The 137,246-nt window shown below is 47.8% G+C and overlaps 2 protein-coding genes and 1 pseudogene across 6 annotated transcripts; all 3 read right to left on the bottom strand.

The window, feature by feature from the left end:
* Nucleotides 1-6,871: 6,871 nt before the first annotated feature.
* LOC148140015 (U1 spliceosomal RNA) lies at nt 6,872-7,006 on the bottom strand (annotated as a pseudogene).
* A 34,623-nt stretch (nt 7,007-41,629) lies between these two features.
* On the bottom strand, nt 41,630-66,199 carry LOC122541482 (zinc-binding protein A33-like). Of its 2 annotated transcripts, none has more exons than XM_087979196.1 (6): nt 61,552-66,199; nt 61,366-61,461; nt 61,042-61,275; nt 58,636-58,655; nt 58,414-58,535; nt 41,630-42,377 (listed from the first exon to the last, which is right to left on the bottom strand). In XM_087979196.1, exons 1-6 carry the CDS (start codon nt 61,960-61,962, stop codon nt 41,857-41,859), a joined length of 1,404 nt encoding a protein of 467 aa, XP_087835322.1. In that variant the 5' UTR covers nt 61,963-66,199; the 3' UTR covers nt 41,630-41,856. The 2 variants fall into 2 exon arrangements, with proteins under 2 accessions (XP_087835322.1, XP_087835321.1); XM_087979195.1 differs by having other exon boundaries at nt 58,636-58,658; nt 61,552-66,192.
* An 18,219-nt stretch (nt 66,200-84,418) lies between these two features.
* LOC122541564 (nuclear factor 7, brain-like) lies at nt 84,419-121,354 on the bottom strand. 4 transcript variants are annotated; one of them, XM_087979199.1, is made up of 9 exons: nt 118,583-121,354; nt 112,583-117,209; nt 107,138-107,795; nt 106,952-107,047; nt 106,626-106,859; nt 104,213-104,235; nt 103,997-104,112; nt 88,268-88,502; nt 85,018-85,137 (listed from the first exon to the last, which is right to left on the bottom strand). In XM_087979199.1, exons 3-8 carry the CDS (start codon nt 107,546-107,548, stop codon nt 88,396-88,398), a joined length of 987 nt encoding a protein of 328 aa, XP_087835325.1. In that variant the 5' UTR covers nt 107,549-107,795; nt 112,583-117,209; nt 118,583-121,354; the 3' UTR covers nt 85,018-85,137; nt 88,268-88,395. The 4 variants fall into 4 exon arrangements, with proteins under 4 accessions (XP_087835324.1, XP_087835326.1, XP_087835325.1 ...); XM_087979198.1 differs by lacking the exon at nt 88,268-88,502 and having other exon boundaries at nt 84,419-85,139; nt 103,993-104,112; nt 118,583-121,353; XM_087979200.1 differs by lacking the exon at nt 88,268-88,502 and having other exon boundaries at nt 85,004-85,139; nt 103,993-104,077; nt 118,583-121,353.
* Between the last annotated feature and the right edge of the window lie 15,892 nt (nt 121,355-137,246).

The raw sequence follows: 137,246 nt of genomic DNA, 5'->3' as shown, positions 1-137,246 counted from the left end.
GGTCTGCTCTGGGGTCGGTGATTCACCCTGACCAAACCTGTGCAGTGCCGGGCAGGAAGATCACTGAGAGTCTCGCACTCCTCAGGGATACGATCGCCTACGTGCAGGACAGAGGGTTGGACACCTGCCTGATCAGTCTGGACCAGGAGAAAGCCTTTGACAGGATATCACACAGGTATATGAGAGATGTTCTCTCCAAAGTGGGCTTTGGGGAGGGAATCTGCAATTGGATCAGACTGCTCTACACCAACATTGTCAGTGCAGTCTCAATCAATGGGTGGGAATCAGATAGCTTCCCAGTCAGATCTGGAGTCAGGCAGGGCTGCCCTCTCTCTCCTGCCTTGTTTGTGTGCTGCATAGAGCCATTTGCTGAGTCCATCAGTAAGGATGCGAGCCTGAGAGGGGTGACTATTCCTGCCAGTGGGGGCCTGCAGGTTAAGGCCTCCCTGTACATGGATGACATCGCCGAATTCTGCTCGGATCCGCTGTCCGTGCACAGACTCATGTGCATTTGTGACCAGTTCGAACGAACCTCGGGGGCCAAGGTAAACCGAGGCAAGAGCGAGGCCATGCTCTTCAGGAACTGGGCCGACCAATCCTCGATCCCCTTCACCGTCAGGACCGACCACCTGAAGGTGCTGGGTATTTGGTTCGGAGGTGCTGGGGCGTGCGCCAAGTCTTGGGAGGAGCGTGTCAGCAAAGTGAGGCAGAAACTGGGCAGATGGAAGCTACGGTCGCTCTCCATCGCGGGAAAAAACCTGGTCATCAGGTGTGAGGCACTGTCATTGCTATTATACGTGGCACAGGTCTGGCCTATTCCCAAAACCTGTGCCGCTGCAGTCACCCAGGCCATCTTCCAATTTATATGGAGATCAAAGATGGACCGGGTCCGAAGGGACTCACTGTATAAAGATCTGGGCAACGGGGGAAAAAATACACCCAATGCCACCCTCACCCTGATGGCCACCTTTGTGTGTGGCTGCATCAAGCTGTGCGTGGATCCCCGGTACGCAAACACCAAGTGTCACTACGTACTGAGGTTCTACCTGTCCCCGGTGTTGTGAAGGATGGGCCTGGCCTCGCTGCCGTGGAACGCTCCGAGTAGTTGGACCGTTCCGTATCACCTGTCCTTTGTGGAGAAGTTTATGAAGAAAAACACCTTTGACTACAAGTCCATCAGGAAGTGGTCAGCACGTAGTGTCCTTGAGACCCTTCGGGAAAAGGAGAGGGCGGATCCTATCGAGCGGTTCCCTGAGCAGACTGTCAAAGCCATTTGGCAGAATGCCTCATCGCCAGAACTTTCCAACAAGCACCAAGACATGGCTTGGCTGGTGGTGAGAAGGGCTCTGTCTGTGAGATCCTTTATGCACGCCCGGACTCTCAGCCGCACCGCACGCTGCCCTCGAAGCGGCTGCGGGGGGGAGGAGACCGTCACACACTTCCTTCTGGAATGTGCCTACGCAGGAGAAGTCTGGAGAGGAATGCAGTGGTGTTTGTCGAGGTTCGTCCCGAGCAGCGCCGTGATGCGGGACTCCGTGCTCTACGGCCTGTTCCCCGGGACACACACCGAGACGAACATCAACTGTGCCTGGAGGATCATCAACTCGGTGAAGGACTCTCTCTGGGTGGTCTGAAACCTGCTGATCTTCCAGCTGAATGAGTTGACCCCGACTGAGTGTAGCAGACTGGCACATTCCAAGGTCCAGGACTACGTGTTGAGGGATGCGCTGAAGCTTGGGGCAGCTGCTGCCAAGGCGCGGTGGGGAAAGACCACTGTGTAACATCTGCCTGCCTAACGAAGAACAGGGGGCCCATGCAGTCATTTGGGCTCTGCTGACGCCTCAGCTAAATATGTAATGGCACAGAGCTGTATATATGAATGATTACTCTGTCTCTGCATACCAAGAAATGTAATGTTTACCAATGTATGGAATGACCAATTGTACAGATCATCCAAATATTTTATGAATAAAGTATATTTTTGAAATTAAAAAAACGCTTGTCGATATTCGTCGACAGCTCCTTCTTCTCTGAACAGGGTAAGCGAACCTGACATTTTAAACATAGCCCAATTCGAACCTGGCGGCCAGCCCTGCCCCAGCCAGTCAGACCAGAGAAAGGCTGGGGGAAGAGACTATTTTCTATTCTCTCTTTCTGTGCAAGGAAAGATATTTTGATAAACTGGGTGGCTAAGGGCTCCCCTGGACTTTCAAATTGGCACAGATTAATTATGGAATGTATTCCCCTTGACTTCCTTACAAATATGATGCTCCGAAAGACCGAATTATTTTATAAAATATGGCAGCCCTTCTTGAATTACATAAATACAGATATTTTGGCTATCCTAACAAGGGCTTTATTTAATTGAGATTACGAATCTGGTTGGTCTGGGGCCCCTTAGGAGAGGAATCTCGCATGAATACGGGTTTTGTTACATTTGATGTTAACACATTCCGAGCATGTATCTCACTACTCAATTTCTGTGTTATCCGTTGTTTTTTTTTCTCTCTCTCTCTTATTTGACTTAAATATACACTCTGGCTAGTTGGAGGTTAGATTAGTAGTTAGTTGAGTTTTTTTTTCTTTCTCGGTTTTTTTTCTTTTGTTAAATTTTGGCAGTTGTATATTTAAGATTTAATTGTATATCAATGTTTGTACTTGAGAGTTTTGTTTATTTTTGTAAACTTGTAAAAATGTTAAATTTCTAATAAAAATATCTATTAAAAAAAATACGCGGTAGACCATTTAGGACAGAGATGAGAAGAAGCTTTTTCACCCAGAGAGTGGTGGCTGTGTGGAATGCTCTGCCCCGGAGGGCAGTGGAGGCTCAGTCTCTGGATTCATTTAAGAAAGAGTTGGATAGAGCTCTCAAGGATAGTGGAATCAAGGGTAATGGAGATAAGGCAGGAACAGGATACTGATTAAGGATGATCAGCCATGAGCATATTGAATGATGGTGCAGGGTCGAAGGGCAGAATGACCTACTCCTGCACCTATGGTCTATTATCTTGTCTGTTTATCCTATCCATTCCCCTCATGATTTTATAAACCCCTATAAGGTCACCCCTCAGCCTCCGACACTCCAGGGAAAACAGTCCCAGCCTATTCAGTCTCTCCCGAAAGCTCAAATCCTCCAACCCTGGCAACATCCTTGTAAATGTATTTTGAAGCATTTCAAGTTTCACAACATCCTTCCGATAGGAAGGAGAGCAGAAATGGGCACAATACTCCAAACTCTGCCTCACCAATGTCCTGTACAGCCACAACATAAAATCCCAACTCTGATACTGAACCCTCCAACCAATGAAGGGGAGCTTACAAAATGCCTTCTTAAATCGATCTGCGACTTGACTTTCAAGGAAGCATGAACCGACACTCCAAGGTCTTTATGTCCAGCAACACTCCCTACATTCAGAATTTTGAGGACAGTACAGACGTAATGAAACTAAGTTAAACAGTAATGGCAGTTTTGGTAACTCTCGTACTAAACAGGGCAGGCAAGAGCACGGCAGGAAGCAAGGGAAGCCTTCGGTGAAATTGCATTGATTTCAAAGCAAGGGGCCTGACAGGTAAGGCAAATGAACTCACAGCATAGATTGGAGACAATAGACTGGTGAGGCGAACGGTTGTGGTTGCTAAGTTGTGAGAGGGGATTCTGAGAGTTAGGATCTCGAGGCATTTGGAGAGGCGAGCACCCATTTGGAACAGTCAGTGTGGCTTTGTGCGTGGCAAACGGTGAAAGGTGCTCTCTGGTCTTCCGAAAAATTGTTGGTTTTCCAGAACAAGGAGTTGACCTTCCCCAAGTGTTGGAGGCACTTTCCAAGGTCCAGGACTACATGCTGAGGGACACACTAAAGCTTGAAGGCAGGTGCCAGCAAGACATAGTTGGGAAAGACCATTGTCAAAGGTCTCCCTGCTCAAGGTAAGCAGGGGTCCCTTCAGTTATGGGATGTTCCTGGTGCATCAAATGCAGTAATTGAGTCACAGAGATGTACTGTATGGAAACAGGCCTTTCAACTTGTCCATGCCGATCAGATATCCAATACCAATCTAGTCCCACCTGCCAGCACCCGGCCCGCATCCCTCCAAACCCTTTCTATTCATATACCCATCCAGATGCCTTTGAAGTTGCCTGTACAAATAAGAGATTCCTTTGATGCGTTTATTGAGAGCATCAAACTCCAATGTTTACTTGATTTCTTCATGGCTGAAAATGTGTTGCTGGAAAAGCGCAGCAGGTCAGGCAGCATCCAAGGAACAGGAGAATTGACGTTTCGGGCATAAGCCCTTCTTCAGATTCCTGAAGAAGGGCTTATGTCTGAAACGTCGATTCTCCTGTTCCTTGGATGCTGCCTGACCTGCTGCGCTTTTCCAGTAACACATTTTCAGCTCTGATCTCCAGCATCTGCGTCCTCACTTTCTCCTCCTTGATTTCTTCATGTGCTATTTCACAGAACTAAACTGTGTCTGTGACTATTGGAGATGCCGGTGTCGCACTGGGGTGTACAAAGAGGGTGGGGAGTGGAACAGGCTGCCAGAGGGAGTGGTGGAGTGGAGTACAATTTTGTCATTTAAGAAACATTTGGACAAGTCGATGGATGGGACAGATATGGAGGAGTGTGGACCAAATACAGGCAAATGGGACTAATTTAATTGTGAACACAAATACATTAAGGACAAAAGGATAACTAGGGAGAGGGTAAGGGACCCTCAAAGATCAGCAAGGCGGCCTTTGTGTGGAGCCGCAGAAAATAGGAAAGATACTAAACGAGCATTTTGCATCAGTATTTACTGTGGAAAAGGACATGGAAGATATAAAAAGTCGCAAAATAGATGCTGACACCTTGCAAAATGTCCATATCACAGCGGAGGAAGTGCTGGATGTCTTGAAATGAATAAAGGTGGATAAAACCCCAGGCCCTGATAAGGTGTACCCTAGAACTCTGCAGGAAGCTAGGGAAGTGATTGCTGGGCCTCTTACTGAGATATTTGTATCATCGATAGTCACAGGTAAGGTGCTGGAAGACTGGAGGTTGGCTAACGTAGTGTCACTCTTTAAGAAGGGTAGTAAGGAAAAGCCAGGGAACTATAGACCGGTGAGCCTGACGTCCATGGTGGGCAAGTTGTTGGAGGGAATTCTGAGGGACAGGATGTCCATGTCTTTGGAAAGGCAAGGACTGGTTAGTGATAGTCAACATGGATTTGCATGTGGGAAATCATGTCTCACAAACTTGATTGAGTTTTTTGGAGAAGTAACAAAGAGGATTGATGAGGGCAGAGCGGTAGACGTGATCTATATGGACTTCAGTAAGGTGTTTGACAAGGTTCCCCAAGGGAGACTGGTTAGCAAGGTCAGGGCTCACAGAATAAAGGGAGAACTAGGCATTTGGTACAGAACTGGTTCAAAGGTCGAAGACAGAGTGGGTGGTGGTGGGAGGTTGTTTTTCAGACTGGAGGCCTGTGACCAGTGGAGTGCCACAAGGATCAGTGCTGGGTCCTCTACTTTTTGTCATTTACATAAATGATTTGAATGTGAGCATGAGAGATATAGTTAGTAAGTTTGCTTATGACACCAAAATTGGAGGTGTAGTGGACAGTGAAGAAGGTTACCTCAGATTACAACAGAATCTTGATCAGCTGGGTCAATGGGCAGAAGCGGCAGATGGAGTTTAACTCAGATAAATGCGAGGTGCTGCATTTTGAAAGCAAAGCTTAGCAGGGCGTATACACTTAATGGTAAGGTCCTAGAGAGTGTTGCTGAACAAAGAGACCTTGGAGTGCAGGTTCATAGCTCCTTGAAAGAGGAGTCGCAGGTAGATAGGATAGTGAAGGCGGCATTTGGTATGCTTTCTTTTATTGTCAGAGTATTGAGTACAGGAGTTGGGAGGTCATGCTGCGGCTGTACAGGACATTGGTTAGGTCACTGTTGGAATACTGTGTGCAATTCTGGTTTCCTTCCTATCGGAAAGATGTTGTGAAACTTGAAAGGGTTCAGAAAAGATTTACAAGGATTCAGAAAAGATTTACAAGGATGTTGCCAGTGTTGGAGGATTTGAGCTATAGGGAGAGGCTGAACAGGTTGGGGCTGTTTTCCCTGGAGCATCGGAGGCTGAGGGGTGACTTTGTAGAGGTTTATAAAATCATGAGGGGAATGGATAGGATAAATAGACCAAGTTTTTTCCCTGGTGGCATAGTTTAGGGTGAGAGGGTCAATAACCTAAGGGGCAAAGTTTTGACTTCGAGGATGGTACGTGTATGGAATGAGCTGCCAGAGGAAGTGGTGGTGGCTGGTACAATTGCAACCCTTAAAAGGCATTTGGATGTGTATATGAATTGGAAGGATTGAGAGATATGAGCCGGGTGCTGGCAAGTAGGACTAGATTGGGTTGGAGTATCAGGTTGGCATGGACGAGTTGGACCCAAGGGTCTGTTTCCATGCTGTACATCTGTATGACTGTATAAGAGTGTGCAGCATGGCCATTTTGGACCGAAAAGCCTGCCTCCATACTGTGAAGTTGTATGATTAGATGACAGCATCCACCGTCTCCTTTTACCTGGAGCAGGCGGTGAAGAATCAGTGGACAGAGCTGAATATAATCTGTCAAATAAATTGTTGAAAGAGACACTTTGAGCAATACTGTAATAAGGCAGTAAATAGAGGGAAATGGAGCAAATGCGGGCGCAGATTTGGTTATTTGAAGGGCTTAGTCCTCTTATGAAGAGCTTTGAACACAGCGGATGAAGAAAGATGTGCGGCATTATCTGTCGATTTGGGTGAAACTGAATTGAACATAGGTGCGCGGGACAAAGGAAGCCGTATGAAGCACAAGTGTGTGGTATTTACTGAAAAATCTGCTTTTTGCTTGTCAATCAGGGGAGAGCGCGAACGCAGTCCCCCACTACCACAAATTTTGCAGTTGAGTATCCCACATTTGGGGACATCGCAGGCGTCAGCACACCCGAAGTGCAATGGGATAGCCTCGTCCTGGGAGAACCACTTTTTTTTATTTCAAAAATAGACTTTATTCATAAAATAATTTGATGGTCTGTACAGTTGGTCATGCCATACATATGTAAACATGTACATACAGAGATCAGAATTTATCATTTTTATACAGGTCTGTACATTTTTCGATCATATGCCCATATGATTAGCTGAGGCGTCAGCAGAGCCCAAATGACTGCATGGACCCCCTGTTCTTCGTTAGGCAGGCAGACTTTACACAGTGGTCTTTCCCCACCGCACATTGGCAGCAGCTGCCCCAAGCCTCAGCACATCCCCCAACACGTAGTCCTGGACCTTGGAATGTGCCAGTCTGCAACACTCAGTCGGGGTCAACTCCTTCAGCTGGAAGATCAGCAGGTTTCGGACCACCCAGAGAGCGTCCTTCACCGAGTTGATGATCCTCCAGGCACAGTTGATGTTCGTCTCGGTGTGCGTCCCGGGGAACAGGCCGTAGAGCACGGAGTCCCGCGTCACGGCGCTGCTCGGGACGAACCTCGACAAACACCACTGCATTCCTCTCCAGACTTCCTCTGGAGCATCCTTCACCGAGTTGATGATCCTCCAGGCACAGTTGATGTGAACTGGTTGGGCCGAAGTGCCTGTTTCCATACTCTAGGGAATCTAATCATATATCACAAAGGCAGGGTACAGTAGCATATCAAAGAGACTAATAAACATTGGAGTTTTACTCTAATCAACAAACAAACAAAAGGCATCTCTTATTTGTGCAAGATTGCATTTTCAGAACGTGATAAAGAGGTTTATACTACCCCGATTATAGCGGGACAAACTGAAGATCAGGCTGTTCTTCCTGCTCCCAAGGTTTCTGATTCTTGGTGCTAATGTTCTCTCTGGAGTGTGTGAGGGAATCCGTCTGATCTGAGTTGCTTTATTTGACAGGAGGCTGGAAGAACACAGAAGGCAGGCAGCATCAGGAGGTGGAGAAGTCAATGTTTTGGGTCTAACCCTTCATCAGGACTGGGCTTTGAACTAGTTATCTGGGTCACCTCCGAGTGCTGTTGGGCAGCAACGGTTTGATGTAAGAATGTAATTAGCATAAATTAGTTACTTGATGTTAATTGACATTCTATCTCGGGAAGACTGTTACAAAATACAGTGTTGGATATTGTAATTTCCCTATTGACTGAGCGGACCCGAGGAGCCGAATTGTCTCAACAGCAGTTCGACTGAAACTCAGATCTACTGTTCCACCCGAAACCTTGCAGCATTGTCCTGTCAACACCTATTCAATCAATCAAGTTGAATGGCCTGTATATCTGTCTGACCTGATCCAAGTGAATGCTGCAAGCTTCCTGCCTTCATACCGCAGTTCCCACTGTCCTATTAAAACCTATTCCATATCATCAATCAGGGTAACAGGTGTGCATACCTTTTGGTCTGGCCTGATCCAACTTCAGTTATCCAGTTTTCCCAGCAGGCCATTCAATTGGCCAATGCTGTTTTCAGAATCCCAAAAGAGCTGTATTTTCTTTAAAAAAGGACAAGATAGCAGACAATGACATGTCCCTCCCAGATCGTCTCAACACCTTCTATGCTCGCTTTGAGCAGAATTTTGGTGGAGAGGTAACACCTATTCCGACAAGTCCTAATGAACCTATCCCAACAGTCACTGCATCAGAGGTCAGATCAGTTTTCCTTCGTGTGAATTCAAGGAGAGCGATGGGACCAGATGGAGTACCAGGCCGACATCTTCCAGCTCTCCCTGCAGCCGGCCCCTGTCGCTGCCTGCTTCAAGAGGGCCAACATCATCCCTGTGCCTAAGAAGGCTCGTGAAGCATGTCTCAATGACTACCGCCCTGTGGCCCGAACTTTGGTGGTCATGAAGTGCTTTGAAAGGCTGGTCATTGCATTAGTCAACACCAGCCTCCCCACTACTCTTTGACCCACTCTAATTTGCCTATCGTTCCAACAGATCCATGTCACTTGCCCTTCACTCCTCCCAAGAACATCTTGATACCAAGAACAGCTATGTAAGACTCCTACTCATTGACTACAGTTCAGCCTTCAACACCATTATTCCCTCGAGACTGATTACGAAACTTAGTGATCTCAGACTGAGCCCCACTCTCTGCAACTGGATCCTCACTTTCCTGACCCACAGGCCACAATCAGTGAAGACTGGGGACAATATTTCATCCTCACTAACACTGGAGCCCCCCCAGGGGTGCGTACTCAGTCCCTACTGTACTCACTGTATACCCATGGCTGCATCACCAAATACCAGACTAATGTCATTTACAAATTTGCTGATCACATCACCACAGTCGATTGAATCTCAGTTGGCGACAAAATTGGTCACAGACGGGGAGATGGAAGATCTTGAAAAATGGTGCCCTGAGAACAACCTCGCTCTCAATGCCGGCAAAACCAAGGAACTCATTATTGACTTTCGGTGGGATGTTACTCATGCCCCCCCTACACATTAACAGCACAGAGGTGGTACGTGTGGAGAGTGGTCATCCACAACAAGTTTTCTTGGACTCTTCATATGAACGCACTGGTTACAAAGGCCCAACAATGTCTCTTCTTCCTCAGGCAGCTGAGGGAATTGGGCATGACGGAAAATACCCTTGCCAACTTTTATAGATGCACCATCGAGAGCATTCTGTCTGGCTGTATCACTACCTGGTATGGCAACTGTACCATTCTAGATCGGAGATGGTTACAGAGAGTGGTGAACTCCGCCGGACAATCACAAAGGCCAACCTCCCATCTATAGAATCCATCTACCAGGCCCGCTGTCAAGGAAAGGCCGCCAGCATTCTCAAAGATCCATCCCATCCTGGCAATGTTTTGCTACAACCTCTGACCTGGGTGTGTGTAACACTAATGCTCCTGCTAAGGGCCTGAACATAATCTAGCAGGGCAGTGGAAGCAAATCCCGGTGCATACCAGGACTGCGTTAAAGTGTGCATCATGCCCCTGTTGCCCATTTGGACAATGCCATGGGCTGCGAGGGTCAGTGAGTGTAGATGGGCTCTTGGGTAAATGATGCGGCCATCAGGGTGTCCGAGCAGCTGTAGGGAAGGAGACTGTGTGGTCCCAATGCAGGGCTCAACTCTCCTTTCCTTGCGGTGGAGAAGCCTGTTGGGCAGCTCGCACTGCCTCCATAGGGTCAGGCAATACAGAGGCTATCCCTATTCTGGGGTGGGCAGGGGGTGAGTGGTGGAAGGCAGTGCGGCCTCCCAGGCTGCTGGGTCAGCTGAGGCATTCCCCAGGGTGACACGGTCAGTGGCAGAGGTATGGGCAGCTCATTTTATAATGGCTAGGGCGGAGGGCAAGAGGACCGCTTCCAGGAGGTTAGAGATCAGTGCAGCGTGTTGTAGTGGCCTCCCTGCTGAAAACTTTGGTGTCCAGGTCACTTTCACTGGCTGCTTTGGTGAGGATGCCTCCCACAGGGGTTCGTCAATGGCATTGTGGTCTGGGATCCAGTGCCTGACATTATTCCCCATCCCCAGGAAAGTCTGCAGCTGAGCTCTTGTGACTGGCGGGGGAAGCTGGTGATGGTCATGACTCTCTCTCTTTCTCTCTCTCTCTCTCTCTAGATCATGCCCTGAGGCCATGTGAGAGTTTGTACCCCAAGTACTGGACTGGGTATTGGCAGAGTTGTATTTTCTCCATGGAGACTCTGTGTCCATCCTTTGCCAGACAGCAGAGCATCCTGTATCCATGATTCAGTGGAGGTGGAGGCCAGTAACAAGTTGTCTGCGTATTGCAGGAGGGTGCTGTTGCATGGCAGGTGTAAAGTAGAGAGGGTACAGTTTGTGCTGCAGCGGCATAGACTATGTGGCTCTCTGTGTAACCCTGGGGAGGCCTGCTCCATGTGTACTGGCAGCCGCTGAATGTAAAAGGGAAAAGGTACTGGCTCTCAGGGGACAGTTTGACGGAGAAAGGGGTTGAGCAGAGGTCAGTTACAGAAAAGCAGGTGGAGGAAGCAGGGATGCTGGTGAGTATGACGTTAGTGTCTGGGACCACTGGGGAGAAGGGAATCACAATTGCATTGACAGCCCTCAGATCCTGGAGAAAACATCACTTTCCTGGCCTCCCGGGTTTTGGGATGGGTAGGATGGGTGTATTACAGGGATTGCTTGTTGGCACGAGGACACCCTGTTGTAGGAGGGAGTCAATCACCAGCTTGATCCCTTCTACTGCTGCTGGGGACAGTGGGTATTGCTGTAGAGATGGCAGGATGGCTCCCTGTTTGAGTGTGACAGTCTGTGTGGAGGGGTGGACCTCACCTGACCTGTATGGCTGGGATGTTGTGCCCACAGTGCTGCTGGAAGCTCCACTAGCAACAGGGGGTTTTTGTAGGAAGGGGCAGTGCCTGCAGCTTGGGTGGCAAAAGAGGCCTGGAGTGTTGCAGGAGGGCAGCGTACACAAAACTCATCCTGTCCAAGTTGGGCAACCTGTACCGGGGGGGACGGGGCCTGACTAAGGGATGCAGAGTGGAGGGGTTACACTTATAAAAGAGAAAGCCCAACCCTGGTCCAAGTGAGGGCGACTCTAAGTGTGTGCGAGCACAAGCAGGCACAGCGGGAGCTGGCAGGGCCGGAGGTTCCAGGGCTGGGGGATATCGTTGCCTGCAGCATGGAGTACTGTGTGTATCCGGGATTTCCAGCAGGAGATGCTGAAGGGAGCAGTGGATGCTGGCATCAAACTCACACAATGTCTGCCCACCCAGGAGGGCCGCTGGGCATGAAGCAGCAATGATTGCAGTATCGGGGATAGTGACAGGTCCGACACTGAAGTTGACAGGCTCAGATAGTAGCCCCACCATGGGTACTCCCTACTCCCTGCTGAGATGCACTAGGTTTCAAATTATGTGGTGCCCGAAACAAAATGTAATGATGTCAGTATCATTTTCTGAAAGTCACTTTGGTGGTTTGAGAGATTTAGAACCATCTTCAGATGCAGTTTTACAATTTTCTTTTGTATTTTAATTAAGCAATATAAAGTTTACATTTATTCTTGTGCAGAGTCATTCTGTACCTCAGTGCAGGATGCTGAAATGTTACTTACACTGTATTGAATTTTAATGGATTATTTTTTAAATAAACATATGCCGAAAACTCTGACAGAGAAATAGTGTGTAGTCTGATGCCAATTTAAGTATAGTGCGACTACTTTAACCCACTTTAGTCAATTCTTTGACTAGTTAGAGAGTGTCTGTGGGGCAGTCATGGTGTGTCAGAAGGGTGGGAGCATTAATACCTTATTAATAAAACTTAGGCACAACTTTCAGTTCATAAGCACTAATGGTTCCTTAAAAGAAAAACCATCATAGATCACCAAATGCAAAATAAATCAAGTCATCTCTGGATCTTGAGCTGCAGAGATTGAAACAGACATTCAATCACCAGCAAGCAAATGTGTATGCAAGGCTGAACACATGGAGTCAAGGCTTTTCCAAGGTTCAGTGTATAGGTGCATCCGGGCACCAGGACCCTGTGAGTACTAACATGAATTGCGTACAGGCTGTCTGTCTGTCTCTTCTGTCTCTCTCTCTCTCTCTCTCTCTGTCCCTCTCTCTCTCTCTCTCTCTCTCTGTCTCTCCCTCTCTCTCTCTCTCTGTCTCTGTCACTGTCTCTCTCACTCCCTCTCTCTCTCTCTCTGTCCCTCTCTCACTCTCTGTCTCTGTCTCTGTCCCTCTCTCTCTCTGTCTCAGTCTCTGTCTCTCTCTCTCTCTCTTTCTGTCCCTCTCTCTCTCTCTGTGTCTCTGTCCCTCTCCCACTCTCTCTGTCTCTGTCTCTCCCTCTCTCTCTCTCTCTGTCTCTCCCTCTCTCTGTCTCTGTCTCTGTCTCTCCCTCTCTCTCTCTGTCCCTCTCTCTCTCTCTGTCTGTCTCTCCCTCTCTCTCTCTCTGTCTCTGTCTCTCCCTCTTTCTCAATCTGTCTCTGTCACTGTCTCTCTCACTCCCTCTCTCTCTCTCTCTGTCCCTCTCTCACTCTCTGTCTCTGTCCCTCTCTCTCTATCTGTCTCTGTCTCTCTCTCTCTTTCTGTCCCTCTCTCTCTCTCTCTCTCTGTCTCTGTCCCTCTCCCACTCTCTCTGTCTCTGTCTCTCCCGCTCTCTCTCTCTGTCTCTCCCTCTCTCTCTCTCTGTCCCTCCCTCTCTATCTCTGTCTCTCTCTGTCACTGTCTCTCTCTGTTTTTCTCTCTCTCTCTCTCTCTGTCCCTCTCTCTCTGTCTCTCTCTCTCCCTCTCTGTCTGTTTCCTGCCCTGTGCAGCTCATCCAACCCCCCCAGGATCATGTTCCTCAGCAACAAGCTAAGTGTGGGGGTATGAGGGAAAGGGGCTGGGAGGGGCCCTGTTTTGTTTAAACAGTTTTTGGGACTCTGTGATTTTAAGTTTGGGGGGTGGTGCTGAACACTTCCTTAAACATTTCTAAACTCAGGCCACAAGGGTCACTGTACCTACTTTCCCTATTCTGCTGCCGAACAATATTGGCTGGTGACCTGTGTAAACAGGGTATTCCCTACATTACTCTCCGAGCGTCAGTGGTTACCCTGGCACTTGGTACTTCCTTGGGAGAGTCAGTGTCCGCGGATCACTGCCTCAGCAGGACAAGTTCGACTTGTTTCCGGGGCGGTCCTTCTCCTGAGGCTTGGGGTCCCACAGCCTCATGGATCTCTGGTTGGAGCTGGGAATAGAGAACAGCCTGCAGCACTGACAAACACAGCCACAAGCAGGACAAACAGACGGGACAATACAGGACAAACACAAGACAGACAGACAAAACAGCAGGGCCCCTGCCAATTTCCCACCATCTGGGGATCGCTTCGTATTAAAGCGAAAACTTAACCGCGAATCTCTCCACCGACCTTGCCATCCTTTCCCTGCCAGACCGTCTTTCCCCTGGCTGGATCAGGATCGGGATACAAGTCCTGGCTGAAGTTGGATCACGCGTGTGCCAAATTGTTTAAAGTTTAGGTGATCAATTTCGGAGCCCAGCCAACTCCCTCCCCAGGCCAAGTCTGCGTTGCTCAGCTTCCGAATTGCCGCAGGAGCTGGCTGCCAAATTCGGTAACATTTTGGTGATGAATTGAGGAGCTGACCCCGACGACCTCCCCAGGCCAAGTCAGTGGGAGCTGAAGGCAATTGGCCGCAGGCATCAGATCAGAATTGGGGTTACCCTCCGCAGTCGTCCAGCACCTGATAAAGGAGCAGCGCTCCGAAAGCTAGTGCTTCCAATTACTGGCACAGCCCAGTCCATCACACAAACCTACCTTCCATCCATTGACTCCACCTACACTTCCCGCTGTCTTGGGAAAGCAGCCAATATAATCAAAGACTCTTCCCAACCCGAATGTACTCTCTTCCAGCCTCTTCCATCAGGCAGAAGACATAAAACCTTGTAAACACAAACCAACAGATTCAAGAACAGCTTCTTCACTGATGTTATCATACTTCCGAATGGATATCTCAAGTGTTTAAGTTTATTTCTCTCTGCACCTCCAAAACTGTTCAATTACCCTGATCATAGAATTCCCTACAGTGTGGAGACAGGCTGTTTGTCCCGACAAGTCTACACCGAGCTTCTGAAGAGTAACCCACCCAGACCCAATTCCCTACCCTGTTACTCGACATTTACTCCTGACTAATGCACATGATCAACACATCCCTGAACGCTATGGGCCATTTAGCAAGGCCAGTTCACCAGGCCTCCACATCTTCGGACTGTGGGAGGAAACCGGAGCACCAGGAGGAAACCTATGAAGACACGGGAGAATGTGCAAACTCCACACAGACAGATGCCCGAGGCTAGAATCAAACATGGGTCCCTGGCACTGTGAGGCAGCAGTGCTAACCCCTGAGCCACCATGCCACCTGTAATATTGTACAGTATGGTCGGCCTGACTAGCAAAGAAAACAACACTTTTCACTTTATCTCAGGACATGTGATAATAATAAATCAAATCAAATCAAAAAGAAAAGAAGGGGATCTCAGAATACTGACAGTCCTGGTCAGATTGGACATGGAGAAGATGTTTCCACCAGTTGGAGAGACTAGGCCGCAAAAGCATAACCTCAGAGGGAAAGAGACCACCCTTTAGAACTGAAATGAGGAGGAATCTCTTCAGATCGAGAGTGGATGCTCTGTGGAACACATTGCACAACAGGGTCCACAGCAGTGGAGGCCAAGTCATTGAGTGTGTTTTAGACAGAGATAGGTAGGTTCATAATTAGTCAAATGTTAGCGGGTGAAGGCAGTCGCACGGGGCTGATAGACAGAACAGTCATGATCGAATGATGGAGCAAACTCAATGGGCTGAGTGGCCTAATTCTGCTCCTATCTAACAGTCCGATGGTCTCTAACACACTTGAATTGTTCAGTTTGCCTTTTCCACTGAGCCTGATCACTTTGAGAAGTGGACTTTCTGTTCCATTCCGGAACCTGTTCACTTTTTGTTCATCACCTCACCTACAAATCATCATTACCTGTCATCTCAAATTCCCCAACTTGTAACAACGTGCTCCACAAGAACAGTCACAGGACTGAGCATGACTGACATTACTTGGAGCTGATACTGTAAAACAAACCAGGTCTGCCATGTGTTTACATTGAAGGATGCAGGAAGCAGCAAGGAGCAAGTTACTTGTGGAAAACTCTCAGGGCGGGGGAGTGGTCCTCCTGCACAATCACAGTTTTACATCTGTATTTAAACCTAAAAAGAAATTGTTATGAGAAATATCGAGTTTATAATTATACTTCAATAGTTTGTGGGCTCATTTTGGGGGGAAAACAAGCATTTTAACATTAAAATACTACAAAACCCCAATGAACAAAAATATCTAACTCAAAATCTATAAACTCAAACTTTTGCAGAGCACAGAGATTGCATTTGAATCTCCTGCCTCCTCTAAAGCTGCAACGAACATGTTGTTAACAAATACATTCAGCAAGGAGCAAGTTACTTGTGGAAAACTCTCAGGGCAGGGGAGTGGTCCTCCTGCTCAATCGCAGTTTTACATCTGTTTTTAAATCAACAAATAAATCTTTGCAAGAAAATTCAAGTTTATTGTCATACTTAGATACTTTGTAGGTTCAGCTTGGGGTAAAATGTGCATTTTAACATTAAAACACTACAAAACTTCAATAAACAAAAACATCTAAACCAACATGTATAAAGTAAAACTTTTGCAAAGGACAGACATTTCGTTTGAATCTCCTGCCTCCTCTTAAGCTGCAATGAACATGTTGTTAACAAATACATTCACATCCTCATAACAAATCCAGGTGATTTCATCACACACAATCATTCAAGAAATCAAACCAGAAAATTCTGGAAATATGAGGGGATTGTGTTTGGCCATGAGGTCACAGATTGGAGCTGGATATAATTCTGCTGCTGCTGATGGCCCACAGCACCTCAGGGATTCCCTGTTCTGAGTTCTTTGATCTTTTGGAAAGCGATCCCATTCAGCACGGTGATAGTGCTGCACAGCACAACAGGGGGAATTGTCAATGTGATGACTGGATTTTCTCTCCAAAACAGCTGTGTTCTGGTCCCTTCTTCTGATAATACCATGGTCAGATGTATTTCTGACGGCTGGGTCAGTGGCGATGAGGTTCACTATCTGTTTTGCTCTTGCTGGTTCTTTCACCATCTGTCACTGACCAAGTCAAACTGTTCGATCCTTTAGGACTGAGCCAGTTCAATGGATAATGCTGCTCCCAGCCATCTCTTGGTGATGGACATTGAAGCCCAGAGCTAGAATACCTTCTGTACATTTTCCACCCTCAGTGATTGTTCCAGTTACTCTTTGGCCAGATTGAACCTGTACCTATGTGACATCATGGGGTCCCAATTCAATGCCAAGATCCCCAGGGCAACTCATTCCTGCCTCTATACCACTGCACTGTAACCTCTGGTGATCTGTCCTGTTGAATGAGGAGGTTGCTGTCTTGGACAGAGGATTAACAGGCTATTGGTTGATGACTCCATGGAATAGCTCTCCCAATTCTGGCTCAAGCCCCGAGTTATAAGTAAGGAATGTTTTGCTTGTTGACAGGACTGTGTGTGCCAGCGTCATTTCCAGTAGCTGGATTAATGCCAGTGGTCCATCTGATTTAATTCTTTGTTGGTCTTTTCTGCAGTGGGAGGGTTGAGAGATGTCTGACACATTAGCCAGAATAAGATGTGCAGCTCAAGTGCATTGGCCTTGCTAAATTGCCTGTGGTGTTAGGTGCATTAGTCAGGGGTAAACATAGGGTAGGGGAATGGGTCTGGGTGGGTTACTCTTCGGAGGGTCGGTGTTAACTTGTTGGGCTGAAAGGCCTATTTCCATGCTGTCGGGAATCTGTAATCTAATCTGATCTAATCTTATCCTTGGCCTGGGCTCACGGATTACACTTTCAGTGGCAGCAACACTACCTTCCCCTTTGATAACTGGTTACTTTTCAAACTGCTGGGAGGTAGACATTGGTGTTTATTAATGATCAATGCTCAAATGTGTGTGGTTTTGATTTGTATAATTGGTTTTAGATCATGGAATGGGAATGTGGCGGGAGTGGTTCTTATAGAGCAGTGAGCCTGAAGTCGGTGGTGGGCAAGTTGTTGGAGGGAATCCTGAGGGACAGGGTGTACATGTGTTTGGAAAGGCAAGGGCTGATTAGGGATAGTCAACATGGCTTTGTGTGTGGGAAATCATGTCTCACAAACTTGATTGAGTTTTTTGAAGAAGTGTTAAAGAGGTTTGATGAGGGCAGAGTGGTAGACATGATCCATATGGACTTCCGTAAGGCGTTCGACAAGGTTCCCCACTGATTAGCAAGGTTAGATCTCACGGAATACAGGGAGAACTAGCCAGTTCGATACAGAACTGGCGCAAAGGCAGAAGACACAAGCTGCTGGTGGAGGGTTGTTTTTGAGCCTGGAGGCCTGTGGCCAGTGGAGTGCCACAAGGGTCAGTGCTGGGTCCACTACTTTTCAACATTTATATAAATGATTTGGATGTGAGCATAAGAGGTACAGTTGGTAAGTTTGCAGATGACACCAAAATTAAAGGTGTAGTGGACAGTGACGAATGTTACCTCAGAGTACAACGGGAACTTGATCAGATGGGCCAATGGACTGAGAAGTGGCAGGTGGAGTTCAATTCAGATAAATGTGAGGTGCTGCACTTTGGGAAAGCAGATCTTCTCAGGATTTATACACTTCATGGTAAGGTCCTAGGGAGTGTTGCTGAACAAAGAGACCTTGGAGTGCAGGTTCATAACTCCTTGAAAGTGGAGTCACAGGTAGATAGGATAGTGAAGAAGGCGTGTGGTATGCTTTTCCTTTATTGGTCAGAGTATTGAGTACAGGAGTTGGGAGGTCATGTTGCGGCTGTACAGGACATTGTTTAGGCCACTGTTGGAATATTGTATGCAATTCTGGTCTCCTTCCTATCGGAAAGACGCTGTGAAACTTGAAAGGGTTCAGAAAAGATTTACAAGGACGTTGCTAGGGTTGGAGGGTTTGAGCTATAGGGAGAGGCTGAACAGACTGGGGCTGTTTTCCCTGGAGTGTCGGAGGTTGAGGAGTGAAGCTAATAAAATTCGAACAGGACTGGACAGGATAAATACAGGAAGGATGATGATCAAGAATGCAGCACCTGAGTCACAGTCAGAGAACAGATAAGGTTACCAGGATGCTGCCTGGTGTGGGGGATTGTAGATTGTGAATGGCACAGATGGAATGGAAAATATGAGCTTTTTTCCATGATGGAGGGGTCCTTTACAAGAAGCACTATTTCCAGGTGTGGGGGCTGGGGGTGGGGGATGTTTCAACGAGATGCCCAAGTCACATTTTTCACACAAAGGACAGTGATTGTCTGGAATATGCTGACAGGGCAGGGGGGTGAGGTGGGTGGGGTGGGTGTGGGGGGGGGGGGTGGTGGTGAGGTGGAAGCAGACACAACAGCAGCATTCGAGAAGCACCTGGACGAATACATGAATAGGAAGTGAATAGAGGGATATGGATCCTGTAAGTGAAGACAGTTTTAGAATGGAAGGGCAAAATGTGTCAGCACAGGCTCGGAGGGCCGAAGGGCCTGTTCCTGTGCTGTATTGTTCCTTTGGTCTGAAATGAAGAGAAATTTCATCATTAAGAGGATGCTAACCCTGGGGAGTTCTCTGCCTCAGGAAGTGGTTGAGGATAAAGCACTTGGAAGTTACTCTCCATTTCAATAAAAAGTTGCTTTTCTCTTCCTCTGTCCAAAATGGATAACCTCACACGTATTCATGTTTCATCTATCAAATTCTGCCCCATTCACCTCATCTACCCAGATCCATTTTTATATTTCTGATTTGTTCATTGCAATATATTTCCCCAACTATGTGAGCATCATCTGCAAACTAGTCCATAATTCCTTCTGTTCCTGTTTCCAAGTCATTCATAAATATTGGAGATATCTGGGGTCTGCGACACACTCAGTTACAGCTTGCCAACCAGAAAAATACCCATTCAGCCCAACTCCCAGTTTTCTGTTTGTCAGCCAATCCTCCACCCAAGCTCGTAAATCCCAACCAACACCACGTGATATCACCTTGTGAAGTGAAAGAGCTAAAGGCTTCTCTCTGTCAAACTCAAAGTCAGTGCCCAGTGGAAAAGCAACATTGACAAAACAACCATTCACCAAGGACTCCAGGATATCTACAAACCTTTCTACAGTCAGAGTACAGAGAAGGTTTACCAGGATGTTGCCTGGTGTGGGGGATTGTAGATTGTGAATGGCACAGATGGAATAGAAAATATGAGCTTTTTTCCACGGTTCTTTACAAGAAGCAAAAACACTTTGATCGTTTATGATAAATGTTAAGTCCTGCGACCTGACAAAGGAACAGCACTCTGAAAGCTTGTATTTCCAAATAAACCTGTTGGACTATAACAAACAAGACAACAGCAAAACAGACAGAATTTAAGTAATTCTCACACTCAAAGACTTCAGCTTCCAGTCTGGTCACCCTGTCCCTTCTTGTCTGTGTTTATGCTTGATGGTACATTTTTATTATTTTCTCAGGGTTTTGGGAACAAAATTCCTCTTTTTTTTCACTCAAGGAAACCTTATTATTTGGCTCCATCAGTTTGATGTCATTCATTACATTTGAATTGAAGTGTGTCGTGTGAACCAAAAGAGGAAATGAAGATCTAGGTTTGTGTGAAGATTTGTAGCTCGGATGCCAGTTCCCGTCGTTGTGGGTATGTTCACCAAGCTGGGAAGTTGGTTTGCAGACGTTTCCTCCCCCGTCCAGGGGACATCTTCAGGGTTTGGGATTCTCCAGTGAGGCGCTGTGGTACTGTCTCTTCTGGAATGTATTTGGTTCCGTTCCTGCTGGTTCCAGTTGCTGGTTCCGGTTGTTCGTTGTGGTGGCCGGTATATTGGGTCACAGTCAGTGTGTTTGTTAATGGAGTCTGTGGATGAGTGCCATGCTTCTAGAGATTCTCTGGCTGTCCTCTGTTTAGCTTGTCCTCTGATTGTTGTAATGTCCCAATCAAACTTGTAATCCTTGTCATGTGTGTGTGTGGCTATCAAGGACAGCTGGTTGTGGTGTTTGGTGGCGAGTTGGTGTTCGTGAATGAGGATTGCCAGTTGTCTCTCTGTTTGCCCTGTACAGTGTTTCACGCAGTCTCTGCATCATTACAAGGTTGCATGCAAAGACTGCATGAAGCATTATATAGGAGAAACAGATGGTTATGTCTGAGCCAGGGTGTCCCTGGAGAGGGAGCATGTGGTGGCCACCAACTCCCTCGAGTTGTTCAGGGAAAGATGTGCACCGCACAGAGTGGAGTGCTTTATTTCCCCCTCCAACTCTATTTAGATTTAATCCCTACCCTTCCCTTCACTTTTTTGATCACTCAGCATTGCTCTTTGAGGCGAAGGGCACTGCTTGTCACGGACCACCCTGGCGTTTTCCTTTCTACCTGATGGTGGAAATAAAGATTTGTACACCTGTTGTCTGTCACTGTGTCTCACACCTGCACACACACACAACATGGGGGCTGGGGAAAACATATAAAACCAGGAGATTTAAGGTCTCCTCAGAAACAAAATAAACCCACAACTACAGGAGGAAATTAAATGAAGAAGGATTGAAAAGCGAGCACCTGATATATGAACATAAGAAATAGGAGACTTAATAGGCCACTCAGCCCCTCAGGTCTGCCCTGCCATTCAACAGGATTACGGATAATCTGCCCCAGAGCTCAGCTCCATTTGATGGCAGCTCATCATAGCCATTAACTCCCAGATAGTTCAACATCTATCAACCTCCACTTTAAATCCTGTCAGTGACGGCAGCCCCACAACTCTCAATACTACAGGATGCCTCTTGTTCCAAATGCATTATGTTAAACTAATGTTCACATTATTTCACTTCTTTCTTACTTTCACTTCTAAATCTAGTTTTCTCTTTTCCATTTCCTGTCTCTTCAGTTCTATTTCAGAGCTTCCTATATCCATCTCCTTTGCCTGAACTTTCTCTGCTCTTTCTTTCTCATTTTCTGCTCCACTTTATCTTTTTCTGCCTTCTCTAGTGTCTTCATTCTCTCCTTATGCTCCAGCTGCCTTCACTGGAACTGCATCTGCCCTGATTTCACTGCTTCACTCCCTGGAGAATCCGCTTCTTGCATTTCCTCTAAACCCAGCTGCTTGTGCCTTCTTAGCTCTGCCAGCGAACCCTGCCTGTAGGTTGTCCACCAAATCCAACAACATCGTCTTTGAAATAAATCGCGGAGTAAATGTCGATCAATGATTTTTGAAGAAATTGACCAAGGCCATCTGTTACAAATAATGTTTTCCATGGACCATCATCGCCACCTGGTGGTTGTTATTGAGATACCACATTTTTATTTCATTTCCCTGCACTGCCTATGCCCGCCACCTGGTGGTAGTATTGCTCCACTTACCATTCCCCTCCAAATCCTCTCGTTCCGATAAAGCTGTAAAGTGAAGAGATGGCCCCTTAACTTGTTTAAGGAATATTGCAGCCTTGCAGATTCAACATCTCATTTAGAATTTTGAAATCGTACTCTATGTCTCTCTATTTTTTCGGGTAGACCTTTTTTTTTGGTCTGAATGCTTCTGCGGTTTCCATTTGAACCTCTTTGTCGATGCATGACAATGAACGTACTATAATAAAGCAAAATACAGCAAATGCTGGTGATTTAAAGTGCAAAGTGCTGGAGAAACACAGCAGGTACAGTCGAGTCAGTGAACAGAGAAACAGAATTAACATTTCAGTCCAATCTGTCTCTTGTTCAGAACTCCACGCTCAGTTTGTGTTTCTCTCTGCACTGACCCTACCAGACCCTGCTGTGTATCCCCAGCATTCTCTATTTGTGTTTATTCAAATTCTGTCTCATTTTCCCGTTTACAATCATTGTTTTTCACATCCTTTAATCTCTGTCATAGAGGCGTACACTAACTCGAACATGCCGGCCAACGTTCCCAAACTAAACAAGTCCTAGGAGCCTGTGACTGCTCCATAACCCTCTGACCGTTTCCTATTCACCTCCCTGTCCAAATGCCTTTTAAATGTTGTCGTTGTATCACTTTGTCTGGCAGCTCGTTCCATACACGACCCTCACTCTGTGTGAAAATGTTTCACCTCAGGTCCCTCTGTAATCTTTCCCTCTCACCTTAAACCTCTCTCTCGTTGTGAACTCCTCTACCCTGAGGGATACAAAGCTTTGCTATTCGCCCGTTCCATGTCCCTCATGATTTATAAACCTCGATAAAGGTCACCCTTCAGCCTCCAACACCCCAGTGAAAAAACCTGTCCAGCCTCTCCTTGTGACTCAAACCCTCCAGTCTGTGTGATATCCTTGTAGATTGTTTCTGAACCCTCTCCAGTTTAATAATATCCATCCTACAGCAGGGTGACGAGAATCTAACACATTGCTCAAGAAGTGTCCTGTACAACCTCCTGAAACAGCCATGAAGAACATTTCAATCCGTTGTCATCTGGTGATATTTTCCTCCCAAGACCCTCCATGAAGACACGGTGCCCCCTCAGTCCTGGGATTGTAACCCTTCACCTTGGGCAAGCTCAGAGACCTCTCCATTTCAGACTCAGGGGCGCGGGCTCCAGCAGCTTCCTTTCAGCCTCATCGCCCACGTCTTGTTTCCGGCAGATTCCTGTTTCCCGCCCGGTCTTGGTTCACAGCCTTTCTCCCCTCTCTGTGTGTGATTGTGAGAGAGAGAGAAATAGCCCAGAGGCAGCTCCGGCTCCAGATGCCCCACTTCCCAAACCGACTCGACCCTCCATCATGATGCTGCCCCCGCGGGGGGTCGGTTCACACAATCCCCACCCGCCCCCTCCATCCCTTAAATAAATGGGGAAGAGGAGACAGAGAGTGCAGGAAGATCCCAGTCTCTCCCTTCACCCGCCCAAAGCCGCCATTATTGTCAGCAGAGCCGTTCCCGCCATTCACCGCCATCTTAACCGTCACCTCCGCCCGCGAGCGCACATTCAAATTTGAATCTAACCGTCGCGCCTGCGCGAGAGCCCGAGCCCGAGCCCGCCCCAAACGGCTGGAGCCGAACCGCCCGCGAGCGCCCCCTCTCGGCCCGCCCTGCCTGTGAGGAGGGCAGATTGCTTTCCCTGAAGGGCAGCACTGACACTAATGGGGGGGGAGGGATAACAACATTGGGCCACTTTAATCCATTCCAGATTGAGATACTACATTTTAAATTCGAACAGGCACCATGATGGTTTGGACCCCATGTCCACCTGAGAATTAAAACCGAAAGAACTGCAGATGCTGGAAATCAGAGACAAAAACAGAAATTGCTGGAAAAGCTCAGTAGGTCTGGCAGCATCTGTGGAGAAAAATCAGAGTTACGTTTCGGCTCCGGACGAGGAAGGAAATGAACCGCCCGGGTTCCTGAGAAATACCTTCGAGCAGTGTGCACTTTTACCACCGAGATCTGTCAAATCCGGGCCTGGTGCTGGGATCACCTGGTGAAGCCTGAGGGCCATCCGGGGAACAGGAGCCTGGCCTGGCTCGGCTTGGTTCTGGATTCCCCTGTCCTGGAGGAAGGGGACACGCCTCATCCTCTTCTCCAGCTGAAAGCATTGGGCTCGAAAACCCCAGGCCCATGTGTCCCATTCTGAGCAAGGCGCAGGGACAGGGCACTCGGGGCCCAGGATGACTTGGAGAGGTCCGGGTTTGTCCAGCTCGGCTCACACAGCGGGATCCATTTATTTGTGAAAAGAACAGACAATGAAGGGAGAAAGAGCAGAGACTGGTGACGGGGGTCACTGGGGGGGACATTGGTCTTAGCCTCGAACTCCATCCTTGGGGATGAATTCTCTCTCACGTCCTGGTTGTGAGCCTGGATTTATCGTTGTCTGTCTGTTGTCTGACCAAGGTCATGGGCTCAGGGACAGGAGAGCAGGAAAGTGGCTGAAGATGTTCCTGAAGGGACTGGATAAGGTGAGTGGAGCAGATTCACAAGTGGAGTCATGTTCGTTGGGAATAACATCGACTTGAAGCTGTGAGGTTTTTTAGTGTTGGTGTGTATCCATCATGTAATAAGGGAAGATCTGTCTTTGTTATTTAATCTGTCTGGTATTTCTTCCTGTGTTAAAATGGAACCAGTTGTGAGGTGGAGCAACCTCCTTGAATTCCTGCCTTGTCACTTTTCTGAGAAAAAAGAGCAAGGGAGATCATTGACAACCTGAGAGAGGCCACTTCTGAGAGGAGACACTTCAAAGGGGCTCACCCTGGGCACTGACCACCCTCCCCGGAATGGGGCTTGAACCCACCACCTTCCCACTTCGAGGGGAGAGAGCTCGACCCATGGAGGCCCCCTCTCTCACTGCGCCTCACGATAGGCACTTGGAATTCTCCAGCTGTTAACAGGAACAGGATATTCCTGAGGTGCTGTTGCAGTGGGACCCTTTCCCTCAAACCCAAAGCCACCCTGAACCCACCTCTGCTAGTGACAGAAAGCACAGCGTATTCCCAGGAAGTCTCACGTTCCCTGTCTGCAGGTTCCTGGAAAACACGCAGGAATCAGGGGAGAGAAAAGCTGAGCCCTCACAGGAAGTGAGAGTGGGTTCAGCTGCTCCCCTGAGCTCAGTGCAATGAACTTGATCAATATCTGTCCCTGACACTGAAGAGCAACTCCGAAAGGAAATGGTCAGCTCACGCCTACCCTCCTGTTATTTGGATCGTGCTGTGCGCAGAGTGGGCAGACTGTGGCGCCACCTCACAGTGATATCAAGCAACATCTGAACCTCCCCCATGGCAGATGAACAATTCAGAGACCTGACAGAGAGTGATCCAGTGGGAGAGATGCTGGGTTCAGGGTTGGAGACAGTGTTCCTGTCTGTATTCCCATGTGGAGCTCTCAGACTGAGCAATCTCAGAGTCTGATGAAGGGCTTTTGCCTGGAACATCAATTCTCCTGTTCCTCAGATGCTGCCTGACCGGCTGTGCTTTTCCAGGACTACACTCTCGACTCTGATCTCCAGCATCTGCAGTTCTCACTCTCGCCCAATCTCAGACTGTGATCACCTGCCAGCAGCTTCCTCTGATATCTGTCTGCAGCCTCTCTCTCTCTCTCTCTCAGCCTCCCAAGTTGGCCCACGGTCAATGCAACGGGAGGCTGTGGTTTCCCAGTTTCACCCTGAGACATCACTGCCTCACCTCGGTCTGCACAGGGGTGACAGGCAGCTTGAGAAACTCAGCCTGAATAGCCCCATCCCAGCCCAGTCTGAGGGAGGTTGAAGGAACACAGAGGGGAGGGAGAGACCCTGCAGTTTATGTACACCACTGTAAAAGTAGGGTTGTAGGTCAAACGAAGCAGACAACGCTGTTTAATGTGAAATAATAAAGCAGCAGTGAGAACAACAAAAGCAACAAAAGGGAACCAGCACTTTTCAGATAGAGTCTTATTCGTACAACATGGAAACAGACCCTTCGGTCCAACTCATCCACACCAAGCAGATGTCCTAAATTAATCTAGCCCCAATTGCCACACATCCACATTTATTCTTCCTATTCACATACCCACCCAGATGCCCTTTAAATGTTGTAATTGTCCAAGTCTCATCCACTTCCTCTGGCAGCTCAGTCCATACACTCACCATCCTCTGCATGAAAAAGACAATTCCCCATGGATCCCTTTTAAATTTTTCCCCTCTCACCTTAAACCTCTGCCATCTAGTTTTGGACACCTCAGCCCAGGGAAAAGATTTTGACTATTCACCCTATCCATGCCCTTCATAATTTTATGAAACTCTATAAAGTCCCCCTAAGGCTTCGACACTTCAGGGAAAACAGCGCCACCATGTTCAGCATCTCCCTGTAGGTCAAACCCTCCAACCCCAGCAACATCCTTGTAAATCTTTTCTGAACATTTTAAAGTTTCACATCATCCTTCCTATAGCAGGGAGACCAGAATTGAATGCAGTATTTCAGTAGTGGCTGAACAGACTGTACAGATACAACGTGATCTCCCAACTCCAATACTCAATGCACTGACCAATAAAGGCAAGCGAATGGCTCAAACTCCGCTTTCTCAGTGAGAGCACTGTGTTTAGTTCTGTCTGGCCCTTTGATGAACCTGGTTAACTCTGAGAGGGAAAGTGTTTAAGAGGGGCATTGCAATGGCAGCCCACAAGGAGGGGGCTTCTTAAACATTCATTCATGGGGATGTGGGCATCGCTGGCTGGGATCAGCTCTCCGGGTTCTCAAGTACACCCTCTTCTGGGTCTCCCTCCCCCCGGGTACCCCTCCTGATCCTCCCCATTTTACATTACCACCCCCTCCTCCCCCAAAGGCTGAGCTCCCACAGGTGAGTGATGGAGGACATTAAGTCCCTTAAGTGGTGACTGGGATCTTCTCAAGGTCATCCCCGGCTGGGGAGGGGGTCCTTGCAGCCATCCTGGTTCCCGTTCCCCCTCCCCCTCCTTTCTCTCCAAGGGTACTGAGGCCAATGGGATGCTCCACATGCTGACCACTCAGAGACCAGCTTCCCAATTGGCCTCAGTGCCATTCCTGGGATTTCCCGTGAGATTCCCGTGCCCTGACTCCGAGCGGCAGCAATTTATAACGAGGAAAGCTCCGGCGTTAACGGGAAAATGTCAAAACATCAAATGACTTTCCTCTGAACAACAAGGAAGAGCTGCATTTGTGTAGCGCCTACCCCAGCAGCCGGCTCGGTGACGTGCTTCCCTCCCTTTTCCCCGCTCTCTCACCTGCTCGGGCTGCTCTGGCTCGGCTCCACATCGGAAGTAGATGACGTGCAGGGCCATGGTCCATGGTGGGCACTGACAGCCCCAGGCTCAGGAAGACGGTGCCGAGTACAGGGGCCAGTCGGCCACCAGCTCCGTCCGCTCCCTTCTCCGAGTCAGGCATGGGGCTGGGGGAGCTCTCTTGGGCTGTGGGGGTGGGGAGGACTGTCTGCTCTGAGTGTCTCACTCCCTCTGGTAGGTGCAGCCGAGCAGGGCTGGGGGGGCTGTGTATGTGTGAGACTGTGCTGTGATCTCTCACTCACACACACAGACCCAGACAGACACAGAGCCTGTGAACTCCTGTAGCTCTCCGGCTCTCAGTCTGTTTCCTAATTCTCAGCTTTTACATCTCCGCCCACAGCCACTCTCGCCAATCACCCATTTCTGACTTTTCTTCTTGGGTTTCAGTTTCCAGTGAGTGTGAGCAGCCTTCCTCTTCCTTTCGCCTTTCCTTCCTTTCCCTGATACCCCTCTCTCTCCGACACTCCCGCCCCTGACAATCTGTGGGGTAAATCATTTGGCCCTTTCAGACCCAGGTAAGCCAGACAACTTTGTGTAAAACCTGCCCCCACATTTCCTCCTGTTAAATGTATCCCTGAAACATGACCATCCCTGGTTATATGATAGTATGGAGGCCATTCAGCCCACCGCACATGTTTTTTAACAATGATAAGTTCGGACTACATTCACCAGAGTTTCAAAGATCAAATGGGGATTTCGTAGAAATAGAGTCATGGAAATGTACAGCATGGAAACAGACCCTTTGGTCCAACCAGTCCATGCTGACCAGATATCCCAACCCAATCTAGTCCCACCCGCCAGCACCTGGCCCATATCCCTCCAAACCCTTCCTATTCATATACCCATCCAGATGCCTTTTAAATGTTGCAGTTGTACCAGCCTCCACCACTTCGTCTGGTAGCGCATTCCATACACGTACCACCCTCTGCGTGAAAAAGTTGACCCTTAGGTCTCTTTTACATCTTTCCCCTCTCACTCTAAACCTATGCCCTCTAGTTCTGGACTGACCCCAAGGAAAAGACTTTGTCTATTTACCCTATCCATGCCCCTCATAATTTTGTAAACCTTTATGAGGTCACCCCTCAGCCTCCAGTTCAACCCAAACTAGATGTTCCCAATGACCAGGGAGTCCATGTCCAGGGGAATACAGTTTAAGGATACAGGGTAGGTCATTTAGAGTCAGAGTTATACAGATGTGCAGTACAGAAACAGACCTTTGAGCTTAACTCGTCCATGCTGGACAGATATCCTGAATTAATCTAGTCCCATTTGCCAGTACTTGGCCCATATCTCTCTAAACCCTTCCTATTCACATACCCATCTAGATGCTTTTTAAATGTTGTAATTGTACCAGCCTCCACTACTTCCTCTGGCAGCTCACTCCATACAGTCACCGCCCTCTACTGTACATGAAAAAGTTACCCCTTAGATCCCTTTTAAATCTTCCCCCTCTCACCTTAAACCTATGCCCTCTAGTTCTGGACTCACCCAACCTAGGGAAAAGACCTTGACTATTTACCCTATCCATACCCCTCATGATTTTATAAACTGTTATAAGGTCACCCCTCAGCCTCCAATGCTCCAGGGAAAACAGCCCTAGCCTATTTAGTGTCTCCCTATAGCTCAAATCCTCCAACCTTGGCAACGTCCTTGTAAATCTTTTTTGAACCCTTTCAAGTTTAACAACATCCTCCCAATAGGAGGGAGACCAGAACTGCATACAGTATTCCAATGACCTGTACAGCCTCAACATGACCTCCCAACTCCATTACTCAATGCACTATCCAATAAAGGAAAGCATACCAAATGCCTTCTTCACTAAATATCTACCTGCAACTCCATGTTCAAGGAACTATAAACCTGCACTCCAAGGTCCCTTCCCCCAAGTGTATAAAACCTGCCCTGATTTGCCTTTCCAAAATGCAGCACCTCACATTTGTCTAAATTAAACTCCATCTGCCACTTCACAGTCAATTGACCCATCTGATCAAGATCCCATTGCACTCTGAGGTAACTTTTGTCACTGTCCATTACACCTCCTATTTTGGTGTCATCTGCAAACTTACTATCATTCCTCCTATGTTCACATCCAAATTATTTACATAAATGATGAAAACCAGTGGACCCAGCACTGATCCTTGTGGCACACCACTGGTCACATGCCTCGAGTCTGAAAAACAACCCTCTCCAATCACCCTCTGTTTTCTACCTTTTAGCCAGGTCGAAATCCAAATGGCTAGTTCTTCCTGTATGCCATGTGATCTCACCTTGCTAACCAGTCAACCATGAGAAACCTTGATGAATGCCTTACTGAAGTCCATCTAGATCATGTCCACTGCTCTGCCCTCATCAATCCTCTTCGTTACTTCTTCAAAAACTCAAACAAGTTCATGAGACATGATTTCCGATGCTCAAAGCAATGTTGACTATCCCTAATCAATCCTTGTCTTTCCAAATACAAATAAATCTGTCATAGAGATGTATAGCATGGAAACAGACCCTTCGGTCCAACCCGTCCATGCCGACCAGATATCCCAACCCAATCTAGTCCCATCAGTCAGCACCTGGCCTATATTCCTCCAGAACCTTCCTATTCATTTTCCCATCCAGATGCCTTTTAAATGCTGTAATTGTACCAGCCTCCACCACTTCCCCTGGCAGCTCATTCCACACATGTATCATCCTCTGTGTGAAAAAGTTGCCCATTAGGTCCCTTTTATATATTTCCCCTCTCACCCTAAACCTATGCCCTCTAATTCTGGACTCTCCCACCCCAGGGAAAAGACTTTGTCCATTTCTCCTATCCATGCCCCTCATGATTTAGTAAACCTCTATAAGGTCACCCCTCAGCCTCCAACGATCCAAAGAAAACAGCCCTAGCCTGTTCAACCTCTCCCTCTTGCCCAAAACTCCAATCCTGGCAACATCCTTGTAAATCTTTTCTGAACCCTTTCAAGTTTCACAATATCTTTCTGACAGGAAGGAGATTCGAATTGCACACAATATTCCAACAATGGCCAAATCAATGTTCTGTACAGCCGCAACATGACTTCCCAACTCCTGTACTCAATGTTCTGACCAATAAAGGCCCTCAGGAATTCCCCCAATAACTTGCTCAGCACTGACATTGGATTCATTGGTCTATATTTCCCTGGTTTTTCCTTAACACCATTCTTAAATAGTGGCACCATGTCAGCCAACCTCCAGTCCTCCGGCACCTCACTTGTGGCTATTGCTGATCCAAATATCTCAGCAAGGGGCCCAGCAATCACTTCCCTAGCTTCCCACAGAGTTCTCAGTTACACCTGATTAGGTCCCAGGGATTTATCCACCTTCATGCATTTTAAGACATCCCACACTTCCTCCTCCGTAATACGGACATTTTCCAAGATGTCACCATCTATTTCACCATATTCTATATCTTCCATGTTCTTCTCCGCAGTAAACACTGATGCAAACTTTTCATTTATTATAACCCCCAACTCCAGCGGTTCCATACATAGGCTGCCTGACTGATCTTTTAGGGGCCATATTCTCCCGAGTTACCATTTTGTCCTTATTGTATTTGTAAAACCCCTTTGGATTCTCCTTAACCCTATTTACAAAGTTATCTCATGTCCCCTTTTTGCCCTCCTGATTCCCTTCTTAAGTATACTCCTACTGCCTTTATACTCAACTAAGAATTCACTCAATCTCTGCTGTCTTTACCTGACATATGCTTCCTTCTTATTCTTGACCAAAACCTCAATTTCTCGAGTCATCCAGCATTCCCTACCAGCCTGACTGGAACATACTTTCTCTGGATTCTCATATCTCATTTTTGAAGGCTTCCCATTTTCCAGCCGTCCCTTTATCGTGAACATCTGCTCCCAATCAACTTTTGAAAGGTCTTGCCTAATACCATCAAAATTGGCCTTCCTGCAATTTAGAACTTTAACTTTTAGATCCAGTCTATCCTTTTCCATCACTATTTTAAAATAAATAGAATTATGGTCACTGGCTCCAAAGTGTTCCACCACTGACACCTCAGTCACTTGCCCTGCCTTATTTCCCAGGAGTGGGTCAACTTTTGCACCTTCTCTGGTGGGTACATCCACATACTGATTCAGAACATTTTCTTGTATACACTGAGGACTGAGAAGAGGAGAAATGTCTTCACCCAGAGAATGGGGAGGTTGTGGAATTCACTACCACTGGAAGTGGCTGAGGCCAAAACATTGCAGGAGAACTAGCCATTTGGATGCAGAACTGGCTCGAAGGTAGAAGATAAGGAGAGTCAGTGTGATGGAGTTTAATTTAGATAAATGCAAGGTACTGCAATTTGGGAGAGAAATCAGAGCAGGATTGATACACTTCATGGTAAGGTCCCGGGAAGTGTTGCTGAACAAAGAGACCTTGGAGTGCAGGTTCATAGCTGCTTGAAAGTAGAGTCACAGGTGTATAGGATAGTGAAGAAGGCAGTTAGTTTGCTTTCATTTGTTGGTCAGAGCATTGAGTACAGGAGTTGGGAGGTCATGTTGCTGCTGTACAGGAGATTGGTTCAGCCATTTTGGAATATTGCGTGCAATTCTGGTCTCCTTCCTATTGAAGGATGTTGTGAAACTTGAAAGGGTTCAGAAAAGATTTGTAAGGATATTGCCATGGTTGGGAGGTTTGAGCTCTAGGGAGAGGCTGAATACGCTGGGGCTGTTTTTCCTGGAGTGTCGGAGTCTGAGGGGTGATGTTATAGAGGTTAACAAAATCATGAGGGGCATGGATAGGATAAATAGAGAGACTGTTTTCTCTTTATTGGGGGAGTCCAGAACTAGAGGGCGGAGGTTTAGGGTGAGTGGGGAAAGATATAAAAGGGATGTAAGGGGCAATATTTTTACACAGAGGGTGATATGTGTATGGAATGAGCTGCCAGAGGAAGCAGTGGAGGCTAGTGCAATTCGAACATTTAAAAGGCATCTGGATGGATATATGAATAGGAAGGGTTTAGAGGGATAAGGGCCAAGTGCCGGCAAATGGGACTAGATTAGGTTCGGATATCCGGTCAGCATGGTTGAGTTGGACTGAAGGGTCTGTTTCTGTGCTGAACATCTCTCTGACTCTGTGATTCTAAAGAGTTAGATATAATTCTTTTTTTTTATTTTTTTAATAGATATTTTTATTAGAAATTTAACATTTTTACAAGTTTACAAAAATAAACAAAACTCTCAGATATAAACATTGATATACAATTAGCTCAAATATACAATAGCCAAAATTTGACAACAAAAAAAAACAAAACAAAACAAAACAACAAAAAAAAACCCCAAAAAAAAACAACAAAAAAAAACAAACAGACAAAACTCAACTATCTACTAATCTAACCTACAACTAATCAGGGTGTATATTTAAGTCTCTTACATGCTCGGGATGTGTTAACATCAGATATGATAAAACCCGTATTCGTGCGGGATTCCTCCCCCGAGGGGCCGCGGACCAGCCAGGTTCGTGGTCTCAATTAAATAAAAGCCCTTGTTAGGATAGCCGAAATATCTGTATTTATGTAATTCAAAAAGGGCTGCCATATTTTATAAAATAATTCGGTCTTTCGGTGCACCATATTTGTAAGGAAGTCAAGGGGAATACATTCCATAATTAGTCTGTGCCAATTTGAAAGTCCAGGGGGGCCCTCCGCCACCCAGTTCATCAAAATATTTTTCCTTGCACAGAAAGAAAGAATAGAAAATAGTCTCTTCCCGTACGTGTCCAGGGAGGGAAAGTTCGAAAAGCCCAAGAGGAGAGATACGGGGTCCACTTTTATTTCCGTTCCTAAAATTTCTGTCAGGGTACTTGCTACTTTAGTCCAATATCCACGGATCTTATGACAGGTCCATAAGCAATGTACAAGAGTGCCCACCTCTATTTTGCATTTAGGACACATTGGAGATGCTCCTGCCTTAAATTTTGCCAATCGGACCGGTGCTATATGGGCCCTATGAAGTATCTTCAGCTGGATAGCCTGGGTTCTGTTACAAATAGTAATTCTTCTAGCATTTTCCCAGATATCATTCCACGTTTCTGTGGAGATTTCTAGTCCCAGATCCTGATCCCATGTTTTAAGCAGATTATCCATATCTCCCGATACTTCATCATGTAGCAAATGATAAATATTACTGACGGAAGATACCCCCACTGGTCGTAGGACACTACATTCTCTATCGGATTTATAAAGACTATCTAATAACGTAGTCTTCTTCTGTATAAAATCTCGAATTTGGAAGTATCGAAAGAGGTCTCCATTGGGTAATCCGAATTTCTGACGCAGCTGTCCGAAAGACATCAGGACCCCATCTTTAAATAAATCCCCAAGACATGAGATACCCCTGGCTCTCCAGAGTTTAAAAGTGGCATCTGTTAATCCCGGTTGGAATCCCCATGCTCCCACTATCGGTGCATAGGGGGATGTTTTATGTGAATTACCCTCATTTTGCCGCATTATATTCCAAGCCTTGATTGTATTCAGTATTATAGGGTTTTTACAGTGATCTGTAATGATTTTCCTCTTGTCTGAGAATAAAAGGTTAATAAGTGGGTATTTTACTTGAGAAGCCTCGATGTCCAACCAGATTGATTGTGGATCAGACAAGGCCCAATCAGCTATATAACTTAATAGGGAACTTAATTGATATTTCCTAAAATCTGGGAAGTCCAATCCACCCCTTGCCTGTGGAAGCTGTAGCTTCTTCAGCTTAATGAGGGGTCGCCTATGGTTCCAGATAAAGGAACTCAGCCAGCCGTATAATTTACATAAAGCTGTCCTCGGCAGCATCACCGGAAGCATTCTCATAGGATATAGGAGACGGGGCAGGATATTCATTTTGATTAATGCTATTCGACCCAGCCAGGAAATTGGCAGGTCTCCCCATCGCTGAAGGTCCTGCCTTATCCTTTCCAATAAATACACAAAATTAGCCTTATACAACTGACCAAATACTGGAGTAATAAAAATGCCTAAATATAAGAAACCCTCCAGGGACCAGCGAAAGGGAAAAAGGGAACCGTCCGCTAAGCGGGGTATCACAGCAAGGCCACCCATTGGCATAGCTTCCGATTTTGAAAAATTAATTTTATAGCCTGAGAATGCACTAAATGTATTAATAACTTGGATTAAGCGAGGTATGGACATCAAAGGGTTACTGAGGAATAGAAGAACATCATCTGCATAAAGGGTAATTTTATGTTTACCTGTACCAATCCTTGGGGCCACTATGTTAGGATCAGCTCGTATAGCTTCTGCTAGTGGTTCAATTATTAGCGTGAATAACAATGGCGAGAGGGGACATCCCTGACGGCAGCCCCTACCCACACTGAAGCTATCCGAGCCTAATCCATTGGTAACCACAACTGCTTTGGGATCACTATACAATGTTGAGATCCATTTGGTAAACACCTGTCCAACACCAAACCTCTCCAATGTGTAAAACAAATATGACCATTCGACCCTATCAAATGCCTTTTCCGCGTCTAATGAAACCACTACTCCTGGTATCTTTCCCTGATGACAAGCTTGAATCATATTCAGAGCCCTTCTAACATTATTAGATGATCTACGGCCCTTAATAAACCCCGTCTGATCCTCCTTTATAATATGTGGCAGTATCCTTTCTAATCTCAGTGCTAACATTTTAGAGAGGATTTTAAAATCTACATTTAGCAAGGATATTGGTCTGTATGATGTACAATCTTCTGGGTCCTTTCCTTTTTTGAGGATAAGAGAGATATTTGCCTCTTTCAGCGAAGGCGGGAGACAGCCCTGACTATATGCATAGTTATACATGTCCATAAGTGGACCAACCAGTATTTCTGTAAATTCTTTATAGAATTCAGCTTGAAAGCCATCTGGGCCCGGCGCCTTACCATTTTGAAGGTGCCTAATTGCATCAACTATTTCTTGGGGTGTAAGAGGAGCATTTAGGACCGATACTTGTTCCGGAGTTAGGTCTGGAAAAGTCAAATTTTTAAAAAATGACTGCATCCTCTTCGCCCTATCTTCACAATCCTGTGATTTATATAACTCAGAATAGAATTTTCTAAAGGTCGCATTAATCTTTTTATGATCATGAGTCAAAATACCCGTACTTTCCTTAATAGACATAATCGTCTGAGGGGCCTTTTTTTTCTTTGCAAGAAATGCTAAGTATCTACCCGGTTTGTCGCCATATTCATATAATCTTTGCTTTGCAAATAATATTTCCCTCTTAGCCGTTTGAGTAAGTGTAGTATTTAGAGCTGTCCTAAGAGCTGTAATCCTTTGCAATTTAATAATAGAGGGTCTATCAGTGTATGCTGTTTCAGCCGCTTTTAAGCGGGCTTCAAGCAAACGCTGTTGTTCTCCTTTTAATTTCTTCTGGGTCGCTGAGTAGGAGATGATCAAGCCTCGCGTGTAAGCTTTGATGGTCTCCCACATCATTGACGGGTTGCTAGCTGTACCTGAATTAATTTCTAAAAAAGTTTTAAATTCTTGAGAGAAGTACTTTACAAATTTACTATCTTTCATCAAGAAGGGGTCCATACGCCAATGCCGAGGGGATGTCCCACTGTTCCTCGCCTTAGTTTCCATATATACAGCAGCGTGGTCAGAAATTGCTATATTACCTATTTTACAGGATGATATGGAATTTAAAAAAATTGAGGGGGCAAAAAACATATCAATTCTGGTATGACATTTATGTGGATTAGAGTAGAAAGAAAAATCTCTACCCTGTGGATGAAGACATCTCCATACATCTACTAATCCTAATTCTTTGTTCAGATCCATCAATTGTCTAGATCTGGGAGATACTCCTGCAGTACTCTTGGGAATCCTGTCTATTTCCGGATCCATAATACAATTAAAGTCTCCCCCTATAATTATATGACGGGCATTAAAAGCCATCAATTTTGAGAAGGCTTCTGTTATAAATTTAAAGGGGTGTGCCGGGGGGCAGTACAAATTTAAAATCCCATATTCCTCTCCATTTATGAGAGCTTTAATCAAGATATATCGTCCAGATTCGTCTTTTATCTGCTTTAGGATTTTGAAAGGGAAATTCTTCCGAACAAGAATAACAACTCCCCTGCTTTTTGAGCTAAAAGAAGAAAAAAAGGCCTGATCAAATCCGCCCTGTCGTAATTTCAAGTGTTCTTTATCTGACAGATGCGTCTCCTGTAGGAGAGCTATATCAACTCTTTCCTTCTTAAGATTTGATAATATTTTCTTCCTTTTAAGTGGCGAATTACTCCCTTTGACATTCCAGGTGCACCACTTAACCGATTGATCAACCATAATCCTCTGGGCCAATCCGAGACCCCTCGGGAGGGGGAACCCTATCCAGAACATCCCGAGCATGGAACATGTAAAATTTACAAAAATAAACCCTCTTTAATACACCCACAACAATACAGTAAAAAACTATTTCTAAATAAAAAAAATATAAAACGTGTCTAAGTGGAGACTTTCCCCCTTGTTCCCAGGGGGCATCACTTCCTCTCCAAAAATCCCTCATATCCTCTCCCAACCAATGCCCCACCCTTGACCCAGGCACTCCTCAATAAAGTGAGGAAAATTCAAATATAATACAAAGCTAGAGTTAACAGTGAGCACCCCACCCCCACCCCTACCAACACCTGGGTATATTTGGTAATGTTAATACCATATATAAACATATAACTATAAAATTACCAGTTCAACAAATAATAATTAAATATGATAATACAAAATAACGAAGGGAAAAACAACCCCGCTCCTAAAGACAGAGGTAAAATCGAATAAGGTAACCACCTCCCCCCACCAACATTAACCAAATCCCCCAACTTATATATACATATATATACATACACATACATATATATATATATACATACATACACACACATGTACATACACCCCTCATATATACATAAAATAATAACAGAAAACAACTCCAAGGGGGGGGGGGGGGGAGAAAACCAAATCCCTCTCCCCACCCCCCATAATAATATTAAGCAATAAGGTAAGAAAAAAAAAGGGAGGGGATATAAACCAAAACGGGGGGGAAGGCAGACCAACATCCATTATGTCCTACAGTTTATCTAAGAGAGTCCAAGAATTCCTTAGCCTTTTCTGGTGATCCAAAGTTATATACAGAACCTTCATGGTTAAAGCGTAACATCGCTGGGTAGCGTAAGGAGTACTGTACATTTAAGTCCCTTAAACGCTTCTTCGCCTCGTCGAATGCTTTCCTCTTTCGAACCAGAGCCGGGGAAAAGTCCTGAAATAGCATGATCTTGGATCCTTTGTAGATCATAGCTTGGGGGTCTTTTCCGAGATTTCTAGAGGCTTCCAGGAGTATCTGCCTCTCTCTGTAGCTCTGCAGCCGGAACAGGACCGGGCGCGGGCGCTGGTTTGAGCCGGGCCCGCGTATTGCTACCCGGTAGGCCCATTCCACCCTTACCTGGCCTGATCCAGCTTCCAGATTTAAAAGTTGTGGCAGCCACTGCTCCAGGAATGCTGTAAGCTGGCCTTCCTCTTCCTGCTCGGGAAGGCCCAGCAAACGAATATTTTTTCGACGACCTCGATTATCGAGGTCGTCAATATGATTTTCCAAGGTCCGGACTCGCTGCTCGAGAGTCCGGACCTGATCCACGGCCGATTGAGCGGTTGTCTCCGAGGTCGCGGCCTTTAGCTCCGCCCCTCCGACTCGGCGTTGAATTTCTTCAATTTCACGGTCGTGCTTCTTCAGCGCGGCCGACAACGACTCCCAACGGTTCCTGGATTCGACGATAAAAGCATCGATCTTCGAGTCAAGCTTGGAAATCATTTCTGTAAGGCTTGCTACTGCAGGTAAGTCCCCCGGGGCGGCTGTGGACGCCTCTGCTGCAGCTGGAGAGTGTGGGGGAGGGGTTCCTGCTTGCTGAGAGCTGCGGGCTCCCTTCCCTTTAGTCATTTTAACTTAGGATAAAGTTGCTTAAATGTAATATTAAACCACTAATTCAGTTACTAAACTATTATAAATGATTTATAAATGATTTGGTGAGATTGGTAGGGGGTAGGTGACCCACTGTGCCCAGGTCTTGGGAGGAGCACTATAGACTCAGTCTTACTGGGTCGCCGCCATCTTGGATCCCCTCAGATATAATTCTTAGGGCTCATGGGATAATAAGACCTTAAGATATAGGAGCAGAATTAGGCCATTCAACCCATTGTGTCTGCTCCACCATTCGATCACGGCTGATACATTTCTGAGCTGGAAAAAGTGGTGCTGGAAAAACACAGCAGGTCAGGCAGCATCCAAGGAGCAGGAGAATCGACGTTTTGGGCATAAGCCCTTCTTCAGTCATTTCTGAAGAAGGGCTTATGCCCGAAACGTTGATTCTCCTGCTCCTTGGATGCTGCCTGACCTGCTGCGCTTTTCCAGCAACACATTTTTCAGCTCTGATCTCCAGGATCTGCAGTCCTCACTTTCTCCTGATACATTTCTGAACCTCATTCTCCTGCTTTCTCCCTGTAACCTTTGATCCCCATTACTAATCAAGAATCTATCTATCTCTGTCTGATAGACAGTCAATGACTTGGTCCCCACAGCCTTCTGAGGCAATGAGTTCCACAGAGTCACCACTCTGTGGTTGAAGAAATTCCCCCAAATCAGTGCTAAAGGGTTGCTGTGCCCTTGGATCCTAGACCCTCCTGCTCGGAGATACATCTTCACTGAGATCAGTTCAGAGTCTTAAATTGCATCTGGATCAAAGGATATGGGGAGAAACTGGGAACAGGAGACTGAGTTGGATGAGCAGCCATGATTATATTGAATGGTGGAGCAGGCTGAAAGGGCCAAATGGCCTACTCCTATTTTGTTTCTGTTTCTCTTAAGATCATGACTGTTCTGATTCTATCCTCTCATCCATGTCCCTGTCTACCCAGGATAACCTTTCACTCCCTTGCTGAACAAGAATTGATCAGCCTTTGCTTTCACACTATTGAAGGGCTTTGCTTCCAGCTGTTTTTTCAAGGAGAGATTTCCAAAGGTTCACATCCCTCTGAGAGGACACATTTCATCTCAACTCTGAATCAAATGGCTGACTCTGATTTTTAATGAGTGACTCCTAGTTCTAGATTCTCCCACAAGTGGAAACACCAATCCCACACCCAACCTTTGAAGGTGCTTTAGGATCTTTCAATCAACTCATCTCTTTTCTTCTACCCTCCCGTGGATACAAACCCAGTCTGCTCAATGTTTCTTCACACGATAATCCACTCATTCCAGCTATTAGTCTGGTAGACCTTCTGTGAACCACTCCAATGCATTTACATCCTTCAGCACAGGGATCAATACTGTAGACGATACTCCAGATGTAGCCTCATAAACACGCTCTACAAGATATCCCTACTCTTAAACTCCAAAACTGCCCCCAATAACAAAGGCCAAAATTCTTGCTCCTTGCTAAAGCTGGATGCTAACTCTTCCCATTTCATGCACATGTCCTCTCAGACTCCTCGATGCTGTACTTTATTGGAGCCTCGGCCTATTTAAACAACAGTCTGCTTTCTGATTCTGCCTCAGCCAGGCCCTGAGTTGTCCTGCACTCACTTGTCCCTGTCATTCCAGCATTTCAATCAAACTCATTCCCTCTCACTGCTGTAGTTGAGCAAAGACTTGATCACCTGTTCATATCCAACGGATCAATAGATTCATTGATCATGTAGCAGATAGGACCATTCAGCCCATCAAGTCTGACCCCCACTTTCATATCAAATCATAGACTATTACAGTCCAGAAAGAGGCTGTTTGACCCATTGTGTCTGTCCTGGCTCCTGAAAGAGTGACCCAGCTTGTCCCATTCTCGACCTTGTCTCTAAATTCATCCCTTTCAACTCAATTTCCAGATTTCATGAAACCTCCTATTGATTCTGCCTTCACCACTCCCTGAAGCAGCACATTCCAAATCCTAACAACTCTCTGGGGAAAGAAGTTTCCCCCATCTCACTCCAAACTTTCTTGATGACAATCTTGAAATTGTGGGCCCTACTTACTGACACACCAACGAGTGAAAACAGATTATCCATCTTCCCCCTGTCAAAATTGCTGGTAATTTTGAACATCTGAATGAGATCCTCTCTTAATCTTCACTGTTCCATAGAGAAGGAGCCCAATCTCTCTAATCTTTCCTCATGTCTAAACTCCCTCATTCCTGGTATCATTCTCATAAATTTCCTTTGCACTCCCTCCAAGGCTTTACCATCCTTCCCGAAGTAAGGTGTCCAGAATTGAATTGAACACAATACCCCAACGTGGTTTGACCAATGATTTGTAGAGGTGTAGCATCACATCCTTGCTTCAATACTCCATGCCTCTGTCTGTAAACCCAAGAATCCCATAATAATAATATGGGTTCTTAATAACTGTTTCGACTTGCCTGGCCACCTTCAGAGAATCATGTACGTAAACCCCTCAGTCCCCTGCTCCTGTACTCCCCTCAGAGTTGTACCATTAAGCCTGTATTGTCTCTGCATGTTTCTTCGACCAAAATACATTACCTCACATTTCCCTGCATTGGAATTCACCCGTCAGTCTGTCTGTCCATTTGGCTAAGTTGTCAATGTCCCTTTGAAATCCCTCAGAATCATCCTCATAATTGACTGTTCTCCCGAGCTTAATATCAGAAGCAAATTTAGAAATGTTGCCTTTAAAACCCATATAGACAAATCAAAAAAGCAAAGGTTCTAAAACCGAGCCCTGGGAACATCCCTTTCACTCGTCTCCAGTCTGAGAAATGCTTATCTGTTCCTACTGTCTGTATCCTCCCTTTTAGCCAACTTTTAATCCATACTGCCATCAATCCCTCACATTTCTCATTTGCTAACAAATGCACTGTATTACAGCAACTGCTCCACCCTGGAAACTTCTCCTTTTCAGTGAATTTCCAAATTGATTTCAGACACACGGTACAGGACCGCCACCGCCTGGCGCGAGACAGTACTGCGGCCCAAGATTATTCAGTACCAATTCCATCCAGCAGATGGCGATGACACACAAACAAATCCTGGGGAACGTTGGAAATCAGAAATAAAATCAGAAAATGCTGCAAATCCTCAGCAGATCAGGCAGCATCTGTGCACAGAGAACCGGAGTTAACGGGCAGTTAAACACTGGGGATATTGCATATCCTGAGAGAGAATCTCCGCCCCAATAATACAAACAGCTCAGTAGAGGATGCTATGTAAATGCAGATTTGTCCCCTTTCAGTGTTTGGATTTCTCCCTCAGGATTTCATGTTCCGGGTGCAGAGTGAGAAACACAGAGAAATCCCAGCTCCAGACTGGGAAACAGGTGAAGAGATGGAGGATGGGACTGAAGCAGGGAGTAAATGAAGGAAGGAGAGACACAAGATATTTAATTTACTTTTTATTTTCACCATCTGACATTTATATTTGTATCTGATTTATTGACAGTTTGTTTGTGATGTTACAAAGTATAATCTCAGAATTCAATAACACATTCAGAAACATCCTGTTGTCAATGGGAGGTTTCTGACCCCAATCCCTGACCCAGACCCTAAACCTGGGGGTCAATGTGATGTCAGGGAGGCCCCGCCTCTTTAACAGCTGATTCTCAGAAACAGGTTTAAACCCCAAACCTCGAAGAAAGGGTAAAGTTTCCCAGTGAATTTATTCCCAGTGAAGGTGTGGAGATGGGACTTGGTGTCCGCGTTGTAAAATGAAACTGTCCCAGATTCATAACTGAGATAAACTCCCACCTTCCTGGGGATCTGACCGACACAGAGAGGGGATTGAGGAGAGGAGTTAATATAAAACTGATCCCAATCCCACCCCATGGTCCAGAATCCATTCTCTGGGATCAGACTGACCGGTCTCTTCCTCTCCACAGACTCTGAGGCTACTCCCAGACTCCAGCCCTGATTCCCCCCCACCTCCACCTCCCAGTAATGTCTCCCCGATGTGAATCCCTCTGATCCCAGGGCACAGGGACAGAGACAGTCTGTAAATCTCTTCCCGAAGTCAGGGAGACTCCTCTCGGTCCGGGTCCGTCTCAAACTCTTCAGATCCTCAGACACCTCGAGCTGGGGACTCACTGTTTCCACATCCAGGGTCACAGAAACTGGGAGAGAAACACAGAGAGTTAGAGACAGTCCCTGGGTCTGGAAATGTGGGGTGGGGGTGGGGTTTGTGTGGGGGGAGAGGGGTGTGCGTGGGGGGGAAGGGGTGTGTGTGTGGGGGGGAGGGGTGAGTGTGTGGGGGGGGAGGGGCGTGTGGGGGGAGTGAGGTGTGTGTTTGGGGGGGGAGGGGTGTGTGTGTGGGGGGAGAGGGGTGTGTGGGGAGAGGGGTGTGTGTGTGGGGGGGGAGGGGTGTGTGTGTGTGGGGGAGAGGGGTGTGTGTGTGGGGGGCAGGGGTGTGTGTGGGGGAGAGGAGTGTGTGCGGGGGGAGAGGGGTGAGTGTGTGTGGGGGGAGGGGTGTGCGTGTGGGGGGGAGAGGGAGGTGTGTGTGGGGGAGGGGTGTGTGTGGGGGGAGAGGGAGGTGTGTGTGGGGGGGAGAGGGAGGTGTATGTGTGGGGGAGGGGAGGTGTGTGGGGGGGTGAGGGGGATGTGTGTGTGGGGGGGAGTGGTGTGTGTGGGGGGAGGGTGTGTGTGTGTGGGGGGAGGGGTGTGTGTTTGGGGGGGGAGGGGTGTGTGGGGGGAGGGGTGTGTGGGGGGAGGGGTGTGTTGTGTGTGTGGGGGGAGGGGTGTGTGGGGGGAGTGGTGTGTTGTGTGTGTGGGGGGAGGGGTGTGTGGGGGGAGGGGTGTGTGCGGGTGGGAGGGGTGTGTGTGTGGGGGGGTGGTGTGTGTGTGGGGGGGAGGTGTGTGTGTGGGGGGGAGGTGTGTGTGTGTGTGTGGGGGGGGAGGGGTGTGCGCAGGGGGGAGGGTTGTGTTTCTGGGTGAGGGGTGTGTGTGTGGGGGAGGGGTGTGTGTGGGGGGAGTGTTGTGTGCAGGGGGGAGAGGGGTGTGTGCGGGGGGGAGGGGTGTGTGTGTGGGAGGAGAGGGGTGTGTGTGGGGGGAGAGGGGTGTGTGCGGGGGGGAGGGGTGTGCGCAGGGGGGAGGGGTGTGTTTGTGGGTGAGGGGTGTGTGTGTGGGGGAGGGGTGTGTGGGGGAGGTGTGTGTGTGGGGGGAGGGGGATGTGTGTGTGGGAGGGAGGGGATTTGTGTGTGTGGGGGGTGAGGGGTGTGTGTGTGTGTGTGTGGGGGTGAGGGGTGTGTGTGAGTGGGGGGGAGGGGTGTGTGTGGGGGGGAGGGGTGTGTGTGTGTGGGGGGAGGGGTGTGTGTGGGGGGGGAGGGTGTGTGTGTGGGGGGGAGGGGTGTGTGTGTGTGGGGGAGGGGTGTGTGGGGGGAGGGGGATGTGTGTGTGTGGGGGGAGGGGTGTGTGTGTGTGTGTGTGGTGGGGGAGGGGTGTGTGTGTGGGGGAGGGGTGTGTGGGGGAGGGGGAGGTGTGTGGGGGGAGGGGGAGGTGTGTGGGGGGATGAGGGGGATGTGTGTGGGGGGGAGGGGTGTGTGTGTGGGGGAGGGGTGTGTGTGTGTGGGGGGGAGGGGTGTGTGTGTGTGTGGGGGGGAGTGGTGTGTGTGGGGGGAGTGGTGTGTGTGGGGGGAGTGGTGTGTGTGGGGGGAGAGGGGTGTGTGCGGGGGGGAGGGGTGTGTGTGGGGGAGGGGTGTGTGTGGGGGGGAGGGTGTGTGGGGGGAGTGGTGTGTGTGGGGGGAGAGGGGTGTGTGCGGGGGGGATGTGTGTGTGTGGGGGGAGGGGGAGGTGTGTGGGGGGAGGGGGAGGTGTGTGGGGGGATGAGGGGGATGTGTGTGTGGGATGAGGGGTGTGTGTGTGTGTGTGTGTGTGTGTGGGAGAGGAGAATGGATAAGGGGGTGGAGGGGAAGGGGGAGGGGGAAGGGGAAAGGGGGGTGGAGGGTAAAGGGGGAAGGGGAGAGGTGGGTGGAAGGGGAGAGGGGAGGAATGGGGGAGAAGGGGGTGAGAGGTTAAGTGGGGGAGAAGGGGGAGGGGAGAAGGGGTTGGAGGGGGAGGGGGGAGAGGCGGAGGGGGGAGAAGGGGGTGAGAGGGTAAGTGGGGGAGAGGGGGGAGCAGGGCGGGGGGAGGGGGAGAAGGGAAGGAGAAGGGGTTGAAGGGGGAGAGAAGGGTGGAGGGGGAAGGGGCAGAGGGGGGGAGAGGGGAGAGGGGAGGGGGAAGGGGGAGAGGGGGGAAGGGGTGGAGGGGGAGAGGTGGGAGCGGCGGGACGGGGTGGGGGAAGGGGGGAAGGAGCGGGGAGCGGGAGAGGGAGGGAAGGAGGGGGAGGGGGAAGGGGAGGGGGGAACGGGGAGGGGGAGAGGTGGGAGCGGCGGGAGGGGGTGGGGGAAGAGGGGAGGGGGAAACGGGAGAGGGAAGGGGAGGGAGGGAACGGGGAGGGGGAGGCGGGGGGAACAGGGAGCAGGGAAGGGGGAGGAGGGAAGGGAAGAGGGGAGGGGGGGAAGGGAGGAAGGGGAAGGGTGGAGGGGGGAAGGGGAAAGGTGGAGGGGGGAAGGGGAAGAGTTGAGGGGGAAGGGAGGAAGGCGAGGGGGGAGGGGGAAGGGTGGAGGGGGAAGGCGAAGGGGGAAGGGGTGGGGGAGGGGGAGAGTTGTGAGGGGGGAAGGAGGAGGGAGAGGGGGAAAGGGGGAGGAGGAAGGAGAGGAGAAGGGGGGAGGGGGAAGGAGGGTTAGAGTGGGGAGGGGGAGAAGGGGGAGTGGGTGAAGGAGGAATGGGAAGGAGGGGAGAGGGGGAAGGGGAGAGGGGGGAAGGCGGGAGGGAGGAAGGAGGGGGGAAGGTTGGGAGGGGGAGGGAGGGAACGGGGGAGAGGGGAGGAGGGAAGGGAGGGAACGGGGGAGAGGGGAGGAGGGAAGGGAGGGAACGGAACGGGGAGGGGGAGAGGGGAGGGGGGGAGAGGGGAGGGGGAGTGGGGAATGCGAGGGGGAAGGGGGGGAGGAGAGGGGGGAGAAGAGAAAGGGGGGAGGGGAGGGGGGAGGGGAGAGGAGAAAGGGGGGAGGGGAGGGGGAGGGGGGGGAGGGGGAGAGGGGAGGGGGAAGGGCGAGTGGGGAATGCGAGGGCGAAGGGGGAGAATGGGGGGGGGAAGGAGGGGGACGGGGGGAAGGGGAGAGGGGGGAAGGGGTAGGTGGAAGGAGTGGGGAAGGGGGAAAGAGAAGGGGGAAGGAGGAGGGGGGAGAGGAGGGGGTAAGGGGAGGAGGAAGGAGGGGGGAAGGGGAAGGAGGCAGGGGAGGGGGGAAGGAGGAAGGAGGGGGGAAGGGGGAGGAGAAAGGAGGGGGAGGGTGGAAGGGGAGAGGGGTAGGGGGGGAAGGGGGAGAGGGGGGAAGGGGGAAGATTAGGGAGGAGGGGGGAAGGGGAGGGGGAGAGTGGGGAAGGGGGAGGGGGAGAGGGGGGAAGGGGGAGAGGGGGGAAGGGGAGGGGGGTAGAGGGAGAGGGGGAAGGGGAGAGGATGAAGGGGGAGGGGAGATGGGGGTAGAGGGGAGGGGGAAGGGGGAGAGAGGGGAGGAGATAGGAGGGGGAGCGGAGGGAAGGGGGAAGGGGTAGGAGGAGGGAAGGTGTGAGGAGGAGGGAAGGGGTGAGGGGGAGGGGGGAAGGTGGAGGGAAGGGGTGAGGGGGAGGGGGGGAAGGGGGAGGGAAGGGGTGAGGGGGGAAGGGGGAGGGGAGAGGAGGAAGGAGGGGGGTGAGGGGGGAGGAGGACATAAGGGGAGGGGAGAGGGGGGGAAGGGGGGAATAGGAAGGAGGGGGGAAGGGGGAGGGGGAGATGGGGGAAGGAGGTGGCGATGGGGGGAAGGGGGAGGAGGAAGGAGGGGGGGAAGGGGAGAGGGGGGAGGAGGAAGGAGGGGGGAAGGGGGGAGGAGGAGGGAAGGGGTGAGGGGGAGAAGGGGAATGAGGGGAGGGGGAAAGAGGGAGGGGGAAAGCGGGAGAGGGGGGAAGGGAGAGGGGGAGAAGGGGGAAATGGGAGAGGGGGGAAGAGGTGAAGGGGAGGGGGAAGGGGGAGAGGGGGAGGGGGGAAGGGGAGGGGGAGATGGGGGAAGAGGGGAGAGGGGGAGGGGGAGAGGGGGGAATTGGAAGGAGGGGGGAGAGGGGGAAGGGGGGAGGAGGAAGGAAGGGGGTAGGGGAGGAGGACGTAAGGGGAGGGGGAGAGGGGGGAATAGGAAGGGGGGAAGGGGGGAGGGGAAGATGGGGGAAGGGGAAGGAGGCGGGGAGAGGTGAGGTGGAGAGGGGGGAAAGGGGAGGAGGAGGGAAGGGTGAGGGGGGAAGGGGAGGGGGAAGGGAGAGGAAGAAGGAGGGGGGAGTAGGAAGGAGGGGGAGAGGGGGAAGGGGGGAGGAGGAAGGAGGGGGGAAGGGGGAGGAGGACGTAAGGGGAGGGGGAGAGGGGGGAATAGGAAGGAGGGGGAAGGGGGAGATGGGGGAAGGGGGAAGGAGGCGGAGAGAGGGAGGAAGGCGGAGGAGGAAGGGGGGAAAGGGAGAGGGGGAGGGAAGGGGTGAGGGGGATAAGGGGGAGAGGGGGATGAGGGAGGGGGGAAGGGGGAAGGGAAAGGAGGAAGGAGGGGGAAGGGGGGAGGGGGAGATGGGGGAACGGGGAAGGAGGCAGAGAGAGGGGGAAGGGGAGGAGGAAGGGGGGGGGAAAGGGAGAGGGGGAGGGAAGAGGTGAGGGGAAGAAGGGGGAGAGGGGGGGATGAGGGGAGGGGTGAAGGGGAGGGGGAAGGATGGAGGGGGAGAGGGGGGGAAGGGGGAGAGGGGGGAAGGGGGAGAGGGGGAAGGGTGAGGGGGAGATGGGGAAGAGGGAAGAGGGAGAGGGGGAAGGGGGATGGGGGAGAGGGGGGAAGGGGGGAGGGGGAGGGAAGGGGTGAGGGGAAGAGGGGGGGAGGAGGAGGGAAGGGGTGAGGTGGAGAGGGGGGAAGGGGGAGGGGGGAAGGGAGAGGAGGAAGGAGGGGGGTGAGGGGGGAAGGGGGAGGAGGTGGGAAGGGGGGAGGGGGAAGGGGGGAATAGGAAGGAGGGGGGAAGGGGGGAATAGGAAGGAGGCGGGAAGGGGGAGATGGGGGAAGGGGAAGGAGGCGGGGAGAGGGGGGGAAGGGGGAGGAAGAAGGAGGGGGGAAGTGGAGAGGGGAAGGAGGAGGGGGGAAGGGGAGGAGGAGGGGGGAGGAGGAAGGAGGGAGAAGGGGGAAGGGGAGGGGGGGAAGGAGGAGGGGTGAAGGGGAGGAGGAAGGAGGGGGGAAGGGGAGGGGGGGAAAGGGGGGAGGATGAAGGAGTGGGTGAAGGGGAGAGGGGGAAGGAGGAGGGCAGAGGGGGGAAGAGGAGGGGGAAGGGCAAGAGTAAAGGGGAGGGGGGGAGGAGGAGGGGGAGGGGTTGAGGGGGGAAGGGGAGGGGGAAGGGGAGGAGGGGAAGGGGGAGAAGATTAGGGGGGAAGGGGGATGGGGGAAGATTAGGGGGAAGGGGGAGGGGGCGAGGGGGGTATGGGGAGAGAGAGAGGGGGGAAGGGGGAGGGGGGGAAAGGGGAGAGGGAGAGGGGGAAGGGGAGAGGGGGAAGGGGGAGCGGGAGATGGGGGAAGAGGGGACGTGGATGGCGAAGAGGGTGGGGGAAGGATAGGGGAGAGAGGAGGGCAGGGGGAGAAGTTGGGAGGGGGGAGGGGAAAGGGGGAGGGAGAGGGGGGAAGGGGGAGGGGGACAAGGGAGAGGGGGAGAAGGGGGGAGGGAGAAGGGGGGAAGGAGGAGGGGGAGAAGGGGTGGGGGAAGGGGAGGCGAGGGGAAGGGGAGAGAGGGGGAGGGGGAAGGGGAGGGGGGAAGGAGAGGGGGAGGGGGGAGGGAGGGGGACAAGGGGGAGGGGGGACAAGGGGAAGGGGAGAAGGGGGAGGGGGAGAAGGGGAGGGGAAAGGGGGGGAGAGGAGGAGAAGGGGGGAGAGGGTACAAGGGGGAGGGGGGAAGGGGAGAGGGGGAGGGGGAAGAGGGGAAAGGGGAGGGGCAAGGGGAGAAGGGGGAGGGGAGAAGGGGGGAGGGGGGAGAAGGGGGGAGGGGGGAGAAGGGGGGAGGGGGGAGAAGTGGGGAGGGGTGAGGGGGAAGGGGTGAGGGGGAAGGGGAGAGGGTGAGGGGGAAGGGGAGAGGGGGAGGGGGGAGAAGGGGAGAAGGGGAGAGGGGAGGGGGAAGGGGAAGGGGGGAGGGGGAAAGCGGGAGAAGGGGGAAGGGGGAGGAGGAAGGAGGGGTGAAGGGGAGGGGGGAAAGGGGGGAGGATGAAGGAGTGGGTGAAGGGGAGAGGGGGAAGGAGGAGGGCAGAGGGGGGAAGAGGAGGGGGAAGGGCAAGGGTAAAGGGGAGGGGGGGAGGAGGAGGGGTTGAGGGGGGAAGGGGAGGGGGAAGGGGAGGAGGGGAAGGGGGAGAAGATTAGGGGGGAAGGGGGATGGGGGAAAATTAGGGGGAAGGGGGAGGGGGCGAGGGGGGTATGGGGAGAGGGAGAGGGGGAAGGGGGAGAGGGGGGAAGCGGGAGAGGGAGAGGGGGAAGGGGAGAGGGGGAAGGGGGAAGGGGGAGCGGGAGATGGGGGAAGAGGGGACGGGGATGGCGAAGAGGGTGGGGGAAGGATAGGGGAGAGAGGAGGGCAGGGGGAGAAGTTGGGAGGGGGGAGGGGAAAGGGGGAGGGTGAGGGGGGAAGGGGGAGGGGGACAAGGGAGAGGGGGAGAAGGGGAGAAGGGGGGAGGGAGAAGGGGGGAAGGAGGAGGGGGAGAAGGGGTGGTGGAAGGGGAGAAGGGGGGGCGAGGGGAAGGGGAGAGGGGGTGGGGGAAGGGGAGGGGGGAAGGAGAGGGGGGAGGGGGAGGGAGGGGGGGGAAGGCGGAGGGGATGTAGGGGGGAAGGGGGAGGGGGGACAAGGGGAAGGGGGAGAGGGGAGAGCGGGCAAGGGGAGAGGGGGGAAGAGGGAGGGGGAGAGGAGGGAGGGGGAGGGGGAGAGGTGGGAAGGGGGGAGAGGGAGAGGTGGGAAGGGGGAGGGGGAGAGAGGGGGGATGGGGAGAGGGGGGAAGGTGGTGGGGGAAGGGGGGAGGGGAGGGGAGAAGGGGGGAGGGGGAGATGGGGGAAGGGGGGAGGAAGGAGGGGGAAGGGGAGAGGAGGGAAGGAGGAGGGGGAGAAGGGGGAGAGGAGGGAAGGAGGAGGGGGAGAGGGGGAAGAGGAGGGGGCGGGGGAAGGGGAGGGGGAGAGGGGGTAGGGGGGAAGGGGAGGGTGGAAGGGGTGAGGGGTGGGGGGGGAGGGGGAGAGGGGAAGGGGGAGGGGGGAAGGGGGAGGGGTAGAGGGGGGAGAGGAGAAAGGGGTGAGGGGAGGGGAAAGGGGGAGGGGAGGGGGAGAGGGGAGGGGGAAGGGGGAGTGGGGAATGCGAGGGAGAAGGGGGAGAAGGGGGAGGGGGAAGGGGAGGGGGGGGAAGGGGAGAAGGGGGAATGGGGAAGAGGAGAGGGAAGGGGAGGGGGGAAGGAGAGAGGGGGGAGGGGGAGAGAGGGGAGGGGAAGGCGGAGGGGAGGGAGAGGGGGGGAGGGGGAGGGGGGACAAGGGGTAGGGGGAGAAGGGGGAGGGGGAAGGGGGAGAAGGGGAGGGGAAAGGGGGGAGAGGAGGAGAAGGGGGGAGAGGGGAGAAGGGGGAGGGTGGAAGGGGAGAGGGGGAGGGGGAAGGGGAGGGGGAAGTGGGGAAAGGGGAGGAGGAAGGGGAGAAGGGGGAGGGGGGAGAAGGGGGGAGGGGGGAGAAGTGGGGAGGGGTGAGGGGGAAGGGGCGAGGGGGAAGGGGAGAGGGGGAGGGGGAAGGGGAGAGGGGGGAATGGGAGAGGGGGAGGAGGAAGGAGGGGGGAAGGGGAGGGGGGAAAGGTGGAGGATGAAGGAGGGGGGGAAGGGGAGAGGGGGAAGGAGGAGGGCGGAGGGGGAGACGGGGGAAGGGGAGGGGGAAGGAGGAGGGTGAAGGGGAGAGGGGGGAAGGAGGAGAGGGGAGGGGTAGAGGGGGGAAGGGGAGGGGAAGGGGAGGAGGGAAGGGGAGAGGGGGAAGATTAGGGGGGAAGGGGGAGGGGGGAAGATTAGGGGGAAGGGGGAGAGGGGGGGATGGGGGAGGGGGAGGGGGGAAGGGGGGGGGAGAGGGTGGAAGGGGGAGGGGGAGAGGGGGGAAGGGGGAGGGGAGAGGGGGAAGGGGGAGTGGGAGAGGGGGGGCAGGGGAGGGGGAGAGGGGTGAAGGGGAGGGGGGGGAGGGGAAGCAGGGGAAACGGGGAGGGGGAGAGGGGGGGTAGGGGGTGAGGGGGGAAGGGGGAGAGGGGGAAGGGAGGGGGAGGGGGGAGAGGGGGGAGGGGGAAGGGGAGAGGGGGAAGGGGATGGGGGAAGGATAGGGGGGAGAGGAGGGCAGGGGGAGAAGTTGGGAGGGGGGAGGGGAGAGGGGGAGGGAGAGGGGGGAAGGGGGAGGGGGACAAGGGAGAGGGGGAGAAGGGGACAAGGGAGAGGGAGAAGGAGGAGGGGGAGAAGGGGTGGGGGAAGGGGAGAAGGGGGGAGAGGGGAAGGGGAGAGGGAGAGAGGGGGGAGGGGGAGGGGGGGAAGGTGGAGGGGAGGGAGGGGGGAAGGGGGAGGGGGGACAAGGGGAAGGGGAGAAGGGGGAGGGGGAGAAGGGGAGGGGAAAGGGGGGAGAGGAGGAGAAGGGGGAGAGGGGAGAAGGGGGAGGGGGGAAGGGGAGGGGGAAGAGGGGAAAGGGGAGGAGGAAGGGGAGAAGGGGGAGAGGGGAGAAGGGGGAGGGGGGAGAAGGGGGGGGGAGAAGTGGGGAGGGGTGAGGGGGAAGGGGTGAGGGGGAAGGGGTGAGGGGGAAGGGGAGAGGGGGAGGGGGAAGGGGAGGCAGGGGGAAGGGGAGAAGGGGGAATGGGAGGGGGGAGGGGGAAGGGGAGAGGGGAGGGGGAAGGAGGAGGGGGAAGGGGAGAGGGGGGAGGGGGGAAGGGGGAGAGGGGGGAAGGGGGAGAGGGGGGAAGGGAAAGAAGAGGGGAGGGGTGGACGGGGGAAGGGGGAAGGAGAGAAAGGGGGGAGGGGGAGAAGCGGGGGAAGGGGGAGAATAGGGAAGGGAGAGAAGGGGGGAAGGGGGAAAAGGGGGAAGGGAGAGAAGGGGGAAGGGAGAGTAGGGGGGAGAAGGGGGGGAAGGGGAATGGGGGAGAAGGGGGGAAGGGGCGAGGGTGGGGGGAAAGGGGGAGGGGAGATGGGAAGGAGAGAGGGGGGGAATGGGAGAAAGGGGGAGGGGAGAAGGGGGCAGGGCGAGGGCGGAAGGAGGGAGAAGGAGAGGGAGGGAGGGAAGCTGGGGAAGTGATTGCTGGGTCTCTTGCTGAGATATTTGTATCATCGATAGTCACAGGTGAGGTGCCGGAAGACTGGAGGTTGGCAAACTTGGTGCCAATGCTTAAGAAGGGTGGTAAAGATAAGCCAGGGAACTATAGACCGGTGAGCCTGACCTCAGTGGTGGGCAAGTTTTAGGAGGGTATCCTGAGGGGCAGGATGTACATGTATTTGGAAAGGCAAGGACTGATTGGGGATAGTCAACATGGCTTTGTGCGTGGGAAATCATGTCTCACAAACTTGATTGAGTATTTTGAAGAAGTAACAAAGAGGATTGATGAGGGCAGAGCAGTAGATGTGATCTATGTGGACTTCAGTAAGGCATTCGACAAGGTTCCCCATGAGAGACTGATTAGCAAGGTTAGATCTCATGGAATACAGGGAGAACTAGCCATTTGTATACAGAACTGGCTCAAAGGTAGAAGACAGAGGGTGGTGCTGGAGGGTTGTTTTTCAGACTGGAGACCTGTGACCAGTGGAGTGCCACAAGGATCAGTGCTGGACCCTCTACTTTTTGTCATTTACATAAATGATTTGGATGCGAGCATAAGAGGTACAGTTTGCAGATGTCACCAAAATTGGAGGTGTAGTGGACAGGGTTACCTCAGATTATAAGAAGATCTGGACCAGATGGGCCAATGGGCTGAGAAGTGGCAGATGGAGTTTAATTCAAATAAATGTGAGGCGCTGCATTTTGCGAAAGCAAATCTTAGCAGGATTTATACACTTAACTAGGGAGTGTTGCTGAACAAAGAGACCTTGGAGAGCAGGTTCATAGCTCCTTGAAAGTGGAGTCTCAGGTAGATAGAATAGTGAAGAAGGGATTTGGTATGCTTTCCTTTATTGGTCAGAGTATTGAGGACAGGAGTCAGGAGGTCATGTTGCGGCTGAACAGGACATTGGTTAGGCCACTGTTGGAATATTGCGTACAATTCTGGTCTCCTACCTATCGGAAAGATGTTGTGAAACTTGAAAGGGTTCAGAAAAGATTTCCAAGGATGTTGCCAGGGTTGGAGGATTTGAGCCATAGGTTGAACAGGCTGGGGCTGCTTTCCCTGGAGCGTCAGAGGCTGAGGGGTGACCTTATATAGGTTTACAAAAGTCTTTTCCCTGGGGTCAGGGAGTCCAGAACTAGAGGACATAGGTTTAGGGTGAGAGGAGAAAGATATGAAAGAAGCCTATGGGGCAATTTTTTCACGCAGAAGGTAGTATGTGTATGGAATGAGCTGCCAGAGGAAGTGGTGGAGTCTGGTACAATTACAACATTTAAAAGGCATTTGGATGGGTATATGAATAGGAGGGATACGGGTGAGGTGCTGGCAGGTGGGACTAGATTGGGTTGCAATATCTGGTCGGCATGGACGTGTTGGACCGAAGGGTCTGTTTCCATGCTGTACATCTCTCTGACTCTCTGACTCTAAATTCTAACTTACATTGTCCTTCTCCCAAGTGAAGACAGAAGCAAGATAGTAAATTAACACCCTGTGTCTGTCCTCCAGCTCCATACCTGGATTGCTCCTTGATCCCTACATTTTCCTGGTTATTCTGATCCCCTTAATATACTAAAGAATCTTGGAATTCTCCCTCATTTTAGCCACTAGTGTTTTCTCATGCACCGACTTTGCTCTCTCAATTACTTTCTTAAATTCCCAGCTACTCTTTCAGTACTCCATGTGGGCCTTGTAATTCCCAGCTCTTACACTCCAACCACATTGAAAGGGCTACCATTCCAATAGCTCTACCTGATTACATGCTGTACCTGAGTGCTAGTTTTCTGCATTTCATGCGCAAATACTCTCAAGTGCCATTGTGGTGCACCTTTCTGCAGTTTTTCTCCATTTAAATAATTCTTTGTTCTTTTTTTTTCTCTTCAAAATAAATAACTTTCCCAAATTAATCCTCCATTTGCCAACTTTATGCCATTTACTTGCACCATCAATGTCTCTGTGAATTGTTTGTATCCACCTGTTTTACAATTGTCTGCAAATTTGGTGACAGTGCATTAACTTCTTTCCTCCAAATCATTAATATTTATTGTAAACATTTGCAGTCACAGCACTGAGCCCTGTGGAACCCCACTGGTCACAGGTCACCAACCTGAAAAAGCATTCCTTATCCCCACCTGCTGTTTCCTGCCCATAAACCAATTCTTTCTCCATCCCATAATCCTGCCTACAATAGCATGGCCTCTTAATCTTTCTTGAAGTATCTTGTTGAATGCTTCTAGAAGTCCAAATAAAACTCTACTGCCTCCCTTCCATTCCCTCCAGTTGAGATCTCCTCAAAAGCTTTCATAACTGAGACAGATATTAATTTCCTTTCATAAAACCATGCTGACTCTGCTTGATGAGATTATGATTTTCTGAATATTCTACTGTTACTTGAACAGTAACCGACTGCAATACTTTTCCAATAATAGATCATGGGATAATCTGCCTGTAGTTACCTATTTTTTGCCTCCTTCCCTTATGAAACAGACGTGTCATATTAGCGGTGTTCCAATCCTCTGGTACTTTTCCAGAATTGAGCAATTTAAGGAGAATTACAACAAATGCCTTCACTATCTCTGTAGTGACCTGTTTTAGAATCCTCAGATGTAAGCCATCAGGGCCAAGCAACCTCTCTGTCTTTAGCCCCATTAGTTTGTCTCACACTATTTCAACATTATACTCTGCCCAACTTCCTTAAATTTATCTTGCTCTTAGATCCTTTCCTCTTACTCAGATATATTGTTGCTGAGAGCTGAGGCGAACCTCCTTAAATATCTACCCCTGCTTGTATACTGTCATTCCTCCTCATCTATTCACCCAATTCACTTCAGATAACTCGACCCTCGTTTCATTGTAATTGTTGTGTTCTGACCAGTCCCTTGTAAAGTTTTAGCAAAAGCTTCCTACTTCTACATTGCATTCCCTTTTAAGTAAAGGCCAACATACCCATTGAACTTAGATGCTGGTTCTTTGTGATTCATGGATAAGGATTCCCAGATCCCTCAGTTCCATAGCTCCCTGCAGCCTTCCTACATTTAAATAATATCCAGCTCCTCTATTCTTCCTGCCAATGTCCTTAACCTCAAATTCCTTTACATTATATGTCATCTGCCAAAAGTATTGTCCAATAACTCAACCTGTCCATAATCCTCTGCCGACTCCTTATGTCATCCTCACCACTTGCTTTCCCAACTTTTTTTGTTTCACCTACAAACTTGGCATTCACCTCCCACAACCAAGCCATTTATGTATTTCATAAATAATTGTGGACCCAGCACTGAACCTTGTGGCTCACCACGAGCTACGAGCTATCCCGATTCTCAGTCTTTTATTAGAAAGACAATCATCTCTCCAGTTGAATGTGTGATGTCTTATCAAATGTCTCCTGAAAATCCAAATATATTACATCCCTATATTTTCTCCCATCTATCCTGCTTAATACCTTCTCAAAGATTTTGAGTGAAGTTGTCAGACATGATTTCACCTTCACAAAAGGGTTGGTTTTGCTGGTAACAACCAACACAGAACAGGACCTGGGGTTGTGGGGGTGGGTAATGTACCATGCAAAATTGTTCAACTCAGTGTAACTGCAAGGTACCAAGGCAGAAGATGAGCTTGTGGTGAGCTTCATTGGAGCACTGCAGCAAGCCTGAGAAGGAAATTTCAGCATGGAAACATGGGTGGGGGCTGTGTTGAATTAGCATCACAAGGTCATCTTTATGGTCAGAGAGTAGGTGTTCAGCAATGTGGGCTCTGCTCTGGTCTCCTGTGAATAGTTCTGTTTTATCAGGAGAAATATACGCTGGTGTTGGAGGCAGTCCAAAGAAGGTTCACTAGGGTTATTCCAGGGATTGACAGACTATATCACGAGGAATGGTTGAGGAGAGTGGGATGATACTGGAAATTAGAAACAAAAACAGAAGTTGCTGGAAATGCTCAGCTGGTCTGGCAGCATCTGTGGAGAGAAATCTGAGTGAACATTTTGGGTCGAGTGACCCTCCCTCAGGACAATTCAACTGGGAAGAGTAAGGTTTCCATTTGTTGAAGTTTGTAAAGTATGGATGGGTTTGACAGGGAGCCAGGTTTATCTATGATAATGGGGTAGTGTCAGCTGACCCGTAGGAGATGTTACATCACAAGATTGTTCAACCTGATGATGTCAGTAAATCCCTGAGGTGTACAGGGCACTGCTACAACTGGTCATTGTGATGTCATCACCATGAACATCGAGGGGATTGGCCAGTGATCATGTGATTATCACATCAAAAGTGTGTGCAGTATCTTGGTCGGACAACTTCCCAAAGCTAATGTAATCAATGTTATCGATTATGAAATGAATAAAGTATCAACTCTTTGTTTGTAATTAAATCAGAGTTTGTGCATCAGCCTGACCAATGGACCTGTCCCCTGTATTTGCTTGAATAGAACAATTGAAACTAAGAACGGAGCCTCAAGTGGTCTGTGAGAAAATCAAAGAGTGATCAACTTCTGATCAACCTCCCCCTTCTTCAGCCACTGGAGACAGAGAGACTGAGCTGGCAGCTTCATTTTCAGACGTTTCGTCACCCTACTAGGTAACATCTTCAGTGGGCCTCAGGCAAAGCAGTGTACATGATTCCTGCTTTCTATTTATATGTTTGGGTTAGTTTGAGTTGGTGATGTCATTTCTCATGGTGATGTAATTTCCTGTTCTTTTTCTCAGGGGTGGGAGATGGGGTCTAACTCGATGTCTTTGTTGATGGAGTTCCAGTTGGAATGCCAAGCTTCTAGGAATTCTCATGCATTTCTCTGTTTGGCTTGCCCTAAGATGAATCCAGTCGAAGTGGAGTCCTTCCTTATCTGTATGTAAGGATACTAGTGACAGAGGATCATGTCGCTTTGTGGCTAGTTGATGTTCATGTATCCTGGTGGCTAGTTTTCTGCCTGTTTGTCCAATGTAGTGTTTGCTACAATACTTGCATGGTATTTTGTAAATAACATTAGTTTTGCTTGTTGTCTATACAGGGTCTTTCAAGTTCATTAGCTGCTGTTTTAGTGTGTTGGTGGATTTGTGGGCTACCATGTTGTCGAGGGGTCTGAGTAGTCTGGCAGTCGTTTCCGAGATGTCTTTGATGTAGGGGTAAGTGGCTAGGGTTTCTGGATGTGTTTTGTCTGCTTGGGTTTGTTGCTGAGAAATTGGCGGACTGTGTTCATTGGCTATCCATTCTTTTTGAATACACGATATAGGTGATTTTCCTCTGCTCTGCCGTAGTTCCTCTGTACTGCAGTGTGTTGGCTCATTGAAGTGCCGTTCTGATGCAGATAAGGAAGAACATCACTTTGACTGGGACAACACATCGAGTTAGCAGCCATCTACTATTCCCTGAGAAAAAGAACAGGAAATGACATCACCAACCCAAAGAAACCCAAACATATAAATAGAAAGCAGGAATTGCCTGAGGCCCACAACTTACATGTTACCTGGTAGGTTGATGAAACGTCTGGAAATGAACCTCCCAGCTCAGCGAGCAAAGCTACATCCAGAATCTCAACCTGAGCTACAAATCTTCTCAAAACTCGTACAGAGCAGTGTCTGAGAGTTCCTGTCTTGGTGAAGGTTTGGGATTGAACAGTCACAGCTGACCAGCTGAAGATGATATTTCACATTCGGGAGACTTCTGCATCACTGTCTTGGCAAGCATTTATTGTCCAACCCTAATTATCCTGGAGGCTGTTCATTAACCCATTGTCATCCATGTAGGGGAGGGACACCCACTGGGCAGTTAGGGGATGATTTCCAGCATTTTGGCCCAATTCAGCATGGTGTATGGCATACAGGACAATTTGCAAGTGATGGTGTTTCTGTCTATCTGCTCTCCTTACCCTTCCAGTCAGTTCAGGTTGCATAATTGGAAGTTGCTCTCTGAGGAGGCTTGGTGAGTTTTCTCACACTTTTTTTTAAGTGTACACATTTCTGCAACTGTGTGTCAGTGGTGCAGGGAGTGAATGTTAGAGGTATTAGACGGAGTGCCATTCAAGCAGCATGTTTTGTCCTGGATTGTGTTGAGCTTCTTCAGTACAATTGGGGCTGCAGTCATCCAGGCAAGTGGAGAGACCTCTATTATTTGCCAAATCTCTGCCTTATAGATGGAGGACTAGTAACTGAGGAGTCAGTAGGTGAGTTGCTGGCTGCAGACATTTCACTCTCTGACCTGCTCTTGTAGCTATAGTGTGTGTTTGGCAGGTGAGTTCAGTTTCCGGTCAATGGTAACCTCCAGGATGTTGCAAGTGGAGGATGCAGTGATGAATGGAATTGTTACTGAACATCAAGTGTTGATGGTTACGTTCTCTCTTGTTGGAAACGGTCATTGCCTGGCACTCGTGTGGCACGAATGTTACTTGTCACTTGTCAGCTCAAAGCTAAACAGCTGGACAGAGTCATGGCCTCATTGTATTTGAACATGGATTGTTTCAGGATCTGAGAGGTTGGAAATGGTGCTGTTATTGTGCAATCATTAGTGAATATCTCATCACCTCCACCGTGTCCTTATGACGGAGGGAAGTCCATTCATGAAGCAGCTGAAGATGCTTTGGGCGAGCCATTACTCTGACAAACACCTCCAGAAATGTCTGGGAGCTGAGATGGTTGATCTTGAACAATCACAACCATCTTCCCTTGTGTTCAGTATGACTCAAAAAAGTAGAGAGATTTCCACTGATTCCTATTAACTACAGTTTTGCTCATTACAGACTTTGATATTTGCATGAACAAAAATACAAATTATACAATATAAATCAGGCCAAAAGAGGAACTTATCTGACCTTTACCAGGGTGAGTGGCTTCCTGCATTTCTTTCCATACAAGAAAAAGGAAGAGGCTGCAGACTGTTTCAGTGGAGATGGTACCATCTGTTAGTGAGAGTACACAACTGTCGTCACTGATCCTGTAAATATTAAACATAAATTGATTAGAAATTTAGCATAAATACTTTCCTGAGTAATTTCACCAACTTGCACTGAGTTTCAGTAAAGTGCATGTCCTACCTTCTCTTCCGAGATACTTCCTTCTGAAATAAACAAAACACAATCTGAGTTAACAGAGACTGACTGTCTACATCCAGAAAGCAATAATAACACTCACATTGTTACAAGCTGCGGAGAATTGCCAATTCTGATTGTTGCAGGCATTGAATAGAAAGAGGATGTGACACCAAGGATATTGAAGACCAGAAGAATAAATACAAAATTTGAACAATTACCAAGGATTGAAAGAAACATTAATATATTTTAATGGATAAAAATCTGACTTTGATATTTAAAATTACAATAAAGAAAGGGATTGATTCCATGGATTCAGTAAAGATATTTTCACTTTGAAGGAATCTAAACATGTCAGTCTGTGAACATCATCCAGTTATAAATAATTCCAATAAATCCAATAAATAAATACAGAACCATCAGGCGTGAGGCCTTCAGATTCAGGAGACCTACTCAAATATAAGGAATCCAAGTATGACCTTCGCAGAGCCATTAAGCCAGCCAAGGACCAACACCGATCTGAACCAGAGACCCAGACAGACACCCGGCGACTATGACAAGGACTGATTGACAGCACAGGTTCTAAAAAGAGTCAGTGCAAGATAGCAGATGATGACATATCCCTCCCAGATCGTCTCAACGCCTTATACACTTGCTTTGAGCAACATTTCGGTGGAGAGAAGTCCAGATGAACCTATCCAAACAGCCATTGCATCAGAGGTCAGATCAGCTTTCCTTCCTGTGAACCCAATGAAAGCAATAGGACCAGACGGAGTACCAGGCCGTGCACTCAAAGCATGCACAGATCAACTGGCAGAGGTCTTCTCGGATGTCTTCAACCTCTCCCTGCAGCAGGCCACTGTCCCTGCCTGTTTCAAGACGGCCAACATCATCCCTGTTTCTAAGAAGGCTCATTCAGCATGTCTCAATGACAACCACCCCGTGGCCCTAACTTTGGTGGTCATGTCATTAATCAACTCCACCCTCCCCACTACTTTTGAACCACTCCAATTTGCCTATTGGACCAATAGATCCATGTCAGATGCCATATCAGTGTACTTCACTCCTCCCTAGAACATCATGACACCAAGAACAGGTACATAAGAATCCTACTCATTGACTACAGTTCAGCCTTCAACACTGCTATCCCCTCGAGACTGATTACTAAACTTAGTGGTCTCGGCCTAAGCCTCACTCTCTGCAGCTGTATCCTCAGTTTCCTGACTCACGGGTCATAATCAGTGAAGATTGGGGACAATATTTCATCCTCACTAACACTCAACACTGGAGTCCCCCCAGTGGTGGGTACTCAGCCCCCTTCGTACTCACTGTATATCCATGACTGTGTCACCAAATACCAGACTAATGCCATTTACAAGTTCGATGATGACACCATTACAGTCAGTTGACTCTCAGATGGTGACAAAACAGACTACAGATGGGAGGTGGAAGACCTAGAAAAATGATGCACTGAGAACAACCTAGCTCTCAATGCCGGAAAACCAAGGAACTTATTATTGACTTTCGGTGGGATGTTATTCATGCCTCCCCTGCACATTAACAGCACAGAGGTGGAACGAGTGGAGAGTGTCAAGCTCCTGGGAGTGGTCATCCACAACAAACTTTCTTGGACTCTTCAAGTGGATGCACTGGTTACAAAGGCCCAACATCTCTTCTTCCTCAGGCAGCTGAGGAAATTTGTCATGAAGACGAATACCCTTGCCAATTTTTGTAGGTGTGCCATGGAGAGCATTCTGTCTGGATGTATCACTACCTGGTACGGCAACTGTACCATTCAAGATTGGAGGCAGTTACAAAGAGTGGTGAACTTGGCCCGGACAATCACAAAGGCCAATCTCCCACCTATAGAATCCATCTACCAGGCCCTCTGTCAAGGAAAGGCCGCCAGCATTCTCAAAGATCCATCCCACCCTGGCAATGTTTTCCTACAACCTCTACCATTGGGGAGAAGGTACAGAATCCTGAACACACGCACCAGCCGGTTTTGCAACAGTTTCTTCCCTACTGTTGTTAGAATACTGAATGGGTTCACAAACTCTTAACATTCCCCTGCACCTGTATTTTTGTTTTTGCTGCTGTTTGCCTATTATTTACTGTCTATGTGACTTAACTCTGTGATCTGCCTGTATTGCTTGCAACACAAAGCTTTTCACTGTGCCTCGGTGCACGTGACAATAAATTCATTTCAATTCAATTCCATGGGGAATTCAGGAGAAATGTCTTGATCAGGAAAGTGATGAGAATGTGGAACCCACAGTCACATAGTGTGATTGAGACAAATATATTGACTAGGAAAGTGGAGAACCTAATGTTGCAGAAAGCAGCCGAGGGAGATAGTGACGGAGGATGGGTATCTCTTTCACTGAACTAAACTGAAACATAATCCCTCACCTTCAGAAATATCACTCCGTCTGTTTGTTCCAATTGTTTTTCCAAGTTTGAGAGTTTCTGCTGAAGAGAATTTAAATTCTTTTGAATTTCACAAAGATTTTGCTCCATTGCTTTGAGAATGTTTTCCTCTTGTTCCCTGAGATCTCGGAGTAAACTCTGCTCTTTCTCAGTCAGCATCTGGTGCATTTTAGTGAACTCGGATTTGATGTGAGTCTGCAGGCTGCTGGATTCCTCCTGTCAGGGGAAATATAAAAACAATATGTTTCCGCAAAAAAAATTAAATGAACAAATCAAATGTTGAAGCCGAACCCGGGGAGACTTTACCTGAATTTGGGAAATCTTCTGTTTCTGCTCCCGCTCCATTTCTAGAGCTGCTGATTTTTTCCCTGTGAGAGAATCCAAGGAAGATTTCACCCGATCCTGGGATTGGGAGAGAAAATCAGAAAATAAAAGTGTTAGACCATGAAAATGTGATGAAATAATCAGAGGATGGAATCTGTTTCCTTTTACCTTGTAGATTCCAACAGCTTCTTTAACCGGGATGAAGCGGTGCTTCCTGTGTTCCAGGGAATCTCTACAAATCACACAGACCAATTTCTTGTCAGTTTTACAAAACAGCTTCAGTTCTTCCTGATGTTCCTCACAGTGATGTTTACTTTCCTTCTCTTGTGAATTCAGATTTAATGTTCGAGCTATCTCGGCCAGATTCGCTAAGGCCCGGTTTCCTCTGAGGGATCTGTCCGGAAACTCCTGTCTACATTCCGGGCAGGAGTTTATCTCCTGCCTTTCCCAACTCCGGGTGATACAGGAGCGGCAGAAGTTGTGTTCACACTCCAGTATAACCGGATCGGTGAAGAAATCCAGACAAATGGGACAGATTACCTCCTCGGTCAAACTCAGGACCTGCTGTCTGAAAGCCATGTTCAACCTCAGCACTTCCTGATGCAAACCCCTTTCAGTTTCGCTGTCCCTGCGCTGCTGAACACATTCAGCTCAGGCAGCACCGAGATGGTGATAGTTCATACAGGGCTTCCTTTCTGTATCCACCGGCACCGTCCATCGCAGAGTCTCGGACGAATTCGCCGTCGGCTGGATGTGACCGGAGCATTCCGTTTTCAAGAAATGAGTAACAGACCCAACCCCCCAACACTGAGCGGAAAATATTCTCCCTACATTCTCTCCCACTCATCTCTGTTGGTACATAACTCACTGAAAGAAAATTATGTTGTATTTTTGGTGGTGGTTTCTCAGCCTTTAAATATAAATTGTGTATTGTTCAGCTCCTGGCCCTCCCATCAAGTGCTTAGTCCTGGCAAAACCATGGGAATCCCTGAAGCCGGGAGGTGAGAGGGAAGGTCGGTTGGGAGTGGTGTGGGTGGGTGGAGAGAGGATGGGAGGGGGTGCGGATGTTGTCCTGGGAGTGACTGGCAGCCTGCTGCTCTCCTTCATATCCTTCAGTCCCAAAGCAGCCCCAGGCACGGATGGCCAAGTGGTGTTTGACTTTGTGGGAAATACAAGCTGAAACATATTGTCCAGCGCCTCCTCACCTCTCCCTTACAATCCACCAGGATTCTCTCAATCCTCACTTTGGGAGTCACTGCACAGAACTGAAGGGCCTCATCCCCGGTCCCATTCTGGGAAATCTCCCCTTGCACCATCCCTTCGGCCTTGACATCCTTCCGAAAGGGCAGGCCCAGAATTGGCTGCAGCTTGGGCTGGAGACAAGTGGGAATCCTGTTGGTGTCATTTCCACTATTTCTCCAGGCTTGCTGCTGGATCCCACTAAATACCGCAGACAGTCCAGGGAATCCTGTTGGTGTCATTTCCACTATTTCTCCAGGCTTGCTGCTGGATCCCACTAAATGCAGCAGACAGTCCAGGGAATCCGCACCAGGGATATTCAACCCCAAGGGTTTCCATCAAACCAGACACACGGCAGCAATTCTCCCTCAGATTGTATCTCCCTCTCCCGGAGACGGGGCAGGCGGAGGGCCTGACAGTTCATGAGTCTCCATGAGAGTGTCCTTCTCTTCAATCGGCTGGTGGGATGTGGGACTCATTGCCACATGGAGTCATTGGGGGGATTGTCTAGGCTGCCCAGACCCAAGTGAGAGGTGTTTTTCCAATAGGGGCACCCATAGGCGGTGGAGTCAGATCAGGCCCTTCACAGGACCGGGAATGCAGGCGGGTTTGAAACAGTAAGGGATTTAGGGGAAATTGTATCCCTGGCTCCCAAATTGATCCAAATATAGAAGGATGTATCTCCTTCCATGATGTGGTGGATGCTGTCTGGGCTATTGATTGTTACAATGACTTCTTCCATTTCTGAAAGGAATGACCTGATGATGATGATCCTGTCTCATTGTTGTCATGTCCTCAAGTGTCCTTTGTTCATGATCTCAGTCCCTGTTGGAGGCTCTGGTGTCCCTGTTTCAGGAAGGATGTTGGGAAACTTGAAAAAGTTCAGAAAAGATTTGGAGGCCAGTGGTCCATCTGATTTAATTCTTTGTTGGTCTTTTCTGCAGTGGGAGGGTTGAGAGATGTTTGACACATTAGCCAGAATAAGATGTGCAGCTCAGGTGCATTGGCCTTGCTAAATTGTCTGTGGTGTTAGGTGCATTAGTCAGGGATAAACATAGGGTAGGGGAATGGGTCTGGGTGGGTTACTCTTCGGAGGGTCGGTGTTAACTTGTTGGGCTGAAAGGTCAATTTCCATGCTGTCGGGAATCTGTAATCTAATCTGATCCTTGGCCTGGGCTCACGGATTACACTTTCACTGGCATCAACACTACCCTCCCCTTTGATAACTGGTTACTTTTCAAACTGCTGGGAGGTAGACATTGGTGTTTATTAATGATCAATGCTCAAATGTGTGTGGTTTTGATTTGTATAATTGGTTTTGGATCATGGAATGGGAATGTGGCGGGAGTGGTTCTTATAGAGCGGTGAGCCTGAAGTCGGTGGTGGGCAAGTTGTTGGAGGGAATCCTGAGGGACAGGGTGTACATGTATTTGGAAAGGCAAGGACTGATTAGGGATAGTCAACATGGCTTTGTGGATGGGAAATCATGTCTCACAAACTTGATTGAGTTTTTTGAAGAAGTGTTAAAGAGGATTGATGAGGGCAGAGCAGTAGATGTGATCTATATGGACTTCAGTTAGGCATTCGACAAGGTTCCCCTTGGGAGACTGATGAGCAAGGTTAGATCTCACGGAATACCGGATATAGAACTGGCTCAAACGTAGAAGACAGAGGATGGTGGTGGAGGGTTGTTTTTGAGCCTGGAGGCCTGTGGCCAGTGGAATGCCACAAGGATCGGTGCTGGGTCCACTACTTTTCAACATTTATATAAATGATTTGGATGTGAGCACAAGAGGTACAGTTGGTAAGTTTGCAGATGACACCAAAATTAAAGGTGTAGTGGACAGTGATGAATGTTACCTCAGAGTACAACGGGAACTTGATGAGATCGGCCAATGGACTGAGAAGTGGCAGGTGGAGTTCAATTCAGATAAATGTGAGGTGCTGCACTTTGGGAAAGCAGATCTTCTCAGGACTTATACACTTAATGGTAAGGTCCGAGGGAGTGTTGCTGAACAAAGAGACCTTGGCGTGCAGGTTCAGAGCTCCTTGAAAGTGGAGTCACAGGTAGATAGGATAGTGAAGATGGCGTTTGGTATGCTTTTCCTTTATTAGTCAGAGTATTGAGTACAGGAGTTGGGAAGTCATGTTGCGGCTGTACGGGACATTGTTTAGGCCACTGTTGGAATATTGTGTGCAATTCTGGTCTCCTTCCTATCGGAAAGATGTTGTGAAACTTGAAAGGGTTCAGAAAATATTGACAAGGACGTTGCTAGGGTTGGAGGGTTTGAGCTATGGGGAGAGGCTGAACAGACTGGGGCTGTTTTCCCTGGAGCATCAGAGGTTAAGGGGTGAAACTAATAAAATTCTAACAGGACTGGACAGGATAAATACAGGAAGGATGATGATCAAGAATGCAGCACCTGAGTCACAGTCAGAGTACAGAGAAAGTTTACCAGGATGCTGCCTAGTGTGGGGGATTGTAGATTGTGAATGGCACAGATGGAATGGAAAATATGAGCTTTTTTCCACAGTGGAGGGGTCCTTTACAAGAAGCAAAAACACATTGATTGTTTATGATAAATGTTAAGTCTTGCTACCTGACGAAGGAACAGCACTCTGAAAGCTTGCACTTCCAAATAAACCTGTTGGACTATAACAAACAAGACAACAGCAAAACAGACAGAATTTAGGTAATTCTCACACTCAAAGACTTCAGCTTCCAGTCTGGTCACCCTGTCCCTTCTTGTCTGTGTTTATGCTTGATGGTACATTTTTATTATTTTCTCAGGGTTTTGGGAACAAAATTCCTCTTTGTTTTTCACTCAAGGAAACCTTATCATTTGGCTCCATCAGTTTGAAATCATTCATTACATTTGAATTGAAGTGTGTAGTGTGAACCAAAAGAGGAAATGAAGATCTAGGTTTGTGTGAAGATTTGTAGCTCGGATGCCAGTTCCCGTAGTTGTGGGTATGTTCACCAAGCTGGGAAGTTGACTTGCAGACGTTTCCTCCCCCATCGAGGAGACATCTTCAGGGTTTGGGATTCTCCAGTGAGGCGCTGTGGTACTGTCTCTTCTGGAATGTATTTGGTTCCGTTCCTGCTGGTTCCAGTTGCTGGTTCCGGTTGATCGGTGGTGGCCGGTATATTGGGTCACGGTCAGTGTGTTTGTTAATGGAGTCCGTGGATGAGTGCCATGCTTCTCGAGATTCTCTGGCTGTCCTCTGTTTAGCTTGTCCTCGGATTGTTGTCATGTCCCAATCAAATTTGTAATCCTTGTCATGTGTGTGTGGCTATCAGGGACAGCTGGTTCTGGTGTTTAGTGGCGAGTTGGTGTTCGTGAATGAGGATTGCCAGTTGTCTCTCTGTTTGCCCTGTCCAGTGTTTCACGCAGTCTCTGCATTATTACAAGGTTGCATGCAAAGACTGCATGAAGCATTATATAGGAGAAACAGATGGTTATGTCTGAGCCAGGGTGTCCCTGGAGAGGGAGCATGTGGTGGCCACCAACTCCCTCGAGTTGTTCAGGGAAAGATGTGCACCGCACAGAGTGGAGTGCTTTATTTCCCCCTCCAACTCTATTTAGATTTAATCCCTACCCTTCCCTCCACTTTTTTGATCACTCAGCATTGCTCTTTGAGGAGAAGGGCACTGCTTGTCACGGACCACCCTGGCGTTTTCCTTTCTTCCTGATGGTGGAAATAAAGATTTGTACACCTGTTGTCTGTCACTGTGTCTCATACCTGCACACACACACAACATGGGGGCTGGGGAAAACATATAAAACCAGGAGATTTAAGGTCTCCTCAGAAACAAAATATACCCACAACTACAGGAGGAAATTAAATGAAGAAGGATTGAAAAGCGAGGACCTGATATATGAACATAAGAAATAGGAGAGTTAATAGGCCATTCAGCCCCTCAGGTCTGCCCTGCCATTCAACAGGATCATGGATAATCTGCCCCAGAGCTCAGCTCCATTTGATGGCAGCTCATCATAGCCATTAACTCCCAGATAGTTCATCATCTATCAACCTCCACTTTAAATCTTGTCAGTGATGGCACCCCCACAACTCTCAATACTACAGGATGCCTCTTGTTCCAAATGTGTTACGTTAAACTATATTCACATTATTTCACTTCTTTCTTACTCTCACTTCTAAATCTAGTTTTCTCTTTTCCATTTCCTGTCTCTTCAGTTCTATTTCAGAGCTTCCTATATCCATCTCCTTTGCCTTAACTTTCTCTGCTCTTTCTTTCTCATTTTCTGCTCCACTTTATCTTTTTCTGCCTTCTCCAGTTTCTTCATTCTCTCCTTATGCTCCAGCTTCCCAAACTAAACAAGTCCTAGGAGCCTGTGTCTGCTCCATAATCCTCTGACCGTTTCCTATTCACGTCCATGTCCAAATGCCTTTTAAATGTTGTCGTTGTATCACTGTGTCTGGCAGCTCGTTCCATACACGACCCACACTCTGAGAAAATGTTTCATCTCAGGTCCCTCTGTAATCTTTCCCTCTCAACTTAAACCTCTCTCTCGTTGTGAACTCCTCTACCCTAAGGGATAAAAAGCTTTGCTATTCGCCCCTTCCATGTCCCTCATGATTTATAAACCTCGATAAAGGTCACCCTTCAGCCTCCAACACCCCAGTGAACAAACCTGTCCAGCCTCTCCTTGTAACTCAAACCCTCCAGTCTGTGTGATATCCTTGTGGATTGTTTCTGAACCCTTTCCAGTTTAATAATATCCATCCTACAGCAGGGTGACGAGAATCTAACACATTGCTCCAGAAGTGTCCTCACCAACATCCTGTACAACCTCCTGAAACAGTCATGAAGAACATTTCAATCCGTTGTCATCTGGCGATATTTTCCTCCCAAGACCCTCCATGAAGACACGGTGCCCCCTCAATCCTGGGATTGTAACCCTTCACCTTGGGCAAGCTCAGAGTTGAAACTTTATTGCTGGAACAGCACAGCAGTCAGGCAGCATCCAGGGAACAGGAGATTCGACGTTTCGGGCACAGGCCCTTCTTCAGGAAGCTCAGAGACCTCTCCATTTCAGACTCAGGGGCGCGGGCTCCAGCAGCTTCCTTTCAGCCTCATCGTCCACGTCTTGTTTCCGGCAGATTCCTGTTTCCCGCCCGGTCTTGGCTCACAGCCTTTCTCCCCTCTCTGTGTGTGATTGTGAGAGAGAGAGAAATAGCCCAGAGGCAGCTCCGGCTCCAAATGCCCCACTTCCCAAACCCACTCGACCCTCCATCATGATGCTGCCCCCCCCGCGGGGGGTCGGTTCACACAATCCCCACCCGCCCCCTCCATCCCTTAAATAAATGGGGAAGAGGAGACAGAGAGTGCAGGAAGATCCCAGTCTCTCCCTTCACCCGCCCAAAGCCGCCATTATTGTCAGCAGAGTCGTTCCCGCTATTCACCGCCATCTTAACCGTCACCGCCGCCCGCGAGCGCACATTCAAATTTGAATCTAACCGTCGCGCCTGCGCGAGAGCCCGAGCCCGCGCCCGCGCCCGCCCCAAACGACTGGAGCCGAACCGCCCGCGAGCGCCCCCTCTCGGCCCCGCCCTGCCTGTGAGGAAGGCAGATTGCTTTCCCTGAAGGGCAGCACTGACACTAATGGGGGGGTTTACAACATTGGACCACTTTAATCCATTCCAGATTGAGATACTACATTTTAAATTCGAAAAGGCATCATGATGGTTTGGACCCCATGTCCACCTGAGAATTAAAAACCGAACGAACTGCAGATGCTGGAAATCAGAGACAAAAACAGAAATTGCTGGAAAAGCTCAGTAGGTCTGGCAGCATCTGTGGAGAGAAATCAGAGTTAATGTTTCGGCTCCGGACGAGGAAGGAAATGATCCGCCGGGTTCCTGAGAAATACGTTCGAGCCATGTGCACTTTTACCACCGAGATCTGTCAAATCCGGGCCTGATGCTGGCATCCCGTGGTGAAGCCTGAGGGCCATCCAGGGAACAGGAGCCTGGCCTGGCTCGGCTTGGTTCTGGATTCCCCTGTCCTGGAAGAAGGGGACACACCCCATCCTCTTCTCCAGCTGAAACCATTGGACTTGAAAACCCCAGGCGCATGTGTCCCATTCTGAGCAAGGCGCAGGGACAGGGCACTCGGGGCCCAGGATGACTTGGGGAGGTCCGCTCACACAGCGGGATCCATTTATTTGTGAAAAGAACAGACAATGAAGGGAGAACGAGCAGAGACTGGTGACATTGGTCTTAGCCTCGAACTCCATCCATGGGGATGAATTCTCTCTCACGTCCTGGTTGTGGGGCCTGGGTTTATCGTTGTCTGTCTGGTGTCTGACCAAGGTTGTGGGCTGAGGGAGAGCAGAGCGGGAAAGTGGCTGAAGATGTTCCTGAAGGGACTGGATAAGGTGAGTGGAGCAGATTCACAAGTGGAGTCATGTTCTTTGGGAATAACATCAACTTGAAGCTGTGAGGTTTTTTAGTGTTGGTGTGTATCCATCATGTAATAAGGGAAGATCTGTCTTTGTTGTTTAATCTGTCTGGTATTTCTTCCTGTGTTAAAATGGAACCAGTTGTGAGGTGGAGCAACCTCCTTGAATTCCTGCCTTGTCGCTTTTCTGAGAAAAAAAGAGCAAGGGAGATCATTGACAACCTGAGAGAGGCCACTTCTGAGAGGAGACACTTCAAAGGGGCTCATCCTGGGCACTGACCACCCTCCCCGGAATGGGGCTTGAACCCACCACCTTCCCACTTCGAGGGGAGAGAGCTCGACCCATGGAGGCCCCCTCTCTCACTGCGCCTCACGATGGGCACTTGGAATTCTCCAGCTGTTAACAGGAACAGGATATTCCCGAGGTGCTGTTGCAGTGGGACCCTTTCCCTCAAACCCAAAGCCACCCTGAACCCACCTCTGCTGGTAACAGAAAGCACAGAGTATTCCTGGGAAGTCTCACTTTTCCTGTCTGCAGGTTCCTGGAAAACACGCAGGAATCAGGGGAGAGAAAAGCTGAGCCCTCACAGGAAGTGAGAGTGGGTTCAGCTGCTCCCCTGAGCTCAGTGCAATGAACTTGATCAATATCTGTCCCTGACACTGAAGAGCAACTCAGAAAGGAAATGGTCAGCTCACGCCCACCCTCCTGTTATTTGGATCGTGCTGTGCGCAGAGTGGGCAGACTGTGGCGCCACCTCAGAGTGATATCAAGCAACATCTGAACCTCCCCCATGCCAGATGAACAATTCAGAGACCTGACAGACAGTGATCCAGTGGGAGAGATGCTGGGCTCAGGGTTGGAGACAGTGTTCCTGTCTGTATTCCCATGTAGAGCTCTCAGATTGCAGAGGGACTGAGCAATCTCAGACTCTGATAAAGGGCTTTTGCCTGAAACATCAATTCTCCTGCTCCTCAGATGCTGCCTGACCGGCTGTGCGTTTCCAGGACTACACTCTCGACTCTGATCTCCAGCATCTGCAGTTCTCACTCTCGCCCAATCTCAGACTGTGATCACCTGCCAGCAGCTTCCTCTGATTTCTGTCTGCAGTCTCTCTCTCTCTCTCTCTCTCAGCCTCCCAAGCTGGCCCACGGTCAATACAACGGGAGGCTGTGGTTTCCCAGTTTCACCCGGAGACATCACTGCCTCACCTCGGTCTGCACAGGGGTGACAGGCAGCTTGAGAAACTCAGCCTGAATAGTCCCATCCCAGCCCAGTCTGAGGGAGGTTGAAGGAACACAGAGGGGAGGGAGAGACCCTGCAGTTTATGTACACCACTGTAAAAGTAGGGTTGTAGGTCAAACAAAGCAGACAACGCTGTTTAATGTGAAATAACAAAGCAGCAGTGAGAACAACAAAAGCAACAAAAGGGAACCAGCACTTTTCAGATAGAGTCTTATTCGTACAACATGGAAACAGACCCTTCGGTCCAACTCATCCACACCAAGCAGATGTCCTAAATTAATCTAGCCCCACTTGCCAGCACTTGCCACCCATCCACATTCATTCTTCCTATTCACATACCCACCCAGATGCCCTTTCAATGTTGTAATTGTACAAGACACATCCACTTCCTCTGGCAGCTCAGTCCATACACTCACCACCCTCTGCATGAAAATGAAAATTCCCCATGGATCTCTTTTAAATTTTTCCCCTCTCACCTTAAACCTCTGCCATCTAGTTTTGGACACCCCAGCCCAGGGAAAAGACTTTGACTATTCACCCTTCATAATTTTATGAAACTTTATAAAGTCCCCCTCAGGCTCCGACACTCCAGGGAAAACAGCTCCAGCATGTTCAGCATCTCCCTGTAGGTCAAACACTCTAACCCCAGCAACATCCTTGTAAATCTTTTCTGAACATTTTAAAGTTTCACATCATCCTTCCTATAGCAGGGAGACCAGAATTGAATGCAGTATTCCAGTAGTGGCTGAACAGACTGTACAGATACAACGTGATCTCCCAACTCCGATACTCAATGCACTGACCAATAAAGGCAAGCGAATGGCTCAAACTCCACTTTCTCAGTGAGAGCACTGTGTTTAGTTCTGTCTGTCCTTTTGAACCTGGTTAACTCTGAGAGGGAAAGTGTTTAAAAGGGGGATTGCAATGGCAGTCCACAAGGAGGGGCTTCTTAAACATTCATTCATGGGGATGTGGGCATCGCTGGCTGGGATCAGCTCTCCGGGTTCTCAAGTACACCCTCTTCGGGGTCTCCCTCCCCCCGGGTCCCCCTCCTGATCCTCCCCATTTTACATTACCACCCCCTCCTGCCCCAAAGGCTGAGCTCCCACAGGTGAGTGATGGAGGACATTAAGTCCCTTAAGTGGTGACTGGGATCTTCTCAAGGTCATCCCCGGCTGGGGATGGGGTCCTTGCAGCCATCCTGGTTCCCCATCCCCCTCCCCCTCCTTCCTCTCCAAGGGTACTGAGGCCAATGGGATGCTCCACATGCTGACCACTCAGGGACCAGCTTCCCAATTGGCCTCAGTGCCATTCCCGGGATTTCCCGAGAGATTCCTTTGCCCTGACTCCGGGCGGCAGCAATTTATAACGAGGAAAGCTCCAGCGTAAATGGGGCAATGTCAAAACATCAAATGACTTTCCTTTCAACAACAAGGAAGAGCTGCATTTGTGTAGCACTTACCCCAACGGTGGGCTTGGTGACGTGTTTCCCTCTCTGTCCCCGTTCTCTCACCTGCTTGGGGTGCTCTGGTTCAACTCCACATCGGAGGGAGATGATGAGCAGGGCCGTGGTGGGCACTGACAGCCCCAGGGTCAGGAAGACGGTGCCGAGTACAGGGGCCAGCAACTCTATCTGCTCTCTTCTCAGAGTCAGGCATGGGCTGGGGGTGCTCTCCTGGCAGCTCATTCCATACACTCACCACCCTCTACTGTACATGAAAAGTTACCCCTTAGGTCCCTTTTAAATTTTTCCCCTCTCACCCTTGACCTATACCTCTAGTTCTGGACTCCCCCAACCTCGGGTAAAGACCTTGACTATGTACCCTATCCATGCCACTCATGATTTTATAAACCACTATAAGGTCACCCCTCAGCCTCCAACACTCCAGGAAAAACAGCCCCAGCCTATTTAGTGTTTCCCTATAGCTCAAATCCTCCAACACTGGCAATATTCCTGTAAATCTTTTTTGAACCCTTTCAAGTTAAACAATATCCTTCCTATAGGAGGGAGACTAGAATTGCAGACACTATTCCAAAAGTGGCCTCACCAATATCCTGTACAGTTTCAACATGACCTCCCAACTCTGTTACTCAATGTACTGTCCAAAAAAAAAAGCACATCTAATGTCTTCTTCACTAAAATATCTACCTGCAACTCCATGTTCAAGGAACTATAAACCTGCACTCCAAGGCCTCTTTCCCCAAGCCCTTCCCCCAAGTGTATAACTCCTGCCCTGATTTTCCTTTCCAAAATGTGGCACCTCACATTTGTCTAAATTAAACTCCATGTGCCACTCAGCCTATTGACCCATCTGATCAAGATCCCATTGTACTCTGAGGTAAACTTCTTCACTGTCCACTACACCTCCAATTTTGGTGTCATCTGCAAACTTACGAACATGCCTCCTATGTTCACATCCAAATCATTCACATAAATGATGAAAAGCGGTGGACCCAGCACCAATCCTTGTGGCACACCACTGGTCACAGACCTCCAGTCTGAAAAGCAACCCTCCACTACCACCCTCTGTCTTCTACCATTGACCCAGGTCAGTATCCAGACGGCTAGTTCTCCCCGTATGCCATGTGATCTCACCTTGCGAACCAGTCAACCATGTCAAACGCCTTACTGAAGTTCACATAGATCATGTCCATTCATCAATCCTCTTTGGTACTTCTTCAAAAAACTCAATCAAGTTCATGAGGCATGATTTTTGATGTACAAAGCCATGTTGACTATCCCTAATCAATCCTTGTCTTTCCAAATACAAGTAAATCCTGCCCCTCAGGAACTCCCCCCAATAACTTGCTCAGCACTGACATCGGGTTCACTGGTCTATATTTCCCTGGCTTTTTCTTAAAACCATTCTTAAACAGTGGAACCATGTTCGCCAACCTCCAGTCCTCCGGCACCTCACTTGTGGCTATCGATGATCCAAATATCTCAGCGAGGGGCCCAGCAATCACTTCCTTAGCTTCCCACAGAGTTCTCAGTTATACCTGATCAGGTCCCAGGCATTTATCCACCATCATACATTCTAAGACATCCGACACCTCCTCCTCCGTAACATGGACATTTTTCAAGCTGTCACCATCTATTTCACCATATTAGCGAGTTTTGGGAAGATTTGTAGCTCAGGTTGAGATTTCGGATGTAGGTTTGCTCGCTGAGCTGAAAGGTTGACTTCCAGACGTTTCATTACCTTACTAGATAACATCTTCAGTGAACTTTATGCAAAGCAATGTTGAAACTTCCTGCTTTCTATTTATATGTTTGGATTTCATTGGGTTGGTGATGTCATTTCCTTTGGTGATGTTAGTTCCTGTGGTGAAGGCACTTCCTGTTCTTTTTCTCAGGGAGTGGTAGATGGGGTCTAACTCGATATGTTTGTTGATAGAGTTCCGGTTGGAATACCATGCTTCTAGGAATTCTCGTGCATGTCTTTGTTTGGCTTGTCCTAGGATGGATGTGTTGTCCCAGTCGAAGTGGTGTTCTTCCTCATCTGTTTGACCAAAGTCTACAGAAAACAACACAATACGAACCAAATATTGAACTACAGAAGCAATCATCCCAGCACCCACAAACTAAGCTGCATTAGAACATTATTTCAATGAGCCAACACACACTGCAGCACAAAGGAACTACGCAGAGCAGAGGAAAATCACATATACCGTGTGTTCAAAAAGAATGGGTACCCAATGAACACAGTCCGCCGATTTCTCAGCAACAAACCCAAACAAGCAGACAAAACACATCCAGAATCCCTAGCCACTCTCTCCTACATCAAAGGCATCTCGGAAATGACTGCCAAACTACTCAGACCCCTTGGCGTCATGGTAGCCCACAAACCCACCGACACACTAAAACAGCAGCTAATGAACTTGAAGGACCCTATACAGACAACAAGCAAAACTAACATCATTTACAAAATACCGTGCAAGGACTGTAACAAACACTACATTGGACAAACAGGCAGAAAACTAGCCACCAGGATACATGAACACCAACTAGCCACAAAACGACATGACCCACTCTCGCTAGTATCCTTACATACGGACAAGGAAGGACACCACTTCGACTGGGACAATACATTCATCCTAGGACAAGCCAAACAAAGACATGCATGAGAATTCCTGGAAGCATGGCATTCCAACCGGAACTCCATCAACAAACACATCGAATTAGACCCCGTCTACCACCCCTTGAGAAAAGAAACAGGAAGTGACTTCACCACAGGAAATAATATCACCAAAGGAAATGACATCACCAACCCCAAAGAAACCCAAACATATAAATAAAAAGCAGGAAGTTTCAGCATTGCTTTGCATAAAGGCCACTGAAGATGTTACCTAGTAAGGTGATGAAACATCTGGAAATCAACCTTTCAGCTCAGCGAGCAAGCCTACATCCAAATGTCATCATATTCTATATCTTCCATGTTCTTCTCTACAGTAAACATTGATGCAAAATATTCATTTATTATAACCCCCATCTCCTGTGGTTCCACACATAGGCCACCCTGCTGATCTTTTAGGGGGCTTATTCTCTCCCTAGTTACCCTTTTGTCCTTAATGTAATTGTAGAATCCCTTTGGATTCTCCTTAACCCTATTTACATGTCCCCTTTTTGCCCACCTGATTTCCTTCTTCAGTATACTCCTACTGCCTTTATACTCAACTAAGGATTCACTTGATTACTGCTGTCTACACCTGACGTATGCTTCCTTCTTTTTCTTGACCAAATCTCAATTTCTCGAGTCATCCGGTATTCCCTACACCTACCAGCCTTGTCTGTCATCCTGACTGGAACATACTTTCTCTGGACTCTTGTATCTCATTTTTGAAGGCTTCCCATTTTCCAGCTGTCCCTTTACCTGCAAACATCTGCTCCCAATCAACTTTTGAAAGGTCTTGCCTAATACCGCTAAAATTGGCCTTCCTGCAATTTAGAACTTTAACTTTTAGATCCAGTCTATCCTTTTCCATCACTATTTTAAAACAAATAGAATTATGGTCACTGGCTCCAAAGTGCTCCACCACTGACACCTCCGTCACTTGCCCTGCCTTATTTCCCAGGAGTGGGTCAAGTTTTGCACCTTCTCTGGTAGGTACATCCACATACTGATTCAGAACATTTTCCTGTACGCACAGGACTGAGAAGAGGAGAAATGTCTTCACCCAGAGAATGGGGAGGCTGTGGAATTCACTACCACTGGAAGTGGCTGACGCCAAAACAATTCACGAGAACCTGCCATTTGGATACAGAACTGGCTCGAAGGTAAAAGACAAGGATGGGGGTGGAGAGTTGCTTTTCACACTGGAGGCCTGTGACCAGTGGAATGCCACAAGGATTGGTGCTGGGTCTACTACTTTTCATCATTTACATAAATTATTTGGATGTGAATGTAGTAAATTTGCAGATGAGACCAAAATTGGAGGTGTACTGGACAGCGAAGAAGGTTACCTCTAAGTACAATGGGATCTTTATCAGATAGGCCAATGGACTGAGGAGTGGCAGTGTGATGGAGTTTAATTTAGATAATTTGGGAGAGCAAATCAGAGCAGGATTGATACACTTAATGGTAAGGTCCTGAGAAGTGTTGCTGAACAAAGAGACCTTGGAGTGCAGGCTCATAGCTCCTTGAAAGTAGAGTCGCAGGTGTATAGGATGGTGAAGAAGGCATTTAGTTTGCTTTCTTTTGTTGGTCAGAGCATTGAGTATAGGAGTTGGGAGGTCATGTTGTACAGGACATTGGTTCAGCCATTTTGGAATTTTGCATGCAATTCTGATCTCCTTCCTATCGAAGGATGTTGTGTAACTTGAAAGGATTCAGAAAAGATTTGTAAGGATTTTGCTAGGGTTGGAGGGTTTGAGCTATAGGGAGAGGCTAAATAGGCTGTGACTGTTTTCCCTGGAGCGTCGGAGGCTGAGGGATGACGTTATAGAGGTTTACAAAATCATGAGGGGCATGGATAGGATTTCCCTGGGTTGGGGGAGTCCAGAACTATAAGGCACAGGTTTAGGTTGAACAGGGAAAGATATATAAGGGACCTAAGGGGCAACATTTTCACACTGAAGGTGGTGAATGTATGGAATGAGCTGCCAGAGGAAGTTGTGGAGGCTGGTGCCATTAGAACATTTAAAGACATCTGGATGGATATATGAATTGGAAAGGTTTGGAAGGACATGGGCCAAGTGCTGGAAAATGGGACTAGAATAGGTTCGGATATCTGGTCGGCACAGACAAGTTGGACTGAAGGGTCTGTTTCTGTTCTGTACATCTCTGTGACTCTAAGAAGGAGTTAAATATAATTCTTAGGGCTCATGGGATAATGAGACCATAAGATATCGGAGCAGAATTAGGCCATTCAACCCATTGATCCACCATTTGATCACGGCTGATACATTTCTGAACCTCATTCTCCTGCTTTCTCCCCGTAACATTTGATCCCCATTACTAATCAAGAATCTATCTACCTCTGTCTGATAGACACTCAATGACTTGGTCTCCACAGCCTTCTGAGGCAATGAGTTCCACAGAGTCACCACTCTGTGGTTGAAGAAATTTCCCCTAATCAGTGCTAAAGGGTCATCCCTTGGTGCTGTGTCCTTGGGTCCTAGTCTCTCTTACTCAGAGATACATCTTCACTGAGGTCAGTTCAGAGTCTTAAACTGCATCTGGATCAAAGGGTATGGGGAGGATCTGGGAACAGGAGACTGAGTTGGATGATCAGTCATGATTATATTGAATAGTGGAACAAAGGGCCGAATGGCCTGCTCCTATTTTATAGAACATAGAACAATACAGCGCAGAACAGGCCCTTTGGCCCTCGATGTTGTGCCAACCTGTGAACTATTCTCAGCTTGTCCCCCTACACTATCCCATCATCATCCATGTGCTTATCTAAGGATTGTTTAAATCTCCCTAATGTGGCTGAGTTGACTACATTAGCAGGTAGGGCATTCCACGCCTTTACCACGCTCTGTGCAAAGAACCTGCCTCTGACATCTGTCTTAAATCTATTACCCCTCAATGTGTAGTTATGTCCACTCGTACAAGCTGACATCATCATCCTAGGAAAAAGACCACCCTATCTAATCCTCTGATCATCTTGTATGTCTCTATCAAATCCTCTCTTAGCCTTCTTCTTTCCAATGAGAACAGGTCCAAGCTGCTCAACCTTTCCTCATAAGACCTTCTCTCCAGATCAGGCAACATCCTGGTAAATCTCCTCTGCACCTTTTTTAATGCTTCCACATCCTTCCTGAAATATGGGGACCAGAACTGTCCACAATATTCCAAGTGTGGCCACACTAGCGTTTTGTATAGTTGTAGCATGATATTGCAGCTCTGGATCTCAATCCCTCTACGAATGAAACCTAACACACAGTATGCCTTCTTAACAGCACTATCCACCTGCATGGCAACTTTCAGGGATCTACGTACATGGACTCCAAGATCCCTCTACACATCCACACTACCAAGAATTTTCCATTGACCCAGTACTCTGCCTTCCCTGTTATTCTTCCCAAAGTGAATCACTCACATTTAGCTGCATTTAACTCCATTTGCCATCTCTCAGCCTGATTCTGCAGTTTATCCAAGTCCCCCTGCAACCTATAACATTCTTCCAAACTGTCCACTACTCCACCGACTTTAGTGTCATCTGCAAATTTACTAATCCATCCACCTATGCCTGCGTCTAAGTCATTAATAAAATTGACAAACAGCAGTGGTCCCACAACAGATCCTTGTGGTACACCACTAGTAACCAGACTCCAGGCTGAATATTTTCCATCAACCACCACTCGCTGCCTTCTTTCAGAAAGCCAGTTTCTAATCCACACTACTAAATCACCCTCAATTCCATGCCTCTGCATTTTCTCCAACAGCCTACCATGTGGAACCTTATCAAAGGCTTTACTGAAGTCCATGCATACCACGTCAACTGCCCTACCCTCATCTACATGCTTGGTCACCTTCTCAAAAAACTCAATGAGGTTTGTGAGACACGACCTGCCCTTGACAAAACCATGTTAACTATCTGAAATCAAATTGTTGCTTGCTAGATGATTATAAATCTTATCTCTCATAATCCTTTCCAAAACCTTTCCTACTACAGAAGTAAGGCTCACTGGTCTATAATTACCTGGGTCATCTCTACTGCCCTTCTTGAACAAGGGCACAACATTTGCAATCCTCCAGTCCTCTGGTACTAAACCTGTAGACAATGATGACTCAAATATCAAAGCCAAAGGCTCTACTATCTCCTCCCTAGCTTCCCAGAGAATCCTTGGATAAATCCCACCTGGCCCAGGGGACTTGTCTACTTTCACTCCTTCTAGTATTGATAACACCTGTTCGTAACTAACCTTGATCCTTTCTAGTCTAATATCTCGTACCTCATTCTTCACTTCTACAATATTCTCCTTTTCCTGAGTGAAAACCAATGCGAAATGTTCGTTTAACACCTCTCTGAACTCCACAGGGTCCACACTCAACTTCCCACTTCTGTATTTGACTGGCCCTATTCCTACCCTAATCATTCTTTTGTTCCTCACATACCTATAGAAAGGTTTAGGATTCTCCTTTATTCTATTTGCTAAAGACTGCTTGTGTCCTCTCTTTCCTTGACTTAACACTCTCTTTAAATCCTTCCTAGCTGATCTGTAACTCTCCATCGACTCATCTGAACCATCTTGCCTCATCAACACATAAGCCTCCTTCTTCTTAACAAGAGATGTAATTTCTGTCGCAAACCACGGTTCCCTTGCCTTATCACTTCCTCCCTGCCTGATAGGGACATACCTATCAAGGATACACAATATCTGTTCCTTAAACCAGCTCCACATTTCCATTGTCTGCGTCCCCTGCATTTTGCTACCCCATTCTATGCATCCTAATTCTTGCCTAATTGCATTATAATTGCCCTTAACCCATCGATAACTCTTGACCTGTGGCATGTACCTATCCCGTTCCATTGCTAAACTAAACGTAACTAAATAATGGTCACTCTCTCCAAAGTGCTCACCTACAACTGAATCAAACACCTGGCCTGGTTTATTACCAAGCACCAGATCCAGTGTGAACTCCCCTCTTGTCGGCCCTTCGACATACTGTGTCAGGAAACCCTCCTGGACACATTGTACAAAAACTGATCCATCTGATATATTAGAGTTATAGCATTTCCAGCAATGTTGGGGAAGTTAAAGTCCCCCATAATGACCACCCTGTTCCTTTCACTTCTACCCAGAATAATTTTGCTAATCCTCTCTTCCACCTCCCTGGAACTCTGTGGATACCTATACAAAACTCCAAGCAGTGTGACCTCTCCTCTCCTGTTTTTAACCTCAGCCCACACTACCTCACGAGACGAGTTCTCGTCAAAAGTTCTCTCAGCCACCGTAATACTATCCTTGACTAACAAGGCCACGCCTCCCCTCTTTTACTGTATTGCCTGTTCTTAATGGAAGATCTAACCCTGGAACCTGCAACATCCATTCCTCACCCTGCTCTATCCATGTCTCCAAAATGGCCATAACATCGAAGCCATTTTGGAGACATGGATAGAGCAGGGTGAGGAATGGATGTTGCAGGTTCCAGGGTTAGATCTTTCATTAAGAACAGGCAATACAGTAAAAGAGGGGAGGCGTGGCCTTGTTAGTCAAGGATAGTATTACGGTGGCTGAGAGAACTTTTGACGAGAACTCGTCTCGTGAGGTAGTGTGGGCTGAGGTTAAAAACAGGAGAGGAGAGGTCACACTGCTTGGATGCAGCATACTTATCGATGCTGCAAGCTCACCCACCTTATTTCGGATACTTCTGACATTGAAGTAGACACAGTTCAAACCACTTCACTGTCTGCCAGCACATTCCTGTGACCCTGAAATCCTGTCCCTGTCCTTCCTACTCTCATCCTCCTGTGCACTGCAACTACACCTCTGGTTCCCATCCCCCTGCTGTGCTAGTTTAAACCCACCCAAATAGCACCAGCAAATGTCCCACCCAGGATATTAGTACCTCTCTGGTTCAAGTGAAGACTGTCCTATTTGTAGAGGTCCCACCTTCCCCAGAGTGAGCCCCAATTATCCAAGTACCTGAAACCCTCCCTCCTGCACCATCCTTGCAGCTACGTGTTCAGCTGATACCTCTCCTTATTCCTTGCCTTGCTATCACGTGGCACAGGTAACAAACCAGAGATAACAACTCTGTTTGTTCTACCTCCAGCTTCCACCCTAACTCCCTGAAATCCTGCCTTTCATCCCTATCCCTATTTCTACCTATGGCGTTGGTACCTACATGGAGCACGACTTGAGGCTGGTCACCCTCTCCCTTCAGGACCCCAACAATACGATCAGAGACATCATGAACCCTGGCACCTGGGAAGCAACACACTAACTGCGAGTCTTGTTCGTTCCCTACAAATCTTCTATCTGAGCCTCTAACTATTGAGTCCCCAATGAGTAACAGTCTCCTCCTTTCCCTCCTTCCCTTCTGTACAACAGGGACAGGCTCTGTGCCAGAGACCTGGGCCGCACTGCATACTCCGGTAAGTCGTCCCCCTCAACAGTATCCAAAACGGTATACATGTTTTTCAGGGGAACGACCACAGGGGATCCCTCCACTGACTGTGTTTTCCCCTTTTGAACAGTCACCCGGCTTTCTTCATGCCTAGGAGTAACTACTTCCCTGTAACTCTTACCTATCACAGCCTCTGCCTCCTGAATGATCCGAAGTTCATCCAGCTCCCGCTCCAGTTCCCTAACGCAGTCTTGGAGGAGCGAGAATTGGGTGCACTTCCTGCAGATGTATTTGGATGGGACAGTAATGGCGTCCCTCACTTCAAACATCATGCAGGAGGAACATTGCTCACCCTGCACTGCCATCCTTTCTAGTCCCCTAATCACAAAGTAAAAAAGAAGAGACGCTTAGCTGAGGTGTCCCTAGTCTTTAAATTTAGAGGAGGTGGTTGGGTGGGAGGTCTTACAAAGGTAGGGTCTCAGGTTCAGAAAACACTGACTTATATAGCTGAACGGAAATAAAAATAAGAAGTCCCTCCTTTCCCAGAGATCTCTGCTCTCTGACTTCAAATTTAAAAGCTCAAATCAGTGATTCACAGCAGGCTCCTAGTGCATGCTCCTACCCTTCGAGTTGCTGCTGCCGCTAAAGAACACAAATTTGTTTGTGTTTCTCATAAGATCATGTCTGTTCTGATTCTACCCTCTCATTCATGTCACTGTCTACCCAGGGTACCCTTTCACTCCCTTGCTGAACAAGAATTGATCAGCCTTTGCCTTCACACTATTGAAGGGCTCTGCTTCCAGGTGCTTTTTCAAGGAGAGATTTCCAAAGGTTCACATCCCTCTGAAAGGAAACATTTCATCTCAACTCTGATTCAAATGGATGACTCTGAGTTTTAATGAGTGACTCCTAGTTCTAGATTCTCCCACAAGTGGAAACACCAATCCCACACCCAACCTTTGAAGGTGCTTTAGGATCTTTCAATCAACTCATCTCTTTTCTTCTACCCTCCCATGGATACAAACCTAGTCTGCTCAATGTTTCTCCAGACGATAATCCACTCATTCCAGCTATTAGTCTGGTAGACCTTCTGTGAACCATTCCAATGCATTTACATCCTTCAGCACAGGGATCAATACTGTAGATGATACTCCAGATGTAGCCTCATAAACACGCTCTACAGTGGAAACAAGATATCCCTACTCTTAAACTCCAAAACTGGCCCCAACAACAAAGGCCAAAATTCTGCTCCTTGCTGAAGCTGGATGCTAACTCTCTCCAATCCATGCACATGTCCTCTCAGACTCCTCGATGCTGTACTTTATTGGAGCCTCGGCCTATTTAAACAACAGTCTGCTTTCTGATTCTGCCCCAGCCAGGCCCTGAGTTGTCCTGCACTCACTGGTCCCTGTCATTCCAGCATTTCGATCAAACTCATTCCCTCTCACTGCTGTAGTTGAGCAAAGACTTGATCACCTGTTCATATCCAACGAATCAATAGATTCATTGATCAAGTAGCAGATAGACTATTACAGTCCAGAAAGAGGCTATTTGACCCATCATGTCTGTCCTGGCTCCTGAAAGAGTGACCCAGCTTGTCCCATTCTCGACCTTGTGTCTAAATTCATCCCTTTCAGCTCGATTTCCAGATTTCATGAAACCTCCTATTGATTCTGCCTTCACCACTCCCTGAAGCAGCACATTCCAAATCCTAACAACTCTCTGGGGAAAGAAGTTTCCCCCATCTCACTCCAAACTTTCTTGATGACAATCTTGAAATTGTGGGCCCTATTTATTGACACACCAACGAGTGAAAACAGATTATCCATCTTCCCCCTGTCAAAATTGCTGGTAATTTTGAACATCTGAATGAGGTCCTCTCTTAATCTTCACTGTTCCAAAGAGAAGGAGCCCAATCTCTCTAATCTTTCCTCATGTCTAAACTCCCTCATTCCTGGTATCATTCCCATAAATTTCCTTTGCACTCCCTCCAAGGCTTTAACATCCTTCCCCAAGTAAGGTGTCCAGAATTGAATTGAACACAATACCCCAACTTGGTTTGACCAATGATTTGTAGAGGTGTAGCATCACATCCTTGCTTCAATACTCCATGCCTCTGTGTATAAACCCAAGAATCCCATAATAATAATATGGGTTCTTAATATCTGTTTCGACTTGCCTGGCCACATTCAGAGAATCATGTACGTAAACCCCTCAGTCCCCTGCTCCTGTATTCCCCTCAGAGTTGTACCATTAAGCCTGTATTGTCTCTGCATGTTTCTTCGACCAAAATACATTATCTCACATTTCCCTGCATTGGAATTCACCCGTCAGTCTCTCTGTCCATTTGGCTAAGTTGCCAATGTCCCTTTGAAATCCCTCAGAATCATCCCCACAATTGACTGTTTTCCCGAGCTTAATATCAGAAGCAAATTTAGAAATGTTGCCTTTAAAACCCATATAGACAAATCAGAAAAAGCAAAGGTTCGAAAACCGAGCCCTGGGAACATCCCTTTCACTCGTCTCCAGTCTGAGAAATGCATTTTTTGTTCCTACTGTCTGTATCCTCCCTTTTAGCCAACTTCTAATCCATACTGCCATCAATCCCTCACATTTCTCATTTGCTAACAAATGCACTGTATTACAGCAACTGCTCCACCCTGGAAACTCCTACTTTTCAGTGAATTTACAAATTGACCACAACGTTTCGGGCATAAGCCCTTCTTCAGGAATGAGGAAGGTGTGCCAAGCAGGCTAAGATAAAAGGTAGGGAGGAGGGACTTGGGGGAGGGGCGATTCCCAACTGTGGCTGAACACTTTAACTCCCCCTCCCACTCCACCAAGGACATGCAGGTCCTTGGCCACCTCCATCGCTAGACCATGGCAACACGACGCCTGGAGGAAGAGCGACTCGTCTTCTGCCTAGGAACCCTCCAACCACAAGGGATGAATGCAGATTTCTCCAGCTTCCTCATTTCCCCTCCCCCACCTTATCTCAGTCCCAACCCTCAGACTCAGCACCGCCTTCTTGACCTGCAATCTTCTTCCTGACCTCTCTGCCCCCACCCCCTCTCCAGCCTATCACCCTCACCTTAACCTCCTTCCACCTATCGCATTCCCAACACCCGTCCCCCAAGTCCCTCCTCCCTACCTTTTATCTTAGCCTGCTTGGCACACTTTCCTCATTCCTGAAGAAGGGCTTATGCCCGAAACGTCGATTCTACTGCTCCTTGGATGCTGCCTGACCTGCTGCGCTTTTCCAGCAACACATTTTTCAAATCCTCAGCAGGTCAGGCAGCATCTGTGCGCAGAGAACCGGAGTTAATGGACAGTTAAACACTGGGGATATAGCATATCCTGAGAGAGAGATTCTGTGTAAATCTCCGCCCCAATGATACAAACAGCTCAGTATAGGATGCTATGTAAATGCAGATTTGTCCCCTTTCAGTGTTTGGATTTCTCCCTCAGGATTTCATGTTCCGGGTGCAGAGTGAGGAATGGAAACACAGAGAAGTCCCAGCTCCAGACTGGGAAACAGGTGAAGAGATGGAGGATGGGACTGAAGGAGGGAGTAAATGAAGGAAGGAGAGACACAAGATATTTAATTTACTTTTTATTTTCACCATCTGACATTTATATTTGTATCTGATTTATTGACAGTTTGGTTGTGATGTTACAAAGTATAATCTCAGAATTCAATAACACATTCAGTAACATTCTGTTGTCAATGGGAGGTTTCTGACCCCAATCCCTGACCCAGACCCTAAACCCGGGGGTCAATGTGACGTCAGGGAGGCCCCGCCCCTTTAACAGCTGATTCTCAGAAACAGGTTTAAATCCCAGGTCCAGAAGAAAGGATAAAGTTTCCCAGTGAATTTATTCCCAGTGAAGGTGTGGAGATGGGACTTGGTGTCCATGTTGTAAAATGAAACTGTCCCAGATTCATAACTGAGATAAACTCCCACCTTCCTGGGGATCTGACCTACACAGAGAGGGGATTGAGGAGAGGAGTTTATATAAAACTGATTTCCATCCCGCCCCATGATCCAGAATCCATTCTCTGGGATCAGACTGACCGGTCTCTTCCTCTCCACAGACTCTGAGGCTACTCCCAGACTCCAGTCCCGATTCCCCCCCCACCTCAACCTCTCAGTAATGTCTCCCCGATGTGAATCCCTCTGATCCCAGGACACAGGGACGGTCTGTAAACCTCTTCCCGGTGTCAGGGAGACTCCTCGGGGACACGGTGCATCTCAAACTCTTCAGATCCTCAGAGACCTCAAGCCGGGGACTCGCTGTTTCCATATCTAGGGTCACAGAGACTGGGAGAGAAACACAGAGAATTAGAGACAGTCCCTGGGTATGGATATGTGGGGTGGGGGAGGTGTGAGTTGGGGGGGGAGGGGGTGTGAATGGGGGGGAGGGGGGTGTGAGTGGGGTATGAGTGGGGGGAGGGGTGTGTGTGGGGGACTGGGGTGCGTGTATGTGTGTGTGGGGGAGGGGTGTGTGGGGGGCAGGGGAGAGTTGTGTGTGTGGGGGGGAAGGGAATGTGAGTGGGGGGGAGGGGGATGTGAGTGTGGGGGAGGGGAGGGGTGTGTGTGTGGGGGAGGGGGATGTAATTGGGGGGAGGGGAGGGGTGTGTGTGGGGGGAAGGGGATGTGAGTAGGGGAAGGGGAGGGGAGGGGTGTGTGTGTGTTGGGGGAGGGGGATGTGAGTGGGGGGAGGGGAGGGGTATGTGTGTGGGGAGGGGGATATGAGTGGGGGAGGGGGATATGAGTGGGGGGAGGGGAGGGTGTGAGTGGGGGGAGGGGGATGTGAGTGGGGGGAGAGGAGGATGTGAGTAGAGGAGGGGAGGGTGTGAGTGGGGGGAGAGGAGGGTGAGTGGAGGGAGGGGAGGGTGAGTGGGGTGGAGGGGAGGGTGTGAGTGGGGGAGGGGAGGGTGTGTCTCTGGGTGGGGAGGGGCTGTAAGTGGGGGGGAAAAGAGGGGGTGTGTGTGGGGGGGTTGTCAGTGGAGGGGGAGGGGGGTGTGAGTGGGGGGTAGAGGGGTGTAAGTGGAGAGAGTGGAGGGGGGTGTGGGTTGGGGAGGGAAGGGGGGTGTGAGTGGGGGGAGGGGAGGTGGGTGTGAGTGGGGGGAGGGGGGCTTGTGAGTGGCGGGGAGGAGGGTGGTGTGAGTTGGGTTGGGGGAGGGGGTTGTGAGTGGCGGGGGGAGGGGGTTGTGAGTGATGGGGGTGTGAGTGGGGTGGGAGAGGGGGTGTGAGGGGGGAGGGGTGGAGGGTTGTGAGTGGTGGGGGAAGGTGGGTGTGAATGGTGAGGAGGGGTTGTGATTGGGGTGGACAGGAGGAGGGTGTGAGTTGGACGGGAGGGGAGGGGGGTGTGAGTGGGGGGGCGTGAGTTGGGGGGAGGGGGTTGTGAGTGGGGAGGAGGGAAGAGTGTGTGAGTGGGGGGGAGGGGAGGGTGTGTGAGTGGGGGGAGGAGGGTGTGAGTGGGGAGAGGGGAGGAGGATTTGAGTGGTGGGGAGGGGAGGGGGGTGTGAGTCGGGGGAGGGTGTGTGAGTGGGGGGAGGGGTGGGGGTATGAGTGGTGGGGAGCGGAGGGTGTGTGAGTGGTGGGGAGGGGAGGGGAGGGGGTATGAGTGGGGGGAATGGGGGTGAGAAGGTGTGATTGGGGGGGCGTGGAGGGGAGGGGGTGTGAGTGGGAGGGAGGAGAGGGGAGGCGGTGTGAGTGGGGGGGAGTGAGGGGGGAGGGGGTGTGAGTGCGGGGGAGGGGATGTGAGTGGGGGGGCTAGGGGAGGGGGGTGTGAGTGGGGGGGGAGGGGAAGTGTGTGTGGGTGTGGGGGGGATGGAGGGGGTGTGTGTGTGAGTGGGGAAGGGATGTGTGTGAGTGGGTGGGAGGGATGGGGGTTGTGAGTGGGGGAGAGGGGAGGGGTGTGTGTGGGCGGAGAGGGGTATGTGTGGGTGGGGAGTGGGGTGTGAGTGGGGGGAGCGGAGGGGAGGGGCTGTGTGGGAGGGAGGGGAGGGGGTGTGAGTGGGAGTGGAGGGGAGGGGGTGTGAGTGGGGGGTAGAGGGGTGTAAGTGGAGAGAGTGGAGGGGGGTGTGGGTTGGGGAGGGAAGGGGGGTGTGAGTGGGGGGAGGGGAGGTGGGTGTGAGTGGGGGGAGGGGGGGTTGTGAGTGGCGGGGAGGAGGGTGGTGTGAGTTGGGTTGGGGGAGGGGGGTTGTGAGTGGCGGGGGGAGGGGGTTGTGAGTGATGGGGGTGTGAGTGGGGTGGGAGAGGGGGTGTGAGGGGGGAGGGGTGGAGGGTTGTGAGTGGTGGGGGAAGGTGGGTGTGAATGGTGAGGAGGGGGTTGTGATTGGGGTGGACAGGAGGAGGGTGTGAGTTGGACGGGAGGGGAGGGGGGTGTGAGTGGGGGGGCGTGAGTTGGGGGGAGGGGGTTGTGAGTGGGGAGGAGGGAAGAGTGTGTGAGTGGGGGGGGAGGGAAGAGTGTGTGAGTGGGGGGGAGGGGAGGGTGTGTGAGTGGGGGGAGGAGGGTGTGAGTGGGGAGAGGGGAGGAGGATTTGAGTGGTGGGGAGGGGAGGGGGGTGTGAGTCGGGGGAGGGTGTGTGAGTGGGGGGAGGGGTGGGGGTATGAGTGGTGGGGAGCGGAGGGTGTGTGAGTGGTGGGGAGGGGAGGGGAGGGGGTATGAGTGGGGGGAATGGGGGTGAGAAGGTGTGATTGGGGGGGGCGTGGAGGGGAGGGGGTGTGAGTGGGAGGGAGGAGAGGGGAGGCGGTGTGAGTGGGGGGGAGTGAGGGGGGAGGGGGTGTGAGTGCGGGGGAGGGGATGTGAGTGGGGGGGCTAGGGGAGGGGGGTGTGAGTGGGGGGGGAGGGGAAGTGTGTGTGGGTGTGGGGGGGATGGAGGGGGTGTGTGTGTGTGAGTGGGGAAGGGGTGTGTGTGAGTGGGTGGGAGGGATGGGGGTTGTGAGTGGGGGAGAGGGGAGGGGTGTGTGTGGGCGGAGAGGGGTATGTGTGGGTGGGGAGTGGGGTGTGAGTGGGGGGAGCGGAGGGGAGGGGCTGTGTGGGAGGGAGGGGAGGGGGTGTGAGTGGGAGTGGAGGGGAGGGGGTGTGAGTGGGCAGGGAGGGGGGTGTGAGTGGGGGGAGGGGAGGGGGTGTGAGTGGAGGGGAGGGGAGGGGTGTGAGTGGGGGGGAGGGGAGGGGAGGGGTGTGTGTGGGAGGGAACGGGTGTGTGTGGGAGGGAACGGGTGTGTGTGTGGGGTGGGGAGGTGTGTGTGTGTGTGTGTGTGGGGGGGGGGCAGGGGGGGGGAGTTTTTTCTGAATGGCGGTGACAAAGCCAGGGGGAGGGCCCAAATTTACCAGCCGGTCCCACAACATGGCAGCCACCAGCTGGTTTCTGAGCAGCACTCGCGCCCTTTAGGACATCACTTGGAGCAGCCCTGTCCAGCGAGCTAGGGGAGTGGTCACCTTGGTCTCCAACTGGTGCCAATTCCCGGCCAGTATTCCTCAGCACGGCGAAGGTGGATTCCCAGGTAGAGGAAGGGAGTGGGTCTCCACGTGAAGCACCAGAGCTCCTCCGGCAGGGGGTTCCATCCTCACAAACCGACCAGAATTCCCAAACACCTGCTCCAGTTGATTCTTGTGGAGGACACTGCAGAGTAGACCTCGTGGCACTCACACATCCTCCACAGGTTAGCTGGGTCTGTGACCACGAGGAACACGGTGTCAGTTTAAGCTGGAAAAATCACCTCCAGCCCCGGCCCACGCAGAGCCAAACCCGAAAGCCGCTTACACAAGAGGCACAGGAATGGCTCCACACAGAGAGAATAAAGCTGGGTGGACAGGGGTCAGCCCTGACACACACCTCTCCCACAGCATAGGGGCACCGTCAGGAACCCGTTAACCTTCACTGGGCACTCTGCGGCCGCGTACAGAACTCAGATCCCAGCGACAATATGTGTCCCAAACCCGAAAGCTGACAGTGTCCGGAAGTGACAAGGGGAGTCGAAAGTGCCCTGGTAAGGATTTTGTAGTTTGTGCTGAGGAGGGAGACTGGGCACCAATTCTTTTTAGGCAACAGAATGATGACTGCCCTGCACCAGGCAAGGGGCATCTCTCCGGTCATGATACATTCCTTCAGGATGTCCCAGAATGTCCTGAGGAACCCCACGATCAGCCCGTCCAGCCTTGGAGACTTGCTCCGGAAAGATGGTTGAGGGCACTGGTCAGCTCCAATCTCAGAGGGGCATCGAGTATCTCGGCGCCCTTGGGACTGACCTGCCACATCTCCTCCCATAGAACTCTGCGAGCTTCCTTACTGGATAGACCCGGAGAGAAGAGAGCCCGATAGTAGGCCCTCACTTGGGCTCTGATTCTGAGACGAGGGATCTGTCATCTATTAGCAGCACAAGGTGCTGCTGGTGGATCCCGGGCCTTTTTCCCAGCGAATAGAAGAAGGTGGAGCCGAGGTCGGGATTCTTCAGGAAGTGAATCTGTGATCTCACATACACACCCCGGAACCCAGCGTGTTGCAGATCGTGCAGCCTTCTTCTCTTCATACACCCCCACCCCCGACAGGGTCCACATCGGGCTGACTGAGACGTGACTCCAGGTCGAGAAGCTCCTTCTCCAACCCCTTCATCTTGGATTTCTGCCTCTTCCTCACTGACCCCCAACAGGAACTGCTGACAGACAAATGGACATGGACCTTGCCCACATCCCACCGTAGCCTCAAGGAGGGGTGAAAGGATATGGAATCTGCGCTGGGCCCTCCTGCTTCCATTGATGTTGAAGTTAGCTTTGAATGTCTTCACGGCTGCATCGAGTGAAGGGGATGGTCTGGGTATCACCGAGCAGACATACCCCTGCCTTGACCCTACCCCCCAGGGTAGACAGCAGAAGGATCTTTTGCAGGGAGCTCCAAGTCTCGGATTATACCAGCCTCAACTAAAATATGGACTAAAATGTCGCAGCTCTTGGGGGCAGCAGTTCAGAAACCTGCTCCATTCCCAATACTGGGTCACTGTGGGAAAAGATTCCCCAGTGAGGGCAGAGTGTGCCTGACATAAAGGCCTAGGAGGGAGAGGGGAGGCCTGCTCCTTCACCCCTCCCATCCAGGGTGCCCTCAGGGTAGCTATCCCCCACCTCAGTCCCGGGTCAGCACAGGCAGCACCTCGAGGCCCTCCAGTTCTTGTGGCGTGGACATACATCCTTGAAGCAGTGACAACAGTGGGGGCGCCAACTAACCCCCCATCCCTCCCACCGCCAAGGCAGCTCCACATCCCTTAATGCTCAAGTCAGGGTAAATGTAACATTGGCCCTGGGGGGAGTGGGGGTGGGGAGGGAGGGGGTGCACAGGACACAGCCACTGCCCCTGTGTAAGAACGACTAGGCCCCACCCCTGACATTAGTTTTGAGTGCCCGTGGTCACCTCGTAAACCAGGACCAAATCCCCTCCCCATACACACAAATAGTAGGTAAAGGAAACTGAGAGTGCTGTGAGACCTCACTTGCTAATCCACCACCTCAGACAGCTCTATCCTGGCCTGACCCCATCCCCACAACCCACAGGTCCGAAACAACAGTTCCCCAATGCCCAGAGGCAATAGTCACAGCAGACAGGCCACATTCACAGTGTAATGATAAGGAGATGGCCCATGCTCCAAATAATTCCAGGACCCAGACTCCAAAATATCGTCACTCACTGCAAGTGTTCAGGCCCCAAGTAATTAATGTCCAGGCCTGAATCCCCTGACTGAAGTAGTAGTCCAGGCTCCAGGAACAGGCTTCCAGTGCAGCAGCTGAACAGAAGTGCAGGCCACCATACTTCTCAGTTTTGCTCCTTCTCTGGTACTTACATTTCGCTAAAGAACATTTTCTTGGACACATTTAACAACTTCTTCACCATCCAAACATTTAACACTATGGTAGTCCCAGTCAATGTTTGGAAAATTAAACTCACCAGCTATTGCAACCTTATTATTCTTACAAATATCCGAGATTTCTCTCCATATCTGTTCCTTAATTTCCCTCTGACTATTGGGAGGACGATAGTAAAAACCCATCAAGGTGATCGTTCTCTTTTTTATTTCTAATTTCAACCCATGTATTTTTATTGGACAATTTTTCAGAAACCTCTTCTCCAATTACAGCAGTAATGTTTTCCTTAATTAAATCTCTTGCCCCTCGTCTATCCTTCCTACAGCACCTGAAACCCAGAAATACTGAGTTGTCCGTGCTGTCCATTCAACAGCCAAGTTTCTGTAGTAGCTATGACATCCCAGTCCCATGTTCACAAACATGCCTTGAGCTTATCAACCTGATATGCAAGACTGCTTGCATTGAAATAAATGCAACTTAATTCTTCAGAGTTACTTCATTCTCTGGCTTGCTCATGTCTGTCTTTTCTGATTAACCTTCTGATTGAAAATATCCTCATCTATCTTTGTATTTACTCTGCTACTTAGGATCCCTGCACCTCCTCTCTCTAATCGTTTACATTCTCCCTTAATAATTCTGGGTAATCCAAGATGGAGGATGGGAAAAATTTCTGGCTGTAAGGGCTGCTCCTTTTTTTGAGGTATTTTAGGTGTTGGAGGTGATTTCCTCGAATTCCAGGAGCAGCAATTACTGGTTTATATGCTGTTGCATTGTTTTGGAAATTTGGAAAAAAAAGTCAAAACAACAGCAGCTTTAAATGGGAGAACAGACAAAGGAAGCACATGGTGAGGACAGAGCAGGAGAGAGAGAGAGAGAATCTGTACAGTTACTGCTTTTGCTGTTTTTGAATTCATGTGTCACTGGACATCAGAATGCATCTGGAAAAATTAGCAAACTGTGAATTTCACAACTAATCTTGGAGGAACCAGTTTGGGCGAAGTTCACAACACAGAATCAGATAAGTTAATTGTTGTTTTAAGTCTGTCCAAGAGAAAGGCTGCAGTAGTGGGTACAATGGGTTCTTTCTTGATTATATGTTTTTGGAGATGAGTCTCTTGATTAAGTTTAAGATATAAGCCATAGCTTTTAATTTAATCTGGTGCAGAGTTTGTAGAGGAACAAGACAGTGTTATTTCTGGGTCTGTAGATTGTGAAGGAGCAAAAATGGCCTTTGCAGTGACGTGTACTTCCTGTCAGGTGTGGGGGTTTAAAGAGAGTTTTAGGGTTACTGCGGATTATATCTGCCATAAATGCTTTTGGATGCGAACCTTATCAGATCGAGTGGATCAGTTGGAGAGACAGATAGAAGCAATGAGGAATTTGCAACAGTATGTGATGGATGGCAGTTATAGGAAGGGGGGAAAGTCTTAGATACAGTCACATAGCTGGGTTAACTCCAGGAAGGGTAAGAGAGGTAGGCAGCTAGAGCAGGAGTCTTTTGTGGATATACCCATTCAAACAGGTATGCTGTTTTGGAAAATGCAGGAGGTGATGGATTCTCAGGGGAATGTAGCACGAACAGCCAAGTTTCTGATATAGAGACTGGCTCTAATGCAACGAGGGGTACGTCGGCTTCCAAGAGATCAATTGCGTTAGGGGATTCTGTAGTCAGAGGTACAGACAGACGTTTCTGTGGCCAGCAGAGAAAAAGCAGAATGGTGTGTTGTTTCCCCGGTGCCAGGATCAAGGATGTCTCAGAGAGGGTGCAGAATGTTCTCATGGGAGAGAGGGGCCAGCAAGAGGTCATTGTCCACATTAGAACCAACGATATAGGAAAGGAAAAGGTTGAGATTTTGAAGGGAGATTACAGAGTTAGGCAGAAATTTAAAAAGGAGGTTCTCAAGGGTAGTAATATCTGGATTACTCCCAGTGCTATGAGCTAGTGAGGGCAGGAATAGGAGGATGAACGCATGGCTGAGGAGCTGGTGTACGGGTGAGGGATTCACATTTTTGGATCATTGGAATCTCTTTTGGGGTAGAAGTGACCTGTATAAGAAGGACAGATTGCACCTAAATTGGATGGGGACTAATATACTGGCAGGGAAATTTGCTAGAACTACTTGGGAGGATTTAACCTGGTAAGGTGGGGGGATGGGATCCAGGGAGATAGCGAGGAAAGAGATCAATCTGAGACTGGTACAGTTGAGAACAGAAGTGAGTCAAACAGTCAGGGCAGGCAGGGACAAGGTAGGACTAATAAATTAAACAGCATTTATTTCAATGCAAGGGGCCTAACAGGGAAGGCAGATGAACTCAGGGCATGGTTAGGAACATGGGATTGGGATATCATAGCAATTACAGAAACATGGCTCAGGGATGGGCAGGACTGCCAGCTTAATGTTCCAGGATACAAATGCTACAGGAAGGATAGAAAGGGAGGCAAGAGAGGAGGGGGAGTGGCATTTTTGATAAGGGATAGCATAATAGCTGTGCTGAAGGAGGATATTCCCGGAAATACATCCAGGGAAGTTATTTGGGTGGAACTGAGAAATAAGAGAGAGATGATCACCTTATTGGGATTGTATTATAGACCCCCTAATAGTCAGAGGGAAATTGAGAAACAAACTTGTAAGGAGATCTCAGTTATCTGTAAGAATAATAGGGTGGTTATGGTAGAGGATTTTAACTTTCCAAACATCGACTGCCATAGTGTGAAGGGTTTAAATGGAGAGGAATTTCTTAAGTGCGTACAAGACAATGTTCCGATTCAGTATGTGGATGTACCTACTACAGAAGGTGCAAAACTTGACCAACTCTTGGGAAATAAGGCAGGGCAGGTGACTGAGGTGTCAGTCGGGGAGCACTTTGGGGCCAGTAACCATAATTCTATTTGTTTTAAAATAGTGATGGAAAAGGGTAGACGTGATCTAAAAGTTAAAGTTCTAAATTGGAGGGAGGCCAATTTTGACGGTATTAGCCAAGACCTTTCAAAAGTTGATTGGGAGCAGATGTTCGCAGGGAAAGGGATGGTTGGAAAATGGGAAGCTTTCAGAAATGAGATAACGAGAATCCAGAGAAAGTATATTCCTGTCAGGGTGAAAGGGAAGGCTGGTAAGTATAGGGAATGTTGGAAGACTAAAGAAATTGAGGGTTTGGTTAAGAAAAAGAAGGAAGCAAATGTCAGGTATAGACAGGATAGATTGAGTGAATCCTCAGAAGAGTATAAAGGCAGTAGGAGTATACTTAAGAGGGAAATCAGGAGGGCAAAAAGGGGACATGAGATAGCTTCGGCAAATAGAATTAAGGAGAATCCAAAGGGTTTTTACAAATATATTAAGGACAAAAGGGTAACTAGGGAGAGAATAGGGTCCCTCAAAGATCAACAAGGCGGCCTTTGTGTGGAGCCACAGAAAATGGGGGAGATACTAAATGAATATTTTGTATCAGTATTTTCTGTGGAAAAGGATATGGAAGATATAGACTGTAGGGAAATAGATGGTGACATCTTGCAAAATGTCCAGATTACAGAGGAGGAAGTGCTGGATGTCTTGAAACGGTTAAAGGTGGATAAATCCCCAGGACCTGATTAGGTGTACATGAGAACTCTGTGGAAAGCTAGAGAAGTGATTGCTGGGCCTCTTGCTGAGATATTTGTATCATCGATAGTCACAGGTGAGGTGCCAGAAGACTGGAGGTTGGCAAACGTGGTGCCAATGTTTAAGAGGGTGGTAAAGACAAGCCAGGGAACTATAGACCGGTGAGCCTGACCTCGGTGGTGGGCAAGTTGTTGGAGGGAATCCTGAGGGACAGGATGTACATGTATTTGGAAAGGCAAGGACTGATTAGGGATAGTCAACCTGGCTTTGTGCGTGGGAAATCATGTCTCACAAACTTGATTGAGTTTTTTGAAGAAGTAACAAAGAAGATTGATGAGGGCAGAGCAGTAGATGTGATCTATATGGACTTCAGTAAGGCATTCGACAACGTTCCCCATGGGAGACTGATGAGCAAGGTTAGATCTCATGGAATACAGGGAGAACTAGCCATTTGTATACAGAACTGGCTCAAAGGTAGAAGACCGAGGGTGGTGCTGGAGGTTTGTTTTTCAGACTGGAGGCCTGAGACCAGTGGAGTGCCACAAGGATCGGTGCTGGGTCCTCTACTTTTTGTCATTTACATAAATGATTTGGATGCGAGCATAAGAGGTACAGTTAGTAAGTTTGCAGAATACACCAAAATTGGAGGTGTAGTGGACAGCGAAGAGGGTTACCTCAGATTATAACAGGATCTGGACCAGATGGGCCAATGAGCTGAGAAGTGGCAGATGGAGTTTAATTCAGATAAATGCGAGGTGCTGCATTTTGGGAAAGCAAATCTTAGCAGGACATATACACTTAATGGTAAGGTCCTAGGGAATGTTGCTGAATAAAGAGACCTTGGAGTACAGGTTCATAGCTCCTTGAAAGTGGAGTCGCAGGTAGATAGGATAGTGAAGAAGGTGTTTGATATGCTTTCCTTTATTGGTCAGAGTATTGAGTACAAGAGTTGGGAGGTCATGTTGCAGCTGTACAGGACGTTGATTTGGCCACTGTTGGAATATTGCATGCAATCCTGGTCTCCTTCCTATCGGAAAGATGTTGTGAAACTTGAAAGGGTTCAGAAAAAATTTCCAAGGATGTTGCCAGGGTTGGAGGATTTGAGCTATAGGGAGAGGCTGAACAGGCTGGGACTGTTTTCCCTGGAGCATCGGAGGCTGAGGGGTGACCTTATAGAGGTTTACAAAATTATGAGGGCCATGGATAGGGTAAATAGACAAAGTCTTTTCCCTGGGGTCAGGGAGTCCAGAACTAGAGGGCATAGGTTTAGGGTGAGAGGGGAAAGATATAAAAGAGACCTAAGGGGCAACTTTTTCACACAGAGGGTGGTACGTGTACGGAATGAGCTGCCAGAGGATGTGGTGGAGGCTGGTACAATTGCAACATTTAAGAGGCATTTGGATGGGTACATCAATAGGAAAGGTTTGGAGGGATATGGGCTGGGTGCTGGCAGGTAGGACGAGATTGGATTGGGATATCTGGTCGGCATGGATGGGTTGGACCGAAGGGTCTGTTTCCATTCTGTACATCTCTATGATTCTGACTCTAATTAGCAAATCTTCCCACCAGGATATTGGTCCCTTTCCAGTTTAGGTGAAATCCATCCTTTTTGAATAGGCCTTCTCTGTCCCAGAAAGATTCAAATGAATCAAGAATCTGAATCCAGGAACATTACACCACCTCTTCCGCAATTCATTTATCTCCTTTATCCTTTCACTGTCTCCCTCATTCAAGCTTGGCACTGGGAGTAAACCAGAGACTGCTACTTTTGAGGTTTAATTTATTAATCTTCTACCTGATTGTTTATGTTCACTCTGTAAATCCTCAAGCTTCTTATAACTGTGTCATTCCCACCAAGGTGTACAATAACTTCCATTTCTGACTCTCCGCTTTAACAACACGCTTTAAAACATTTTGGGACATCCTTAATCCTGGCACCAAAAAAGGAACACATAATCCTGGATAAATGCTCACTGCCACAGAGTGTCCTTCTGGGCCCTTGACAGCACAGTCCCTGACAACAATTATTTAAAAAATTTTGTCAAACTCCAAATAAGATTTGATCTTAGTGTCCAAGATGTGAGTGCCTTTCCTACGTTTCTGTGAGAGACGATCATTTTCAACAGTTTACAAAACTGAATATCTGGTTGAGAGGGGAACAGCCTCAGGAGGCGTCGGAACTACCTTCTTACGTTTCCTGGCAGTCACCTGACTGTCTGACTGATCCTGCTGTGTCATCACTTCTCTAAATCTACTGGCCATCCATCTCACTGTCTCTTGTCTGCCCTCATTATTAGTCAAAATGTGGGATCTGGTCTTTGCTGAAAGATGTATAAACTACCTCAACTGCACTGCCGTCATTGATGCACCTTATCACCATCTCAAATATCTCAGTTAACTTTGTTCGGCATGAACTCCCTCTGACAAAGCCATGCTGACAAACCCCAAAACAATCCTGGCCTCTCCAGGTGGAGATTAATTCTCTCCTTCCACATTTTCTCCAGTAGTTTCCCTCCCACTGATGGGAGGCTCACTGCTCTGTCATTCCCTGGTTTATCCCCACCACCTTCTTGAAAAGTGGAACCATGTTAGTTGTCATCCAGGCCTCTGCATCTCCCTGTGATCACAGAGGATTTAAAAGTTTGGGTCAGAGCCTGTCTCCCAAAGCCACCTGGGTTCCGTCTCATCTGGAACTTGGGGAATTTGTTCACTGCGAAAACCTCCAATATTTCTTTTATCCCTGTGTCAGTCTGCTCAAGAACCTCACAGTCCCAACTCTCCAAATGTGGGAAATCATGTCTCACAAACTTGATTGAGTTTTTTGAAGAAGTAGCAAAGAGGATTAATGAGGGCAGAGCAGTAGATGTGATCTATATGGGCTTCAGTAAGGTGTTCCTCATGGGAGACTGGTTAGCAAGGTTAGATCTCATGGAATACAGGGAGAACTAGCCATTTGGATACAGAACTGGCTCAAAGGTAGAAGACAGAGGGTGGCGGTGGAGGGATGTTTTTCAGACTGGAGGCCTGTGACCAGTGGAATGCCACAAGGATTGGTGCTGGGTCCTCTACTTTTTGTCATTTATGTAAATGATTTGGATGTAAGCTAAGTTTGCAGATGACACCAAATTTGGAGGTGTAGTGGACAGCGAAGAGGATTACCTCAGATTACAATAGGATCTTGATCAGATGGGCCAATGGGCTGAGAAGTGGCAAGTGGAGTTTAATTCAGATAAATGTGAGGCGCTGCATTTTGCGAAAGCAAATCTTAGCAGGACTTATACACTTAATGGTAAGGTCCAAGGAAGTGTTGCTGAACAAAGAGACCTTGGAGTGCAGGTTCATAGCTCCTTGAAAGTGGAGTCGCAGTTAGATAGGATAGTGAAGAAGGTGTTTGGTATGCTTTTCTTTATTGGTCAGAGAACTGAGTACAGGAGTTGGGAGGTCATGTTGCGGCTGGACAGGATATTGGTGAGGCCACTGTTGGAATATTGCGTGCATTTCTGGTCTCCTTCCTGTCGGAAAGATGTTGTGAAGCTTGAAAGGGTTCAGAAAAAATTTCCAAGGATGTTGCCAGGGTTGAAAGATTTGAGCCATAGGTTGAACAGGCTGGGGCTGCTTTCCCTGGAGCGTCAGAGGCTGAGGGGTGGCCTTAGAGAGGTTTACAAAATTATGACGGGCATGGATAGGGTAAATGGACAAAGTATTTTCCCTGGGGTCGGGGAGTCCAGAACTAGAGGACATAGGTTTAGGGTGAGAGGGGAAAGATATGAAAGAAACCTAAGGGGCAATTTTTTCACGCAGAAGGTCGTACGTATGGAATAAGCTGCCAGAGGAAGTGGTGGAGGCTGGTACAATTACAACATTTAAAAAGCATTTGGATGGGGATATGAATAGGAGGGATACGGGTGGGGTGCTGGCAGGTGGGACTAGATTGGGTTGGAATATCTGGTCGGCATGGACGTGTTGGACCGAAGGGTCTGTTTCCTTGCTGTACATCTCTATCACACTATGACTCTAAATTCTAACTTACATCGTCCTTTTCCCAAGTGAAGACAGATTCAAGATAGTAAATTAACACCCTGTCTCTGTCCTCCAGCTCCATACCTGGATTGCTCCTTGATCCCTACATTTTCCTGGTTATTCTCTTCCCCTTAAAGTACTGATGAAATATCTTGGAATTCTCCCTCATTTTAGCCACGAGTGTTTTCTCATGCACCTACTTTACTCTCTCAATTACTTTCTTAAATTCCCAGCTGCTCTTTCAGTACTCCATGTGGGCCTTGTAATTCCCTGCTCTTACACTCCATCCACATTGAAAGGGCCACCTTTCCAATAGCCCTTCCTGATTACATGCTGTCCCTGAGTGCTAGTTTTCTGCACTTCATGCGCAAATACTCTCAAGTGCCTTTGTGGTGCACCTTTCTGCAGTTTTTCTCCATTTAAATAATTCTTTGTTCTTTTGTTTTCTCTTCAAAATAAATAACTTTCCCAAATTAATCCTCCATTTGCCAACTTTATGCCATCTACTTGAACCATCAATGTCGCTGTGAATTGTTTGTATCCACCTGTTTTACAATTGTCTGCAAATTTGGTGACAGTGCATTAACTTCTTTCCTCCAAATCATTAATATTTATTGTAAACATTTGCAGTCACCCCACTGGTCACAGGTCACTAACCTGTAAAAGCACTCCTTATCCCCACCTGCTGTTTCCTGCCCATAAGCCAATTCTTTCTCCATCCCATAATCCTGCCTACAATACCATGTGCTCTTAATCTTTCTTGAAGTATCTTGTTGAATGCTTCTAGAAGTCCAAATAAAACTCCACTGGCTCCCTTCCATTCCCTCTAGTTGAGATCTTCTCAAAAGCTTTCATAACTGAGACAGATATTAATATCCTTTCATAAAACCACACTGACTCTGCTTGATGAGATTATGATTTTCTGAATATTCTACTGTTACTTGAACAGTAACCGATTGCAATACTTTTCCAATAATAGATCATGGGATAATCTGCTTATAGTTACCTGCTTTTTGCCTCCTTCCCTTATTAAATAGACGTGTCATATTAGCAGTTTTCCAATCCTCTGGTACTTTTCCAGAATTAAACAATTTAAGGAGAATTACAACAAATGCCTTCACTATCTCTGTAGTGACCTGTTTTAGAATCCTCAGATGTAAGCCATCAGGGCCAAACAACCTCTCTGTCTTTAGCCCGATTAGTTTGTCTCACACTATTTCAACATTATACACTGCCCAACTTCCTTAGTTTATCACGCTCTTAGATCCTTTCCTCTTACTCAAGATATATTTATGCTGAGAGCTGAGGTGAACCTCCTTAAATGTCTACCCCTGCTTGTTTACTGTCATTCCTCCTCATCTATTCACCCAGTTCACTTCAGATAACTCTACCCTCATTTCATTGTAATTGTTGTGTTCTGACCAGTCCCTTGTAAAGTTTTAGCAAAAGCTTCCTACTTCTACATTGCATTCCCTTTGAAGTAAAGGCCAACATACCCATTGAACTTAGATGCTGGTTCTTTGTGATTCATGGATAAGGATTCCCAGATCCCTCAGTTCCATAGCTCCCTGCAGCCTTTCTATATTTAAATAATATCCAGCTCCTCTATTCTTCCTGCCAATGTCCTTAATCTAAAGTTCCTTTATATTATATGCCATCTGCCAAAAATATTGTCCACTAACTCAACCTGACCATATCCCTCTGCAGACTCCTTATGTCATCCTCACCACTTGTTTTCCCAACTTTTTTGTTTCACCTACAAACTTGGCATTCACCTTCCACAACCAAGCCATTTATGTATTTCATAAATAATTGTGGACCCAGCACTGAACCGTGTGGCTCACCACTAGCTACGAGCTATCCCAATTCTCAGTCTTTTATTAGTTAGACAATCATCTCTCCAGTTGAATATGTGATGTCTTATCAAATGTCTCCTGAAAATCCAAATATATTACATCCCTATATTTTCTCCCATCTATCCTGCTTAATACCTTCTCAAAGATTTTGAGTGAAGTTGTCAGACATAATTTCACCTTCACAAAAGGGTTGGTTTTGCTGGAAACAACCAACAGGACCTGGGGTTGTGGGGGTGAGTAATGTACCATGCAAAATTGTTCAACTCAGTGTAACTGCAAGGTACCAAGGCAGAAGATGAGCTTGTGGTGAGCTTCATTGGAGCACTGCAGCAGGCCTGAGATGGAAATTTCAGCATGGAAACATGGGGGGAGCTGTGTTGAATTGGCAGGCACCTGGAAGTTCAAGATCATCTTTATGGTCGGAGAGTAGGTGTTCAGCAATGCTCTGGGTATACTCTGCTCTGGGTATACTGTGAATAGTTCTGTTTTATCAGGAGAAATATATGCTGGTGTTGGAGGCAGTCCAAAGAAGGTTCACTAGGGCTATTCCAGGGATTGACAGACTATATCACGAGGAGTGGTTGAGGAGAGTGGGACGATACTGGAAATTAGAAATGAAAACAGAAGTTGCTGGAAATGCTCAGCTGTCCTGGCAGCATCTGTGGAGAGAAATCTGAGTGAACATTTTGGGTCAAGTGACCCTTCCTCAGAACAATTCAACTGGGAAGAATAAGGTTTCCACTTGATGAAGTTTGTAAAGTATGGATGGGTTTGACAGGGAGCCAGGTTTATCTATGATAATGGGGCAGTGTCAGCTGACCCGTAGGAGATGTTACATCACAAGACTGTTCAACCTGATGATGTCAGTAAATCCCTGAGGTGTACAGGGCACTGCTACAACTGGTCATTGTGATGTCATCACCATGAACATCGAGGGGATTGGCCAGTAATCATGTGATTACCACATCAAAAGTGTGTGCAGTATCTTGGTCGGACAACTTCCCAAAGCTAATGTAATCAATGTTATCGATTATGAAATGAATAAAGTATCAACTCTTTGTTTGTAATTAAATCAGAGTTTGTGCATCAGCCTGACCAGTGGACCTGTCCCCTGTATTTGCTTGAATAGAACCATTGAAACTAAGAACGGAGCCTCAAGTGGTCTGTGAGAAAATCAAAGAGTGATCAACCTCTGATCAACCTCCCCCTTCTTCAGCCACTGGAGACAGGGAGACTGATCGTGGAGGTTCATTTCCAGACATTTTGTCACCCTACTCGGTACGGTGGCACAGTGGTTAGCACTGCTGCCTCACAGCGCCAGAGACCCGGGTTCATTTCCCGCCTCAGGCGACTGACTGTGTGGAGTAAGCACGTTCTCCCCGTGTCTGCGTGGGTTTCCTCCGGGTGCTCCGGTTTCCTCCCACAGTCCAAAGATGTGCAGGTTAGGTGAATTGGCCATGCTAAATTGCCCGTAGTGTTAGGTAAGGGGTAAGTGTAGGGGTATGGGTGGGTTGCGCTTCGGCGGGGCGGTGTGGACTTGTTGGGCCGAAGGGCCTGTTTCCACACTGTAAGTAATCTAATCTAATCTAATCTTCAGTGGGCCTCAGGCAAAGCAGTGTACATGATTCCTGCTTTCTATTTATATGTTTGGGTTAGTTTGGTTTGGTGATGTCATTTCTTGTGGTGATGTAATTTCCTGTTCTTTTTCTCAGGGGTGGGAGATGGGTCTAACTCGATGTGTTTGTTGATGGAGTTCCAGTTGGAATGCCATGCTTCTAGGAATCCTCGTGCATTTCTCTGTTTGGCTTGTCCTAAGATGGAAGTATTGTCCCAGTCGAAGTGGTGTCCTTCCTTATCTGTATGTGAGGATACTAGTGACAGAGGATCATGTTGTTTTGTGGCTAGTTGGTGTTCATGTATCCTGGTGGCGAGTTTTCTGCCTGTTTGTCCAATGTAGCATTTGTTACAATCCTTGCATGGTATTTTGTAAATGACATTAGTTTTGCTTGTTGTCTATATAGGGTCTTTCAAGTTCATTAGCTGCTGTTTTAGTGTGTTGGTGGGTTTGTGGGCTACCATGTTGTCGAGGGGTCTGAGTAGTCTGGCAGTCTTTTCCGAGATGTCTTTGATGTAGGGGTAAGTGGCTAGGGTTTCTGGATGTGTTTTGTCTGCTTGGGTTTGTTGCTGAGAAATTGGCGGACTGTGTTCATTGGCTATCCATTCTTTTTGAATACACGATATAGGTGATTTTCCTCTGCTCTGCCGTAGTTCCTCTGTGCTGCAGTGTGTGTTGGCTCATTGAAGTGACGTTCTGATGCAGATAAGGAAGAACATCACTTTGACTGGGACAACACATCGAGTTAGCAGCCATCTACTATTCCCTGAGAAAAAGAACAGGAAATGACATCACCACAAGAAATGACATCACCAACCCAAAGAAACCCAAACATATAAATAGAAAGCAGGAATTGCCTGAGGCCCACAACTTACATGTTACCTGGTAGGTTGATGAAAAGTCTGGAAATGAGCCTCCCAGCTCAGCGAGCAAACCTACATCCAGAATCTCAACCTGAGCTACAAATCTTCTCAAAACTCGTACAGAGCAGTGTCTGAGAGTTCCTGTCTTGGTGAAGGTTTGGGATTGAACAGTCACAGCTGACCAGCTGAAGACGATATTTCACATTCGGGAGACTTCTGCATCACTGTCTAGGCAAGCATTTATTGTCCAACCCTAATTATCCTGGAGGCTGCTCATTAACCCATTGTCGTCCATGTAGGGGAGGGTCACCCACTGGGCAGTTAGGAGAGGATTTCCAGCATTTTGGCCCAATTCAGCATGGTATATGGCATACAGGACAATTTGCAAGTGATGGTGTTTCTGTCTATCTGCTCTCCTTACCCTTCCAGTCAGTTCAGGTTACATAATTAGAAGTTGCTCTCTGAGGAGGCTTGGTGAGTTTTCTCACACTTTTTAAAAAATTGTTCACATTTCTGCAACTGTGTGTCAGTGATGCAGGGAGTGAATGTTAGAGGTATTAGACGGAGTGCCATTCAAGCAGCATGTTTTGTCCTGGATCGTGTTGAGCTTCTTCAGTACAATTGGGGCTGCAGTCATCCAGGCAAGTGGAGAGACCTCTATTATTTGCCAAATCTCTGCCTTATAGATGGAGGACTAGTAACTGAGGAGTCAGTAGGTGAGTTGCTGGCTGCAGACATTTCACTCTCTGACCTGCTCTTGTAGCTATAGTGTGTGTTTGGCAGGTGAGTTCAGTTTCCGGTCAATGGTAACCTCCAGGATGTTGCAAGTGGAGGATGCAGTGATGAATGGAATTGTTACTGAACATCAAGTGTTGATGGTTACGTTCTCTCTTGTTGGAAACGGTCATTGCCTGGCACTCGTGTGGCACGAATGTTACTTGTCACTTGTCAGCTCAAAGCTGAACAGCTGGACAGAGTCATGGCCTCATTGTATTTGAACATGGATTGTTTCAGGATCTGAGAGGTTGGAAATGGTGCTGTTATTGTGCAATCATCAGTGAATATCTCATCACCTCCACCGTGACCTTATGACGGAGGGAAGTCCATTCATGAAGCAGCTGAAGATGCTTAGGCCGAGCCATTACTCTGACAAACACCTCCAGAAATGTCCGGGAGCTGAGATGGTTGATCTTGAACAATCACAACCATCTTCCCTTGTGTTCAGTATGACTCAAAAAAGTAGAGAGATTTCCACTGATTCCTATTAACTACAGTTTTGCTCATTACAGACTTTGATATTTGCATGAACAAAAATACAAGTTATACAATATAAATCAGGCCAAAAGAGGAACTTATCTGAGCTTTACCAGGGTGAGTGGCTTCCTGCATTTCTTTCCGTACAAGAAAAGGGAAGAGGCTGCAGACTGTTTCAGTGGAGATGGTACCATCTGTTAGTGAGAGTACATAACCGTTGTCACTGATCCTGTACATATTAAACATTAATTGATTAGAAATTTAGCACAAACACTTTCCTGAGTAATTTCACCAACTTGCACTGAGTTTCAGTAAAGTGCATGTCCTACCTTCTCTTCCGAGATGCCTCCTCCTGAAATAAACAAAACACAATCTGAGTTGACAGAGACTGACTGTCTACATCCAGAAAGCAGCAATAACACTCACATTGTTACAAGCTGCTGAGAATTGCCAATTCTGATTGTTGCAGGCATCGAATAGAAAGAGGATGTGACACCAAGGATATTGAAGACCAGAAGAATAAATACAAAATTTGAACAATTACAAAGGATTGAAAGAAACATTAATATATTTTAATGGATAAAAATCTGACTTTGATATTTAAAATTACAATAAAGAAAGGGATTGATTCCATAGATTCAGTAAAGATATTTTCACTTCTAAGGAATCTAAACATGTGAGTCTGTGAACATCATCCAGTTATAAATAATTCGAATAAATCCAATAAATAAATACAGAACCTGTCAAAAACCAGGCGTGAGGCCTTCAGATTCAGGAGACCTACTCAAATACAAGGAATCCAAGTATGACCTTCGCAGAGCCATTAAGCCAGCCAAGGACCAACACCGATCTGAACCAGAGACCCAGACTGACACCCGGCGACTATGGCAAGGACTGATTGACATCACAGGTTCTAAAAAGAGTCAGTGCAAGATAGCAGACGATGACATATCCCTCCCAGATCGTCTCAACATCTTCCATGCTCGCTTTGACCAAAATTTCAGTGGAGAGAAGTCCAAATGAACCTATCCAAACAGCCACTGCATCAGAGGTTAGATCAGCTTTCCTTCCTGTGAATTCAATGAAAGCAATAGGACTAGACGGAGTACCAGGCCTTGCACTCAAAGCATGCACAGATCAACTGGCAGAGATCTTCTCGGACATCTTCAACCTCTCCTGTAGCAGGCCACTGTCCCTGCCTGTTTCAAGAGGGCCAACATCATCCCTGTATCTAAGAAGGCTCATGCAGCATGTCTCAATGACTACCACCCAGTGGCCCTAACTTTGGTGGTCATGTCATTAATCAACTCCACCCTCCACACTACTCTTGACCCACTCCAATTTGCCTATTGGACCAATAGATCCATGTCAGACGCCATATCAGTGTCCTTCACTCCTCCCTAGAACATCTTGACACCAAGAACAGCTACATAAGAATCCTACTCATTGACTACAGTTCAGCTTTCAACACTATTATCCCCTCGAGACTGATTTACTAAACTTAGTGATCTCGACCAAAGCCCCACTCTCTGCAAGTGTATCCTCAGTTTCCTGACCCACAGGTCATAATCAGTGAAGATTGGGAACAATATTTCATCCTCACTAACACTCAACACTGGAGTCCCCCCAATGGTGTGTACTCAGCCCCCTACTGTACTCACTGTATATATTGACTGTGTCACCAAATACCAGACTAATGCCATTTACAAGTTCGATGATGACACCATTACAGTCAGTTGACTCTCAGATGGCGACGAAACAGATTACAGATGGGAGGTGGAAGACCTAGAAAAATGATGCACTGAGAACAACCTAGCTCTCAATGCCGGAAAACCAAGGAACTTATTATTGACTTTCGGTGGGATGTTATTCATGCCTCCCCAGCACATTAACAGCACAGATGTGGAACGAGTGGAGAGTGTCAAGCTCCTGGGAGTGGTCATCCACAACAAACTTTCTTGGACTCTTCAAGTGGACGCACTGGTTACAAAGGCCCAATAACATCTCTTCTTCCTCAGGCAGCTGAGGAAATTTGGCATGACAGCAAATACCCTTGCCAATTTTTGTAAGTGTGCCATGGAGAGCATTCTGTCTGGATGTATCACTATCTGGTATGGCAACTGTACCATTCAAGATTGGAGACAGTTACAGAGAGTGGTGAACTTGGCCCGGATAATCACAAAGGCCAACCTCCCATCTATGGAATCCATCTACCAGGCCCGCTGTCAAGGAAAGGCCGCCAGCATTCTCAAAGATCCATCCCACCCTGGCAATGTTTTCCTACAACCTCTACCATTGGGGAGAAGGTACAGAATCCTGAACACACGCACCAGCCGGTTTTGCAACAGTTTCTCCCTTACTGTTGTTAGAATACTAAATGGACTCACAAACTCTTAACATTCGCCTGTACCTGTATTTTTGTTTTTGTTGCTGTTTGCCTATTATTTACTATGTGACTTAACTCTGTGATCTGCCTGTATTGCTTGCAACACAAAGCTTTTCACTGTGCCTCGGTGCACGTGACAATAAATTCATTTCAATTCAATTCCATGGGGAATTCAGGAGAAATGTCTTGATCAAGAAAGTGATGAGAATGTGGAACCCACAGTCACACAGTGTGATTGAGACAAATATATTGACTAGGAAAGTGGAGAACCTCATGTTGCAGAAAGCAGCAGAGGGAGATAGTGATGGAGGATGGGTGTCTCTTTCACTGAACTAAACTGAAACATAATCCCTCACCTTTAGAAATATCACTCCGTCTGTTTGTTCCAATTGTTTTTCCAAGTTTGAGAGTTTCTGCTGAAGAGAATTTAAATTCTTTTGAATTTCACAAAGATTTTGCTCCATTGCTTTGAGAATGTTTTCCTCTTGTTCCCTGAGATCTCGGAGTAAACTCTGCTCTTTCTCAGTCAGCATCTGGTGCATTTTAGTGAACTCGGATTTGATGTGAGTTTGCAGACTGCTGTATTCCTCCTGTCAGGGGAAATATAAAAACAATATGTTTCTGCAAAAAAAAAAATAAATGAACAAATCAAATGTTTAAGCTGAACCCGGGGAGATTTTACCTGAATTTGGGAAATCTTCTGTTTCTGCTCCCGCTCCATTTCTAGAGCTGCTGATTTTTTCTCTGTGAGAGAATCCAAGGAAGATTTCACCCGATCCTGGGATTGGGAGAGAAAATCAGAAAATAAAAGTGTTAGACCATGAAAATGTGATGAAATAATCAGAGGATGGAATCTGTTTCCTTTTACCTTGTAGATTCCAACAGCTTCTTGAACCGGGATGAAGTTGTGAGATTTGTGTTCCCGGGAATCTCTACAAACCAGACACATCAATTTCTTGTCAGTTTCGCAAAACAGCTTCAGTTCTTCCTGATGTTCCTCACAGTGATGGTTACTTTCCTTCTCTTGTGGGTTCACATTTAATGTTCGAGCTATCTCGGCCAGATTCGCTAAGGCCTGGCTGCCTCTGAGGTTTCTGTCCGGAAACTCCTGTCTACATTCCGGGCAGGAGTTTATCTCTTGCTTTTCCCAACTCTGGTTGATACAGGAGCAGCAGAAGTTGTGTTCGCAATCCAGTGAAACCGGATCAGTGAAGAAATCCTGACAAATGGGACAGATTACCTCCTCGGTCAAACTCTGGACCTGCTGTCTGGAAGCCATGTTCACCCTCAGCACTTCCTGATTCAAACCCCTTTCAGTTTTGCTGTCCCTGCACTGCTGAACACATTCAGCTCAGGCAGCACCGAGATGGTGATAGTTCATACAGGGCTTCCTTTCTGTATCCACCGGCACCTTCCATCGTGGTGTCTCGGACTAATTCGCCGTCGGCTGGATGTGACTGGAGCAGCTCCCTCGGGTAAACTTTCTCCAAGATGGAATTAAATGGCACTTGAAAGCGACGCGATTTCTGTTGAGAAAACTTTGCGATGTCTCACCTTTGACCATTTAGAGAAAGGAAGAGGATGGCAGCTTCCGGAACAAGCTTACAACATCAGTGAGAAATTACAATTGCAGCATTTCGGAAACAGTCACCGGGTGAAGAATGTTTTAATCTGAAATCATTTCTTCACTTCCCCATACATGGAGAAAACAGGACCCCTTGCTAACGTTGGGAATGTTTTAATGTTAGATCACAGACACAATGAGGGAATGAAATTCTGGAGGAAAGTTGTGAAAGAAAATGCATTTACAGAAAATGTGAGAGAAAGTGCCCAGCAAGAGGCTACTCAGCCGGTCACTGATGGAGAAACTGGAAAAGTGAGTGCCAGTGTCACCCCATCTTCCCCCCTTTTGGGATGTGGCCCTGTAAGGTGGGGTACATTTCCCTGTATGTTTAAACCTTGAGGGTTTTTGCCCCCATTCCGTTTTCAGGAAATGAGTAACAGACCCCAACCCCCCAACACTGAGCGGAAAATATTCTCCCTACATTCTCTCCCACTGATCTCTGTTGGTACATAACTCACTGAAAGAAAATTATGTTGTATTTTTGGTGGTGGTTTCTCAGCTTTTAAATATACATTGTGTATTGTTAAGCTCCTGGCCCTCCCATCAAGTGTTTGGTCCTGGCAAAACCATGTGAATGACATTCATTTTATCACATTATCGTTTCAACACCGGCTTTCTGTCCACTTCCCTCTGGTGAGTGTAGTGCTTATGGAAATATAGGCATCTCCATTATTTTTACTGCAAAATTCAGGAGGAGATGGTGGGACTATGACTGGACCAGTAATCCCGACTGCTCATCGGGTCATGCAGCTTGAAAATAACTTGTCCATGCTGACCAGATATCCTGGACTGATCTGGTCCCATTTGGCAGCATTTGGGCCATGTCTGTCTAAACGCTTCCTATTCAGGTACATATCCAAATGCCTTTTAAATGGTATGATTGTGCCAGCCTCCACCACATCCTTTGACAGCTTGTTCTGTACACACACCACCCTCTGTATGAGGGGATTGCCCCTCAGGCCCCTTTTGAATCTTCCCCCTCTCACCCTGCACCTATGCCCTTTAGTTTTGGAATCCCCTACCCTGGCTATCCACCCCCTCCGTGCTCCTCTGGAGGGTTGCCCCTCAGCCTCTGCTGCTCCAGGGAGGGAAGACCCAGCCTGTCTCTGTGGCTCAGGACCTCCACTCTCAGCAACATCCCTGTGAAGCTTTTCTGAACCATTTCAACTTTAGCAGCATCTTTCCTACAGCAGGGCAACCAAAGTGGAGTGCAATATTCTCAAAATGGTCTCACCAATGTCCTGATGGGGATCTGGGTTCAAATCTCACGAGAATATCAATTCAAGTCATAAATCAGGAGTATGAAGCTTGTCTTAGTCATGGTCACCCATCTGGCTTCACTAATGTCCTTGAGGGGACCAATCTGCCATCCTTACCTTCCATGTGACTCCAGACCCACAGCGATATGGTTGGCTCTTCATTGCCGTCTGAAATGGCTGAGCAAGTCACTCAGTTCAAGGTCAATTAGGAATGGGATGGGCAATAAATGCTGGTTAATTTCTTGTGAAATTTTTAAAACATAATGTGCTGATTAGATTAAAAACTAATAATGGGAGACAGTGGGAAGGCTGACCATAGTCAGATTTCGTATCCATCAGTTCCAAGCTGATGTGTTGAAGGATGTTGAGGGAAGTAATGGTGGAGATTGGAGAGACACTGTCTGTAACTTTCCAATCCTTTCAAACAGTGGTGACAGACAACTGGAGATTTGCAAATGATACACCGTGGATTCAAAAGAGAATGAATGCAGCAATTGCATGCTAGCGTAAACTCAGTGGTGTGAAAACTTCTAAAGACAAGGGGGCAAGGAACTTCAGCTGCATGGAGAGATTGGAGAAGTTGGGAGTATTTCTCTGGGAGAAGAGGAGCTAAAGAGGAGATTTGATGGGGTTTTGAAAATCATGATTTTGGTCAGAGTTGATGGGGAATATTGAGAACAGAACACAGATTTACATAATTGATAAAATAAATGAACAAGAAACCTTTTACACTATGGTTTTGGTTCACAGCGGTTCAGCAAAGCAGGTTATCTGAGGGTACAATGGCATCTTGATCACTGGGGCAGTGGGTTGGGGAATGGCAGATGGAGTTTAATTCAGATAAATGTGAGGTGTTGCATTTTGATAAGACAAACCAGGGCAGGATTTAAACAGTTAATTGTAGGGTCTGGGGACGTGTTGCTAAACAGGGAGGGCAGGGTTGTGGGGGCTGGAGGTGGGATGGTACACAGTTCCTTCAAAGTGGTGTCACAGGTAGACAATGGTGAAGGCAGTGTTTGGTATATTTGCCTTCATCGGTCAATTCATTGAGTACAGGAGTTAGGATGTCATGTCACAGCTGTACAAGACATTGGTATGGCCACATCTGGAGGCTGCCATAGGAAGGATGGTATTAACCTGGAAATGGTGCAAAAACAATTAAAATGAAACTGGAAATGTTGAGTTTTAAGGAGAGGCTGGATCGATGCAGAATATAGGAGGCTGAGGGGTGACTTTATGGATGGTCTTAAACTGGAAATGATGCAAAAAAGAATTCCAAGAAGATCGGAAGGTTTGGTATCAGAGAGATTGGATAGACTAAGGCTTTTTCTCCTGGAGCATGGGAGGCTAAGGAGTGACCTTATGGTAGTGTATAAAATAGGGTGAAGAGACAAGGTCTGTCTCCACAGGAGGGAAATCCAAAACAAGAGAGAATTGGTTTAAGATGAGAAGATAATGGTTCAAAAGAGACCCGAGGGGCAAATCTTTCTCACAGAGGGGGGTTCATTTCTGGAAACAGTTGACAGAGGAAGTGATAAACGCAGGTACAATTACAATATTAAAAAGACATTTGGACAGCTACATGGGGAGGTAAGGTTTAGAGGGATATTGGCCAAACGCAGACAAATGGGACGAGTACGGTTTAAGAAACCTGGTCAGCATGTACCAGTTCCATGCTGTATGACTCTACATTCCCTCAGGGCATTCACTGCAATCCTCAAGGAGTTATTGGCTGCCCTAACTCCCCCACCCCCCCCAATCTGAGAGGCAGAGACAGCCTCCAGAGCACAATGAGGAATAAACAGTGTTAGAGCAGCGACAGGGAATCCCTGAAGCCAGGAGACAGGAGGGAATGATTTGGAGGCGCCAGTGTTGGACTGGTGTGCACAAAGTTAAAAATCATACAACACCAGGTTATAGCCCAACAGGTTTACTTGGAAGCACTAGATTTTGGAGTGCTGCTCTTTCATCAGGATGGGAGGGAAGGTCAGTTTGGAGTTGGGGGTGGGTGGAGAGAGGATGGGAAGGGGTGGGGATACTGTCCTGGGAGTGACTGGCAGCCTGCTGCTCTCCTTCATATCCTTCAGTCCCAAAGCAGCCCCAGACACGGATGGCCAAGTTGTGTTTGACTTTGTGGGAAACATAAGCTGAAACATATTGTCCAGCGCCTCCACACCTCTCCCTTACAATCCACCAGGGTCCTCTCAATCCTCACTTTGGGAGTCACTGCACAGAACTGAAGAGCCTCATCCCTGGTCCCATTCTGGGAAATCTCCCCTTGTACCATCCCTTCGGCCTTGGCATCCTTCCAAAAGGGCAGGCCCAGAATTGGCTGCAGCTTGGGCAGGAATCTTGTCAGTGCCATTTCCACCATTTCTCCAGGCTCACTGCTGGGTTTCAAACTGGGCACATGACAACAATTCTCCCTCAGATTGTATCTCCTTCTCCTGGAGGTGGGGCAGGGGGAGGGTCTGATAGGACATGAGTTCTCCATGACACCCAGTCTTCTTCACTTTAATGGGCACTGCATTTTCCCAGAGAGTGGTGGGAATGTGGGACTCACTGCCACATGGAATCATTGAGGGGAATAGCATTGATGTATTTCCGGGCAAACTGGAGAATCCCGTGAGGGAGATGTTGATGGGTTTTAATGAGCAGAGGTTGGAGGAGGCTCTTGTGGAATAGAAACATGAATACAGATGTGTTGGGCTGAATGGCCAGTGTCTGTGCTGTCAGTAACACAGAATAATCTGTCCGCGATCTCCCTCCCCTCAGTTACTTTGTGCCAGCTGCTGTCTCCCCATCACGGTTGTGCCTGAGAGCAGATCCCTCAGTCCAGGCTGGGGCCCCTCTCTGCTCTGCATGGCTCAGTATCGCAGCAGTCGGTATATTGACCCACTGAGCAATCAGGGCCACACATGAGGAGCTCAAAAACCAAACTGTGATCAAGGCGCAGGAACTGATCCAATCAGCACAGAGACAGGGAGAGAGAGACCCTGATCATCTCCGCTGTCTCGAGAAATAAACAACAATGGAACCTCAAGGATCTGCTGTGATTCTGGGAGCCCCAATAGATCTGGAAATGAGGAGAGAATTGAGTTGTCCAGAATTATTCTGACACTGAGCTGTTTATACTTGCATTAAAATGCCAACATGTTTCAAAATATCATGGGCTCAGGGACAGGAGAGCAGGGAATCGGCTGAAGATGTTCCAGAAGGGATGGGATAAGGGGAATGGGGCAAATTCACAAGTGGAGTCATGTTCTTTGGGGACAACATCGACTTAAAGGTGTGAGGAATTTTTCTATTTTGTGTATCGGTCAAGATCTATCTTTGTTGTTCAATGTATCTGATAATAATAATAAATCCCCAGATTAGGGTCAGTGTTAGATTGCCAGTTGAGTGCTATTAATCCAATGGGATGCCTCACCTCTTTGTACCTGGTCCAGGTTTACTCTCCTTTGGCCCTCCTGGAGTCTGTAGGCATGGCAGGGTTGATTTTGTTGAAGGTTTCCTGTGTCGTCTCATTCTCTATTAGTTGATTGGTTCATTGGTTTCACATGTGCCTCCATTAGAGCCACCCCATCTAACAGTATCTTCACTGTTCTTTTACCTCCCCCAGCTTGTTCCATCCGAGCTTGAAGATTATTGCTGGGCTGGCGACGATAGGGTGTTCCGGTGGAGTGACTTTGTTGAACTCAGTATAATCTTTATCTTGAACTCAGTATAATCTCAGTAGACTTTGAGAGGCTGTACAGGGAGGTGGCCACTCCTCAGAGACAGGATAAGGACAGCTGGGTTACAGTCAGGGGGAAGAAAGGGAATCGACAGTCAGAGCAGGGATCCCCTGGGGCCGTTCCCCTCAGCAATAAGTATACCGTTTTGGATACTGCTGGTGGGAACGACCTACCAGGGGAAAACCATAAGTGTTAGGTCTCTGGCACTGAGGTTCAGAAGGGAAGTGGGGAGAATAGAAAAGCGCTAGTGGTAGGGGACTCAATAGTTAGACGGATTCAGGAATGGGACTCCCGGAAGATATTTTGCCTCCCTGGTGCCAGGGTCCAGAATGTTGCCGATCGAGTTTACAGGATTCTGAAGGGGGAGGGTGAGCAGCCAGAAATCGTGGTACATATTGGCACCAATGATATAACCAGGAAAGGGATGGAGAATCTGAAAAGTGACTACAGAGAGTTAGGTTGGAAGCTGAAGAGAGGACGAGTAGAGTAGTGATCTTGGATTTGATACCGGTGCCACGAGATAGTGAGGTGAGGAGCAGTCAGCGAGTGCAGCTTAACATGTGGCTGCGAGGCTGGTGCAGGAGGGAGGCCTTCAGATACCTCGACCATTTGGATACCTTCTGGGGAAGGAGGGACCTGTACATGAAAGATAGGTTACACCTGAACTGGAGGGGCACAAATGTCCTGGCTGGGAGATTTGCTCGTGTGGTTCAGGAGGGTTGAAACTAGTTTGGCAGCGGGGTGGGAATCAAAGCCGTGGATCTGAGAGGGGGGCAGTTGCAGATGGGACAGTGATAGGATGTAGTGAATCTTTTGGGAAGGTTTCTCACGCGATGAAACAAAGGGAACAGTTAAAGTGTGTCTGCTTTAACGCAAGGAGTGTCAGAAATAAGAGTGACAAACTTTGGGCATGGATCAGTGCTTGGGGCTATGATGTTGTGGCCATAACGGAGACGTGGATATCACAGGGGCAGGAATGGTTGCTTGATGTTCCAGGGTTTAGAACACTTAAAAAAAACAGGGAGGGTGGAAAAAGAGGTGGCGGGGGGGGGGGGGGGAGGGGGGTGTAGCATTGCTAATCAGAGAGGACATCACAGCTACAGAAACGAAGGTTGTTGAGGAAGGTTTGTCTACTGAGTCAGTATGGGTGGAAGTTAGGAACAGTAAGGGAACAGCCACTGCATTGGGGGTTTTCTACAGACCACCTAATAGCAGAAGAGAGATTGAAGATCTCAAAGGTGGGCAGATTCTGGAAAAATGCAAAAGTAGCAGGGTTGTTGTTATGGGTGATTTCAACTTTCCCAATATCGACTGGAAACTCCTAAGTGCAGATGGTTTGGATGGAACTGGTTTTGTCAGGTGTGTTCAGGAGGGTTTCCTTACTCAGTATGTAGACAAGCCGAGGAGGGGAGAGGCCATTTTGGATTTGGTGCTTGGCAACGAGCCAGGACAGGTGTCAGATTTCTTGGTGGGAGAACACTTTGGTGATAGTGATCACAGCTATCTCACATTTACCATAGCCTAGGAGAGGGAAAGGAGCAGTTACCGAGGGAAGATATTTAATTGGGGAAAAGGAAATTATGACGCTATCAGACAGGAGTTGGGAAGTACAGACTGGGAGCAATTGTCCCACAGAAAGGGCACAGCAGACTTGTGGAGACTGTTTAAGGAGCAGTTGTTGCAAGTGATGCACAAATTTGTTCCTCTGAGACAGGTAAGAAAGGGTGAGATTAAGGAGCCTTGGATGACGAAAACAGAGGAGCTTCTCGTCAAAAGGAAGAAGACAGCTTACATAAGGTGGAGGAAGCAAGGACCTAGCACAGCTTTAGAGGATTACAGGCTTGTTAGAACGGAGCTCAGAAATGGGGCACGACAAAGGCTTGGCAAGAAGGATTAGGGAGAACCCAAAGGTGTTTTACTCAAACATGAGGAATATGAGAATGATCAGGGAGAAGGTAGTGCTGATCAGGGATAGCATAGGGAACTTGTGCATGGAGTCTGAGCAGATAGGGGAAGCCCTAAATGAGTTTTTTGCTTTGGTTTTCACTAAGGAAAGGGACCTTGTTGTGAATGAGAACTTTGAGGAGCTGGGGAACAGGCTTGAACAGATCAAGATTGATGAAGTTGATGTGCTGGAAATTTTGGCAAACATTAAGATTGATAAGTCCCCAGGGCCAGACCGGATTTATCCCAGGCTGCTCCGGGAAGAGAGAAAGGAGGTTGCTAAGCCGCTGGTGAGGATATTTACCTCCTGACTCTCTACAGGAGTCGTACCGGAGGATTGGAAGGAGGCGAATGTTGTTCCTCTTTTTAAGAAGGGTAATAGGGAAATTGCTGGCAATTACAGACCAGTCAGCCTTACGTCTGTGGTCAGCAGAGTTTTAGAAAGAATTCTGAGGGATAGGATTTATGACTGTTTGGCAAAACATAGTGTGATTAAAGGCAGTCAGCATGGCTTTGTGAGGGGCAGGTAATGCCTCACAAATTGTATTGAGCTCTGTGAGGAGGTGACAAGACAGGTTAACAAAGGCTGAGCAGTGGATGTGGTATATGTGGACTTCAGCAAGGCATTTGATAAGATTCCCCATGGTAGGCTCATTCATAAAGTCAGGAAGTATGGGATACAGGGAGATTTGGCTATCTGGATTCAGAATTGGTTGGCTGACAGAAGGCAGAGAGTGTTGTAGATGGAAAGTATTCTGCCTGGAAGACAGTGTTGAGTGGGGTCCTGCAGGGCTCTGTTTTTGGGCCTCTGCTCTTTGCAGTTTATATAAATGACTTGATTGAGGAAGTTGAGGGGTGGGTTAGTAAATTTGCAGATGACACAAAGGTTGGAGATGTCGTTGATAGTATTGAGGGCTATTGCAGGCTGCAGCGTGACATAAACAGGATGCAGAGCTGGGCTGAGAAATGGCAGATGGAGTTCAACCTGGATAAATGCAAAATGATGCATTTTGGAACGTCAAACTCAAATGTTGAATGTAGGATTAAAGACAGGGTTCTTGGCAGTGTGGAGGAACAGAGGGATCTTGGTGTTCAAGTATATAGATCGCTCAAAGTTGCCACCCAAGTAGATAGGGTTGTTAAGAAAGTATATGGCGTTTTGGCTATCATTAACAGGGGATCGAGTTTAAGAACTGCGAGGTTTTGCTGCAGCTCTAGAAGTCCCTAGTGAGACCACACTTTGGGTCCAATTCTGGTCGCCTTACTATAGGAAAGATACAGAGGCTTTGAGTGGTTTCAACTATCCTTGATCCTTTAGTCAATTAATTTCTTATGCCTGTATCACAAAAATCACGTGGTCCCCAATCTAGTTCCTTTTTTACTGTCATAGTCATTATTTGTTTATAGGTGGAGCGGGATTGCACGTGAGCCGGTCTCAAAGAGGTAAAAACAAAAACTGCAGATGCTGGAAACCAGATTCTGGATCAGTGGTGCTGGAAGAGCACAGCAGTTCAGGCAGCATCCAACGAGCAGCGAAATCGACGTTTCGGGCAAAAGCCCTTCATCAGGTCTCAAAGATCCACAAACCCCTCCAGAAGCTGTAGTTTGAAGGGAAGAGGATAAAGGAGAGTTTGGGTCCTTAACTCCATGTTTACGGAGTCTGGGTCCTTACCTCCGTGGTTATGGACTCCAGGCCCTTTCCTCCATAGCTATGGCGGGGGCTGTCTGAGTGTCTTGGCAGGCTGCTCGTGGGACTGAGGATACTTGAGATTAATAACCACAGCCTGCTGGGAATGACCCACACTGAAGCAGTCCGCATTTTGAGAGGAATTGGAGATACCTTAACAATGCAGGTCTGTGATGACTTCGACCCTCAGGCAGACCCCACCATAACCACGGAGGTAAGGACCCAGAGACCGTGACCACGGAGGTAAGGACCCAGAGACCGTGACCACATGTCACAGATCTGCAACATTATCTTCTATTCCCAGATGCTGCCTGACCTGCTGAGCAATTACAACCTTCTCTCATTTTATTTTAATGTCCAGCATCTGCAATAGTTCAGGTTTGAGGCAGAGCCACTGACTCGCTATGATCCTGCCTGAATGAGATTTGCCCGCAGTACCGGTATATGCCAGTTGGTGGCAGTCCTATACCACGGAGAACATTGCCGTTTCGCAATCACAGCGCCGCCTGTAGCCCGCAATACCGCTCCCCGCCTGAAGGTGGTAGTATTGCAGCCATTGTTATTCAACTGGGATTAAACTGGTCAAAGGACTCTCTGAACCTGGGCAAATGGAGACCTTGGGACCATTGGTACTGTCACCGAAAATGCTGGAGATTGCAGCAGATTGAATGCAGCTGGACTGGCAGCATCTGTGGAGAGATAAATAGAATTTGAGTCCAGAAAATCTTTCTGGAAAATTGAGTTATTTTATGTTGATGACAGAGGGGGAACGAGTGGAACAGATTGTGATAGAGGCCAGAGCAAAAGACGACAAAGGGAATGTTGGAGAGGGAAAGAGTAATCGTGGGTCAAAGGATGAGGGGAGAGGAGGACTGAGGGGATAGTGGAGGGGCAGAGGAAAATAGGGGGAGGGGAGCAGTGGATCTTGGAAGAGGTGAGTAATGAAGAGAGGGTATGTAGAGGGAGTGTGGAGTCAGAGCAAACTGAGGGGATTGGAGGTAGATTGGAGAATATGGAGGAGGGGATGGGTTGATGAGGAGGCTGAGGATGGAGGAGGAGCTAGATTGAAGAAGAGAACAGTGTAGAGGAGGGAGATTGTGGACAAAGAATATGAGGAGAGGAAGGTCGGGGGGAATGGTGGAGGAGAATGAGTGGAGTGAAAGGGAGGGAGAGTGGACAGAGATGCCATGGAGTGAGAAAGCAGCACCCTGACATTCGGATAAATGGTTTTGAAAAGGACTCTGCAGTTTACAGGAAATTTAGTTAACATTAAGTTAAAAATGTTGTGACTCACCATTTGGCTCTGGATTATTCATTCTCTGTTTTGCCCTTCTGTATCAATTTAAATCTGGTAAATACTGTCATTGACTCCTTGTCTTTTATTAAATCCTGGCCTTGGGTGGCAGTATCTCTGAGAGTCTCACTCAGTGGAGTTCACTCCTTAAATCCCCCATCACTCATGTTTGACAGACTTCTTTGGACAACTGGTTAATTCATCACTATTAATATTTTTCTCCCAATCTCTGTATCCTCTTCTCCAATGCCCCACGTTATCTGTGCTCACTGAATTCTGGTTTCTTACACATGCCACATTTTCATCACTCTGCCATTGACCACTCTCCCCTTTGTCAGTTAATCCGTGATCTGGAATATCCTCTTTCTTCCTACATCACTTCCCTTCCGACAACTTTGACAGGTTTTAGTCCCAGTATGTGTCTTGGTGATTCCAATTCTAACCTCACCATCTTTCTGTCAGCCATCCCGGGCCTTTCAATGCCCTGAAGAATTTTGACAATCGCAGAACTTTAGAACAATAGCCCCACCTTGTGCTGGAAGGATGGTGATGAAGGTCTTTTCAGTCTTGAGCCAGATCATTGGACAAGTGTATGGACGTACATGGAATAGTGTAGGTTCGATGGGCTTCAGATTGGTATGACAGGTTGCCGCAACATCGAGGGCCGAAGGGCCTGTACTGCACTGTAATGTTCTATGTTCTAGATCCCACACCTCAGTTCACGCATCCTCAACAATGGGAGAGGAGTATACGCTGAAAATTACCTACCTTTGGGTGATTTGCTCTCCAAACAGAAGAATGTTCTGCTGACTTAGGCCTGAGGGCTTTTTGGTCCAGTCATACAGAGTCCAGCTTGATCAGGCCTCACCTAGAGGACTTGACACCCCAGAAAAGATAGAATAATTACTGACAGAGTGCAAAGTCACCTGACATGGAGTCAAGGAAAGAACATAGGAAAATAGGAACAAACCATACTCCTGTCCCGGAGCAGCATTATGTACAAGGGGGCCTTCACAAATTCACCAAAGTTCCTCAGACAGCACCTTCCAAACCCATGACCACTTCCATCTAGAGCGACAAGGGCAGCAGATATATTGTATCACCACCCTCTGCCAGTTGCCTTCCAAACTACTCATCATCCTGACTTGGAAATAATGCCATTTTTTCACTGCCACTCCCTGAAACCCCCTCCTAAACAGTATTGGGGGTGTGGGGTGGGGATTTACTAATAGCACATGGACTGCAGTGGTTCAAGAAGGCAGCTCACTACCACCTTCTCAAGGAGTAATGAGGGACAAGTAATAAATGATTCCTAAGAAGGGCTTATGCCCGAAATGTCGATTCTCCTGTCCCCTGGATGCTGCCTGACCTGCTGCGCTGTTCCAGCAACACATTTTAAGCTCTGATCTCCAGCATCTGCAGACCTCACTTTCTCCTAATAAATTATAGCCCAGCCAGTGACACCCACGTCCCATGAGTGAGTTTAAAAAAGGAGACCATTCAGCCCATTGAGCTTGTCCTGCCATCCAGTATGAGCATGGCTGATTGAATACTTCAATGCCTTTTACCCATCACATGTATGCCACTGGCAATCAGCAATCTATCAGTCTCTGCCTTAACCATACTCAGAGAGAGAGAGCTTTCACAGCCCTCTGTGGTACAGAATTCGAAAGGTTCACAACCCTCTGAGTAAAAGCAAATTTGCCTCATCTCAGACCAAAGTGGCATCTTCCTTATTTGTAAATTATGCCCATGGTTTTATACTCCCAACCAGGGAAACACCTCACCTGCACCCATCCTGCCTGTCCCTTTCAGTATCCTCACCAAGCAGAACAATTTAACTTTGTAGGTTTCAATCACCTCGCTGCTCATTCTTTGAATCTCAGGAGAATACAAACCCAGTTTTCCCAATCCCTTTTCATCAGGCAGTTCCACTCCCCCAGGGACAAGTGTGGTGAATGTTCATTACTCAGTGGCAGTACAATCTTCCCTGAGATAAAGAGACCAAAACTGCACACAATACTCCATGTAGAGTCTAACCAAGCTCCTGTACAAGTGAGGCGAGACTTCACTCCTCCTGTACCTGAATCCTCCTGTGGTAACAGTCCACGAGCCTTCCAAATTCCTTGCTGTAGCTGTGTATCAGCCCTCCATGACCTTTCAACACCAACCTCCAGGTCCCTTTGAACATCCACCCTTTCCAAGCCTTTACCATTTAAAAAATTCTCTGCACCTCTGTCCCTCTTCCCAAAGTGACTAACCTCATGTTTTTAAATCTTAGAGCTAATGCCTTTGGGAACACAATTTTTCACACAATGAGGAATGGGAATCTCAAAATATCTTTTCTCCACTGTCCTTGGAGCAGATTCAGAGCTGTCAACACTGAATTGGATAGCTCGTTTTGGGAGGTTGGGGAGCAAGAGATGTGGAGCAGAGGCCGGTAAATGGATTAGAATTACAAATTGATGGGCTGAATGGTCTCTTCACCTTCTGAACGTTGCTAGGCATTTTCTTTCTTACTATTCTTTCTGGGATGTGGGCATTGCCAGCTAAGGCTGCCACAGGGCTGGCTAAGTCCAGAATTTATTGGCCAGCCCTGGGGAAGGTGGTGGTGATCAATCTTCAAGAATGGCTACAGGATCTCTGTCATTGCCTCCACCTGCAAAAGCTTCCAGGACTTCCGCAATCCTTTCTTTCTGGGTTCATTATCATCCCTGTTTTTTAACTGTTCCACCATTAGCAGCTCTGCCTTCAGCTGCCTGGGTCTCCAGTACTGGAGTCTCCTTACACCTCCCCACTTCTCTCTCTTCTCCCTTAAGGTATTCCTGAAATCCCACCTGTCTAACTAATCTCACTCTTTCCTTTCCTAATAAATCCTTAGATGGAATTGCAAACCTTTCTTTTCATTCATACTATTCTTGACACCTATTTTGCATCTCAATCACTCATTTATCACAATCAACACTGACGTTGTCTTTTGCTCTTCACACTTTCCCCACTTGTTCCACTTGCTCCTTGTCAGCATTTGAGAATGCGTTAAAAAACAATCATAGTCGAGAAGAAGAGTCATTCTGAAGAATTCATATTGGACTCTGAAGAGTCAACCGTATTATTCTCTCCTCAGTTGCTGCCAGGCCTGCTGAGTCTCCCCTGCGATTCCTGTTGTGTTTCGGATTTCCAGCAGCCTCAGTATATATTTGCTCTGTATGCTCTCTTGCATAATTGCTTCTGCGGAGTGTTTTGGGATGTTCTGTCGCATTAACGGTGCTACACAAATGCAGCGGTTGCTGTTTTGGTGCAGTGAATTCTCTGAATTCCGACTGGATCCTATTGGAGCTTTTCAAGGTTAAATCGCTGTGCTTGGCGAGTGCTGCTGTGCGGAGCTGGAGGAAGTGATATTTAATGTTGCGTCTCGGCACTCGGCCTGCAGTCAGGACAAGGTTCGGGCTCATTAATCCCAGGCAAGTCACTGGTGCAGCGTGAGCAATGGCGCCTAGCGCTCTGCGACTCCTCCCCTCCTGCAAACCATGACATTGCAACGTGCTGCCAGCCGCCCATTGAGAATGTTAACCCTCAGAGATGCTCTGTCTGCTCCACAGCTCGCCAACGCCAGGGCGTCATGCTGTGGCTGCGCAATGCCATTGGCTGATCGAAACGGCAGCCCCTTCCTCCGTTTGCTCACTGGAAGCAGAGCCCTGTTCAGAGCCCACCCAGAGCAAAGTCCCTCCTGCATTCTGTCTCAGGATGGGACCCAGAGTATACAGGGGAAAGTTTCTGTGCTGATCGTGCGAAACAGCTTGTAGTTTACGGCCTTCTGGGCTTAATATTGAGTTCAACACCTTCAGATTGTGAACCCACTCCCATTCCATCCCTTTTAACGCTTGTTGTTATAATCTCTGTCACCGCGTCCTCTCTCCCCATCCCAATGGGGCTGTCTGTTCTCTCCAGCCTGGCAGTGAGACACATTGGTGTGCCATTCTCACATTCCCATCACTGAATCTGAACAATCAACATCCTTCCTCCCCCACTATTGCATAAATGCTGCCCCATCCACACTTCACATCAGCTCTGAGACATAGTCATCCAGACTTGAAACATTAACTTGCTTTCTCTTCGTGGATGCTGTCTGACCCATTGTGATCTCCAGCACTTTTTGTTGTCCGTGTCCTTCTATTCCCAGACAGTTCATGGGTCTACCTAAATGCCTCTTAAACACCTGCCTCTACCACATCCCCTGGCAGTGTGTTCCAGGCACCTACCACCTTCTGTGTGAAAAACATGCCTTGTACATTCCTTTAAACATCCCCTCCCCCCCCCCCCCCCCACCTTTATCTTTGGAAAGCAATCTAACCTCCTTATCGCTAATATGCTCCAATCCAGGTAACATCTCAATAAATCTCTTTTGCACCCTCTCTAAAACCTCCAAATCCTTGTTATTGTGTCGTGACTAGAGCTACAAATATGGCCTAACTAAAGTTTTATACAGCTGCAACATGACTTTTATACTCAATACTCCATCCAAAAAATATGTTGTACACCTTCTTTACAACTTTATCCACTTGAGTTACCACTTTCAGGGAGCTATGGATTTGCTTCCCAAGATCCCACTGTATGTCAATGCTCCCTTTTACCGTATTTCCTCAAGCAATTGACCTCCCGAAATGCATCGCCTCACACATGTCTGAATTAAAATCTCCATCTGTCATTTCTCTGCCCAACTTTCCAACTGATCTATATCTTGCTATATCCTTTGACAATCTTCCTTACTATCCACAACTCCTGTAATTTTCATGTTGTCTACAAAACTACTCAGCAGAACACCAACATTTTTATCTAAATCATTTATATATACGTATAGAAGAAACAACAGAGGTCCCAGCACTGATCCTTACAGAACACCACCGGTCACGAAGCTCCAATCAGTAAAATACCCTTCCATAAGTATCCACTGTCTTCTATGACCAAGCCAATTTTCTATCCAACTTATCAGTTCATTGTGGATCCCATGTGACTTAATCTTCTGAACCAGCCTACCATGAGGGACCTTGTCAAATGCTTTCTTAAAGTCCATGTAGACAACTGACCTAGCCTCATCAATCATCTTTGTCACTCCCTCAAAACCCCAATGAAATTTGTGAGACAGGATCACTCCCAGACAAAGCCATGCTGACTGTCCCTAATAATTTTATTCTTTTCCAAATGCGAGTAAATCTTGTTTCTCAGAATCTTATCCAATAATTTCCCTACCACTGATGCTAAATGGCCTATATTTTCCTGGATTATCCTTGTTGCCTTTCTTAAAAGAAACAAACGACATTGGCTAGTCTCCAGTCTTCTCGAACCCTGCTTTTGACTAAAGAGATTATAAAGATCTCTGTTGATACCCCAGCCATCTCCTCCCTTGCTTCCCTCAGTATCCTGGGATTGATCCCAGTAGGCACTGCAATCTTATCTACCTTAATGTTTTTCTAGACACTGGACACCTCCTCCTTTTTAAAATTGACATGCTCTAGACTATGAACATACCCCCTCCCTAATCTTACCTTCATCCATATCCTTGGTGAATACTGATGTGAAGTACTTGTTAATGACCTCTCAGCTTCCTGTGGGTCCATAAATTCCCTCAATTGTCACTGAGTAGACCGACCTTTTCCCTAGCTAGGCTTTTGCCCCTAATAAAAATAGTACAAAATGCCTTGAAATTCTCTTTAATCCTACTTGCCAAGTACTTGATGAAAAATCCTGAGTGAGCAAATAGTTGCACTGGTAACCAATGTTAGATCATCAGCCCAACCCTTAATGTGGTTTATCTGTGAGAAGGGACACACATTCAGAGACTGGTACCAGTTCTCAGCAATAAAGATAAATACATATTCAGGTCTTGTGCCTGTTGTGAGTCACCCAGGAGATTGGGAATCTAAGGGTATCCTATAATTTTTGCAATCTGAGTTAACCTACCAATTAATCTGCCACTCTTTTGCCCATTTTATGAATTGTTACAACCATTTTAAATTTGCTAATCTTGCATTCAGTGCAAGAAATAAATGCCAATGTGTCCGTCTTCCCATTTACAGTCAAGGCAAGTTAGTGCCATATTTCTCCCGCAGCTTGGTGTGCCCTCTGGAGAGGCACTGGCTTTGATCACATTGATAGTCCAAGTGTGGCAGCAATGGTTTGTTCGAGTTGCTTGCAGCTCACTACGTTAAATTTGTTCACTCTGAATTGGACAGATCCTATTGGTTGTACCTGATAATGGAGAGGGTTTTTGGGGCAGTGAGGAGAGTCGGAGCAGAGGACAAAACCTCTCAACTTCTCGGGTGGCTGTCAACCAAGTCAACACCGGACCCTTTACCTCTGAATTTGTTTCCATTGCCTGGAAGACCTATGAATGGAGAAAATATGAAAACAAATGAGATTGAATGAGAACATGGGATATTCATTGTGATCTGAAGGTTCTGTCTGTCAGGGACCAGCAAATGCAGATTTAACAATAGAACTAGACACAGAATCGAAACAGAGGGGAGAAAATTGCAAGGCTTAGGTTAGGACAGGGGAGTGGAACAGAGCTTCCAAAATGCTGGTATAGACAAGACGGTCTGAAACACCTCCAATAGCACTGTAGCTTTTCACAGCATTTTAGTGATATATGAATGTGGTTTATAAAAACTCCCAGAAAGCATTTCATAAAGTCTCACAGAAAACATTGCTAACTAGGTTAGAGGCCTATGAAAGTCTGTAAATTAAAGCTGGGAAACTGGCTGACTGAGAGGCGACAGAAAGTAGGGATAATACGTAGGTACTCAAACAGGCAGGAAGTGACTGCTGGTCTCCCACAAGGATCTGTGTCAGGGCCTCAATTATTCGCACGATTTATTAACCACTTGGATAATGCCATAGAAAGTTATTTACCCAAATTTGCTGACAACATAAAGTTAAGCAGCAATGTATTCAGTGTAAATGATAAAATAAAACTACAAAGGGATATTGATAAACAAAGTGAATGAGCGAAACTGTGGCAGATGGAGTTCAATGCAGCAAGTGTAAGGTTATCCACTCTGGGACCAGAAAGGATAGATTAGGATACTTTATCCTTGGCGTGGAGTGAAATATAATGAATGTCTGGATGTCTGGATATAATGGTCTTGGAGAAGACGTTTCCCATACTAGCAGAGACTAGGACCGAGGGCACAGCCTCAGAGTGAAGGGATGATGCATTAGAACTGAGATGAGGAGGAATTTCTTTAGCCAGATGGTGGGGAATCTGTGGAACTCGTTGCTGCAAAAGTCTGTAGAGGCCAAGGCATTGAATGTCTCCAAGACAGAGATAGATATGTTGTTGATTAGTAAAGGGATCAGAGGTAGTGGGGAGAAGGCAGGAGAATAGATTGACAAACATATCAGGCATGATCAAAAAACAGGTCAGACTCAATGGGCTGAATGGCTGAGGTCTGTGCCTATACCTTTGAGCTTTATGTTAAATGAGACTTGTGTTTCCAGCACATTAAATGTCACAAACTTGGGCAGAAGGTAACCAAGAACACTAATGCTGCTGGCCTTTATTTGTAGAAGACTAGAGTATAAGGGTGAGGATGTTCTGCTGCAGTTGTATGAAACCCTAGTGAGCCCACTTGGAGTCCCGAGGAAAGACAGATTGGCCTTAAGGAGAGTACAATGTAGGTTTACAAGAATGATACCTGAACTTCAGGCGTTAAGTTATGAAAAGAGTTTATACAAATTAGACCTGTTTTCTCTGGAATGTAGAAGGTTAAGGGGTGATCTGAATTAAGTTTTCAGGATATTAATAAATAAAGATAAATTACTTCCACTGGTTGGTGTTTCTACAACTCGGGGGCATCATCTGAGAATTAGGGCCAGGCTGTTAAGGAGAGATGTAGGAAACACTTCTACACACAAAGGGTGGGAGGTGATTGGAACTCCCTTCCACAAACAGCAACGGATGCAGGAGCAGTTGTTAGTTTTAAATCTGAGATTGATGCATTTTTTGTTGAGCAAAGATACTAAGGCGTATGGATCAATGACAGGTATATGGAATTAGGTCACAGGTCAGCCATGACCTCAGTGAATGGTGGAACAAGCTCGAGGGACTGAATGGCCAAATCCTGTTCTGAAGTTCCTGTTCCACTTGCACACTCCTGTTCTGGTGTGGACAAGGAGGTGGCTCACAGAATGACCCAGGAGGCCAGAGGGAAGACCCCCTGAAGCCGGGATCTGTGAGAGAGAGTTGCATGCTATTGCAAATATCAGCATGGTTCATGCATTATTGTCAATAATATTTAGCTTTAATAATTAATTCTGGAATTGAGATAAGTGCAACTGAAGCACGTTGAAGTCAAATGTGTTTAAAAAATTGGGCTTATTATGCTTTAAGACAATACCCTTGTTTAATAGGATTGCCTGTTTTGACCATCAGACCTAAATGAGCTTAAAATTATTCGTGAACTCTGAAAAGTTGGTGGGCCCATTTACTTTATTAGATCAAAGACAAAATTGTGAATGAGGAATACCAATCCCAAAAGATCAGGGTAAGGTTGTCTCAAAGCATGCTATATTGCCATGGAGACGGATGGAGCTTATGAAGGTTCCCTGGTTTTAATTTATTTGGGTGTGTGTTTACTGGGAGAAGCCATTTGCTATTGCAGCTTAAAGCTAAAGCAATGGCTCCAGGCAGCTAGACAGTTAGAGTTAATAAATTTCAGACAGTGGAGACGTGGGGTTGAGGGGTAGGGAGTTGGGTATAGGGGGGGTGAGAAGGCCCTGGGAGCCATTGCTACTCCAGGGAGATAGGAGTCCACAAGCTATATTTCATCCATCAAAAGGTTGAGAGTCTTTGAAACTCTTTGCCACAGAGAGTTCTGAGGGCAGAGTCCTCAGTATTCAAGGCCGTGATAGATTCTTCATCCAAAAGGGCAATTAAGGATTACAGGAAAGGGCAGGAAATAGATGACAGGGATTTTGGATCAGCCATGATCCTATAGAACAGCACAGCAGGCTGGAGGGCTGAAAGGCCTCGGAGAAAGTGAGGACTGCAGATCCTGGAGACCAGAGTTGAAAAATATGGTGCTGGAGAAACACAGCAGTCCAGGCAGCATCCGAGGAGCAGGAGAATCAACGTTTCGGGCATAAGCCCTTCTTCAGGAAAGGCCTACTCCTGTTCACATTTCCTTCAGTTTTATTTGCGCAGTGCAGCTGAGAAATACTTGAGCTCAGCGCAAAACAATGAGAAGTTGTGTCCTTGAGAAGATGTTGGAGTGTATTCTCAGAAATCCAGTGAAATACAATCTCAGGGGAAGAGCCTTGATCCCCCGGATGTGAGGCAGACTATGATATAAAAGTGAAACTGGTCTGTAGCTGGGTCCATAAGGGTAAACAAAATTGAATACCTTGTAAAGAAGACAATGCTTAACGAGATTTGATGACCACCAGTGTTACTAACTATTTGACGTGTTCTGTGGAATGTTCAACTGGTTTGTTTTTAATCCTTCATGGGATATGGTTGGAACAGCATTTATTGCACATCCTGGATATCCTCAGAGAAGGTACAGGTGAGCTGCCTCTTGAACCAATGCAGTTCTTGGTGTATGACTCAGAGGGGAATTGGAAGGTGGTGTTTCCAAGTATTTACTGCCATTGTCCTTTGACGTGAGAGAGGTCACATGTTGAGAAGATGCAGTCAGAGGAGTTTTGATGAGCTGCACATTTACCTCATGTTAATTCTGGGTGTTTGAGGATAAGTAACATTGCTGAAAATGTGTTGCTGGAAAAGTGCAGCAGGTCAGGCAGCATCCAAGGAACAGGAGAATCGACGTTTCGGGCATAAGCCCTTCTTCAGGAATCCGATAAGTAACATCGCCCATGCATGCAAACGCACACAAATTGTAGATAGTTTCAAAGTTCCAACTTTATCGAATAAAGTTTGTTTATTCAAAACAGTAGAATCTTGTAGCTCTATTTTCTTTAACTAGATATGCAGGATCTCAGAACTTGTTGTCTACTTAAACAAAAAAATTCTATTGGCTCTTAGCCAGACTAACACTTCAACTTTGTGGCCTTATCTGGGAATCATAACAACAGTTAACAATCTGCAGAATCAGAGTTCGCCCTGGGACAGTGCATATTTTGCTGTTTTTAATAGGACTATTGCTTTTCACAGATGACAGAGTTTTATCACTGGTTTCATGCAGAACTTGTAAAAATAAATAAAAAGGAGAATCTGGGAGGTCATATGGCTTTGATCAGTCTCGTTCTGAGACGTGGTTCACAAAGGTGCTCTTCCTTAACTTTACCAGATGTCGTCTTGGCTTTCATTGCAATAATACCCTTCAGGGAACGAAACTTATAAAACCCATTTATGCGTTTTAGTTGATTAAAGTGGCCCCATCCCACTTTGAATAATGTTTTTAACAAGAGCACTGCCTTCATTTGTTTTCCCCCCCACCACCATTTATGGGATGAGGCATCGCTGAGCGAAACTAGTGTTCATTGGCGACTGTTTCAGTTTCTCAGGACAGTGAGGAGTCAGTTGCATTGTTGTGGATCTGGAGTCAGCTTTTAGCTGAACCAGATAGACATGCCCCACTCCAGGGGTCTTTATGATCCTCCAACAGGTTCACAGTTGCTGTTACTGAGACTAACTGCAGTGAGGTTTGAACCCAAGACCATGGTGCTCTGCTGAAAGCATTGTTGGGGTGACCTTTAAACTTTTCCAAAGATCTAGTTGAAATTCACCTAATCCTGTTTCAAGATGGAGGGAGGCCCAGGGCCTGACGGCTTTGTTAAAGAAAGATTGGCCTTTGTTAACAGCGATTTGCAGCCTTATTGCATTGGCCAATTTGGCAGCAATTCAAAGAATGTTCTGGGCTCCTTACCCTGTGTGTTTTTCTTCTGTATAAACATTGAAAGCATCAATGTAGTCATGATGAATAGATCTCTTCATAAGCTCTGCTCTGTCCTGGAAGTATGAGGGAGATTGTGAGGCCAAATGGATGGCCATTTTACAGATACCTGAGTAATGCAAATGAAGTCACTCAGAGTTAATGAAGATATCTACTGATGTTGCTCTCAGTCTGCAAGCAGGGTGATAATGAGGAATATGTCCGAAAAAATATTGTCCATGATCTGGTCATCGATTGTCTCTCCCAGTCAGTCACCAGAACTCAGCAACTCACCAAGAAAATTCAAAAAGCCACGCTGTTGCCAATTTGATATTGATACTGACATTACTCGATGATCTGAACTGATAGAGACGTGTATTAATATTCCTTCTTCAGCACCTTCTAAACCTGTCATCTCTGCTATCTAGAAGGGCAAGGGCAGCCAATACATGGGAACACCACCCCATGCAAGTTCCCTCCAATCACTTGCCATCCTGACTTGGAAATATTTCACCAGTCCTACAGTTTTGTTGAGTCAAGTGACCTTCACAACATTATTGAGGGTCTACCCACACTACGTAGACTGCAATATCTTTAAGAAGGCAGTTCACTATCACCAACCCATGGACAATAATTGCTGGCCCAACCAGTGAGGATCACTTCACTGAGTAAATTTTTTAAAAATGATCATGATTGATAGTGACAAATATCAAGGTTGTGGATAGTACGGAGACCTGCCCGGTTCAAATTAAACTTTTCAAATATTTAGAAAGCGATGTGAATTGTGAATTACACGAGACCCTAAAATTGAATGGTGAGGAAGGAGCACAGTGCATGTCAGAGGTTTGCACAGATGATTGGGATCTTTAGGATTTCTGGGAGGCAGAGGAAAGTAAAGTTTGAGACCACAACCTGATGAGTCGTGATGTCACTGAATGATGAAAGAGGCTCGAAGGGCTGAAGGGCCCATTATGTCACGCCATTGGCAATGTGCCCTAAGGGTCTGTTGGTCTCCTAATTCCCCTCTTTCAGGGCATGAGGCGTGAGTACAGCCCTTTTGTTTGTAGGGAGTTGATCTTGCCAAGTGAATGTACACCAGCCTAGTCAGTGTAAATGGGTCATGCTCCCAACTTGGCTACTGTTTTAAATGGTTTACGTTGCCATTGGCACACTCAGGATCGATCAGCAAGTGATATCCAATCACAGAGTCACATTGTGCAGGAGACGTTTTGTTCTGGATTTTTTAATGACAGGCTGGTTGAGCATGGCCTGCATTCTGACAGTTATGAGCAAAGGAAGGAAGATGCTATTTGATTCAGGCAGCTACTGGCTGGAGTGTATGGTCCATGTGCTGAATTTCACATGGGCACTGAAGTCACCAGTGACATTGCTCAGTTATCTGGTGAACAATGGAAGGATTATGAATGTTAGCCAAAGGCGAGTTAAAAGCCTGAGAGCAGGTTAGTTAAATAGCTGCAAAATGCATGGTATGGAAACAAGTTGGCTCGTTGGTGGTCACTCATTGCTGGAGAGATAGTGAAGAATGGTCAATGTTTGCTGTTTGTTTTATGGCTGAGGAAGAGATTTAAGAGAGTGACCTCAAACTCTGCAGGAATGCAGACCGAGGCTTGGATTAAACCTCAGTGCAAACATGAAAAAGCATCTTGAAAAACAATAGCTGCAAACATTTATGGATTTAAAGATCTTTAAAACCTCTCCAGTTAAATTTCTTCATAGCAATTCAGCAAACTCTTGATTGCGGGATGTGAAAAGTAATGTAAATCTGCTCCCGGTGTGATCACATTCTGGGAAGAGAGATGAGGAGGGGGGAAGGAGGGAGCTGTGGGATGCTCTCTAGAAAAACGGAAGCAATTGCACAGACAGATGGGGGAAAAGATAAGTTATAGAGGAGAGACAGAGACAGGGAGAGAATGGCAGATAAGAGAGGGAAGGAAGAGGAGGGGGAGAGAGACAGAGGGAGGGAGGTAAGGTACAGTGAGAGAAAAGTGGAGGGAGGTGCAAAGAGCAAGGCACAGGGAGAGAGATGAGGGGATAGATGAACAGAGAAAAGCAGATGGAACCTTCTCGGGTCTGAGTAGCGTGTGTGGCAGAATCAGAACTCTTTATGCGTTAAAGTTTTCACCAATATCATAGTGAGATACCTGCTAGGCAATTGCCTTATTAGTATTCTGTCTCCTACCCTCCAGAATTCACCAAGCAAACTCGATGTCAGGAAGGCTTGACAAGGAAACCAGAGCAAGCACTTGACAGCGCAGTAGCTCAGTGGCCAGCACTTCTGCCTCACACAATGAGGGAATCAGCTTTGATTCCAGCCTTGGGTGACTGTTTGTGTAGAGTTTGCACATTCTCCCTGGGTGCTCTGGTTTCCTCCCACAGTTCAAAGATGTACAGGTTCCAGATGGATTGGCTATGCTAAATTGTGTAGGCTGGGTGAGTTAGCCATCGTACATGTGGGGTTATGGGGCTTGTGTAGGATGCTTTTTTGATATCTACCTCTTTCTTTGTACATTTTTTTGTTGATCTCTGTCTTCTGGTGCTGCCAGATCTGCTGAGTGTTTTCACATTTCCAGTATCTGAAGTGTTTGTGTGAATGAGTGAGGGACTTGTCTAAATGCCGAGTAGGAACAGCAGCGCTCAGGCTGTCATCAGTTCTGTTTGTGGGTCTCTTTTTCTCCTGGATACAGAATCTGTACAAACTCTTCTTGGTGACGTGTGTTTCTTTAGCCTCATCTTATCATGACATTGATAATGAGATGCACCCTCTGTCTGTGCTGGAAGCAGGGAGCACTTGCCTGAGACATTCACACAGGCAATGTTTACTATCGGAGTCCTCCATGGATGGGCGCTGGAGGAGAGGTGAAGTGCTTTCTCCTTTACTTATCTGTTTACACAATGTGCACATTGTTTCTTCAATAACAGCTGTCTCAATATAAAACTGCACTGGTAATAGCTTCCACACAGATTGGCACAACCAACTGTTACTGTAAACTGTAAAATGTCAAGACAATTGGCCAAATGCATCGCCTCTCATCCTCCTACAGGACAACAGGATGCCACTCTGCCCCTCTCACCTTCTCCCATATTCAATAACATCACAGCAGATCTGACTCTGCCTACAACTCCACACTCCCTCCTAACCCTGATAACCATGTTTGACCCCCTCTTTAACAATATTCAAACGTTCAGCTCCCACCAACTTTTGAGGAAAAAAAAAAAAAGAGTTCCAAAGACTCACAACCCTCAGAAAAAAAATGTTCTAGCTCACCTCTGTTTTAAATCGGTGGTGAAGATTGTGGTGCTGGAAAAGCACAGCCTGTCAGGCAGCACCCGAGGAGCAGGCGAATCGACGTTTCAGGCATAAGTCCTTCATTCCTGAATGAGTGAGGGACGTGTCTGAAACGTCGATTCATCCTGGTCCTCAGATGCTGCCTGACCAGCTGTGCTTTTCCAGCGCCACACTTTTCGACTCTGGTCTCCAGCATCTGTAGTCCCTACTTTCTCCCTCTTTAAGTTCATGGTCCCTGATTTTTAAGCAGTGGCACCTAGTTCTGGATTCTCACAGAAAACAGAAACATCCTTTCAACATCCACCTGGTCCAGTGCCAACAGGATCTTTTGTGTTTCAATCAAGTCACCTCTGCCTCTTCTAAACACCAGCACGTACAAGCCCAGCCTGTTCTGCCTTTCCTCAAAAGACAACCCACTCATTCCTGGTATTAATCTCATAAACCTTCTGTGAACTGCTTCCAACACACCCTTCCTTAAACAAGGAGACCAGTACTGTACACAGTACTCCAGGTGGAATCTTACCAGTGCCTTGTACAGCTATAATGAGGCTACTCTTTTATTCCATTTCCCCTCGCAATCAACTAGAACATTCTCATCGCTTTCCTGATTACTTGCTGTATCTGCATTCTGACCTTGTGTGATTCGCACACTCAGACATCCAGATCTTGCTGTATCTCAAAGCTCTGCAACCTCTCACAAGTGAGACAACATGCTGCATTTGTATTGTTTCTGTCAAAATAGCCAATTTCACATTTTACCATGAGGTACCCCATTTGCCACATCTGTATTCACTCACTGAACCTATTTATGTATTCCTTTCTAACCTCCTTATATCCCCTTCACAACTCACGTTCCCACCTAACTTTCTGTTATTGGCCAATTGGGTAATCATACCTTCTGTTCTTTCATCCCAATAATTGATATCAATTAGAAAGAGTTGCAGCCCCAGCATTGATCCTATGGCACACCACATCTCGTCAACTGGAAAAGTAACCTATTTATGCCTAGTGTCTATTTCCAACTGGCTGGCCAATCTTCTACCTAGGCCAATAAAACAGCCCCTGCACCAAGAGCTTTGATTATATGCAAAGACTTTTGAGTTGGCACCTGGTCAGAGGTCAGTAAAAGGGCAGTTAAAATCAGTAGATGGGAAGTCAATTAGTCATTGTCAGTTGTAAATCGGTAGATTTTGCCTTGGGTGTGATAAGTTTAATTAGAGTGTTCTCAGGGTTTGAAACCAAACTAAAATGAGTGCAGTTTGGACATAGACCAACTATGGTCTAATGAATGGAGAGATAGATTCAACGGGGCTGCTAATTCTTAATTTGTGGTTAATTTTAAATCTGTGATAGATTCATGTTCTGTGGAGCAAAGGCACTAAGAGATATGGGCCAAAGGCAGGAATATGGTGTTCGGCCATAGATCGGCCATGATCTTATGGAATGATGGAACAGGTTCAAGGGGCTGAATGGCCTACACCCATTCCTGTGTTCCTAGTCTGGAGCCTCTTGCTTCTGCAAATAATCCCTCTTTATAAACTCTGTGTGTCTTAGCTATTGAGCACATGGAAGACACAAATCAGAGGGCTTCTAGCTATTGAAGAAATTATGGTTTATGAGCTCAGTGCAGAAAGATGGTGTTGAACAGTGGAGCAGACCGGAGGGGCTGAATATCCCATCCATGCTCTTATTTCCCATGTTCCCCTCAGAAGGGCGGTCTCTGTGGTAAAGGTGACGACAAGAGGTTAGCACTCTCCTCATCACTGCTCTCAAAGGACAGATGGTAAGTTCCTACCGCCTCCCACCAAGCCGTGGCTGTTTTGCCAGTGATAGGCCGTCAAACATTCTGTGTTTGTTTGCAAACCTGAAAGGAAGCCTCTCCAATTTCCCCTGTTTCCACGGGAACGAGATAAAGCATATCAGCAGCCCTTCGATTGCTTGTCTCCTTTCTCCGTGTCTGACTGTGCTGTCCTCGCTCCTCTCCTTCAGTCTTTATCATGTCATCCTTGTCTCTCTATCCTCCCAGCATCCAGCAGGGCGTTTGGTCCTGTAAATATGCAGAGAAATTGTTTCCACTGGCAGGAAGATCTGTAACTAGACAACATAGATTTACAGCAATTAGCAAAGAAGAATGAGAGGGAAAGTGAAGATTTTAAAAATTTCTCTGCTGTGTATAGTGCTGTTTTGAGCTGAAAGGCTCTGGCTGAAATGGTGCAGGTTCTGGTGTAACCTCCCGAAAGGATTTGTGTCAGTAATGGACCTCAGTCAGGGCTGTGGAGAAAAGAATGATGACACTTTCTATGAGCTAGCACAGACACAAGGGGCCACATCCCAAAATTTCTATCCTGCCCAGAATTGAATCATTCCCAAAATTTCTCACAGCCTCCTACCTTGGCCTGTCTCCAAGGAAACTGGAAGCAGTGACATTAGGACTTCCTCATTTCCACGGCAACTTGAGGAGCGGTAGCAGGCTGGCAATGGTTAGTTTGTGGAGAAGAAAGTCTACATCCAGACTAGGAGGGGAAAGCCTAGGAGAAAGTGAGGACTGCAGATCAGAGTCAAGAGTGAGGTGCTGGAAGAGCACAGCAGGTCAGGCAGCATCTGAGGAGCAGGAGAATCGACATTTCGGGCATAAGCCCTTCATCAGGAGGATAAACTCGCCTGGTATTGGTGCCAGTGCAAACTGGCTGTTTGACGTTCTCTTGAAGAAACAGTTTTCAGTCATAGGTCTCAGCTGTGTCTAGCTTTGGGCAGATGGTGGTGGAGTGGTAATGTCACTGAGTTAGCAACCAGAGACAGAAACTAATGTTCTGGGGATACAGGTTCAAATCTCATTGAATTTCAAAAAATATCTGACATTGAAAACCAAGCCCAGGGATGGTGCCTATGAAGTGGTCATTGATTAGCGTAAAAACTCATCTGGTTCACTAATGCTTTATAGGGAGGGAATTCTGTCATCCTTATCTGGTCTGGGCCCACACGTGACTCCAGTGCCACTATAATGTGATTAACTCTGAAATGGCCCCCGGCAAATTTCTCAGTTCAAGGGCTATTAGAGTCAGCCAGTGTCCAGCCCATCCTATGAAAGAGGCAATGGTAATATCACTAGACTAGAAATCCACAACCCCAGCTTAATGTTCTAGGAAATAGGTTCAAACACCACTGTGGCAGAGAGTGAAATCTAAATGCAATAAAAAGCGGGCCACACTGTTGATTATCATCAAGGCTTACTTCAAGGAAGGAACATGCCATCCTTCCCAGGGTCTAGCCTAAATGTGACTCCAGATCCAAAGCAATGTGTTGCACTCTTAACTGCCCTCTGGGTAACTAGACCTGGGCAACAGACTCCACTTTCAAGGGACCATGAAGCTGTACTCCAAGGTCTCTTTATTCAGCAATTCTCCCCAGGACCTTACCATTAAGTATATAAGTCCTACCCTGATTTACCTTTCCAAAATGCAGCACCTCACATTTATCTAAATTAAATTCCATCTGCCTCTCCTCAGCCCATTGGCCCATACTGATCAAGATCCCATTGTGCTCTGAGGTAATCTCCTTCGCTATCCACTACACCTCCAATTTTCGTGTCATCTGCTAGGAAGGATGTTGTGAAACTTGAAAGGGTTCAGAAAAGATTTGCAAGGATGTTGCTGGGGTTGGAGGGTTTGAGCTATAGGGAGAGGTTAAATGGCTGATGCCATTTTCTCTGGAGCATTGGAGGCTGAGGGGTGACCTTATAGAGATAAACCTAAAATCATGAGGGGTATGGATAGAGTAAATAGACAAGGTCTTTTCGCTGACTTGGGGGGGAGTCCAGAACTAGAGGGCATAGGTATAGGGTGAGAGGGGAAAGATTTAAAACGGACTTAAAGAGCAACCTTTTCATCAGAGAGTGGTGTGTGTATGGAATGAGCTGCCAGAGGAAGTGGTGGAGGCTGGGACAATGACAACTTTTAAAAGGCATCTGAATGGGTACATGAATAGGATATTGGCCAAGCACTGGCAAATGGGACTAGATTAATATAAGGTATTTGGTCAGCATGAACGCGTTGGACCGAAGGGTCTGTTTCCATGATGTTCACCCCTATGACTCTCTGACTGAAAACAATAAGGGAAAGAGAAATGTGCAATAAGACCTGGGTGTTCTCATATACCAGTCACTGTGAGTAAGTCTGCAGGCCATGAGGAAGGCAAATGGTCTGTTGGACTTCATTGCAAGAGGAGCAGGATGTCTTGGAGTAACTATACAGAGTCCTGCTAACTCCTCACCTGGAGTATTGTGTGCAGTTTTGGGGTCTCTTTATCTGAGGAAGGATGTGGAATCAGTCTGATTGCCAGGATGGCAGGATAGATGTATGAAGACAGACTGGATCAGATAGGACTGTATTCAGAAGAATGAGGAGGGAATCTCATTGAAACCTATAAAATTATAACAGTACGAGGAAGGGGAAGCACAGGAAGAAACTGTTGAGAGTGAAAGACTTCAAAGAAAGATGTAGATATTGTTCTTTGGGCTTAAGGGATCAGAAAGGGATAGGGAGAAGGAAGGAACAAGATAGTGAGTTGGATGATCAGCCATGATCATATTCAGTGGTGGAGCAGGTTCAAGGGGCCAAGGTCCTGGATTCAAGGTCTACGTCAATGCTCCATTTCAGTCAGGGTTTTCAGAATGGTTAGGATGACTTCCTTACTTTTATATCCTACACCTCAACTGTCAAATACAAAGTTTCTGTCAGTCCTTTCCTTTTCGAATTCTCCAAACACCTTCAAAGATTTGTATACAGCTATTGGTTAACTTGCCAATCAATTGGCACCTCATTCTCCTGCAGTGGAAATTGTTGTGAGGGTGTGAAGTTTGACATTTTTACATGATTCATGTAAGACTCCTCTTTTCTGCAAGGTTTCACTCCTGTACTGAGCCACCATTTATTAATCAATAATTTCCTGGGGTTCAAAGGTTTACAGCCAGTTCAAGAGGTCAAAAGTCAGGGTTAGATTGATCACTCTGCCCTCCCCAACACCCTCCAAACTGCCCCTCTCTTAACTGTTTGACACACCAAACATGGGGTATTTTAGTGTGCCTCAGTCAGAGTCATAGAGTCATAGAGATGTACAGCACGGAAACAGACCCTTCAGTCCAACCTGTCCACCCCGACCAGATATCCCAACCCAATCAAGTCCCACCTACCAGCACCTGGCCCATATCCCTCCAAACCCTTCCTATTCATATACC

Source organism: Chiloscyllium plagiosum, unplaced genomic scaffold, assembly GCF_037043375.1.
Source record: "Chiloscyllium plagiosum isolate Xiang-an unplaced genomic scaffold, Cpla_swu_hap1 HiC_scaffold_35, whole genome shotgun sequence".
Lineage (NCBI taxonomy): Eukaryota > Metazoa > Chordata > Chondrichthyes > Orectolobiformes > Hemiscylliidae > Chiloscyllium > Chiloscyllium plagiosum.
The sequence above is the reverse complement of the archived record's forward strand: the minus strand, read 5'-3'. Positions and strand labels throughout refer to the sequence as shown.

Coding starts and splice junctions, on each gene's coding strand:
- LOC122541482 (XM_087979195.1), bottom strand. CDS start 61,962: ATGGCTTTCAGACAGCAGGTCCTGAGTTTGACCGAGGAGGTAATCTGT. Junction 61,462..61,551: donor AAGCTGTTGGAATCTACAAG/GTAAAAGGAAAC, acceptor TCCCAATCCCAG/GATCGGGTGAAATCTTCCTT. Junction 58,536..58,635: donor GAAGTATCTCGGAAGAGAAG/GTAGGACATGCA, acceptor TAATATTTACAG/GATCAGTGACGACAGTTGTG.
- LOC122541564 (XM_087979198.1), bottom strand. CDS start 107,548: ATGGCTTCCAGACAGCAGGTCCAGAGTTTGACCGAGGAGGTAATCTGT. Junction 104,236..106,625: donor ACGGAGTGATATTTCTAAAG/GTGAGGGATTAT, acceptor TGTTTATTTCAG/GAGGAGGCATCTCGGAAGAG. Junction 104,113..104,212: donor GAGGCATCTCGGAAGAGAAG/GTAGGACATGCA, acceptor TAATATGTACAG/GATCAGTGACAACGGTTATG.